This window comes from Mirounga angustirostris, unplaced genomic scaffold, assembly GCF_029215605.1.
Source record: "Mirounga angustirostris isolate CCGP_5_RB_7025 unplaced genomic scaffold, mMirAng1.0.hap1 SCAF_3, whole genome shotgun sequence".
NCBI lineage: Eukaryota > Metazoa > Chordata > Mammalia > Carnivora > Phocidae > Mirounga > Mirounga angustirostris.
Window position 1 is genome coordinate 139,640,868 of NW_026991711.1, and position 144,179 is coordinate 139,785,046.

General features: G+C 36.8%; 1 protein-coding gene and 1 long non-coding RNA gene across 3 annotated transcripts; one reads left to right on the forward strand and one right to left on the reverse strand.

Annotated features, from left to right (window-relative positions):
• Positions 1-13,813: 13,813 nt before the first annotated feature.
• LOC123839088 (uncharacterized) lies at positions 13,814-17,155 on the reverse strand. The gene is made up of 3 exons (XR_006789579.2): positions 17,044-17,155; positions 16,498-16,583; positions 13,814-14,463 (listed from the first exon to the last, which is right to left on the reverse strand). It is a non-coding gene; the product is annotated as an uncharacterized LOC123839088 (long non-coding RNA).
• A 34-nt stretch (positions 17,156-17,189) lies between these two features.
• On the forward strand, positions 17,190-79,334 carry MTX2 (metaxin 2). Of its 2 annotated transcripts, none has more exons than XM_045868467.3 (10): positions 17,190-17,456; positions 41,659-41,706; positions 42,922-42,968; positions 62,418-62,490; positions 66,490-66,566; positions 67,843-67,935; positions 68,440-68,478; positions 68,864-69,014; positions 70,059-70,135; positions 78,874-79,334. In XM_045868467.3, the coding sequence occupies exons 1-9, from the start codon at positions 17,417-17,419 to the stop codon at positions 70,130-70,132; spliced, it is 642 nt and encodes a 213-aa protein (XP_045724423.1). In that variant the 5' UTR covers positions 17,190-17,416; the 3' UTR covers positions 70,133-70,135; positions 78,874-79,334. The 2 variants fall into 2 exon arrangements, with proteins under 2 accessions (XP_045724423.1, XP_045724424.1); XM_045868468.3 differs by having other exon boundaries at positions 17,198-17,456; positions 68,864-68,989.
• The last annotated feature ends 64,845 nt before the right edge of the window (positions 79,335-144,179 follow it).

A 144,179-nucleotide genomic window follows, 5' to 3' on the forward strand; every position in this document is an offset into this window, starting at 1 on the left:
GGAAATGAATGATATTTTGTTACTTCACAGAGCAGAAATTATTTTCTAGGATTTCTGATTTATAACAAATATATAAACTTCAGGGAGATAGTCTCTCAAATACATCATTGCAAGGCCTTGTATTATTTTTCTTGAAGGTAGTTTTTGTCTATTAAAAAATCATATTAATGATATATAATTATACTGATACAGTAACCAGTTGAAATTTTCATTATAAAAAAGGCATACTGACACTTCTATTTCCAGCAAAACTGTGGATTAGACAACCTGAAAAAGTCTCTCATTATAAAAACTTGGAAATCAGGGTAAAATAAAGCATCCCCACACACCAAAAGTGAAGACTGAATTGAGAATCAAAACAGTGTGGCAAAAGATGAGGTTATGACTGCCCTGGAGAGTTTACTGGTCTTGTTAACCCAGAAACTGGGGTTTATTATCCCATGCAAGAACATGAGAGGCTTTGGGCCAGTGTCAAGTTGGACACCCCCACAATGCTAAAGCCCCCAAGAATTGTACCCTCAGAGAAAGGGCAAGCTAGCAAAAATCTGTCTACCAACACAAGGAGGCAACCAGGAATTTTTCACCTGTATTCTAGGTGGGCTGAAATCATATCCACTTTTAAATTTGTAGCCACAAGTCCTCATATGGATTTGTTGTTTGAATTTACACCATCTGTAGGGGCCCAGGAACTCTCCCACGCTGAGAAATCAACCAAAAAAAAAAAAAAAAAAAATGAGGCCTAGGCTAGGCTGGTATTAATCCTGGAGTGCTTGGTGGAAGCAAATGAAAAACCTTTCTGGAGGGGTATGCCTTTAATCATAGCGGCACATAATTCCCACAGAGGAAGCCTCACAGACTAAAATTATAGAATACACAGGAAATAATCTACTATGAGTGAAGGTCAGCAAATACATCATATGGCATGATTAGACCCCAAGAACTTCAATTAATGGAAGCATTGGTTAGATATTACAAAATATCTGATTTATACAACTGTAGACTCTAAAGAAGAAATTAAGAACGTAAGAAAAGAACAAGTTATTAAAATTTCTTAAAAAGTATTTTGGGGCCTCATTCCGGGCAGATTGCTGGGAAAGGGGACCTATTTGGGCATAAGCATGGCTAAGACTGATGGTTGGGAGTTGTCAGCATTCCAAATCATGATGTCCAGGGAACTGTTACAAACTTTCATCCTATTCAATTAGTGCCTATGCTAAAAACATCAGATATTTGGGTTGAGGCCTCGTGGCAGGGATCTCCATGAGGTGGTGATAATTTAAGTCAAATGGTGAAAGAATAGTGGCTATGAGATTTCTGTCCGGTTGGAGGCAAGGCCCCAGCAGTCCGGTAGAGTGTAGGGTTGGTGATGGTGTTGGGGAGGTGTCAAGGTTAGCTACTGACAAGGACTAGGGTGACTGTCAAGACCCCAGTCAAAAGGGTTTAGGACAGATATATATCTAGGAGAAAAATGGGTTACCAAATAAACTGGGGAAGAAGTCCTGTAATGCAGATTAGGTATGCACAGGGAAGATGGGGACAGGGAAGATGGAGGTCAGGTAGGTACGGGTGCCCTGGATACCACAGTTAGATTAACAAGACTCATTCCAGACCCTACGAACTGATGGGAATGGGGTTTCCAATATGCTACCAGGCTTGGTTCAGACTTGTTCACAACTGGAACAAGTTTAGGACCTGAATTTGGGTGAAATTCTACGAGGCAAGCATCGATCCAGTGGACTGTATTTATATATCCACTTACCTCTAGACTGTGCAATGCCTCTAAGCCTTAAAAAAATTAAGAATCTTGCATTAGTATTGGATAATCAAGCAATTGTCATGCTTTTAATTTACTACAAAATATCATGCAAAAGATTTCTTTTTGCACATGACTTCTATTTAAATGAATGCTCCATCTCAATGAACAGATTTATGATAAATCCATCCAACTCTCTGCTGTCTTCCAGGGTCACTATAATTTCTTTTAACGTGGTTATTTAGAGAAGCACTTTCTCCTATGCTGACAAAGTATTTCTTGAGGAGTGACTTCATTTAAAGTTTTCAATTTAAAAAATTTCATTTAGAATGTTGGACTATTTAGGATGTTTTCTATTTGAGAGATAGAATCCCAGTCAGCCCTGTCCCCACCCTGCCTGCCAGGTTTTTGCCCCCCTACAGCTTAGTCTGGAAGGACTCTGGCAGGAGCTGCTCACTTCTGGAAAGAGCTTGCAGCTTCTGGATTCCCAGGGTTGGGGATTTGCTTCTGAGAACCAGAGTCTTTCTGGCTCTCCTGGGTCAGACCTCTTGGGAACTGTGCTGCCAGATTGCTTGTGAGTTTCCAGAAACTCCTGGGCCTTTTGACTCAAATGGCTCCTTGCTTCTCCCCTGCCCTCAATATAGCCCCGCTCGGCCTCAGTGCACCCTCCTGTCATCTCCAGCTCTGGGTGCCTGCTTGAGAGTGGCTTCCAGAGTGTTGCTCGGCTGTGGCTGTGGTTGACGACACTAACACTACTTGGTGGCAATCTTCCAGAGTTAGAAAGGTCTGTTTCCTGTAAAATAGAAATAAAATTCCTAGATTCTGTGTTTGACTTTGAGGGCAGAGAGGAGGCTAAGGAAAATTGGTTTACCGTGTGCTCTAACATTTCCAAAGTATGTTCCAAGATGCATCTCGTCTTGAGAAATTCTTTTGGAAAAAAAAGATTGGTTAAGGAAACTCTAGGTTAGTTGGAAAACAGAAATGTAGAAATCTGCATACCATTCTCTATTATGGAAACTCAGATTTCCCAGGAGCATGTTGATAGTTCTAACAAGTCCCATAGTAAAGAAACCTATTTAATTTGGATTAATCAGCGCTTTCCAAACTTTTTGATCTCCATAACATTTTTTGAAGGAACTAGAACGCTGGGGACCAAGCTTTGGAAAACATTAATTACCTGCGTCTAATGGCATTTGCTCAGGTTTCATTGTCTTTGTAGCTTCTGCCACAGAGGCCCACTTTTACTCTCTGGATCTTTCTTCTTTGTTGGCCTTTGTGACTTCCCTTATTCTGGTGTTCCTCCTACCTCCTCTCCGTGTCCTAAACCTGAGTGTTCTCCAACATTCAGGCCTCAGCTTGAAGTTTTTTATTTTATTTTTATTTTTTTAGTAACTCTCTTCCCTTAGGATCACATTCTACCTTCTGGTTTCAATCATCACCCATATATAGATTTAAAAAAATCAATCCCTAATACCTCTCCTAGCTCTTGTCCGGCATTTCAAAATGCCTCCAGAACATTTTCACTTGTATATTCTGCTGTTACCTCAAATTCAACATGTCTGCACTTGTCTTCCCACAATATGTACCCTTTTCAGTGCATATACACAAACAATAACCAGTTACAGTTCATAAAGGTAGAGAAAGCCCCATGTTAGTAGCAATAAAAAAGATTAAATACCCAGAAATATACGTAATGAGAAATGTGTAAAACCTAGACATGACAAATTTAAAACACTCCTGAAAGCCAAAAATGTAAACTTGAACAAATGGAAAGACATCATCTATTCTTGTATAGGATGAGTCAACATTATAAAGATGTCTTTAAGTCAATTTATAGATTTAATGCAATTCTAAAATAAATATCAACAAGGTTTTTTTTTTAATGGAGCTATATAAGTTGATACTGAAGTTCTTGTGGAAAAATAAACAGGCAAGAATATCCAGGAGAACATTAAAAAATTATGAGAAAAGAAAGACACCAAAGAAGATAAACTACCTCATTTAAAAGGAAGGAGATTTTAAGAAAATAAACATGTATCTGCTTTTTTGTACAAAAGAAATGCAGAAAGGGTAAACCAGAAATGAGATTGGTTACCTCCAGGGAGTGAGTGGGAATGGGTAGAAATAATGTGTAGTAAGAATGAGGAACAGTGACACTTATCTGCATATGCCTTTTTATATGGCTTTGACTCAGAACCATGGTAATGTTTCACATGCTCTCCCTGCTCCCTGCAAAATAAAGAAGTAAAATCATCCAGGACTTGGGGAGAACCTTAAATGGAACATGAAAAGTAATAAATGAACTTAAGTGTATTAAATGAATAACATAATTGCCCTGAAGCAGGTGCGGAAGAAAAGAACTAACCTAACTAACCTTGGAAAATAGTTTTTGAGCCTGGGTGGCTCAGATGGTTGGGCTTCTGCCTTCGGCTCGGGTCATGATCCTGGGGTCCTGGGATCGAGCCCCGCATCGGGCTTCTGGGTCGGCGGGGAGCCTGCTTCTCCTTCTCCCTCTGCCTCTCCCCCTGCTCATGCTCTCTCTCTCTCTAATGAATAAATAAAATCTTTAAAAAAAAAAAAGAAAAAAAAGAAAATAGTTTTTGACAATAAACTGTTAGGCTAAAGCCCAAAATCCTGCACAGAAATACTGTACTCTTCTTAGTAATTTTTTTTCTCATGGGGATATGAGCTTGCAATTTTGAAACTACTTTATGTGTAGACTGTAATTGAACAAATAAGAAAATATATTGCAGATAATGAAAGCCAGGTTTCTCCCTGTCAGAGAAAGAAGAAATTTTTATTATTATAAAATAAAAGGGGGAAAACCTAGAATGAATTTTGTGGTATTGGATTAAAATTGAAAGTATTAGTATGAATCCATGGTTTTACATATATATGTATATGTGTAAAAAAAAAAGGAGTATATACTTTAAAACTCAAAAACTGAAATTTTAAAAATTACTGGGAAGGCTAGGATATTAATTTTACTTTTAAGCCTGTTATAATGCATTTTAATCTGACTTACACTTTCCTTAATATGCTTTCTTACTACCATATGATCTGGCAGGGCTGGTAAGCTTAAAGTGTTTTCCAATATGCTATTCTTTTTTTAAAAGCTTTATGTCTTGCTGTAATCATACATTTCAAGAAAATAATGGACATTAATAGAAGTGGAAAGATACATGGATAGTTTATCATAAGAAAAACATATAGGCTACTTATATGACCTTTAAATTGTTATTAGATATCAAAGTAATTTTTTTATTATTATCTTTAAAATTTATTCTTTTTTTTTTTAAGTGGCCTCCACACTGAGTGGAGCCCAACATGGGGCCCAAACCCATGACCCCGAGATCAAGACCCGAACTGAGATCAAGTCGGTCGATCAACTGACTGAACCACCCAGATGCCCCTAAAATTTATTCTTTTAGGTGTCATCTTTGCTCACTCTATCTTCACCTCATTTTAACGTACTGAGATTCTTTGTTTTTCTTGTTTGTGTTTAAGTATGTGTGCAACTACACTTCTATAGATACATTATATAGGCAGGTTCTCTTCTCTCAGATAGGGGGTTCTCTTCTCTCAGTCTATCTATAAATCCTCTGGACAAAACTGGATGAGGGCATGCTGTGTGGAGACATTGAATGCTCTTATCCTTTCTTAAGCTAGTGAAAGGGCTTCTTATTTGAGTTTCTGATACTTCAGTTGCAGTCTGTATACAACTAATGTGCTTTGAGTGCTCCACATGCAATGTCTTTTTTTCCTGAATTGGAAGACTAGCCTGATGACACTACTGTTGGGGGGCACCTGAGTGGCTCAGTTTGTTAAGCATCTGACTTCAGCTCAGATCATGATCTCGGGGTCCTGGGATCAAACCCCAAGTGGAGCCCCAGGACCAGCTCCAAGCTCAGCAGGGAGTATGCTCATCCCTCTGCCCCTCTCCCCTCGCTCTCTGTCTCAAATAAATGAATAAAATATTAAAAAGAAAAATTAATACAACTTTGAACAAAGCAGAGGCAGATGTTCTTTGTAATTTTTATACTTGGAATTAGGTTCTCTACTGACAGTAAAATACAGACAAAACTAAATAGAAGATCTCACCAAGATACTAGCCAATAGGATCCATCAGTACATTAAGAGGATTATTCACCACGACCAAGTGGGATTTATTCCTGGGCTGCAAGGGTGGTTCAACATCCACAAATCAATGTGATACAATACATTAGTAAAAGAAAAGACAAGAACCATACGATCCTCTCAACAGATACAGAAAAAGTATTTGACCAAGTACAAACTCTTCACAGTGTAGGGATAGAGGAGACATACCTCAATATCATGAAAGCCATCTATGAAAGCCTACAGTGAATATCATTCTCAATGGGGAAAACCTGAGAGCTTTTCCCTTAAGGTCAGGAACATGGCAGGGATGTCCACTATCACCACTGCTATTCAACATAGTATTAGAAGTCCTAGCCTCAGCAATCAGACAACAAAAAGAAATAAAAGGTATCTGAATCAGCAAAGAAGTCAAACTCTTACTCTTTGCAGATAACATGATACTCTATGTGGAAAACCCAAAAGACTCCACCCCAAAATTGATAGAACTCATACAGCAATTCAGCAAAGTGGCGGGATATAAAATCAATGCACAGACATCAGTTGCATTTCTAACTATGAGACAGAAGAAAGAGAAATTAAAGGGTCGATCCCATTTACAACTGTACCAAAAACCAAGATACCTAGCAATAAACCTAATCAAAGAGACAAAGGATCTGTACTCAGAAAACTATAGAACACTCATGAAAGAAATTGAGGAAGACACAAAGAAATGGAAAAATGTTCCATTCTCATGGATTGGAAGAATAAATATTGTTAAAATGTCTATGCTACCTAGGGCAATCTACACATTCAATGCAATCCCTATCAAAATACCATCAACCTTTTTCACAGAGCTGGAACAAATAACCCTAAAATTTGTATGGAACCAGAAAAGACCCCGAATAGCCAAAGGAATGTTGAAAAAGAAAACCAAAGCTGGTGGCATCACAATTCCAGACTTCAAGCTCTATTACAAAGCTGTAATCATCAAGACAGTATGGTATTTGCACAAAAACAGACACATCGATCAATGGGACAGAATAGAGAGCCCAGAAATGGACCCTCAACTCTCTGGTCAACTAATCTTCGACGAAGCAGGAAAGAATAACCAGTAGAAAAAAAGATAGTCTCTTCAATAAATGGGGCTGGGAAAATTGGACAGCCACATGCCAAAGAATGAAACTCGACCACTCTCTAACACCACACGCAAAAGCTCAAAATCGATGAAAGACCTCAATGTGAGACAGGAATCCATCCAAATCCTAGAGGAGAACATAGGCAATAACCTCTTTGACATCGGCCACAGCAACTTCTTTCAAGATACATCTTGAAAGGCTAGTGAAACAAAAGCAAACATTAACTTTTGCGACTTCATCAAGATAAAAAGCTTCTGCACAGCAACAGAAACAGTCAACAAAACAAAGAGGCAGCCCACAGAATTGGAGAAGATATTTGCAAATGACACAACAGATAAAGGGCTGATATCCAAGATCTACAAAGAACTTCTCAAACTCAACACCCAAAAAACAAATAATCAAGTCAAAAAATGGGCAGAAGGCATGAACAGACATTTCTCCAAAGAAGACATACAGATGGCTAACAGACACATGAAAAAATGTTCATCATCATAAGCCATCAGGGAAATTCAAATCAAAACCACACTGAGATACCACCTTACACCAGTTAGAATGACAAAAATTGACAAGGCAAGAAACAACAAATGTTGGAGAGGTTGTGGAGAAAGGAGAACCCTCTTACACTGTTGGTGGGAATGCAAGTGGGTACAGCCACTTTGGAAAACAGGGTGGAGGTGCCTCAGAAAATTAAAAATAGAGCTACCTTATGACCCAGCAATTGCACTCCTGGGTATTTACCCCAAAGACACAGATGTAGTGAAAAGAAGGGCCATATGCACCCCAATGTTCATAGCAGCAATGTCTGCAATAGCCAAACCGTGGAAAGAGCCAAGATGTCCTTCAACAGATGAATGGATAAAGATGATGTGGTCCATATATACAATGGAATATTACTCAGCCATCAGAAAGGATGAATACCCAACTTTTACATTGACATGGAGAGGACTGGAGGAGATTATGCTAAGTGAAATAAGTCAAGCAGAGAAAGTCAATTATCATATGGTTTCACTTATTTGTGGAACATAAGGAACAGCATGGATGACATTAGGAGAAGGAAGGGAAAAATGAAGGGGGGGGAATCGGAGGGGGAGATGAACCATGAGAGACTATGGACTCTGAGAAACAAACTGAGGGTCTTAGAGGGGAGGGGGGTGGGGGGATGGGTTAGCCCAGTAATGGGTATTAAGGAGGGCATGTACTGCATGGAGCACTGGGTGTTATACGAAAACAATGAATTGTGGATCACTACATCAAAAACTAATGATGTATTGTATGGTGACTAATATAACATAATAAAATAAAAATTAAAAAAAAATCCTAGAGGAGAACACAGGCAGCAACCTCTGTGACCTCGGCTGCAGCAACTTCTTGCTAGACATGTCTCCAAAGGCAAAGGAAGCAAGGGCAAAAATGAACTATTGGTATATCATCAAGATAAAAAGCTTTTGCACAGCAAAGAAAACAGCCGATGAAACCAAAACACAACCAACAGAATGGGAGAAGATATTTGCAAATGACATATCAGATAAAGGGCTAGTATCCAAAATCTATAAAGAACTTATCAAACTCAACACCCAAAGGACAAATAATCCAGTCAAGAAATGGGCAGAAAACATGAACAGACATTTCTCCAAAGAAGACATACAAATGGCCAACAGACACATGAAAAATGCTCAATATCACTTGGAATCAGGGAAGTACAAATCAAAACTATGATGAGATATCACCCCACACCAGTCAGAATGGCTAAAATTAACAACTCAGAAAACAACAGATGTTGGCAAGGATGTGGAGAAAGGGGAATCCTCTTACACTTTTGGTGGGAATGCAAGCTGGTGCATCCACTCTGGAAAACAGTATGGAGTTTCCTCGAAAAGCTGAAAATAGAGCTACCCTATGATCCAGCAATTGCACTACTGGGTATTTACCCCAAAGATACAGAGGTAGGGGTCCGAAGGGTATGTGCACCCCGATGTTTATAGCAGCAATGTCCACAATAGCCAAACTATGGAAGGAGCCCAGATGTCCACTGACAGATGAATGGATAAAGAAGATGTAAGATATATATAATACACACACACACACACACACACACAATGGTATACTACTCAGCTATCAAAAAAAAAAAAAAGAAATCTTGCCATTTGCAATGATGTGGATGGAACTAGAGGGTATTATGCTAAGCGAAATAAATCAGTCAGAGAAAGACCATTATCATATGATCTCATTCATATGTGGAATTAAAGAAACAAAACAGAGGATCATAGAGGAAGAGAGGAAAAAATAAGACAAGACAAAATCAGAGAGGGAGACAAACCACAAGAGACTCTTAATCATAGGAACTGAGGGTTGCTAGAGGGGAGTGGAGGGATGGGGTAACTGGGTGATGGACATTAAGGAGGGCATGTGATGTAATGAGCACTGGGTATTATATAAGACTGATGAATCACTGACCCCTACCTCTGAAAGTAATAATATATGTTCGTTAATTGAATTTAAATTAAAAAATTACAAAAAAATCTAAACAGATCTAGATAAAATTCATGTGGTTCATGTGAATGACTAGGTTCAACAGTGAAGACAGAAATATTCAGTCACTTATAAAAAATTTTCCAGAGACAAAATGGAAACCATTGCTGTAATTGGCAAGAGGTGCTGCTACCCAATATTAGTTGTTTCTATTCCATTTGAGTTTCTGGGATACTCTTAAAAAAAAAAGGAAGCTGGCAAGTTACCAAATATTTCACACTGAAATTTGAATTGAGCAACAGCTTAAGATGGTTGCTTCAAATTGAATTTAATTTGAAGAATGATATAGTGAAATGTTTTCATTTTATCTGGAAAGGAAAAAATTAAGAATTACCATGAAAAAAGGATGTTGTGCCCCTTAAAGATTGTAAAATTTAAACATGTGCCAAAATAAAGTTTTGTGTAAGATAGTTGGCAAGCTTTTGGATTACTGAAGGTGTACTTCACACCAGCCCGAGAAGTTATTTTTCATATATTTAAATTTGGTATCCTGGCAAGGGCATTTCACTTATACTGAAGAGTTGTGGTAGCTATGGCAACATGACAACTTGAAACATTTCTTAGGTAACATTGTCTATGACTTTAAATGGGTGCAGAAACTCTTTCTTTCTTTCCTTTTTTTTTTTTTAAAGATTTTATTTATTTATTTGAGAGAGAGAGAGAGCACAAGCAGGGGGGAGGGGCAGAGGGAGAAGCAGACTCCCTGCTGAGCATGGAGCCGACACAGGACTCGATCCTAGGACCCTGAGATCCTGACCCGAGCTGAAGGCGGATGCTTAACCAACTGAGTCACCCAGGCACCCATACACTCTTTCATAGCACTTGTTACACTTGTCTAAATGGCTTGTTGCCCTAACCATCTTTTCAACTGGATTGTAATTCAGAGCACACACTGAATTTTGCTCACTATAGTATCTCCATGATGTAGGTGAGGGCCCAGCATTGCAAAATGGGGTCCAATAATTACTTGATGAATGAATGAATGAGTGAAAGGAATCTCATTCTCTAAGATAGATTCTAATTTGAAAAGAAGGCAAAGGAAAATATTGGTGGCCATGTCATTGGGCATAATCTTCTAGATGCTGACATTATATCAGAGGTGACTTAGTTCTCCAGCATGGGAACATTTCTCTCAAAGTGACTCCAAGTGCTCAGGAGAGCTTTCAAATTTCTGTTGTCTTAGGCCCATCTCTTTACTGTGTTTTCGACACTCATGTTGTAGACACTCTTGCTTCAGGCTTCTTAATCACCACCAACAACTCTTTGGCTTTGTTTAAGGGTTATAAGGTAAAATATGATAACTCAGATAAAGTTTAAAACCAATGCCAAACTATCATCCAAAGCAAGAGTGTCTACAGCTGATCTACAAAATTTGCCAGTTTCCATCACACATCATACAGTATTAAGCAATAGTAGTCACACAATGAGATGTGCTTGCCTATCTGTACACAGTCTCACATAAGGACATGCAAACAATAAGGTATTTTGGATGTTGTTCTATTATCTGCATGTGTTCTTCTTTCATTATTACTATGGACGTGAATCTCTGCTGTGGAACGTGAAGCTGGTCTAAGATAAATGCTTGGCAGTATCATTAGGGCTAATGAGGTCTATATTATGCAAGGCCTAGATGTAGACAGATCAGACCACTTGCCATATTAGTCACCTTATAGAAGTTCTATCCAGGGTGATAAAAACACTTTTTTTTTTTTAGATGACAAAAGTGGCATAAAAATATTTCAGAGAGTTTGAAAAACAACAAAAAGAAAAAAAAAATCCCACCCTATTGTAACAAGGCTTTATAGCATTTGAAAAATGTTTCTTTTCATATACATGTTTTTACGTAGTTGTATTCACAATAAAGCACATTTCCAATTCTGCTCTTTTTACTTAACATAGCATCATTCATGTTTTCCATGTTGTTTTATTCACACATATTATTTATAGCTTCAGAAAGTACATATCCTTGTTATCCAGCTGTGAAAGGGCAATATATACACATGGGATGAGACAATTGTGTGTGGGTTTTTGTTTTCTTTTGAAAAACTGTAAGTTTACTGCTCTAGTGATTTAGCGTTAAGTTAGCTCATTACATTTATGGGAAAGTAGTTACTTTCCCATAAATATAGTAATATAATAAATAGCTATATAAATAAATATAATAATTCTGGTAAAGGCATCCTCAGCTTTTCCTCTTAGTTAACACGATCATCCGAATTTCTCTCCTCCTCCCCCACGCCAGGGGCTGTAGTTAAGGCATCATTACATTTTATTAGCCCCTTTATGGAAATAAAAATACTAAACCGCTTAAATGACTTTTGTGGTTTTAAAACAAGTGGTAGCCCCGCTATAGCGCTCTCGATTCTTCTTGTGGACTGTGGTACTATGATATGGGCTGCCTTGCATCTCTTTTCTCATTTTCCTTCATAACAGATCCTATACCTCCCTTGCTGGCTTGATGACTGAACCCATTCACTTGGACAAAGTATTTCATTCAAAGGTGACAACATCCAAACAATTATAATTCTTCCCTGAGATTAATTTATGGAAATTGGGGCTGCCAAGCTAAGAAGATGTCAAGTTGGTGCTATAGGCAGCTACTTTTCCTGCCAGCTAGGAGAAGGTGTGTCTTCAGGGACAAAGAATAAAGCTGAACAGAAATGAGAGGTATAAGGAGAGAGAGCTGACACCCTGGTTCTAGAGGTCTTCATTCAGTTTTGTGAACTACTCTGGTATATATTTTCTACCACTACAAGGCAATAAACTTAAACCTGCTTAGCTAGGTTTAATTGTGTCTTTATAACTTGCAGTCAAGAAAGTCCTAACTAATTCAGTTCCTAGAAGAGTAGATAAGACATTTTTCAACCACCTGTGAAAAGCACCCACACTAGATATAGTTAAAAGACTCAACTCCCAGTAATAACATAAAGCTATAAAAGTGCCTAATTTGGCAGAATATTTTGGAAATTTAGCATTTTAAGTACTGTTGAAAACCAGTTAATATTTGAAGCATCCAGGCCCACTATAATCAATAGTGTAGATGTTTCCCAAAGTGTCGTGTTGTAGTCAATATGCCTGCAGTTCATTTGAGGGTGTGCTAGCCTAAAATACAAGAGGGTGGGATCAGAAAGTGAGAAAATGGTAAAAACTTAGTTCTGGGTCGGTCATGATTTCTTAGGAATTAAACAAAATGGACGAAAGTGGAGTTGAGAGATGTAAGGACAAATGATTGCCACATTTCTGTACCCTTTAAAAAATATCTTTGCAAACCCCTATATTAGATTGCTTGTAGTTGTCTACAATTCCATTATTTTTAAAGAAGTAAAAACTGTTAACAGATGAACAAAAAAGCTCTGAGGCATAACATGGTTACCTTAGTGTTTTTAATTGTATTAACACTTTATTTGGATTGATTGAATTATCTGTAATTAATTCTGTTGATGGGGGTGGGACTAAGTTGATAAAAAGGTCTGAATTTATTTTATCATTGTCAAGTAAATAGTTTAATTTTGAAGGAAGCTCAGCCTAATTTTTTTTTTTTAAGATTTTATTTATTTATTTGAGAGAGAGAGAATGAGAGAGAGCACATGAGAGGGGGGAGGGTCAGAGGGAGAAGCAGACTCCCTGCCGAGCAGGAAGCCTGATGCGGGACTCCATCCAGGGACTCCAGGATCATGACCTGAGCTGAAGGCAGTCGCTCAACCAACTGAGCCACCCAGGCGCCCAACTCAGCCTAAATTTTATCTTGCAGGCATTTTTCAAAAAAGAAAATATTTACATTTAAAATATTAACATTCTGGGGGCTCCTTGGTGGCTCAGTTGGTTGGGCGTCTGCTTTCGGCTCAGGTCATGATCTCAGGGTCCTGGGGTCGAGTCCTGCACTGGGCTCTCTGCTCTGTGGAGAGCCTGTTTCTCCCTCTCCCCCTGCTCTTCTCTCTCTCTCTCTCTCTGTCAAATAAATGAAATCTTAAAAAAAAAAAAAAATTAACATTCTGTCAGAGAAAAATGAAATGCAGATAAAATGCCTTAGTATTTTAATGTTAATAAAGTATATATTCATCATGATAGCTGTGTATTTCCTATTTAATATAGTAATATAAAATCTAGATTAGAGACATGAAAATATTTTCATGATAGAACAGTTTTGCAAGAAAAGTGATTTTGTTAGGGCAATGTTCATATCATGCATAAATGTTTTATTTTAAATAATTGTGTGATTATCCTTTTAGTAACATATGGATTCACTAGCACTTTTGTTTTATAACCTCATCCTTAAAAATTCCAGTGGCTTGTTTTCTTGTATTTTCCTTAATTGTGATCTTAAACAGATCTTCAGTTTTAAATCTGCCAGTTGTTCTAATATAGATGCATAAATACATTTACTCCAGTTGGTTATTTATTCAAAGACAGCTTGTTTGTGGATACCGTCAGGACATCTGCATTTTATTGGATCTAATTTTTAGTAATAAAGACCTCCCACATTATAGATTCTTTCCAGTCTAAATTAGCCTGTGTGGGAAGCAAAGGAACCATCAGTCAGGGAGAAAAAGTGAATCCATATGGTGCTGATGAGTCTGTTTCCCCAGCTACAATGATGAAAGGGTTGAGTATAGACAGTGCCCCTAGCAGATCCCTGTTTCTTTCTCAAAAGCTTGCTAGAACAGGTTTGGTTTCAGTCCCAACCCAGTACCTTTGAGCCAGCCCAGTTCGTCGATGTGATATGCATCAAGCCATAGACACCTAACTGAAATTTTGAGGGCACATTCTCCTTTGCCTCTCATCTTGCTCTGTTTCTCTTGCATGTATGCCAAGTCCCTGGATCTTGCCATTCTCCTTCCACTTTGGGGCTCACCTTTGCCCTTTGGACTTGTTGGATTTTGGATTTCCTGGTCCAATCCTAAGGGCTTTGGTTCACGTTCCCACACAATCTCTACGATGTGGAGAAATCTGTAAAAATATCCGCAAGTGTCAAAAAGTAGTCAAAAATTTTATTCCAGCTTTTAAAAAGTGACACACCAAACTTGGTAACGGAACTTGAATAGGTGACAGATCTTCACTTTTACAAGTTATACTAGTTCACTGTGCAGAGAAACAGACAGGAATTGAAAGCTTTTCTTTCAATTGACTCTCCATATCCTGGAACAGTTCATTTCTCTTGGTCAATATCACTCATGGGATAAGGAGGAGGAAACTGGGCACAGCATATTCTTTATTATCAGTGTTATCTCCCTCAGCACAAACAAGAAAAACCTATTATTTCAACCCCTGTCAACTCTGAATCTCAGCCAGTGAGAAGATACTGTTTCTTTTTTTTTTTTTTTTAAAGATTTTATTTATTTATTTGAGACAGAGAGAATGAGAGAGAGAGAGCACATGAGAGGAGGGAGGGTCAGAGGGAGAAGCAGGCACCCTGCCGAGCAGGGAGCCTGATGCGGGACTCTATCCAGGGACTCCAGGATCATGACCTGAGCCGAAGGCAGTCACTTAACCAACTGAGCCACCCAGGCACCCGAGAAGATACTGTTTCTTAAAACGTTGCTGTATTAGGGGCGCCTGGGTGGCTCGGTCATTGGGCGTCTGCCTTTGGCTCGGGTCGGGATCTCAGGGTCCTGGGATTGCCTGCATCGGGCTCCCCGCTCCGTGGGAGGCCTGATTCTCCCTCTCCCACTCCCCCTGCTGTGTTCCCTCTCTCACTGTGTCTCTGTCAAATAAATAAAATCTTTAAAAAACAAAACAAACAAACGAAAAAACCAAAACACTGCTGTATTTATGTTCGTGTACTTTTTTGGGTAAATTTGAATTTAGTTTAACAAATTTCCTAGTTGCAAAGGGTGATGTAAATATTGATGATTTATTTATTTATTTATTTTAAAGATTTTATTTATTTATTTGACAGAGAGAGACACAGACAGAGAGGGAACACAAGCAGGGGGAGTGGGAGAGGGAGAAGCAGGCTTCCCGCCGAGCAGGGAGCCCGATGTGGGGCTTGATCCCAGGACCTTGGGATCATGACCCGGGCTGAAGGCAGACGTTCAACGACTGAGTCACCCAGGCGCCCCTGATGATTTATTCTTAAAAAATTTATTATTTAGTGTAGTGGGTAGAATTTTATCCCCCCCCCCCAAAAAAAGGTATGTTCAAGTTTCTAATCTCTAGTACCTGTGAATGTGAGCTTATTTAGAAATAGTCTTTGCAGATGAAATCAAGTTAAGATGAGGTCATACTGGATTAGTGTAAACTAATCCAATGACTGGTGTCCTTATAAGAAGAGGGAAATTTGGATACAAATATACTCTGCCATGTGATGATGAAGCCAGAGATTGGAGTTGATGTGTCTATAAACCAAGGAAGGCCAAAGATTGCTGGCAACCTCCAGAAGCTACAAAGAGTCAGGGAAAGATTTTTCTAGAGTATTGAGAGAAAGCATGGCCCTGTGGACACCCTGACTTTGGACGTCCAGCCTCTAAAATTGGGAGAGAATAAATTTCTGTTGTTTTAAGCCATTTAGTTTGTGGTAATCTGTTACAAATTTCTCATCAGTGAAAGGGGGCCTTGGCTTACCAGATGATCTCTGAAGTCAGTTTCACCTGTAATATATATATATATATATATATATATATTTTTTTTTTTTTTAAGATTTTTTAAATTTTTTTGACAGAGAGAGACATAGCGAGAGCAGGAACACAAGCAGGGGGAGTGGGAGAGGGAGAAGCGGGCTTCCCGCAGAGCAGGGAGCCCGATGTGGGACTGGATCCCAGGACTCTGGGATCATGACCTGAGCCGGAGGCGGACTCTTAACGACTGAGCCACCCAGGCGCCCTCACCTGTAATATTTTATGCCTCTAGATTTGTAACATATCCTGATGTTTCCTTAATTGTATGCTTGTATATAAACTGTATAAAAAGCCACTTATGGATTTAATGTCTCCTCCTTTTCCTGCCCCTCTCACCCCCCAAAAGGGAGAAGTATGTGAAACTTACCTTGTTCTGCAAGATAAGCTTCTTTTGGGTGTCCAGAATTGAAGGGCAAACTATCTCTCGGCTTAGGAGCTGCTCATGCCTCCTCTCTGGCAAGCACGTTTGAATAAAGGAATAAACACTATAATGTCTGTCCATGGACTAATCAATCTAGCAGTATAGTGAAACAGAAAATTCAACGTGGATTTGAATCTGGGCTTCATCATCCTCCCTGAGCAGGCAGTTTAAACTCTCTAAGCCTGTTTCCTTATCCATAAAATGGCGATAACAATACTGACTTTTTGGTTGTTGAGATGACATGAAATAGTGTATACATTTTTAAAAGGAACTGGTATGGTGCGCTTAAAAACATTACTTGCTGGGGTGCCTGGGTGGCTCCCACTGAGGTCCTGATCTCAGCGTTGTGAGATCCAGCTCCGCGCCCGGCGGTGGCCCGGCAGCAGGGAGTCTGCCCTCCCCCCGCTCGGGCTCTGCTCTCAAATAAATAATTCTTAAAAAGGAAAAAAAAAAAAAACTTGCTTAGAAAATTCTCGCTTACAGAAAGGATACTGAAAACCTCCAGGATCCCTCTTTCCGCCCCCAGGCTGGAGCCTAGAGCGGTCGGGAACCAGGCACCCCGCCCCCCAGCCGCGGGGCTGCCGCGAGGAGATTAGGACTCGGGAACCCACGCGCCAGGGGAGGAGCGCGGCGGGGGCGCCGGCGGAAGCGCTCTCCCGCCACTGTCAGCTACGCCGGAAGTTCCTGGCCAGGCCAGGCGGTAACCTTGGGGGCCTGCCGCTTCCACCGGCATCCGGGTGGGCTGTGCGAGTCCGAGCCTCAGCCGGGACCACGCCTGGTAGCAGCAGGAGACGCTGGGGTTTCAGAAGAGGACGCCGAGGGCCGTAAGGAGCAGAAACCGCAGGCGCGGGGCCGCCCAGCAGCCATGTCTCTAGTGGCGGAAGCCTTCGTCTCGCAAATCGCAGGTAGGACGCGTGGCTTCGGGCTGCGGGTGGAGGCGGGGGCGGCGCGGGGCAGTCGCGGGGAGCAGCGTGGGGTTTAGGGCTGCAGCTTTGCCTTTTGTGGCATTAGGGGCTGAACCCAGGCCTGGGGATAGAGTCGGGCACGGAGTACCAGCCTCATCTCCCGGATGAGAAAACTGAGGGGGAGACACTTAGCCAAGCTCACACCGCAGGGGCAGTAATAACGTCTTCCTTCTCGAGGGCTTACTTTGTGCAGCTCCGGTTGGGTGCGGAGGGGCTGGGGTGGGTGGAGGAGGCCGTGGGTTGGCATGGGGGGCGTGGCCACAAGGGCCGGGTATTTAAAAGGATTTAGTCTGAGAGTGGGGGTAGCCTCGGTCGTGGGATCTGAAGTTTTGGGTGATTGTCACTAATGAGTTGCCCTTGTTACCTGATGCCATTTAAGGGCCACCGAAGTTCTTGCTTCCTCTCCAAGCAACACAGTATTACCGTTTGCTAGATCTCTAGGATTCCCCGAAATGTCTTTCAATCTACATATACTTTTTAGAAACACCTTTGATTTGATGGACAATTACCAGGATAAATGGGTACATTTGAAATAAAGTAGTATTTTGGAAATGAAAGTACTGAATGTGTCATAAAATTTGCCAAAATGTTTTTCATTGCATTGCATTTGTGTGAACATCTATTTCTTTTTTTCTTTTTCACTTAAATACATTGTTTTCTGGAAGAGAGAGAAGCTCTCACTAGATTACAAGCTTCATGAAAGTAAGGATCTACTTGTTTTGGCCCCCATTGTATCCAGAACACCTATTAGTTGGTGCTCAATAAAAATTTGTGACCTGAATCGTGGGGTGGCTGGGTGATAGACATTGGGGAGGGTATGTGCTATGGTGAGCGCTGTGAATTGTGTAAGACTGTTGAATCACAGACCTGTACCTCTGAAACAAATAATACATTATATGTTTAAAAAAAAAAAAAAAAGAAGTTAGAAAGGGAAGAATGAAGGGGGGGAAATCGGAGGGGGAGACGAACCATGAGAGAGTATGGACTCTGAGAAACAAACTGAAGGTTCTAGAGGGGAGGGGGTGGGGGGATCGGTTAGCCTGGTGATGGGTATTAAAGAGGGCACGTACTGAATGGAGCACTGGGTGTTAATACACAAACAGTCATGGAACACTACATCAAAAAAATAAATAAATAGAAAAAAAAATTTGTGACCTGAATCAATGAATAATCTTGAGATTTCAAACAATGATTATTTCTATTTTTACTGTTTATGTTAAAAGTGAGATCATTGATTTAATTTCCATTTCTGCTATGTGAAAAAAATCAACCATTTCACATTGTATGCTGATTCTGGTATACTCTACCCATATGTCCCAATGTGTGATTTCTTCTAAAGAAAAAATCATAAATGTCTTTTGATAAACTTTTGATAAGTTTGGACTTTTGTTTCAGTTAGTGAAATTTAAGAATTCCTAGGAATTTCATTTGTGTGCCATCTTGGCTATTTGTAATCTATTACTCTAGAAGGAGGCATTTAAAGATGAATAATTCAATAAATGGTATTGGGACAACTCCAAGTCATAACACCACAAGAATAAATTCCAAATGAATTGAAGATCTAAATGTAAAATAGGGACAAAAACCAAATTGTAATAAAATAATTAGGAGAAAATATAGGAGATAGTTTCAGTAATCTTGCGTAGCAGAGGAGGCCTAAGCAAGATACAGAATCCAAAATCCCTAGGAGAAAAAATTGGCAGATTTGATTGCAGAAAAATTTAAAAAGCTTTATATGATAAAACACATAAGTTTCTATAAAAATTAATGAAAAAGACAACAGGATCAAGAGTAAAGGATAGGAACAGGCAGTTCACAAATGGAGAAATGCAAATGGACAATGAACATATGAAAAGATGCTGTCACTAAAAGTAGATAAAGTTTTCCATTTAGTTAGATGTGCAAAAATGAATATGATAATTTCTAGAACTGACAAGAGTATGGGGGAAAATCTACCCTCAAACTGTTGGTGAGTCTGTAAATGTACTTTTTGAGAACTTAATATAGCAATATTGATTAAAATGCCATCCTTTGACCCAGAAACTTCTCAGGGAATTTTTATCTGATAGAAATAGGAGTACCATTATTTAAAACTATATATAGCAATATTCATTATAGCATTAATTTTAATAGCAAGAAACCAGAAATGTCCTAAATATATGTCAAATTATGGTATGCCCACATTATTACAAATAATAGAAATGAAGAGATACACCTGTTAAACATATTGGCTTGAAATTTATGATTATCTTAAGTAAAAATAAGTTATAGGATGATATATATATACTGTATGAACCCATTGTTGTTAAATAAACCCTATGTAAACTTGTATATGTTTATTTAAGCAAAGAAAAACAGAATATTCAGCTCATTTTAACTAGTAATTTCAGAGTAATAAGGGTAGGGAGTTGATGGAGGGTAGTAGAGGAATTACATTTCTGAATTGTTCGAATTGTTATAGTGAGAATATTTTACTTATAATTTAAAATTTTAAAAGATTGTATTTGGGCAAGCAGTGAAATAAGGGGTGGCTAAAATAACAATTTATATGAAACATTGTGTTTGACTTAAAAGTGACTTGTAAGTGTGACTCAGATCAAGCAGCTATGCAGAGTATTTTATTTATGGCAATAATTTGATTTTCTTGGAAGAGGTCAACCTCAAAAGATTAGAGATACATATCTATGTACTCCTATTATAAATACAATAATTGTGAATCGGTTTTTGTAGTTGAGTGCTCTCATTTATAGTGTTTGCTTATTATTCTTCCTTTCAGTGGGTGTGAGCCAACACACTGATACTTCTTTTAGAAACATTTAAAGGCGGGGCGCCTGGGTGGCTCAGTCAGTGTCTGCCCTCGGCTCAGGTCATGATCCCTGGGTCCTGGGATCTAGTCCTGCATTGGGCTCCCTGCTCAGTGGGAAGCCTGCTTCTCTCTCTCTCACTCCCCCTCCTTTTGTTCCCTCTCTTGCTGTGTCTCTCTCTGTCAAATAAATAAATAAAATATTTAAAGAAAAAACATTTAAAGTCGTCTTACATCTATCTGTGATAATCTTTTTTTTTTAAAGATTTTATTTATTTATTTGAGAGAGAGAGAGAGAGAAACAGCATGAGAGGGGAGAGGGTCAGAGGGAGAAGCAGGCTCCCCGCTGAGCCGGGAGCCCGATGTGGGACTCAATCCCAGGACTCTGGGATCGTGACCTGAGCCGAAGGCAGTCGCTTGACCAACTGAGCCACCCAGGCGCCCTATCTGTGATATTCTTGAGAGCCTTATTCTTAAGGCATCTTTTTGGAAGACTTCTCTGAACTCCCCAACTTAAGTGAACCGTTTTTGTCTCTTTACTACCAGTGTATTCTCCACCAAAATCCTGCAGTTCTTATTCCTTACAATTGTACCTTAGTGTTACTCTCTTTATCTCCACCACTGTTACCTTAGTTCAGGACTTTGTCCTTTCTCACTTGGATTACTGTAGTAGTGTCTGAATTGGTTTCCATGTTTCTAGTCTGTCCTCCTTCTTTTTTTTTTTTTTTTTTTTTAAAGTATATTCTTTTTTTTTTTTTTTTTTTTTTTTTAAGATTTTATTTATTTATTTGAGACAGAGAGAATGAGAGACAGTTTGAGCATGAGAGGGAGGAGGGTCAGAGGGAGAAGCAGACTCCCTGCCGAGCAGGGAGCCCGATGCGGGACTCGATCCCGGGACTCCAGGATCATGACCTGAGCCGAAGGCAGTCGCTTAACCAACTGAGCCACCCAGGCACCCTAGTCTGTCCTCCTTCTAATACAGTCTCCACACTACAAGCTTCAGTGGGGTTTTGTTTATGTTATTTTATTGTTATTTTCCTAAAATGCAAATGTGATTCCTCTCTTCATTAGTTCGGAACTGTCATATGGCATATAAGACCTGCCATAAGTTAGTCCATCTCTTCAGCCTCATCTCTTGTCACTCTTAAATTCTCACCTTTCTAAACTATTTGTAGAGTTCATCTTTGGCACATACTGTCCTCCGCCTGAAATGTCCGCTTTGCTTGGATAACTCTTGTTTGTCTTTAAGACTGGGCACATTTTAACCTGTAAGTCTCTCTTACATTTTTTCCTGTCAAATAAGAACTGGTTCTTTTTCTCTTATTTTCTGATAGTAATTATGATACATGGCCATTGTAGACAATGAAGTAATCCAAAAGAATCTGAAGAATAAAATAACAATCACCTAAAATCATAACACCCAGATTAAGACTTTAAAGTTTCACCATCATCATTAAAACTTTGGTGAGCAGAGCTTATCTTGTTCTCTGCCCCTAAATTAAAAAAACAAACAAACACAACAACACATAATATAAAACGTACATACTTTTTTATAACCTATTTTGTTGTATAACTTGAGATGTGTTTCCTTGTCTAATGGAATTACACATCATCATTTTCAGTGGCTATACAGTATTTCATTGTAATGAAAAAATCATTATTTATCTAGTCTTATTTTGGTAGGTATTTAGTGTGTTATATTAGTTCAACCAGAGAAGCAGAAACTGTAGGATCTTGATCTCTAGCTCTAGCTTTGGCTCTTGCTCTAGCTTTGTATCTATGTCTACACACACATGCATGCACACACATACACAAGGAATCGGCTTGTGCTGTTGTGGGGGTTGGCCAACCAAGGACCATGTCCACAAAGTAGGCAGCCAGGAAGGGGGGATTCAGGAGGAAGAAAAGGCATATGCAGCAGGTGCTGCTTGCAGCGTATGAACTCATTGGCCCTCTGTTAAAAGACTTCCAACAAATTAAATCCGGCACACCCAGGATAATTTCCCTTTAGATGAATGTAAAGTCAACTGATTAGGGACTTCATTTATATCAGCAAAATCCCTTCACAGCAGCACCTAAATTAGTGTTTGGGTAACTGGGAGAAGGTGTTTATATGCTACACAATGGCTGTTGCTTCTCTTTTGTCCTCCCAGAGCCTGCTGGAGAATGTCCTTTGTAGCTGACTGTAGTCAGAAATAGTAGAAAGGGAATTCTGGCAACTGTAGTTCCATCAAGCAAGTTGATGTGTCCTAAAGCCATCACTGGTATATATTATTTTTCTCTGATGTGAACAGTGCTTTCATAAACATATTTGTGTATCTACTGAGTAGTTTCTTTGGATAAATTTCTTAAAGTGGAAGAGGATTTTGAATTGTTCTTGTCATTTAATAATATGGAAAGGAAGGGTAAATTATGATTTTGAATTTGAATTTTGAATTTTCTTAATTTTTAATTTTTGCATTAATAGCTTGGATCTTTAGGTGATATGCTTGATTTAAAACTTTAGAAGAGGGATAAAAATAATCCTGAATATTGAATCATTTTCAAAATTTTTTATAACAGCCTGTGTATTTTAAATTTTCATTTGCTTGTTTTTGTTTTTGTTTTGTTTTTTAATGGCAAGATTTTCCAGTACATTACATGAGGTTTTTATTTTTCTTTTTAATTTTGTACTGTCACTGGGGTATATATCCTAGGGGAGGGTGGAGTATCCCCATTTGGGTTATGTGAGCACATTTGGAGCAGTCACTGTAGCCAAAAGGATGGAGTACTGTGATGGACGAGCCTGACTCCCTTGCTTATCCCTGTGCTAGGAGTGGCTCCAGGCTTTAGGGCTCCCCAGAGCCACCAGATACATATAAAAGGAGAGAGAGGTGCTGAATACTAAACAGTAGAAATCTCCCACAGTGTCAATCACTTTTTTTTTTTTTTTAAGATTTTATTTTTAAGTAATCTCTACCCCCAACGTAGGGCTTGAACTTCCAACCCCTGAGATCAAGAGTCACATGCTCCAGGGACTGAGCCAGCCCAGTGCCCTATCAATGACTTCGTTCACCTTGCTTTTACACTTCCAATGGACTTTGGAGTAAGTCAGATCTGGCTGCTTACTAAATGTGTGACCTTGGGCAAATTACTTCCCTTTTTAAGCTTTAGGTTTTTTATTTGGAAAATAGTGAAGATAATTTTATATTTTTTAAAGGTGATGAGAAAAGGTAATGATGCTTAGCCTTGTGTCTGATACACTGTAAATGCTCCATAAGTGTTCATTAATTTCGTTTTTAGCTGTTTATCTGTTAGTTTTTCTCTTTTACCAGATTTTGCCTGTAAGGATTGGTGGTCTGTTTTTTAGACATTGCCAAAATGTTTTAGCCTTAAAAACTTAGCTGATAATTATCTAGTTACTGATAATAGAGTAAGCATCCCTTTTTGAGCCACTGTCCTAGATGATTTAGATAGATAATTGCTAATATTAACAATTTGATCCTGTTTGATAGATATTATTCTTGTTTTATAGATGGAAATTGAAGCTCCTTAGGTAATAGAATATAAAAGTTAGGAACCGGGCCATAGGAGTAAGACAGAACTGAGTTCTAAGCTCAGCTCTGCCTCTTGTTCTGTGATTTTTTTTTTTTAATTTTTTTACTGTTATGTTAATCACCATACATTACATCATTAGTTTTTAATGTAGTGTCCCATGTTGTTCTGTGATTTTGGGCAGACTTTCCTGGGCCACAGTTTCCTTACAAAATTTGTAAAAGGGCATAAGATGTTTTATAACATATATTAAGCATCCTGTTTTACAGTGGTACATGGTAGATTCTGTTACCACTTTTATTGCCTGAGAGCCTTTGAGGATATTATATTTGTAATGTTATCCTTTTGCTGTTTTGGACAGCATGGTGTCCAAAGTGTCTTTATTTCTAGTAACCCTATATCATCTTTCTGAATGACCTTATTACTTCACCAGTGCCTTGCTATATTTTAAGCATATCAGTTAATTTCATCATACTGTAATTATTAATCTTTTGAAATCAGTACAATATCTGTTCTGTTCTTTATTTGGAAGCTCAGTAAACTATATAAGGGCTAAAAAAAGACTTGCAATATTTCATTTATCTCATTGTGGGCATGTGGGTGCTTAATTATTTAAATTTATTAATAACTTCATTCTAGCAGTAGCATTAATTTATATTATGATCTGGAAAAGTAGTTTTATGGGTTCCATGGAACCCATATGTAAGCATCTTGAAAGTAAGTATTATCAAAACAGGCATGTTTACAACAGTTTGTTTTTATATCATCAATAAAGTATTTTCTATTTCATCCCTCTTCCACGTAAGTACTAGGAAATGTGGACTTTATTTATTTTTTTAGAGAGAGAATTTTATTTATTTATTTAAGAAAGAGAGCGTGGGGGTAGGAGAGGGCGGGGCAGAGGGAAACGGAGAGAGAGAGAGAGAATCTTAAGCAGTCTCAAGCTTAGCACAGAGCCCAGCTTGGGGCTCAGTCTCACAATCCTGAAATCATGACCTGAGCCGAAATCAAGAGTCAGACATTTAACAGATTGAGCCAGCCAGGTCCCCTGGAAATGTGGACTTTAAAAGCAGTTTGGAAGGGTACTAGAAGCTCAAAGAAGTGGAAAACATAGTTTAAAAGTCCTTTGTAAAATCAAAGTGATGCTATTGCTCACAGGGCTTAATGAGAATGCAGAAAGTGATAAAGCTATTATATCTGATAGTCAGAGCTCTTATATCCACATACCTGACTATCTAATGATGATGGTTGTAGCAGATAATTGAAAAAATACAGTGCATTCAATTCTTTTATTTGTGAAGATAAAGATATATTGTTAGTTTTACTTAGTATTCTGAGGATTCTCCAGGATTGAGGAAGGCACTGAGGAATTATTGAGAAGTTATTGAACTGGCCATCACATTTCAGAGACTCTTCTTTCATTCATATTAGTCATGTGAATAGTCTCATACTGTAGTGCTTATCACCTGGCACATGTGAAGGGGATATTGAAGGGGCAGATGGAAAAGCAAAGCAAAGACAAAATAGGTTCTACTTCAGAGTAGAGGCAAAGTACAATTTATTGAGAGCAATGTGGCTTATTTTATTTTATCATACTTACATTCATGAATAGGTTGGAAACCAAATTCTCAGAGGCAGTGTTTTGTTGCCTTTTAGAAAACTCTGATATGATGTTAAGATCTTGAAGTAAGTTCATAGTTAATCATAAGGTGAGTTTTAATTTTCTTGTATGCTTTATTAACATTCCATACTCTGAAATTACATGATTTTTAGTTTTTAATTTAAAAGATTTGGTGATGGGTACCCCATAAAGATTTGCTAGTCTTATTTCTGTGAGGACTTTTGAGTCCTTAACGTTAGCTCAAGCCCTCCATATTTGAGTGAAAATTGAAAGAAAATATCATCAAACTTTTTAACAGTTTTCAGACATTTTTGAAATTTCTTGATAAGCAGTTATCAGATGGACCGAAGATACCAAATGGAGATGAGATATTAAATTCAGGCTTCTCATTTTTTGTTCAAAGACAAATTATAATATTCAACAAATCCAGTTACAGACATTTATGTGTAGAAGTATTTGCCTTGCCAGTAAGAGAAATGCATGTTTTAATTTTTTATTGCTTTGTAAATGATCCTCTATTCTTGAACACTTTTCTTATTTTTGTACGCTCTATAAATGAATCATGGTTTTGAACTTTTCTACATCAGTAATAAAAATGAATTTTGATTGGTTTGTGATAAAGAGGGTTCTTTTCATAAAAACAATCATTTTGTCATGGCAGTTCCCATTAACTGTAACTGTGTTAGCAAAATAGAAACCGTAAAAAGCGTTTCATTGTGCTTATACACTTAGCTATGTTTTTGTGCTGATTATATATTTTTATCTTTATGAACTTTTATGCCAAAGAGGTTTCTTCATGACTTAATCTGCATTTGGATTCTCAGAAAAGTTTGTTGGGTATATTTATCCCAGGGGATGTAGTATCCTTAGATATTGCCATGGAATTGCCCCCATGTCATATTCCATTACCTGGACAAACTAGAGCACTGACTAGAACTTCATACAAATAAGTTGTATCATTTATTAGACGGGAAGAGGGCCATAATTACTCCAGCATTTATTTCTGTAAGCTAATATTGGCAGCTGGTGCTTTAATGATCTGGCCTTTTGTTAACCTCCTTTTCTTTTGATTATTAGCCTTTACATTATAGGGGAATGTTTGGCATCATGAATGATAAGCTTCTGATTTTTTTATTGTATAAATTAAAAAAGATTGTATGTTAATAAGAATGTAAAAGTAAAAGCTACTTTCTTTTTTTATTAGACATTGTTATAATTGTAATTTTTACTATCCATCAGTTTAACATCCTAGTTTGGCTAGTGGATGAGAATTGGTTATGTAATGTTAACTATATTTGTGGTAATTTATATTTATTTTTTAGTTGAGATTGTGAATTCTTTTTTTTTGAGATTGTGAATTCTACTTAAAAAAATATATATATTTATTTACTTGAGAGAGAGAGAGAAAGCAAGCACAAGCATGTGGGGGGAAGAGTAGAGGGAAAGGAAGAAGTAGACTCCCCACTGAGCAGGGAGCCTGACCTGGGGCTCGATCCCAGGACCCTGAGATCTTGACCTGAGCCGAAGGTAGATGCTTAACTGACTGAGCCACCAAGGTGCCCCAAGATTGTGAATTATTCTTGATGTATTTTCTTCTTAAACAGATTTCTCCTTCTTGCCATATATACTTATACTGATTTTCCCATACTGTCATTTTGTGGCTGTTTGGAGAAGGTAAATAATTTTAATATTAAATATTTTGAAAGAATATTAAATATTCTTTTTTTTTTAAAGATTTTTTTTTTTTAATTTATTTATTTGAGAGAGAATGAGAGACAGAGAGCACGAGAGGGAAGAGGGCAGAGGGAGAAGCAGACCCCCCGCTGAGCAGGGAGCCCGATGCGGGACTCGATCCAGGGACTCCAGGATCATGACCTGAGCCGAAGGCAGTCGCTTAACCAACTGAGCCACCCAGGCGCCCAAGAATATTAAATATTCTTCATTTTTAGAAATGATAGAGTGCAGTTTAAAGACACATATAAAGTATGTTTCATTATTTACTGTTTTGGATTATCTTTGTATCATAGGTAAATGGCTTTACCTGTCTGCTTTTTACAAAAAGATTATAGTAAGCTTTGAGTTTAGCTCGCATAATTACATCAATTTTCTCTTGGATTATTTTTTTTCTCATTTCTTGAGTAATGTAGCAGAGTTTCTGATGGAGGTAAGCCATTGTAGTCACTGGGTTCCAAATTCTGGGGACTGGAGGTCAGGGAGCCAAGATGTGGCCAGGAAGTTGGAGAGTGAGATATCATGAAGGTAAATTTCAAGTAATGAGTTAATAAAATGGCACTGACTAGAGGGAGGGTGGAAATGTCAAAATCTATGCCTGAAGCAGTGAATGGAATTTATAAATGTAACATGGTCAGGAGTCAGCTTGGTAACTGATTTAATTCTGAGGCTTCATTCAGATGGATTAATATTTAATTCTGTCTTTAATGATAGATCTATAACTAATAGTAACTATCAAAACTGTAACTGTTCAGTTACTATTGTAGTATACAAATCACACCACAATTTAGGGATGTAAAGCAGCCATTTTATTATATTCATGGATCCTGTGGGTCAGTTCAGACAGATCACAGGAGAGATGGCTTGTTTCTACCTCACAATGTTTGGATCCTCACCTGGAAAGACTCAAAGGCTAGGGGTCCAACAATAGTGGGCTGGAAACATCTGGAAGCATCTTCACTCACATGTCTAAGAATTGCTGACAAGGAACTCAGCTGTGGTGGTTTTCTGGAATATTTATACATGGCCTCTCCCTGTGGCCTGGGCTTCCTTGGAGCCTGGGAGCCTCAGAGTAGTCAGTCATTTTACTCAATGCTCCAAAGGCATTTGTTCAAGTTACCAAAGGAGAAGGTGCATCACCTTTTATGACCTTGCCTTGGAAGTCTTGAAGATCACTTCTGCTATATTCTGTCTGTCACACCAGAGTTACAAGTCTGCCCAGATTCAAGGGGAGGGGATTTAACTTCGCCTCTTTTTTTTTTTTAAAGATTTTATTCATTTATTTGACAGAGAGAGATAGTGAGAGAGGGAACACAAGCAGGGGGAGTGGGAGAGGGAGAAGCAGGCTTCCCGCGGAGCAGGGAGCCTGATGCGGGGCTCGATCCCAGGACCCCGGGATCATGACCTGAGCCAAAGGCAGACGCTTAACGACTGAGCCACCCAGGCGCCCCAACTTCACCTCTTGATGGGCAGATGGGGTAGGTGGGTTGTTGGTGAGGTTCTAGAAGAGTTTGTAGCACAGGTTATACTGTTGTGGCCATTTTTAAGAATGAAATATGCCACAGTGGACAATGTGGTAATACACTGGTGCAGAGGGGTCAGCTGAGTCTGTTTTAATTAGATCTGGGAACGGACTAGTCCCATTCATATAGGTTCTAAAACAAGATGGGGTGGATGAGAGGTGGGTGTAGGTAGAATGGTGTGTAAAATGGTAGGGTGTTATTGCACATTACAGTCAGTTATCTGTGGAGCTCTCTAAAACAAGCCATGCTTGTATTACATGGCATATCTCAAACCTCATGCACGCACTTGCACACATGTTCCCTTTTTTCTCACCAAAGGCTCGTAATATGTGAAGGTTGAGGGCAGCTCTAGGGCAATTTTTAGGTATATTTTTACAACACTTCATAGATGATTGGACTGTGCACCTCTTGTTAGGAACCATTAAACAATTTGGAGAGAAAGTGAGTTTATGAGTTTCCACTGTTGAATTTAGTACATATTATTGAGATGTAATCATTCCTTAATTTGCTTTGATGGTTTTATTTCCAGAGTTATAGCAACTTTTTGCTGTCAGGTATCTTTCAGGCTTTAGATAGCAAAAGACCTGCTTGATTCCTACAGAATATATTTATTTGTTAGATTGAGTACCTAATTTGCACCAGGTCCTCCGCTAGGTGCTGAGTTACCTAGAATAGTAAAACAATTCTTGCCTTTGAGGAACTTAACATTCTTATGTAGGGCACATCCATTGAAATGGATAATTTCAATGTAAAGTGGTGTGTTGCTTAATAGAAATGGTAATTTAGGAAGTCTTTACTGAGCATGTTTTGTCCCTTCTCAAACTGAATTGGGGTGTTAGATTTTTAGTAAACATCTCAGCTCCTCTCCCTGCCCCTCACCTTCTGTTTGGCACACTTCTGATTATATTTTGGACCCAGTTCAGATTTTATCTCTTCTTGTGAATTCTTTCTTGTCTTCCTCAGGCAGAATATGTACTTTTGGTTTGACACTCCTGTTAGTATTAATTATTGATATATTCTGTAAGCTAGAAATTGTAATAAGGCACTTACATGATTTAGGTAATATTTCCCCTTTTTACAGATGAATATTACAGGTAATATTTCCCCTTTTTACATAATTGAGGCAAGAATAGGTTAAGCAACTTGGTCAAGATCACTCAGATAATAAACTGTAGAGTTGGGAGGGGAACTCAGATATGTCTGACTTTAAGACCTATGTTTTTCTCTACCACCTGTATTATTGTATTTTAAAAATATTTATTTATTTTAGAAGGGGGTAGAGAGAGAGAGCACATCTGTGCACACGGAAGGGGGGAAGGGGAGGGGCAAAGTGGGAGGGAGAGGGACAAGCTGACTCTGAGCTGAGCGTGGAGCCCATCACTGGGCTTGATCTCAGGACCCAGAGATCATGACCTGAGCTGAAACCAGGGGTTGGATGCTTAACTGACTGAGCCACACAGGTGCCCCTCACTCATTGTATTCTAAGTGGTTATATGTATCTCAGTCACCTGTTCTCCCCCTAAACCCCTCATGCTCTCTTACCCACTCGACAAAGTTAGATCCTAGAGAGCAATGATAGTTTTATATTCATATTTGTCTTTTTACCATATTTTGGTAGTTTGGTAGTTTATAAAAACCTATGTTTAGTTAAATGCCTTTAGTATGTATTTTCCCTGTCTCTGAGGATTTTCTACCTTTTTGCTCTTACTCATGAGGGATTCTGTGACGGTTGGGCTATGTTATCTTGTTTCTTGTTTTTTTGTTGTTTGTTTTGTTTTTTTGTTTTTGTTCTTGGGGAATCTTGCAGTTTTGCCAAGATTTTAGGAGGTATGACGACGCATTAAATCCATTGTAGGATCATTTGTTTCATGGCTAGCTGGGAGGAGTGAGGAAGGCTGAATGGAAAGGGGGTGGCAAGGAATGGTCACCTAACTTGATGTGAGAGACTGAGTATATGTACAGTACTGAGAGTAGTGAGCACATAGTAGATATTTAAAAACATAGGTCCTGTTACTACAGTGATTGTGTTTGATTTAAAGTAGTGGGAGAATTGCTCCTTAGTTTGAGAGACATCTATTTTCCATTTTCTAGGATTAGATTTGGAGAACTATTACACCTTAAATATTAACATTGTTAACAATTTTGAGGTCTGATATTTGTGTGGGGCTGTTTGTCTTCTCTGGGTTTTTTTGGCCAGAAATTGCACTTTTCATCATAATCAGCTGTTTTTGTATAGTTCTGCTGTTGATCTAATATTCATTGTTTATTGATTGTTTGTTCTTTATGAATTTTACCATTTTTTAAAAGAGAATTCAATTTTGAGTCCTGGCTACCAGGTTCATATCCATAATCACATGTAGTTGGCCTGCTTTTAATTGGAAATTAATGAAAAATGGCTGATTATTTTTATAATTTGGCAAAGTCTAAACATGACCATTTGGGAAGATGATGTGTACTTACTAAGAAAGAATGGAAGGTTTTAGATTCAACTTGTATCCACTTTAGCCTCAATTATTGGCTTGTTGATGCTGTGAATTAGTTTTCTTGACCCTTGTTAACCTCCAGAAGTTTGTTAATTTTATGAAATTGATCCTTTTTGAAATTGATCTCCAGTTTCACATAGATAGGTTTAGATGGCTCATGTTCAAGCCTCATAATGACTAACTTAATTTTACTTTCCTTATTTATTACATCTAATGGAAAAACTATCATTTAACCACCTTGGTTCCAAAATAAGTGAGGTCTCGATTCATTAATCTTAAAGGCTTACTCTGGAACACTATATAAAATTGCAACATGTCACTAAGGCATGTTTTAAAACATGGCTTTAAGCCATATGTGCAAATATTTAAGTAGAATAAGATGGACAAAAATCTTGAATAAATTAAACCACACAGGTCCTCACTACCACATTCCCTGAGGCAAATGAATGAAAGAGGTGAAAAGAACTTAATCTTCTATCAGGTGTATTCTGTGTCCCAGGGACAGTCTTTTTTTGTGGTATTTACAGACCATCTGCATCAGATTTACTGGGAGTTCTTGTGGCATGTTTGGATTCTTGGTCCTCATCTCTACAGTATCAGAATCTCAGAGGTTAGGGTTTGGTGGAAATACATAATTTTACGAAGTTCCACAGATGATTCTTACTAAGGGTTGAGAACTGCTGTTGTAGGATGATTATAATTGCTTTAATTTAATAATTAATTATTACCCAAGAATGTTTATTTGTGGGCTGTGTAAGAGGTTAGCTGAAACAGCTGTATGTTCACTGACTGGAGCCAGGCTGCCTGGGTTCAGACCCTGGCCCTTGTTACTTACTAATACTGTGACTTTGAGCAAATTACTTATGCTTGTGCCTCAGTTTTCTTACTGTAAAATAGGGATAATAATAATAGTGTCTACCTCATAAAGTTGTGAGATAGTTAACATGTCAAGCACTTAAGTGCACAATAAACACAGTAAGAATGTTTAAATTTTCATTTACCTCAACTTTATTGAGGTATAGTTTACATATGCTTTTAAAGTATACAATTCAGCGATTTTTTAGGATATTTACAGAGTTGTGATTATTACCACAAACTGTAGAACATTTCCATCATTCCAAAAAGAAATCCCTTGCCCATTTACAGTCACTTCTATTCCCAGCCTGAAACAACCGTTAATCTACTTTCTATCTCTGTAGATTTGCCTGTTCTGACATTCCATATTAATGGAATAATGCAATTTGTTTTCTTTAGCGACTGGCTTCTTTCCCTGGGCATAATGCTTTTGAAGTTTATCCCTGTTATAGCATGTATCAATACTTGGTTCCTTTTATTGCCACATGCTATTCTATTGTATGGATATACCACATTTTGTTCATCCATCAGAAGTTGGTCATTTGGGTTGTTTCCTCTTTTTGACTATTGTTAAAAATGCTGGTGTGAACATTCATGTACAAGTCTTCCCATGGATATGTTTTTTTCATTTCTCCTGGGTGAATACCTAGGAATAGAATTGCTGAGTCATGTGGTAATTCTGTGTTTAGCATTTTGAGAAACTGCCAACCTTTTTATATTCCTACCAGCAGTGTGTGAGTTCCAAATTCTCTACATCTTTTAAACATTTTTAAATTTCTGTCTTGTTGATGATAGCCGTTCTGTGGGTGTGAAGTAGTATCTCATTATTGTGGTTTTGACTTCCATTTCTCTAATGACTAATAATATTGAATATGTTTTCATGTGCTTGTTGGTTATTCATATATCTCCTTTGGATAAAAGTCTGTTCAAATCCTGGGCCCGTTAAAAATTGTGTTAGTTGTCTTCAATTATTGAGTTGTAATAGCTTTTTACGTATTCTGGATATAAGATTTATGAGTCTTGGGGAATCTTGCTGTCATCACCATTATCATTATCTACCTAGATAGTGATAGGTAGTGATAGGTAGTGTTTGACAGAAGGAGATAGATTCTCTTTATTTTCTAGTTTCATTGGGGCCTAATGTTGTGAAGGGGAAGCTCTGCCCTCTACTACTATTCTTGAATTTTCAATTTGTTTGTTTTCTGTCCTCTGCTTTCTGAATGACAGGTTATTAGAACTCATTTGCCTTGCTTAGGAATTCTACTCTATCATTCATTCATGTGCCCTCACTTTGGGTCATTTTAATTGCCCCTATAAAAGGGATCCCAGAGTGTTCCTTAGCTCCTTACACCATGTGAGAACAGAAGGCAGAGACTCAGAAGAGGACCTTCACCAGAACCTGACCATGCTGGCATCCTGATCTTGGACTTCCAGCCTCCAGAATTGTGAGAAAGAAGTTTCTGTTGTTTATAAGCACCCAGTTGTGGTATTTTGTTATTGCAGCCCAAATGGACTAAGACAGTAGCCTTACCACCATGTTATAGAAAGCTTACCTGCCAGTGTTTTTAGGTTTATGGAAGTGGCACCATGACACTGCACTTCCAACATGAGCCATTTTCTGACATGAACATTGATCTCTGACTATTGAGGTGATGGGAGAATGGTTTTAAACTCTTTTTGTGGTAAGAGTCACTTCCTGCTTGTACATTCTGTGTATTATCTTTATTTATTTATTTATTTATTTTTAAAGATTTTATTTATTTATTTGAGAGAGAGAGAATGAGAGAGAACACATGAGAGGGGATAGGGTCGGGGGGCAAAGCAGACTCCCTGCTGAGCAGGGAGCCCGATGCGGGACTCGATCCCGGGACTCCAGGATCACGACCTGAGCCGAAGGCGGTCGCCCAACCAACTGAACCACCCAGGCGCCCTCTGTGTATTATCTTTAAACATCCCCTGTGAAACAGCTCAGGGGACATTGCTATTTAATACTTCCTTGGTTAGTATTTTCTTGGATACGGGGTTATCTTTGAATTGTCCTATACTATAGTCTGCAGGTTGAATTGCTTTAAATCTAACACATAGTTCTTAAAATTCTAGTTTTGATAAAGTTCCATGTCATCAAACTGAAAGTCTAGACATCTTAGAAATCTATTTTAAATGAAAGCTTTATGTCATAACTGCCTAAAACTTGATAGTTGTCTGTGTTGCTATCATGGAGATCATCAGCATAGTAATTATGTCAAACTAGTAAACTTACTTCCTTCTTTTCTCTTTGTGTCTTGCAGTAACTTGTCCATGTTTGTGAGCTGCCAAATGCTTTTCGAATATTTTGTTATCTCAGTAGTATTTGCATTTATACCTTTGGCAGAAAGCCACCCAAATTTGGAGATAGGTTATACGTGTTTCTTACTCCTTTTGTATAACACTGTCTAAATAGTCTTAGGAAGCTGAAGAGATGACATCTGTGAGCTTTTGGAATCTAGTTGCCTAAGGATAAACTGGGTTTGATTTCATTAGTGCACAAATGATAGGGTTGTGTAGAGTTATTATAGCATTAATCAATTTGATGGATTGGAAATATGACAGTACTGAAGCAGCATGTAATATTAGTGCCTATTATTCTACAAATTATGTCTTCATCTACATTCATATGCCAGAAGAGTCATGTTGTGCATTAAGAATGCAGAACTTAAAAAACAACAACAGAGGGCACTTCTTTCCATGGCCCTTCCCTTGTCCACTTAGATTAGATCATCAAGAAATAGAGTTTGGAATTGTTTATTAGGTCATAGCACTTTCATACTCTGGAATACTCTGTATTGAATGGCATAGATAGATTATCTGCCCCTAGAATGACCCAACTTGATACTTGACAGAATATTGCAGGTAAAATGTAGCATGTGTAAGAGACGTAGGCATATATATATATGTGAATTTATGGGCCAGTAGTTATTTCTCTGTAAGTTATAATTGACTAGTAGTAGATTTTTTGTTGTTGTTATATTGTTTTGGTTGATAAAGCTTAAAAATAGTGGATACCTTAAAGATAATCAAATGAGAAGCAAATATGTATTTTTGGGGGCTGTGGATATTGTTTTACCCTGTGTTGCATTTCTAACACTAATTTATTAATTTATGCTTTTGTTTATTTTACCTTACAGCTTTCAAAAGTCCAAGAGTATCCTCTCTCTTTTTAAAATTTTTATTTATTTTGTTTTTAAAAAAGATTTATCCATTTATTTTGTTTTTAAAAAAGATTTATCCATTTATTTGAGAGAGAGAGAGATAGCGTACACGCACCAGTAGGGGGAAGGGCATGGGGAGAGAACCTTCAAGCAGACTCCCTGTTGAGCACAGAGCCCCACATGTATCACGACCCCTGAGAAGATCATGATCTGAGCTGAAACCAAGAGTTGGTCGCTTAACCGACTGAGCCACTCAGGCGCCCCCCTCTTTTTTTTTTTTTTTTTAAAGGTTTTTATTTATTTGAGAGAGAGAGAGAGAGCATGGGGGGAGGAGGGTCAGAGGGAAAAGCAGACTCCCCACTGAGCAGGGACCCTGGTGTGGAACTTCAGGATCATGACCTGAGCCGAAGGCAGTTGCTTAACAAACTGAGCCACCCAGGCGCTCCCCCCGCCCTTTTTTAAAAATTTTGTTCTTCTCCAACATAAATTCTTAACAGGAGTGGAGAAAATGTCTTTGAAAAATTTAAAAACACTCATTTGGTTAAAAAAACTCCCATTCCATTGAAGACTGAAACTTTAGGAGGCGTGTCCTTTGCTTCTGGTAAAAAAGACACTAAATGTGAAATAACCATGGCAATTTTGCCTCTGCAGAATTGGAAAATAGGTAAAAGGCTAAGTAGGTAAAAGACTTTTAACAAAGTTTGTTGTATAGAAAATTAGCTATGATGTGCTCTGATATTTGTTTTATTTCTAGATGTTCTTTTATTTATATCTATAAAATAGGAATATATTTTTTCTTTATAAAAATAATAAAAACTTTCATGGGTCTTTTGCTAAGGACTAAGAAGTTATTCTAATTTGAGATAATGAATTAATGTCGGTCACTAAGTACCTTAGAGTAAGTTATTGCTGTGTTATGAAAATGATGTAGTAGTTTTTTATTATGAAGGAGTTTCTGAAAGGTGGATAGTTTACTTTGAAACTCTTGAAATAAAGATATTAGCTTTAAATGATACTTACACAAAAAAATTAAATCTAGCTTAATTTGTATTTCATATTTTAACATATATTACTGTAAATGCCACATTCAGTTTAGAGCAGTTGAGAAGCCAAGTCTTTAATAAGTAAGGTCTCAGAACCGTAGGATTTTTCACATTCTAGGGACTTACTGCTGAGAAAGATAAAATATTGACATAATAATAGAACAGAGTGGAAAGTAATATAAGACAAGTACAAACTGCTATGGACAGTATAGATAAAAAAGAAATTAAATTTGTTCAGTTCAAAAGCCTTCTTCATGTAGGTGGCATTTAACCTTGGTGTTGAAAAAGGTATAGGATTTGGGTATGTGGTGGTGCAGGGAGTATTCTGGACAGAGGGGAAAAAGTTGAGCAAAGTCACAAAGGTGAGAAAGTATGAAGTATATAGGGGAAATTTTAGGTACTCTGGTAGGATAGGAGGGTCTTGTTGTATTCCCCCCTCCCCCGCATTAATTTGTGTGTATTCTTTCCAGCCTTTTCTCATAGTCAAAAAAGATGATTTCACTAGAATAGAGGAGGACTCATCTTTGTTCAAGGGTATATGAACGGCTGGGTTCCCTGCTAAAATGTCAAATAAGTAGTTATTTAATTAGAGCAGTGTTTTTCAAAGTGGAGTGGGGTGTATACCCCCTGTGGACATAAGACAGTCCTTTGAAGTATAGGAAGAAAGTATTGGAGCTTGGACTTCAATTTATTTTTTAACTCTAATTTCTTTTTTCATATATGCTTTATAATGTGCATGATTTGTTGGCTTAGGAGTATTGACCATATGATATCTAAATCTATTTGAGTATGAATGCTCAAATCTTTTATTGGTGGGGACGTTTTTAAAAAGTGGTGGTGCCTGGGTTAGAGGTGTAGGTTGTGGAAAGGGGAGTACTGAGATGACACGTCAGATAACTGAAGGTCTTGGGTTAGTCTTAGGAGGGCTACAACAGTAATATCAAGTGGGAACTAGTTTATGGAATTAGATTCTGCCAACTATTTAGGCAGCTGTTTGGTGTCTTTATATTTGTGTTTTTGGTTGTAGTATTAAAGTTTTCCTGGTCAAGTTTCCCTTTTTTGGCCATGTTGTGTAATTTCTTTATCTTCTCTGCTGCATTGTTAGCCTCAACAGTACAGAGTTAATAATGGTACTGATAGTGGTAATAATAACATTTATTCAGCCAACATTTACTGATGAGGTACTAAGTTCTGGGGATGAAGTGGTAAGCAAAGATCAGAAAGGAACACTGGATTCATGATGTTATGTTCCATTAGGGGAGATAATCAGTCCTCAAATCAGTGTAAAACTTTTGTCTGTGGTAAGTGGTACAAAGGACAGTGCGTGCTGTCAAGCTTGTAAAGAGAGTATTTGAACTATTCAGGGAGGGTCAATAAAGGTTGCCCCGAGGACAGGACTGGCTACAGAATGTGTAGGGTCTAGTGCAAAATGGTAACATGAGGCCTCTTGTTTAAAAGAATTCCAAGACTAACAGCAGAACATGAAGCTAAATGCAGAGCCCTTCTAAGCACTGGCCCTGTGCAGTTGCTCAGGTGGCACATCCAGGAAGCCGGCCCAACATCTCAGCATGTTTGAGCTGAGACACAGTAGGAGTGGGAGATAGCTCCAGGCCAGATACAGCACAGATGCATCTCTGGGGCAGGAAGGAACATGGTGCATCCAGAAACTGACTGAAGGCCAGTGTGACTGGAGTGTAGAGTAGGTGGAATGGAGTTATGATGAGGCCAGAGAGGTAGAGAAGTAGAGAGGTAGAGACGGTGATGTATAAGGTCAAATTGAGGAATCTGATCTTTATTCCAAGAGCCACACCAACTGTTGATGTGTGGGAAGCATAAAGTTTACTTTTGATGTGCTCATAATACCAGTATCTTGTACCTTGACAACATTGGACAGCAGTCTCTCTCGGTCCCCAGGCCCCCATTTCCTACCATACTTTTTTTCAGAAGCTTTGAGTTTCACCTTCTGTATGTATTCTAAAGCTGGTCTTTCCCAAAGGCAAGTTTAAAAAGGCACTTCACTCTGGGAGTGTTTTTGGTGGTAGAAGTTGAAAATAGCATAGATGAGTCATGAAATTTTGTTCAGTATGGAATTAGTTTATGGTCTAAAACGTTTTAGGTCAATGGAAGTAAAACTAGTAACAGATAAAAATGTTTTATTATTGTTTAAGATGTTTCTTTTTAAATGCTACAGATTTTTAAGGTCTTTTGTTAGCACTATAATTATAAATTCTTAATCTCCCTCTTTTCACGTGCTCAGGAGTAAGGGGTGGGTATTGACTTGCCTAACCTTGGGAAAGAGAAATAGGGAAGCAGTTGCATTTTTGGACTTTGTCTTTCATGTAATAGTGTTCTCGGTAAAGAAAACTTCAATTAATATTATCCAAATCAAGAAATAGGCATTGTTCTTTGTCATGTGTGGATAATAGTGTTCATGATTCATGGATTTACTTATGAAGGCAGTTAATAGAGTTCATTTCCTGGAAAGATACTTGCATGGTTGGTTTGTAGATCCATTGCTATGCCACACACTTAGGATTTTCACTTTTGGCACTCTATCGAATAACACTCTAGCTATTTCTTCTCCCATGTCATATTTAAAATGTAATTATTTGAGCTGGTTCATGTAGGCGATGCACTTAAATCGGTGATGTTTGTGTACTTTGAGCTGCTCATGGGTGAGATAGGTAGTTGATCATTCCTTGCATACTCCACCACCATTTCTTGCCTCTTGGTCCATGGATAAACTGGAATGCCATGCTGCTAAACTGACATATATATATAGGGTTATATCAACCTACTTGCCTTCTCTTTTTATTTTTATTTTTTTTTAAGATTTTATTTATTTATTTGAGAGAGAGAATGAGCTAGAGAGAGAGAGAGCATGAGAGGGGGGAGGGTCAGAGGGAGAAGCAGACTCCCCGCTGAGCAGGGAGCCCGATGTGGGACTCGATCCCTGGACTCCAGAATCATGACCTGAGCCGAAGGCAGTCGCTTAACCAACTGAGCCACCCAGGCGCCCCTTGCCTTCTCTTTTTAAATGATAGGTTCTATTTGTGAAGATAACCTCAGATGTTTTGGAAGAGTTACTTTCTGAGAATTTATTTTCAACAGTAAATTCTGAGTTGGAATATATTTTGTATACTGGATCAAGGAAAACATACCCCTTTACCCCAGTTTCCATCTTTAGATTCTTATTAATAACAGAAATTTTAGTATTTGTAGGCAACTTCTTTATTTTTATTTGGTGATGAGGTTTCTTTACTTTCACATATGTCTGTTGTATTAGATCTGGAGAATCCATGGTGGTGATAATAAATTAACTTTTACCTGGTCATTGAGAACTCATATTGCTGCTTATATGAGAACTCTGCTATATTGCTGAGTAGTAAAGTAGCTTCTGATTAATCAGAGAATACTTAAATTATATTGAGCATATGCTTAATGCTAAGTGTATGTTATTCCATTATTTTGAAAACTTGTAATCCATGTCTAGGACATATAAAACCTAGCTAACCATAAGTTAAAATTGCCAGAATATTTAATTAGAACACCCCATTGCTTTATATAATATTAAGTTCAGTAAAACTTTGATTAGCCAGAATGTTGAGGGAACAGAGTGGTAGGTTTAATCTTTCTTTCTACATACAATTAATGTATGCAAAACATGGTACAGGGTAGCAGACACAGACGGGACACATCTGTGCCTTCAAGAAACTTAGTTTCAGTATCTTCAAAATTTTTGTAAATTTTATTCTTATGCTTTATTGCTTTAATTAGATTTAGATGCATATAATTGAATCTTTTTAAAAATAATTGAATCTTCAATGATGTAGGATTTTACAACGAATGAACCTCATTGTATTGTTTCTCATATAGATGTAAATGGTATAGGTGTGCTGACCATACAGTTTATCCTAAAAGGTTATTTTTTAGTAATTTGCTGATGTCAGCTTGTTTTTGTTTCCTTGACTTTTATTTTAAAAACTATTTACCCAGGTTAATTGGGTTCTTATTAAAATTCTGCTTTGTTACAAGTTTACAGTAACATATAATATTTAGTTTTACTGCCTTTTTGGTATGTGAGTTGAAACTCAGTAGCTTTTATATATATGTATAATATTATGAGCAACAGCATACAAAACTATGTATGGTACATTATTTGCTCGAAGTTTTCATGGTATTATCCCTAAATATGAGTCTAATTTTGCATAGCCCAGACCAAACCAAAAGTAGCATTTATAATTTATCATAATATGATTTTTTTCCTTTTCATTCTAAAGTATGAGTTAAAGCAGATTAAAGGGTTCCTACCCCCTACTCCCTGGACTGTTTAGTGCATCTCAGTGAGAGGTTGAGAGTTATGGTCAAGTCTGACTTCAGGCCTAATATTAGTTTTACTAGCTTTATTTCACATTGTAGGTTCTTACTGCTTCATCATGCTATTCCACTTTGTTTTTGTGGAGTGGTGGTGGTGGGTTCAAGGTAATGGAATGTTCTATAATACAACAGGGTTTTTCTGTATGTTTAAATACTACCAGCTTAGGTGCCTGGGTGGCTCAGTCGGTTAGCGTCTGCCTTCAGCTCAGGTCGTGATCCCACAGTCCTGGGATCGAGTCTCGCATCGGGCTCCCTGCTTTGCGGGGAGCCTGCTTCTCCCTCTGCCTCTGCCTATCTCTCTCCTTGTCTCTCATGAATAAATAAATAAAATCTTTAAATAAATAAATACTACCAGTTTATAAGGAAAGATGCATAGCTTGAAAGAGATCTATTTGATTCTCTCATATAGTGTTACCCGTTTGAAAATTAACTTTGTTAAAGTTTATAGTAAAATATTGATTCACTATTTTTTTGATAGTGAATCAAGTTGAGTATCTTATTTTTTTAAAGATTTATTTATTTAAGTAATCTCTGCACCAACATGGGGCTTGAACTCACAACCCCGAGATCAAGAATCACATGCTGTCCTGACTGAGCCAGCCAGGTGCCCCCAAATTAAGTATCTTGTAAGTAACATTTTGGAAATGTCTGTGTTTGGGAGCTAAAGGAAGAGTAGCATATAGGCTGTTTTCGTTTTTAAATTTTCACTTTTGATTGGGCAAGATGTCTTCCACCTCTTCTCCGTTAAAATAACAACAATACAGCTCCCTACCAAATAAACCAAACATGCATTTAAAAGAAATTATCTAACCTACTTATACAGGATACCATACAACCTACGGTAGTGTGATTAGTTGCCATATTTAAGGTAACCTTGGCAATTGACTTTACTTAAATGCTCTAGGCAAATGTTTGTGCTTATTAATTTGGTTATTGATATGTTTTTGCCCTATGTATCTAATTATCACTGCCTTGTTTCCACAGCTGCAGAGCCTTGGCCTGAAAATGCTACCTTATATCAGCAACTGAAAGGTAGGTACTTGGTCACAATTAAAAATGGCTACGTATAAAAATATATCTAGGGACGCCTGGGTGGCTCAGTCGGTTAAGCATGTGCCTTCAGCTCAGGTTGTGGATCCCAGGGTCCTGGGATGGAGCCCCACATCGGGCTCCCTGCTCAGCGGGGAGTCCGCTTGCTTCTCCCTCTGCCTCTGCCCCCCCTCCTCCTGCTTGTGCTTTCTGTCTCTCTGTCTCAAATATATAAATAAAATCTTTTAAATAAATAAATTAAAAAACATATATTTGTTACCAAAAAACCACAACCCCTCAGTAATATCATTTACTTCTGAGAGAACGTAAAGAAGGGCTTCTCTTGTATACTTTGTCAAGGAGATTTTGCCTAAACTGGTATCTGCCAGTGTAAAGCAACTATTCATGGCCTGTAAGGTCCTTAGTTATTACGGACTCAGTATATGGGCTGCTGTAGGCCATGTAAAATGATTGGTTGTAGGAGCACTTGGCACATTTACTGCGCCAGTAGCTGACACAGCAGAGTTTTGAAGTCCTGTGGTAAAGTGGGCTCTCAGTAAAAAGGAACTGTTAAAATGTATAGGCTAGGATGGTTCAGGCTTCCTTTAGCAGCTCTTCATATATCATCAGATCACATTATGGACCCCATTTGGGGCTCAGCAGCCTGCTGCAGTTGTCAGAAGACTGCAAAGTAATGAAGACTAATAGGCAGCAGCCCTAGTCTTCTAAGCATGGAATTTTTATTGCAGCAAACTTGTCATCTTTCTTTTGTGTGACAGACCTAGACACACTGTGCAATATTAACTGCAAGCAGGTTTTATATGATTTTGAATGCTTTTACTTTTAACTAGAGGGGTTTGAGCACATACTATTTTACTTAATTTTAATGAAAAGAAGAGGAATAATATTTCTTGAAAAGTTGAAAAACGAATTTGTTTTTAAGTGAGTGATTTTCATTAAATATTGTTGATAAAATGAGAAAAATGATCAAATAGTTTTAGGGGAAATAGTCTATGTTATGTACATATTGTGATAATTTAATCAGAATTATAATTACCCAATAGCATTCATATAGAACTTCATAGTTACTTTGGTGAAAGGCTGTACCTTTTATTTTTAAAAATAGGAATAGTGTTTTAAAATAAAAATATTTATAAGTATATTTTGCTTGTGTAGCAATCTCACTTTTGACTCAGACCTTTCATTGTATTTCCACAGGGGAGCAAATTTTGCTTTCTGACAATGCAGCTTCTCTTGCTGTGCAGGTAAATATGTAAATAATGTAATAATTTTCACTTTTGAGTTGCAATTATTTTTTCCTCTCCAGGCAGTTTGTGATTTTTCTGTGTGATTTACCATTATCAATATAACATCTCTTCTGTGAAGTGTAATTTTATTATGTTAATATGTTTAGTTAATTGTTGCAGTATATAAAATAAAAGTCTTCATTCTTTTTATAAAAATCACTTATATGCTAAATATATTCTCTTAGTAGTGTAGCTTTTGGCTAGATATGGTATTGATTATTTGTGGTGATACGTTCATTTATGGACACAGTTATTTTCTAACTTATTTGTAAAGATATATTTACCACATATTTTTAAGCATCATTCTTTCACTGTGCTCATTCTAGCCTAATCCATTTGTTAATCTTGAAGCAGACATACTCTTCTCTAGCTATTCCTTATGTATTTATTGATTACATTAGTGTCTCTTATTCCCAAACCACTTATTGAATGCAGTAGTTCTTTATATTGTATACCACAGTTGTATAATCCAAGAAAGGTTAGTGGTCCTGTAAACTTTAAACTACACCACAGGAAGAATAGAATATTTGGGGATTATTTGCTTTAAAAACTAATAGTTGCTTTAAAAACTGTGTATTAACGAACTGGAATTAAAATAAAAACTTAAAAAAAAACAAAAAACCAAACCTTTCCAGATATTGCTAAAGGGCTCTGTATAATCTTCACTGATTCTGTTTTCCTCTTCCTTCTTTTCCTTTATCCTGAATTTGCTTATCATATGATGGGACTATAGATAACTTATGCATACATAAGAAGGGAACAAAAATAACTAGTATTATAGATTGCTTTTTTAATTCATGTAAATTTAACAAATTGTCTGTGTTTGATTGTTTTTTTGGTACTTGACTTGGTTTTTTATATTTGTCCGTATTGATAGATATACCTCTGATTTACTCATTTTTATTGATGTATGTTATCTCACTATATGAATACACCACAGTTTACTAAAGAAAAAGGGAGAGAAATGTTTATGGAGATTATAGAATTAAAATTATTCAAACATTTTGCATATGTAGCTGTTATTAGTGTTAGCTTACATAGTTTGAATCACAAAGAGGATTTTATTGTGCAGCACTAAAATAACTTAAAAGAGAAACCTAAGACATGTGGCATTTTTGGAGATGGGACTGTGAGCTTCTGGAGGACAGAAAGAAAGGCAAGAGAAAAGCCTGTGAGCTTTTGCTGTGTTCTAGGCATGATGGTAAGCACTTGGGTCATCTCACATTTTTATTATGCAACTTGATATTCTCTGCATTTAGTTACTGTGTCTGATAGCATGTCATTCAGTATATCTTTGTTTTTATTAAGGCAGGGAAAGAAGGAAAAGATGGAAAGAAAGGTATTTGGACAATAATTTATTCATATGAGTATCTATGAGTAGCTAAGTTTCTTTCTTTTAGATTTATTTTAAATCTTTTTACCAAAAATGTAAATTACATATTTTATTTATTTTCCTTTGTTTTATTTTTATTTTTTTAAAGATTTTATTTATTTATTTGAGAGAGAGCGAAAGCACAGACGGAGAGGGAGAAGCAGACTCCCCACTGAGCCGAGAGCCTGATGTGGGATTCGATTCCAGGACCCTGAGGTCATGACCTGAGCCTCATGAGGTCATGACCTGAGCCGAAAGCAGACGCTTAAACAACTGAGCCACCCGGATGCCCCCCTTTATTTTATCTTTAGATACTACAATTATAACTAGTGAATTTTTTTTCTTATGTTAACTTTTGAGAAGCAGAAATTCTCAGTTGATTATATGCAATAAATGTGGACTTTATACTGCTATTAATCTTTTTCTTTTTTTGGTGAGGGTGAATTTAAATTTGGCTTTCAGATACTAATAACACAGGGCGTAGCATACCAGATGTACTCGGTAAATGTTTGTTAAGTGAAAGGTTTATAAGTGTGGTAAAAGCAATTTCGCCAGATAACTGAAAGCACAAACAAATTATTTGCTGTGTATAAAATAGAATTTTCAATGTTTATCTTTGAAAAAAATAGCTTTCTAACACCGTGAATATTTTAGTTAAAACACTAATTCTTAACCCTTTTTTAATTGCCATTTTTGGGATAACTCTTTCAGGACCTCATGAAAACTGTGAAACATTTCTCCAGAAAACATTCTAGCATACACACACAAATAGACACATACCTAAGCTATTCTGCATATGGTTTCAGGGGGTTTACTGATCTCCTTGCTGAAGCTATTTGGGGATCTCCTATGAAAAGACCCTAAAATTACTGATGTAATTTTCACCAAGTAGAAAGGTATTTTTGAGAAGGAATAGAGCAGTGGTTCTTAACTGAAGGAGATTTCTACCCGACAGAAGACATTTGACAGTGTTTAGACATTTTTGGTTGTCATAACTGTTGGGGAGGGTGCTATTGGCATTTACTGGGTAAATGCCAGGATGCTGTTAAACAGCTTACAATGCACAGGACAGTCTCTCCACAACAAAAAATTACCCAGCCCCAAAGGTGAATAGTGTCAATGTTGAGAAGCCCTGGAATGAACTAGTTTTCAGTACAAACCAAGACAACAGTATGTTATCATTAAAAAAATAATAATAATGTTTTAAGTAATCTGGGGAAGGGAAGAGAAAAGAAATCTTAGTGTGTACTTTATTTAGCAACTCTGTTTTTATGGTTCCTATTAATTTACTTTCTCACCATGGCTTCTCAAATCATAGTTACAATTAACAATAAAACCAGAAAAAAAGAGAACCTTTTAAAATGCAGAATTTGCTTAACCATTTCAATTTTTTTGTTATCCTACATATGTCACCTAGATGATAAATTAACCAGTATATATTAAAAATTCTTAGTTTTCTTCAATATTCTTTGACTTGACAGCTGATAGTAGCCATGACTATAAATGTGACTTTTCCAGATATCTGATGTAAACTTTATGGAGTAATTTTCTTCTATATAGTGGACCAGTATCCGTTTAGAAAAATCAGTTAAATGTGTAAAATTGATCAAAACAATGTGACAGGTATCCATAAATTGGATATTTTCTAGAAGATACCAGATATCAAGCATCAGATATTTTAATAGTCTGCCAGTTAAGCCATCAGGAAATTTAAATTTTATTTAAATTTTACATAGACTTGGCATTTATTATATTCCTGGAACTAAGTGGTTAGATCTTTTTTGATTAAAGGAACCCTTATGATTTCAGTTTAAAAGAAAATAAATTTTTCCCCCATGGCTGTTATTTCCTTCTAGATTTACTTTTTCCCCCTCATCCACAAAGTATTGGTATTACCTGAAGTGTTTGTCTAGTCATATAACAATCTTGTATGTTGAATATAGTATAGTATTAGCGTAGCATGTTCCTCTGGTTTCTCATGAGCAGAGTGTGTGTGTGTGTGGGGGGGGTGTAGCAGTATGTGGATACTGTATAATCAATTTGTGTGTGTGTAACTGGGAAAAGAATTTTGATAATAACTCTGTTACTGAACAGGCAAATCCACAGAGAGAGAAAGTATATTAGTAGTTGCCAGGAGCTGGGGAGAGGTAGAAAGAGGAAGTGAAAGGTATTGGGAATAACTGTTAATGGGTACTGGGTTCCTTTTTGAGGTGATGAATATGTTCTAAAATTAGACAGTGGTGATAGTTGCACAATTTTATGAATATACTAAAAATCGAACTGAACACTTTAATAAAAAGATGAATTGTATGGTATATAAATTATATGTCAATAAATCTGTTATTTTTTAAATTAAAAAAAAATAATTCTGTTACTACTCTCTCACCTCCTAAACTTGAACCACTGTCCAATAGATATGTAGTGTATATAATGTTGGGCACATATGTAGTTAAAAATTTTGTAGTCCCATTAAAAAATGTAAAAAAACCCCGATGAAATGAATTTTAATCATGTTTTATTTAACCCAGTGTATCCAAATGTTACCATTTTAACATGTGATCAGTACAGAATTTATTAATGGGATGTTTTACTTTTTTATATTAAGTTCAAAATCTGATGTGTATTTTACACTTAGAACACATCTCAATTTGTGCTAGCCACATTTCAGATGCTCAGTAGCCACATGTAGCTGATGGCTCTTTATTGAACAGCACATATCTAGAAATACAGTATGAGCAAATGCATATGAACTTCCCTTCAGTTTTTCTGAATAAAATGTCTTATTTTCTTCAAGTTTATGACTTTACTGATTTGGTATATGCTGTCTTTTATAGTAGCTTTACCAAGTGAAATGGGAGTTGGTCTCTTCCAAATACAGTATACCTTAAAACATTACTCTGTTCCTCATCTCTAAAACGGAGATATAATAACAGCTATTTTATTGTATGTCATGAGGATTGGATGTGATAATATATGTAAAGTACTTAGAAAAGTACTTGGCACAATGCAAATATGCAATGAATGTTGGTTATTATTTCCTTCTCTCCTACTCATTGACAGGAGTGTGTATAATCAATGTCAGCAGGAGGAATGGAAGCTTGCAGGCTTTATAATGCCTAAACACACTGCAGTAATTAAAATAAATTTTAGGTTTAAGAATTTTTTTGGAGGGACACCTGGGTGGCTCTGTCGGTTAAGCGTCTGACTTTTGGTTTCGGCTCAGGTCATGATCTTGGGATCGTGGGATGGAGCCTTTTGTTGGGCTCTGCACTCAGTGCGGGAGTCTGCTTGTCTCTCACCCTCTCCTTCTGTTCCTCTGCTCCTCCCCCAGCTCGCGTGCTCTCTCTCTCAAATAAATAAATAAAATCTTTAAAACATTTTTTGGGGGGCGGACATACTTGAATTTGTGTAACATTCATGCCATACCTAAAAAACTTAATTCAAACAAAGTATTTTTTTTAAGAATGTTGAATAAGATTTGTTTTAAAAGTGAGTTTTTATTGAATACTTTTATTGTTTAAGGCATTCTACTGAGAGCTTTTATGTGAAGTATCTCATTCAATCCTTACTATAACCCTGGTGTAGGGGACTATTATGAACCTCATTTGTGGAAACTGGAACTAAAGAGCTTTTCCCAAGGTCAAAGAGTCCACAGAGTGTGGAGGTGTAACCAGACAATAACAGCAATAATGGTTGAGTACCTACCATGTGCTCATCACTATGCTGAGCACTTAATTCTTATTAGCTCATTTAATCCTTAAGACAACTTAAGGGGTAGGTGCTATTATAATTTGCATTCTGCAGGTAATGTTAGTAAGAACAATAATAACTGAAGCTAAAATGTACACAGCACTTACTCCATGTGCCAGGTCTTGTTAAATGTACCTTTATGTATCATAGGTAACTTTCACACACAGCAACTCTAGGAGGTGGGTAATAGTAGTATTTCTGTTTTACAGATTAGCAAGTGAAAGTGAAGAGGTTAAGCAAGTGGCTCAAACATACATGGGTGGTACTTGGTAGAGCTGGAATGCAAGCACAGGGGGAGTCTAGAGTCAAGAATTCATGCTTATAATACTTTGTTGCATATCATCAGTTCAGTCCAGGGACACAGATCTTTGAATTTTTATTCAAACATAAGTGGACATTGAATTCGAAAATCATTTCTGACACTTCCTAGCAAGTTATATCTTACAGTTTATAGATTACTTTAAGATGTGAAAGATAAACGTGTCTCCGCTTTTGGATCTCTGAAATGTAATAAAGGCAGTTTTACCTATATTATCAGTTATTGTGAAGCTCAAGTAGGGTAATAAATGAGAAATTCTTTTGAAAAAAGTGAAAGCAATAGAAATAGCAATAGCATATTTTATGAATGTATATAATAAAATTGTTACTTTCTAATAAGTTTTAGAAAGGATGTTATTTATTATAGGAAGCCAATTTAAAAAGAAACCTGTTTTCCTTTTTTGTATGGCTTAATCTTTTGTAAAAGTTTGAATTTATTTTTAGAGAGTGTCTCAAACTGATGGTCATTATTAGAATGCTGCATAAAAGAGAATGCTACTTTTTACTTACTCAGTTTTTATACTCCCTGTAAGTAACATTTAAGCTCAGGTTAAGGGAAGTATCACTATTCTACTTAATATTCTCATTACCCTACTTTTTGTGAATGAATACTCTGTCTCTAAAAATGAAAGGGCAGACAACAAAAAAACTATTTTTTTTTCTGTTGGATATGTTGTCTCATTTTAAAAAGGCAGCATTTTTATAGGCCCTATTAATTCTGGGCCATGAACACTAACACGTCACATCTGCTGATAAATTGTTAGCTGACCCTTGCTTTTTCCTTTTGGCAAATGATGCCTTTTAGGTAGACATATTAATTAGCAGTTAAATGATAATATCCTCCTGTAGTGATTGGGAAGAGCAGGAGAGAGGAGTATCTCTCTCTCCTTTGGACTGTGAGTCATTTGTGCCATTGGAGAAATAACAGTGATTATGAAAATACATCCACTGTAAACATGTCTTGTTATTCAGATGGCTGCTGTGGACAGCTTACCTTGAGAATGGTAGAGGAAATGATTTTGAATTTTCAGTTTGGTTGGATACATTTTTTCTTTAAACAAGTTGTTCATGGTTATATACAATTTTTTTAAGTGTTCAATCCTGATAAAAATCCAAGTAGGATGCCACCACTGTATATGTTTTAATAGAGAATTATGAGAATACTGTTTTATGAAAAACATTTTTAAAATTGATGTAAGTTAAAGTTTCATGGAGCATAAAAGTTTTTTGAAGTTTGTTCATCCCTTCATTTTGATCATCCTCTGCAAAATGAGGCTTCTGTATTTACTTTCAGGATTAGAAGAAGGAAAGGAAAGCTTAGAGGTAGAGAGAATTTAGGGAATGTTTATTACGTAAGGGGACTTATAAAATCCTTTTCAGTAGAATTTTAGTAAAATGAGAAAAATGGAGGCTGTAGGATGTTTTCTTGATATCACTGAATTTAAATTCTTCAATACCAGCAGTATTAAAGTATTTTGATGATTTATGCTTATAAAACTTGGAAGAATTTAAATATATAAAATATGATCTTCAGAAAAGATAATTTAAATTGAGATAATTAAAATTGAACTTAAATTACAAACAGAATTTAGCAGATTAAAAACATTTTCAGTATTAATATTAATTACTCAACATAAGTGGTATGGTATATACAAAATATTTAAATTAGTCTTATAGGATTTGTAAAAATGAAGCATATTCAAAATAGAATTAGGTGGCTATTAGAGTTGTCATTTTTAGTAAATAGTGAAATAAAATGATTTTGCAGGGTAATGGTTTACTAACATAAGTATTTAACTTAGCAAAAATGCACTTTCCTGCAGTCAGGAGAGATTGCAAGTTAGAATATCAACCATATACTTTTCTGTTTAAAAAGTAAATAGCGAGCAGGATTTTAAAATTTGTTGCTGTTAAACAGAACAGTGAAGACATAGCAGTAAGATGAAAAAATGACAGTCTATTTTTTAAACAGAAAAGGGCTAGGATTCTTCATTATTAGATATACAGTATCAGCATAATCGATCTAGCAGCATTATATTTGAGCTGAAAATACACTTAAATTTGAGGTCATACACTAGCCTGTGTGAACGAAAAATCTTTCATATAGTTCTAAGATGAAATTACCCTTGAATGAATAGCATCTTCATTTATCTTCAAACCTCTTCTGTGCTCTTAGTATATCTACTCTTTCAACATTCCACAACAAGAATTACATTACACCATTATACCAGGGTACTTCCTCAGTGTGAAATAGATTGGTTTGGAAAATGAACCTGGCTTTGCTATAAATTACATTCTCAGGTACAAAGGAATTTGTTATTTTGTTTAAAATAGTCACAAATATAATTAAGGTCTTAATTTATGTTAAACTACAAATATGCCTATTACTTTAACTGGATTAGGAACTTAATCTGTCACTTCAGGAATGATACCTAACACTTTTCATTTGTAACCTTAGATACATTATTTCAATTACAGGGTCTGCAGCTGTTTGATATAAAAAATGAATCATTTTGTAGGTAGATTTGTGCATGGTTTTTAATTTTAAAACATGCTTCTTCAGTAAGGTGGAAAGTAATTCTTTGGTTGTCGTCACAGATTTTTCTTTTGTGTCCTGGTAGAATAAGATATGAATTAAAATTCAAAACCATTTTCATTTTGTGCCCTGAAATTGCATGCTTTAGAATAGTCCTTAGTGAATTCTTGTGTGAAATATTTCAAATTTAATTATGAAATGAATAGGAGCTTTGTCCTAAAGAAGAAAATCCAAAGTCTGCTTTCTAAGGATAGCTTTACATGGTTAGACTGAAAATTGCTTGTTTCCCTATCTAGAATTTGGATAACTTTGTTAATGGGATCTACATACATTTAGAAGCTAAGCTATGTTTATAATCCCTTAAATTCCATAATATTAATCTGTGTAAGGCACCTGATCTTTTAAACATTCAAGAACAATTCTTTAAAATTTTGTAGTATTTTTATATTTTTATTGGCAAGCAATGTTGATTTTATTGCTTAAATACAAAGAGTATTCTTTTGTATTTAATTTGTAAGACAAGTAAATGTTCATTTTGTTTTTGGAATAAAGAAGAGGAAAGAAGGTAGTTGGTGCTGTTTATTGGTAAATGATCCAATGTTGAGTTACTATTAGTTTATCACAATGAATACATATACACAGGCTAGTGTATGGCCTCAAATTTACATTCTGTTCTTCTACTTTTACATATTAGTTTTACATATTAGTACCTCAGTTAATCTGCCTAATTAATTGTATTCATTTTAGAAATGAGAATTTCTATTTTTTACATATCCCTGCCGTCTGCTATTTAGCTTGTCCTAAGAATTTAAAATTTGTTGGATTTTGTTGTTGTTGTTTTTCTCAGTTGGGAGTATTTATCTGTAAATAATAAAACGCTCATTATAGGAGCTCAAAAAAAAGTAGTTTCCTTTCTTTACTCCCAAACTGTTCGTTATTGAGTGCCAAATATGTGACTGGTATTGCTTTAGGTTCTTGGGTTATAGGAATTATTCTCTGTGCCTTTGACTATTTTATAGCTCCTTATACTTAATATTGACCTTACAACTTACTTTTATTTATATTTAATTCTAACAGGGAGAGCTTGTATCTTTTCCTATTCTGGTTATCTTTTTTTTGTTGCTTTCTTTGTGAATTGATTTTTTTTCTACAGCTGTCAGATGTTGATGTATCTAAAGTTGAGTCAGATATTCAAAAGTAGTTTTCAGGTGAGAGTTGTGTTAAGGGAGATTTATTCTCTGATGTGATCTGTCTCATATGTTCTCTTTTCATTGTTCATTTCATGTTTTTGATACCAGATTTGCTCTATTTAAAGCTATTTATGCTCATTGAATTGTGGTTTCTGATAATTTTTTAAGTTAAATTCCTGTTACTGTTTTTCTAAAATGTTATCTGCTTATGGATATATTTGTCATTTTATTGATTTTTAAAAATAACTCTGAATTTAACAGGAGTTACATTTAACTTTTTAATGCAGTGAGCTTTGGTTCCATAAAATAACAAAATATTAATCTTTGTTGTAGCTTACTAGTTTTCTACAAATTTAGGTATGTTTTCATTTATTATTGTGAATACCTATGGCTTAGTCATTGAGCAAATGTTACATGAGAGCCTATGGTATGCTGAGAATAAAGTAGTGAACAAGATAGACATGGTCAGTGTGTGCTCACAGAGCTTACATTCTGGAGGCCTTTTATCAGTTCATTTATCAGCTTCATCAGTATGTGTGACTTTGAAAAATTATTCATAAAATAAAAGTTTATGTTAATATCAAAACATCTTTATTCACTTATTTTTGCCTTGTTTAAAAGGTTTTATATAAGGTACATACTGCAGTCATAGAAATCATTATTTACTCTTTACCTTATTATTCTTTAAAAAAGTACTTTTGGTTCTGTTCGCTTATTTATCCTTTTAACATCTATTTAGGGATTTTTTTATTTTATGCACAATTTTACTATTTTGATTATAAAGGAAATTATTTATCTTTTTCTCTTAAGGAGGTATTAAAGGGTAATAAGTGAAGTCAATTTTCTTTTGAAATCACGAAGGTTAAGCAGTCTTTCTTCCTTTACAAATGGATAAATGAATATTGTTACTAATATTATTACTGTTAATCTTAATAATACCTTATATTTATTGAACTACTATGTGCCAGGTAGTATATAAAATGTTTACATATTAGTACCTCAGTTAATCTGCCTAATTAATAGTATTCATTTTAAAAATGAGAAAGCTTATGAGGTAAAGGAACTTGAGATTCTCAAGACTGCTGCTCTGTTAAGCCCTATCGTTCCTTATTGACTCTTAAAATTGATACAGAGGATTTCTATTTTTCTTCCTTTTTTTTTTTAATTTTTTTAGTAGGCTCCATGCCCAGCATGGAGCCCAACGTGGGGCCCGATCTCATGACCGAGATCATGACCTGAGCCAAAATTGAGTCAGACACTTAACCGAGTGAGCCACCCAGGTGCCCCCTTCTGCTCACTTTTTAACCAGATTATTTGTTTGTTTGTTTGTTTGTTTTTGATGTTAACTTATGTTAGTTCTTTTTATGTTTTAGATATTGACTTTTCAGTTTTTAAACTTAGTGGGCTGTAGATGCAGGGGACAGAAGAGATCAAAGATAACTGTTTTTGGTTGTGTTTTTATTCAGCATAATAATAATAGCTCTACCCTTTTCTTAACACCTCAATACTACCATACTTGCAGGAAAATATTGACAAAGATTATACGGATTTATAGGTACTTTTGTCACCTCTTCCACAAAAGAAATGAGGATGGCCTTTAAGGTTGGGCTTCTCAACATTTGAGTAGAATTGCTTATATGGTTTCAAAGCATATAACTGTGCCTTAGTGACCAGGTCTTTGAAAAGAGAGCAGAGTTGTCTACTAAGTGATATTAGAGAAGTCCATCTTAAAGACTCCCAAGTCTCCCTCTTCCCACCAAAACCTGCTCATCCCACAGTTTTTTCTATTTTGGTAAATGGCAGTTCCATTATTCTAGTTGTTTATGTCAGAAACTTTGAGCCATCTTTGGAGTCCTCTCTTTTTTCCTATATTCACAGCCAGTTGTCAGCAAAACCTTTTGGCCCTAGCTTAAAAATACAGCCAGAATCTGACTTCTTGTTCCCTTCAGCACTCTTGTCTTAATCCAGGCCACCATTATTTCTTGCCTGGATTGTTGCAGAATCCTTCTGACTAGTGCTTCTGCTTCTGTTCTTCTACTCTCTACAGTCTAATCTTTGTATAGCTGCTTGTAATCCTTTAAAATATTAGATTCCAGCAATCAGCTCAGCACCTTCGTATGATTGTTCATCTCACTCAAAGTAAAGGTCAGAATCCTTAAAATTATCTGGAAGTCCTACATGATCTCCTGGTTATCTTTGATGTCATCTCTTAACACTCACTTCCTTAATCTGCTTTGTCAGATTGGTCTTGTTCCTCAGACACACCAGTTGGAGCATAAGACTGCATGAGCGCCTTTGAACTTGGACTGCTCTTCTCTTAGATATATACATGGCTTGCTCCCTAACTTTCTTCAGATTTATGCTCAAATGTTGCCTTACTGGTGAGCCCTTATCTGACCACTCTACATATAACAGCAGGACCTTCATACTGCTTTGTATTTCTAAGTAGCAGGGATCACCATACATATTTTCTAGTTTGCTTATCATCTGTCTCCATTGGAATGTGAACTCCATGAAGGCCTAGAATTTATCATCTGTCTCCATTGGAATGTGAACTCCATGAAGGCCTAGAATTTATGTTCACCGCTCTTCTCTCAGTGCCTAGAACAGTTGTGATACATAGTAGCTGCTTAGTAAATCTGTATCAAGTATGTGGATGAATGCATAAATGCTTTCCATTCATTCTTCTAGATAATCAGAATTGTGTCTTCCTGTCAAGTTAGTTCACAGGAAGCTATGCATTAGACCAAATAAATTAGCCTTTTGCAGGCCTTATTGAGTTGTGTTTTAATGTTTTGCTCCAGGGCTTTAGAAAAGAAATAACACAAAAAGCAATTCTGCATATGGTGTATGTTGTCTCATGTCATTCAGTAGCCCTTAGAGAAGATTCCAGATGAGAAATGTCTTTTGGAGTTTAGTGAGGAGTAGTTGAGGAGTGACCCCATTCTTTTTTGAAGACTACAAATACTCCATTGATGGATTCACTGCAGTTTGTTAAATCAGTCTCTTACTGATGGATATTAGGTACTGTTATTATTATTCTAAGTATAAATATTATAAGTATACTAAAGTAGGGTTTAGGCATGAATATCGTTACATATATCTTACAAAATTTTATGCAGATATGTTCATGTATTTCTAGCAATACAATTGTGGTGTCAAAAGATATGTACATTTAGGATTTTTGTAGCTGTTGCCAAACTAACCTTGTAAAAGATTGCATTGATTTATACTCCAACCACTGGTTGAGTATAAATTTTGTGTTTTAAATTTTGACTAAGCAGTCTTTTAAAAAATGTTTTTATTATCAGAAGTTTCTGTTGCTTCATTAAAAAAATTCACATAGGATTAGAACTAGAAGATTTACTGAGTTTTAGACTTCTTTAGTCTTCGTTTTGTGACTTGATGTATTTTCAGATTTTCATGTTTATGCATTCATTTATTGAGCTGATAATCATTATCTGGCACGTAACTGGGAATTACAATAGTAAATGCTAGTTTTAGAAGACAGAGGTATCTGAAAGGAGGAGCAAGAAGAATCAGAAGCTTGCCACCATATTACTGAAAGATTGCTATAATAGGATCCCTGCCTGTATTCCTGATATTCTGTTATCTACAACATTTGAAAGGGTTTTCCCAGCATTGAAGCTGCTAGTTTTATAATCTAATCAAAGCAGCAGCGTTGTTATTTACAGTAACAACTTTTGAATCTAGGATTTAAGGTATTTGTAAGGGTTGAATTGACTGGTAACAGATTGTTCTTGTTCTTTATACTTTGGGCTTTGCTTTCACGTATGTGCAAATAATGTATATTTTATTTTTCAAAATCATCCTTTATGAAAAAATCTGAGCCATGGTTCCCAGAAGATATGATTCAGAAGTAATTACTAAAGAAATAGAATTTAGAATCTCCATGAACATATTCTTTCTATATGATTTTCCCCCCTCAGATTAGTAATTGTTTTATTTAATTCATTTGGGTAGTTTTCTCTCCTAAACTCTGAACAATAATGCTCCCCCTCACAATGGTCAAAAACATCAGATTCTTTTTTTCTCAGAAATACTACCTTTGAAACTTCTGTTCCTTCTACTCTAATTGGAACAGTTCCTTTCTCTGCTGGCTTCAGAGCTGTTTTCTTATGACTGCTGTTCATCATCATCCAGGGAATTCTCTTTGCTTTTCTTTTATGTTGGATCCCTTATTCTCTGGATCCTGTATTCTTTTTTTTTTTTTTTTTGGTTCATTATTTTTATTTTGTGCAGCACATTCTTCATTAGCTTCCTGAGAAAAGGTACACGGGAAATAAAAATTTAAAGACCTTGCTTATATGATACTATTTTTATTCTTTCTCCACACTTGATTAATACCTTGACCACATGTAGAATTTTAGGTTGGCAAGATTTTTTTCTTAGCATTTTGAAGGCCTTGTAATACCATCGAGCTTTGGGAGTTGCTGTTGAGACATGAATGTCATCTATTTGCTCAGTCCTTTGTATGCTTCACTTTTCATTTTTCTGTTTTCCCCTTTCTTTTCTTTCCTTTCTTCCTTTCTCTCCTTTCTTCTCTCCCTTCTTTCCTCCCTTCTTTCCTTTCTTCTTTCCTATATGCTGTGATCAGATCCCTTAAACTCTTTTTATGTTTGTGTGTTCCCATATTAAAATAGGCATATTTGTTGTACCTACCTCTTGGGCAAAGCTCTTATGCAAGTACCTGGCACATGGTAGTAAGTGCTCAGTAAATATTAACTATTAAGTTTTTCTTTAAAGTTGTCTTTTCTCTGCTGTTTTTCTTTCCTGTCAGTTCCTTTTTTGTGGCTTATTTTGGCTCTAAATTTTATGTTGGAGGTTTTCCTCAAATATCTATTGGTCTGTGCTAACAGTTTATATTTAAGAGCGAGGCACTAAACAGCTGATGGGGAGGGCGCCTGGGTGGCTCAGTTGGTTAAGCGACTGCCTTCGTCTCAGGTCATGATCCTGGGGTCCTGGAATCAAGTCCCACATCGGGCTCCCCCTGCTCTGTGGGGAGCCTGCTTCTCCTTCTGCCTCTGCGTGCCACTCCCCCTGTTTGTGCTCACTCTCTCTCTCTCTCTCTCTCTGTCAAATAAATAAATAAAATCTTAAAAAAAAAGAAGCTGATGGGGAGATGAGGGAGATGACATGTAGGCCTCACTGTAGACTGCACAGTGAACTGCTATTTTTGTTGGTTACTATCCCACCCTCCCCCACCCCTACCCAAACTATCAGCATTTGTAGAGCTTTTCTACAGTTATCTCTCTTATCTTGGAGGGACTTAATTTGGTTGCCAGTGTAGGGGAGCTGAGAGGGAGAGGGGTGCTGTGGGTCTCTTCAGTCAATGTGTGCACTCTCCCTTAGCCTTTCTCTTTTCAGTGTGATACCCCTACCCCCACCCACCCAGTGCCCACTGCTATTCTTGAGACTTGAGTCAGGAGTCTCTCTGTTTCGGTTTCTTCCAGAAAATGAACCTCTGTCTCCTACCAGGTTGGGGGGCGGTCTAGTTGTGTGATGCTTATACAGACTTTCAGCCACTCTTATTTTTAGTTCTTTACCTCACCTCTGCCTTCTGTGGTACTTGGTGCCTCCAGTTTTGGAATCTCCTAGTTTCTGTGATGTGGATGCATTGATTTTTTTTTTCCTCTGCATATTCATAGGCTTCAGCTTCCTCTGCCCTGCTGAGTCTGTTCTTCATCTGACAGAAATGGGCAGACCTCTCTGGTTGGCTTTGGTCACCTCTCCCCTTTCTTTGTGTCATTCTGGGTTTATCAGTTTTCTATTTCTTCACTGTTATTTTAGTAGAGTTTTTTTTTTTTTAAAGATTTATTTATTTGAGAGAGAGAGAAAATGTGTGGGGGGAGGGGCAAAGGCAGAGGGAGAGAGAGAATCTCAAACAGACTCCCCAAGGAGTGCAGAGCCCTATGTAGGGCTGACCCCAAGACCATGACCTTGGCCGAAATTAATGAGCCACCCAGGTGTCCTTATTTTAGTAGAATTTTTGAAAGATTGCAGAGATAAACGTGTAACTTCAGTTCTTCATGTTTAACTGGTTATGCATTATCTGGTATTACTCTTTTTTTTTTTTTAAGGAAATAAAAAAATGTATCAACATCCCTTCAATGAGTTTTTTTGATGTTATGAATTTCATTAATTTATTCAATATGTTGAAACTACATCAAGCTTATTAAATTTCAGGGTTTAGAAGTCAGGTACTGGATACTGTGTTCTGTGTATATGTATGTGTTTTAAAAAATTCCTTACCATTCAGGGGCGCCTAGGTGGCTCAGTTGGTTAAATGACTGCCTTCGGCTCAGGTCATGATCTCAGGGTCCTGGGATCGAGCTCCGCATTGGGCTCCCTGCTCGGTGGGAAGCCTGCTTCTCCCTCTCCCACTCCCCCTGCTTGTGTTTCCTCTCTCGCTGTCTCTCTCTCTGTCAAATAAATAAATAAAATCTTAAAAAAAAAAAAAATTCCTTACCATTCAAAGAATGAATGTATTTATTGAGTCTAGTTTTAATTTATTCATTCTTAAGTTCTTAGTTTTCACATGTTCATAAATTTATGTGACCATTTTATCAGTTGGAGTTGCTTGGCAGAGTAAACTTATATTAGTTCTCTTTAAAATTCAAAGTATTATGGTGCTTAATGTGTCACTGTCATCAAAAGTTGATTGATCGCATGCAGAGTTTGTGGACACTCTAATATTGTGCAGATTATTTTTATAATATTTAGCCTGATCACTTTCAGATGATGTCAGCCTGTCTTGCTAAAGTGTCTTTTATGCACTGATTACCATTGCTGTAGATCCATGTTGTCTAATAGAACTTCCTGCAATGATATAAATGTTCAGTTATTTGTATTGTCCAATAAACACAGTAGCCATTAGCCACATGTGGCTCTAGAGCACTTGAAATATGTCTAGTGTGACTGGGAAACTGAATTTAAAATTTTATTCAATTTTAGTTTATTTAAATTTAAATAACCACAGGTGACTTGGTGGCTACCATATTGGGCAGCACAGTTCTAGATTCTGATAGTATGTGCTAAGTTTTTGGTGCAGATTATTTTATATTGTTAATCACTTGAATTAGTTTGGAATAAAGTATCCAGCTGAAGAATAGGAGTTAGCGGAGTTATCCTAAATTTGCTTATTATAATTAGAACTACATTTTTTCTTCATAAAAATATGAAGACTGCAGTTTCAGAATTGAAAATAAAATGTGTTTTAGGTTGGTGTATCATGCCGTTTTATTGGGGGGCTGATAAGAAATGGAAAGTGAAGGTTGAAATTATTATTTTGTAACCTCTCAGGAATTTTCTTCCATTCTACAAAAGAAAGGAGGAACTACTGTTTGAATCAAAGCCTAGTTTGGATTTAACATTTTTATATTCTCAAAGACAGTCATAGTAGTGTTCTGTTTTATATTTTTAACGTTTGAATGAAAATACTAGGTGCCATCAGACTTCTTTGTAAACTGCAGGTTAATACATAAAATTTCTTTTGAATCGGGGATAAAGAGTAATTGTAGTAAATGCTGCAAAATTAATCTTTGGCTAACTACAATTATGCCATCAGTTGAGGTCTGTGGTGAGTTGAGTGTTGCTAAATTGGTCAAAATGCAATCAGTTATATTTTAGTAAAAAAGTGAAAAATTCACAGGCCTGGAAACACGGCTTTGATTGTAGAACATTACCATTTTGCTTAATCCTTTTTGGTGAAATACAGCTTTTTGAAATAGTGGTTAGTACAGTTACCACTGTACATTTAGTTTAGCAAAATATACAATATTTACCATTTTTATAGTAGTATAATTGTTAACTAACAAGGGAATATATTCAGACATTTAAGAAGATAGTATTAAGTAGTTCTTTCAGATTCTTTTTGTTCTTCTCTGAAGGCCTCATCCCCTTTTATTCCTTCATTCTCAGAAGATGATTTCTTTCCCATTTCATAGAATGTGAACATTCTCTCATCTTCTTGTCCTTCTTGCTTATCAACTGCAGTCATTACTGGCTGCAACCACCCCTTGCGTTAGAGTGGGGAAAGTGTCCTGTTTCCTGGCAGAAGACCAGATACCTATACCTGTGCTCTTACATCCCTTTTTACCTTCTCATGGATCTTGTATGCCTGTTACTCTACCTGTTTTTTGTCCTTTCAGTGTGTTTCCGCTGTGTTTTTTTCTTTTCTATTTATGTTTTAACAATTTCAACCTTTCTTCATCATCGGGTACAGATACATATGTAATAGGAGGAAGACCCTTCTAATCCCTTCTTCCTTTTCTTATCCATTCTTCTTGAAAGAGCTGCTGATACTTCTTGTCTCTAATTCTTCCATTCCTAGCAATCTGTGTTTTTTGATCCTACTCTATACTTGTGGGTCAGTCAAGTAGTTCACTATCGTTGTTATAATTTGGGAGCACAGGCCTCTGAGAAACAAACTGAGGGTTCTAGAGGGGAGGGTGGTGGGGGCTATGGGTTAGTCTGGTGATGGGTATCATCAGGTATCACGTCACCCAAGGAGGGCACGTATTGAATGGAGCACTGGGTGTTATTCGCAAACAATGAATCATGGAACACTACATCAAAAACTAATGATGTAATGTATGGGGATTAATATAACATAATAAAATAAAATTAAAAAAATAATTTGGCAGCACAGGTTATAGTATTTAGAGGACAGTATACACTTAAACAGACACAAAAGAGTCAACTTTTGGTTGGCTGAGGTGGTGTTTAAAGCTAGAAACAGTAATTATTGATGAATTAGTTAAAATTCACTTTGGCTATGAGTTATAGAAAACCCAAAATAGCAGAGACTTAAAAAGATAGAAGTTTATTTCTTCTTCTTACAAGCACAGGTAATCCAGGTTCGGTGACTCCATGATTCTCAAGGAACTAGGCTTTACTCTTGTTGCTCTGCCATCTTCAACTCTCAGCTTCTGTTTCATGGTTCAATTTGACTGCTGTGGCTATAGTCATCCTTTTCCTATTCTAGTGAGCAGGAAGGAAAAAAAGCAGAGAGGCCATATCCCTTCCTTTTATTTTATTATTATTATTTTTAAAGATTTTACTTATTTTTTAACAGAGAGACACACAGCGAGAGAGGGAACACAAGCAGGGGGAGTGGGAGAGGGAGAAGCAGGCTCCCGTGGAACAGGGAGCCCGATGCGAGGCTTGATCCCAGGACCCTGGGACCATGACCGAAGGCAGACGCTTAATGACTGAGCCACCCAGGCGCCCATTATCCCTTCCTTTTAAAGAAACTTCCTAGCAGTGGCCCAGAACTTTAAGGCCCATTGGCTAGAATTTAGACATTGGTCACATCCAGTTGTAAGGGAGGCTGGGAAATAAGCTTATTTCCGATAGCCATGTGTGAAGATATAATTCATGGTTTTTAAAAGGGATTGCATAACATTCCATGATTTGGATTCACCATAAATGATTTACTTGTTCTGTATTGATAGACATTTAAGTTGCTTATGAGATTTTTGTTACTATAACAAAGTACAAATCAACAACTTACGTCTTGGGGATCCTGGGTGGCTCAGTCCTTGAGCGTCTGCCTTCGGCTCAGGTCATGGTCTCAGAGTCCTGGGATTGAGCCCCGCATCGGGCTCCCTGCTCGGCGGGAAGCCTGCTTCTCCCTCTCCCACTTCCCTTTCTCGCTGTGTCTCTCTCTGTCAAATAAATAAATAAAATCTTAAAAAAACCCCAAAAACTTATGTCTCCAAAAAGTGAATTAGTGAGCATAAAAGCTACACATTAGAATACTGAGTATTATAGGAGAGAACTTGGAAGTAGCAGAAATAACATTTTGAGAGTTTTTCTCTAAGTCGAGAAAGGTGAAGATCCCGTAAGGAGTAGTGGAATTAAGCAATACCTTATAAAATTTGGACTTTAGTCATCATTAAAGAAAATTAAACCAAAATATAGTATTGCTGGCTTACACAAACTAATGCAGTAAAATAAGTGTAGATAATTTACATTTTTTTTCTTAAGCGTGTATAAATGTCATATATTTACTGGTGTCTAAGTTACATTGATTTTTTTAGTACTGAAATGACGTTTGTTTTGTTTGGAATACAGATCTTTCACTTTAATTTGTTTCATTCTTTTCCAATAAAGTGTTACTATGTGAGCTGTTAAGTTTAGAAAATAAACAAATAAAAAGTTGTGTTCAAATATATATATACTTTCAGTAGGCTAACTATACTTCTCTTGATTTGCAGGCCTTTTTGCAAATGTGTAATCTGCCTATCAAAGTGGTTTGTAGGGCAAATGCAGAATATATGTCTCCATCTGGTAAGTTTTTAAAAATTCTCTGTTAATATTCTGCATTGATACAATTGTAGTGTTAGTCCAGTTTGTACCTACAATTTTAAAAGGCCTATTTTTGTTTGTTTGTATATTCATCCTTTGAAGAATTTCCCCATGGTTTTGTAAAGTAACAGTTGTAAACTTGATAGTCTTTGGGTGGACATGGCTATTCATTTCAACTCTGTGGTCATAGTTGGTTACTAGAAAGTTACAGAAATTGTTTTAGGTAGTAAATATTAAGAAAATACATAATCTCAGATATCCCCAGTCTTATTTACATAGGACTGTTTCCACTTCAGAAAACAAATTTTGGTATTAATGAATCCATTCGGTATTAAACACACTTCTCCAAACTATGTTCTATTATTCAGAGGGAAGAAGAGAGATTATGGAATAATTAAATTTACTTGTCAAAGATCTTAAGTTCATCTCTGAATGCTTTTGGTTTCTAATCTTTGTTTTATTTTTATTTCAACAGATTTTAAGATACTTATTAAGATTTTAGCCTTTCTGCTATTTTTTATGATCAGTATTGCCTTTTCTGTGTGTCATGTATTAGTAGATTAAGGTAAAGTTTTAAATAAATGTGGTTCAGATAATTTCTAATATAAAAATATAGTGCACAAAGCTGATAAATGTTAACTAGAATTGGTATGGATTATAATTATGGTTCTGCTGCTGCAGCAATAACACAGAATCATTCCTTTATGGGTAAATCCATTGAATATAAATGATTGGGATAAATGTGTTACATTGCTTTTTTAGGGAGACATTTATCTATCTCCTCCCTCTGAAGGTAACTTAGAAATGATTTGTGTAAACCATTTCCTTTTTTTCTTTTCATCTTAGGTTCTTAAAGGTGGTAATAATTGTCAAAAGCTGTGAAGACAGCCTCCATACACACTGAAAATTCTACATTAATACCTCTACACTTAAAGATTTATGAATATGGGACACCTGGGTGGCTTAGTCGGTTAGGCGGCTGCCTTCGGCCCGGGTCATGATCCCAGGGTCCTGGGATTGAGTCCCACGTCGGGCTCCTTGCTCAGCAGGGAGCCTGCTTCTCCCTCTCTCTCCCTCTGCTTGTGCTCTCTCTGTCAAATAAATAAGATCTTAAAAAAAAAAAGATTTATGAATATACATTTTAAGACATCTCCATAAAAGAATTTCTAGACTTGTAAACATAGACATATTTTAGATTGTTGAAGGCCATTAATTGACTCATTTTCTGTTAATTTTGAATGTAGGTTTTATAAACTTTCTGAATTCTGGTGAGATGAATTATATTGGATTCTGTCCATCTTTTTCCTTTATGTAGTCATATAAAAAGAGTGTAGCTATACATATAAAAAAGTTAATAATCTGATATTAAAGTTGATATCTTTGGCGAATGAGGAGAAGCCATAGAATTCATCCACCTGTTTCCTAAAAGGACTATACTGAGTACCACCCAGGTAGATATCTTTTTATAGACTCTATGAAAGACAAATAACTATTATAGAGGCTGCAGGACACACACACACACACACACACACAGAGTCATAGGAGGAGTCTCCTGTAGGCAGATGAAAATGGCACTTTCTGTTAAGGCATTTATTTAAAATTTCATCATAAGTAGTAGTATTCTCTTTTATCATATGATTTGGGGTGATTAGGGGAATGTTTTATTTTTTTGCTTGATCTTGTTGTGGTAGGTTTTTAAAGCAGAGAACATCGTGCAGTATTCAGAAATCAAGTCACTTTTGGCTAAGAGTTAGGAAATTTTTACTCTAATCCTTCTGTGACCTTGTCACATATTGACAGTTTCTTTGGGAAATTTCACTTCTCTTTTTTGAGCTTCAGTGACTTCATCTGTAATATGTGGTGGTTGGACTAGATGGTATTTGAGGCTCTTTTTATTTCTAATATTTTCTGAATCTACAAACTTGCTTGCTTTCTTCTTGCTTCCTTTGTTTAAGCTCTGAGAATGATTATTCTGCCTAAAATAAGAAGTAGGGCCCTCAGTTTGTTTTTCTTCTTTTAAAATGACCTTTGATTGGTGCCAGAGAATAAATGTCTCACCGTGCTTTTGCTTGATACCTGCAATAATAAGAATATAACATTGGCTTCACTTTAAGTCAGGCGAGTGACAAAAAACTTTATTCACTTCTAATTTGTTGCCTTGATTTTTATATATTTCTTTGTATTTAGGGATAGACTACCCACACTGCTTTCCTGCTTCAGAATCTACAATACTGAAAGTATTTTTACAAAAAGAAAACACAAACTCCTTCTTCCAAGAATGCCAAACTGGATATTGAAAATGAGAGATACACTTCCCTTTCAAAATGTTACAACCTAAAAATAGCCTTCAGTCTAGGCATTTATCCACACATAGTTTTCATTCTCAGATCATTTTATCTCAGAGGACCTGTACTATTTCTAGCATTAGAGTACTTACAAAGATTTTATCTCAAGTTAAAAAACAGTATGACCTAATACCCAGATAAATTCTTTTCTTTTTTGCAAGATTTATAAAGCAGTAGAAGAAGGCAATGTGGAATTCAGTGTTTTTATATTGGTTATATGGAAATGTCTTCTAAATATATCTATTGAGTTGTTGTTTCCCTGAAGGCCTGCCTGCCTTTTGTGATACGTGTTATCCTATGGATGTAGATGAAGCTTTTGTTGGTGCTGTGCACCTCATCCATTACCCTTGGGCTGAGTGAGACAGAGAGGAGTGAATCTGTTGAAAAGGACCATGAAGAAGCCTGCTGTTAGTGTGAACTCTATTTGAACTAGGTCTGATAGCAAGTTTCATCCTCTAGCTTTTGGGGTGAACTTTGTTGCTATTTAGAGACTATTTTGTTATCATCTCTGATAATTTCATCAAGTATTGGTATTTATAAAAATGAAATACTACTTTTTTTAATGTGACACTTATTTAGAGAAGCCAGTTTTTATAAGCCTACTTCTTATTTTTTCCCCCCAAATGTGTCTGGGAACATATTTTGTATTATAATTCATAAACTAGCTTATCTTCAGAGATTGCTAATTCTCTTAATTCCTGATTTTTTTGAGTCAAAGACATTATGGTACCATTATGTGCTTAAAATTTTGAACTTAATGGGTATCTGAGATTTAAAAATAGATATAAAAAGAAGTCATCTTTTTTTTTTAAAAGATTTTATTTATTTATTTGACAGAGAGAGACACAGCGAGAGAGGGAACACAAGCAGGGGGAGTGGGAGAGGCAGAAGCAGGCTTCCCGCAGAGCAGGGAGCCCAGTGCGGGGTCGATCCCAGGACCCTGGGATCATGACCTGAGCCGAAGGCAAACGCTTAACGACTGAGCCACCCAGGCACCCCAAAAGAAGTCATTTTCTTAAATGTAGTTTAAAATATAGATTGATTCATTATACTCTGAATAGGAGGTCCCATTACATTTCTTTCAAATCTATCAGTGGCTGTGAACCAGTGTTCGGCCTTGGTTTGTGTAATTTCAATAATTAGTATTTACTGCTATATTATATAGCGATTTGTTAGGGTTAGTTCTGAAAAAGGAATATTGTGATCAGTTATTATATACAAGTGAGAACTCTAGAAATGAATCTCCTTTTTTTTTTTTTTAAGATTTATTTATTTATTTATTTGACACAGAGCAAGAGATAGAGAGAGCAGGAACACAAGCAGGGGGAGTGGGAGAGGGAGAAGCAGGCTTCCAGCCGAGCAGGGAGCCCAGTGTGGGGCTCAATCCCAGGACCCTGGGATCATGACCTGAGCCAAAGGCAGATGCTTAAGGACTGAGCCACCCAGGCACCCCGAATCTCCTTTTTCTTTTAAAATTAGTAATTGTTGTTTAAAACTTTATAGAATTTAATATACACATTTAATTATAATTTTCCAAAAGTTATAGGGATACAAAATCAGTATATTAATAAAACACATTCTATTTTTGTATTAATTTACTGAAAGTGTTTTCATACATTTTTTTTTCCCTCAACAGGTAAAGTACCTTTTATTCATGTAGGAAATCAAGTAGTATCAGAACTTGGTCCAATAGTCCAATTCGTTAAAGCCAAGGTAATAAAAAAAAGATATTAAATATATTTGATCACAGTCTTAAGTCATTCATCATTCTTTAGTGTGTCTTAACATTTATATTGATTTTAACCTAGTTTTATAAAATGCCAATATAAACTAGTAGAGAAATATTTCTAAAGTGTAATTTTTCCCCCATAATGTAAATCAATGGCAGAAGATGTAATTTGATCTTCACAAAATGGTACATAATTTTCTAACTTACACTTATGAGAGTTTTGGTCATAAATAAAAACTTAGGTTGTTATAAAATGTCAGGTTAACCTTTGAGAAGGGAGATATAGGATATATTTAGAAGTTGAACGTATTAATATATACATTTGAATTCAGTTTAGGTTTTAATAGTTACAAAGGACAACCTCCATTAACATTTTGGGGAACATCCTTCCAGACTTTTCCCTATACATACACAGAAAAATATAGATCATACTATTATGTGGTATTTTGCAACGTGCCTTTTAAAATCATCAATATGTTTGGAGATTCTTCCATGTTAATGACTGTAGAAATATATCATCCTTTTAAGTTGTTGTATAGTATTTTATTGTATGGATGTATTATAATTTATTTATGTAAGCCTTTATTGATGGACACATAAATTGTTGTCAGTTTTTGGCTCTTATTGAGTGTTAAGATAAATATTCTTCTACAGATACCTTTGTACACTTGTCAGATTATCTCCTCAGGATAAATTCCTAAGAGTGATCCTGCAATATTAAAGGGTATGCATTTTTAAAGTCTCACCACAGATGGCTGGATTAAACTAAAGGGTTATATACCATTTTATGCATCTACTCATTATTATAGTATATGAGAATTTTAAAATTAGTGTCTATTTCCCTCTACATTTACTAACATTTTTTTTTTCACCTTTGACCACTTTATAAGCAACACGTGTCAATCTTTTGGCATTTATTTTATTACTAATAAGGTTAGTCTCTTAAAAAAAAAAAACAAGGTTTACTGACCATTCTGTTTTCTTCTTTTGTGAAATAATTGATAATGTAATTTTGTCCATTGAAAGATGCATTTTTATAATGGCACATAAATACTACTTATTAATATTTTGTAGTGATAGATTATTAACTATTTTTTCATATATAATTTTATTTTAGGAGATATTTTAGAAATTTATTAGACATTTATAGTAAAAACATTGATGTAGTAAAAACATTCATATTCACTTGGTAGTAAGATAACTGAAAGTTTTTGTCTATTTAATATGATGCTCTTTTAAATTTTTTTAAATTCCCTTTAGGGCCATTCTCTTAGTGATGGGCTGGATGAAGTCCAAAAAGCAGAAATGAAAGCCTACATGGAATTAGTCAACAATATGCTGTTGACTGCAGAGGTATAATAGAAGATAATAGGCCTTGAAAAGAAACTTTCCTCTCATAAAAGATCATCTTTCTTATGGGCTATTTTAAAGTTATTGAGAAATAGGAATATAGTCAAGCAATTCTAGGGCTAGGATGGTTACTGAAATTATTTGGTTATTATGTTTGAACAAGTTGTCTGACATTTTCAGATCCAGTTTTCCTATTGTAAAAAGGAGTGATTCTTGCCCACTCATTATTTGACTTTGGCCTTGGGAGGTTTACTTAAATAATATCTGTAAAATACTTTAATGGTATTTAGAGATGTACTACTGTATGAATAAGAAATACTTTTATTAAGTATTACCATTAATTAAATTTAATAATTCTGTATAGCAACATTAGCCAGAGGAGGGAAAACTCATATATGTGACTTTTATAAAGTTGGCTTATAAAAAAATCACCATGGCAAGAAATGTTTCTTTATCCATTTTCTCTTTGGTATTCTAAAGTTTTAGTGACTGTTCTTTTGTTCCTAGTTGTATCTTCAGTGGTGTGATGAAGCTACAGTAGGGGAGGTGAGTGGTTCTGCAGCATTTATCTTAATTAAAATTTAATGAGAAAACACTTTTGCTCAGGATCGTAAGTCCCTGCTCATAAATGAAACATTGTGGTTTATACCATTAGTGATACAGTTTTTCACTTACTTTAATTTTGCTTGCACATACATTTTAGGGAAGCTATATGTCATTGTTTGATATAACTGGTTGCAAAGTACATAAAAGTTTATATATTTTTAAAGGAAATGGTTTGAAATTTTAATTTTTTAGATTGCAAGCTATGTATTTCTTTCAGATTGCTGTATTTGTGTTCTGAAAATATATTTTCCTAAGTATTCTGTTTGTAAAAACAGGCTTTGTTTTTAGAAAGAATCATGTTTGTCACAAAATCTTTTTGCTCTAGATCACTCATGCCAGATATGGATCTCCTTATCCTTGGCCTTTGAATCATATTTTGGCCTATCAGAAACAGTGGGAAGTCAAACGTAAGATGAAAGCTATTGGATGGGGTAACAAGACTCTGGACCAGGTGAATTCAGATAATTCAGATCGAAGTGAGGGTTTCCTCAACTTTAAGAAACTCATTTTTTGTGTTGATAATCTTTAAAAATCTCAGCATAATAAAAAAATTAAGAAAACATTTGCTCTTTTTTTTTCTGACATGAAGTGGTTTTTATTTGTTTTATAAAAATCACACATGCTTATTGTAAAACAAACTATATAATACAAAAAAGTTCAAAAAGGAAATAGAAATTGCTTGAAGTCCTACCACCTAGAAATTGCCACTGCTAATTGTTTGGAGAACATTCTTCTAGATGTCTCTGAATAACATTTTCCTTAAATGGGGATCATATTATACCTGGCACTCTGTAATCTAATTTCCATTCACCAATACATTGTGGGCATCTTTTATGTCAATAGATACAGATCTGCAGCATCAGGGCTTAAAAACCGTGTTAAATACAGCTCTTAATATATCTATTTTTCTTTGGTCTTAAATTTACCGAAATCGCAAAATTTAAAAAATATATAGCTTTTCAAGGTCATGAGATTGAACTAATTCAGTCATTAAACTAATAATGTCTCTTTTCCAAGGCTACTCATAGTCCTAGCCAGCCAATTTACTGATGTGTGACACACTGGGGGATTGGGTAAATGAATAGGGATTGAGTATATAAAATCCATCTCCACTAGTGGGAAAACAACTCAAATGCTTTTTTACTCATGGTGGGTCAGCAGTGTCATCTTTATGAAGCAGATTTTTTTTATATATGTAAAGTCATTTGAATCTATGGATTCAGGAAAACATTTTTGTAGGGGGTGAAGTTTTGAGATAGAAACTTTCTTAATAGTAATCCTTGTAAGTAACTTAAATGTACTTGTGTTTAAAGGAACTTTGCTCTCAAATTTTCTTCCTATTTCTTATATAGAAAGTATTACTTATGTTCTATACATGTTCTGTAGTCTGATTTAAATATATTTAAAAGGTTACCTAAATTTACATTTTTTGTTATAAACTGTGATACAAATTAAGTTTTGACACATTTAATTGTTTTGCTAATTTAAATATTTTCCTTTGGGTCTGTTGCCTATGTTAGGTCTTAGAAGATGTAGACCAGTGCTGTCAAGCACTTTCTCAAAGACTGGGAACACAACCGTATTTCTTCAATAAGCAGTAAGAAACTTTATCTTTTTTTTAGTTTCTTTTCTGTATTGTTAGGTTACAGATTTATTTTACCATGGAGGAACTGTTTTATCCAGAAATATTTATGAAAAGATTTTGTTTTCTTTTTCATTTTTGCCATCATTAAATATTTACTTAGCACTTCTTGGTTATCAGGCACAGCTCTAGGCTCTGGGATACTAAAATTTCTAAAATGCAGTCCTTGCCATTAAAAATTTGTCTTAAGGGCAGACATGGAAACCAGTCATTAGTTTATGATATGATAGAGGTACTACTAGAGGTAGTTGGAGGTGCTGTGTATGGAACTACATTATCTTAAAATCTACATTTGCAAAATCCTGTTAAAACATGAAGTATAACCATACTTGTTTATACAGGGTGATACCCTGGGGACCAGAAAAGTGAATAAAACTAAACAATAAAAAATTTTGTTGGATGGACAAGCACCATTATGAACTTATCTTTTAAAAGTTAATGAAAGTATTTGTAAAGCACAGAAATTAGTATGAAAGATATAGGTTAAATATATATGCACATATATCTAAATTGAATAATTCATGTTTCATTAAGGCAGAATTATTTTGTAATCTGGAAAAGAATATCTAATATAGGCAAAGAATGGATTTCCTTTTTTTTTTTTTTAAGTTACAGTTTTAATGTATTAGAATCATCCTGTGATCCAGTTTAAGATGGGCTTAAATTAACATTTTAATCTTAATGTTTTACTTAGAAATTCTAGCCTTTTCTTGGCTCTGTAATAAAAATGTTTCCTTTTTAGAGTGATAATTTTTTAAAAGGTTTATTTGCTATTAATTATTATATCTTTATAGGCATTCATCTTCTATAGCCATATCCTATATCTTTTGGTAGAGATACTAATATTAGCAAAAATGACAATGATGATAGCTTGGAAATATTTGTTATATTAATGTATGCTACATATAACTGAAATTTGGGGTCTTTTGATCTCTGAAGCACAAAGGTCGTAGAATTCAAACCATGAAATCCTGGTAGGTAAAGCTTCACCAGCTATGTTCCTATTTCTAGTGATGTTTGTGATGCAGAGTCTATTTGTTTAGTCTCTAACACAAAAGAAATATGGCTACATATTAGTACCAGGTAGTTCCTTTTCTTGCTGATATAGGAATTCTTAGGGCTGAAAAGCCCAGAAGAGGTGTGTTTTACTGTTTGAAGTGCATCATTATGTTTTAGGAGTTAGTTTTGTTATGCATGCTCTCTTCATGGGAGGCCAGGAGAATATATCTGACTTATTCTTCTCATTTAAACCCAGTGTCAAAGACTTCATTCATAACCAGGTATCATTCAGCATGTGATTTAGTGGAAATATCAAAGTATATTTTTTCTTATAAGGGTACAATTATATTTAAGCTCATAATGAAAAACTCAAAATTTAGAACAAGCACAAAACCAAAGATTTGCTATGGAGGAACCGTTTAATTGATATTAAGATGTAGGTTTCTGGGGCGCCTGGGTGGCTCAGTCGTTAAGCGTCTGCCTTCGGCTCAGGTCATGATCCCAGGGTCCTGGGATCAAGCCCCGCGTCGGGCTCCCTGCTTGGCGGGAAGCCTGCTTCTCCCTCTCCCACTCCCCCTGCTTGTGTTCCCTCTCTCGCTGTGTCTCTCTCTGTCAAATAAATAAATAAAATCTTTAAAAAAAAAAAAAGATGTAGGTTTCTGAAATAATTTTACCTTGTATGAGACTTACATAAACATTTTTCCCTAATGATTGAAAAATATATTTCATTTTTTTTAGATTTCATTTTTAATTTTAGTTTTACCCCATTGTCTAATTAGTAGTAAACTGTAATTACGAAAAAGTCATTTGTATTTTCACTTTGATGTGACAGCATTTTTCTCATTTTTTTTTATCTGTCAGGAATCATTACTTTGTGAGATACTGTGCTTTAGTGAATAGAGCACTGGCTTAAGTCTAGATAATGTAGTTATCTGATTCCAGGTCAGTGGGCCTGAATTCTGTTCTTGGCTCTAATATATATCAGACTTTGGCAGGTTACTTTATTTCCCTGTGTATCTTCCCTTTACCCCCTAAAATTAGAATAAATTTTTCTCCTAGCTAACCTCCTGGGGATGTTGAGAAGACTCATGAAAGAAACTCAGTAGTTTTATTTGATGAGAGAAGGGGAATGGGTAGATGAGGGAGATCCTGCAGCAAGAATAGGAATTGGGAAAAGAGGACAAAGAAGATAAATGGTGGAAAGAAAAATTTAGGAAAGTGAAATTGAAAGAAATTAGAAATAACACAAGATAGATACTAACACTGGTGGCCTTTTTTATCTTTTATAATGTACAGTGTTACTTGGTAGCTTTTAAATATTTAAGTCATATTTCTGAAATGCAACAAAAACAAAATCAGTATTTCCTGTTGTATACAAGCTATCTTATTGATGTGGTATCTGTTAAGACACCTATCCAAAGGCTACTGGGTCATTTGTTCTTTTTCATGTGGTGGGCATGGACTCAGAATGAAAAAGTAAAACTTTTCTTAAAGTGTTATTTTTATGTTACCTTTTTTCCCCTACGTGTAGTCAGGATAGAATGAGTTATACAATTGTAAAGCATTTATGAGCTCCTTGCAGGTCTGTATGTTTTCTAAACAAAACCTGCTTATCAGCAGAGGGTCAGTAAGTGTTGGTTAAAAGTAGCTTAAATTGGGAAGTTGGAGGAGGAGTTATATTTGAAAAAGAAAGAGTTCTGCATTAACTATTAAATGGTAAAACTTGAAAATATACCCTCATATACTGATGGGAAAGGGCATTGAAGAAATGCTGCAAAAATTATACATGGGAGGGGTGCCTGGGTGGCTCAGTTGGTTAAGCGACTGCCTTCGGCTCAGGTCATGATCCTGGAGTCCCGGGATCGAGTCCTGCATCGGGCTCCCTGCTCAGCGGGGAGTCTGCTTCTCCCTCTCCCGCTCCCCCCTCTTGTGCTCTTTCTGTCTCTCACTCTCTCTCCCAAATAAATAAATAAAATCTTTAAAAAAAAAAATTATACATGGGAATCTTAAGATGAAAAATTTCAGGGAAGAATTGGATTTTACTGAGGTTTATTCAGTAAAGAAATTACCAGTGGAGAAATTGAGTCCGTAATCAAAACACTCCCAACAAACAAAAGTCCAAGACCAGATGGTTTCACAGGTGAATTCTGCCAGACATTTAAGAAGAGTTAATACCTATTCTTTTTAAGCTATTTCAAAATACAGAAGAGGAAGGAAAACTTCCAAATTCATTCTATAAGGCCAACATTATTCTGATACCAAAACCAGGTGAAGATACTACAAAAAAAGAAAACTAGGCTAGTATCTGTAATGAGCATCGATGCAAAAATCCTCAACAAAATATTAGCAAACTGAATTCAGTAGTTTATTAAAAGGATCATTCACCAAGATTTAAGTAGGATTTACTTTATTTTATTTTTTTAAAAGATTTGTTTTAGAGAGAGCGAGCGAGCACATGTGAGCAGGGGGAGGGGCAAAAGGGGAGGGAGAGAGAAAATCTCAAGCTGACTCCCTGCTGAATGTGGAGCAGGACTCGGGGCATGATCTCTTGACCCCAAGATCATGACCTGAGCTGAAATTAAGAGTGGACACTTCACCAACTGAACCGCCCAGGTGCCCCAAGATTAAGTGGGATTTACTCCATGGATGCAGGGGTGGCTCACTATTCTCAGATCAATCAGTATGATACATCACATTAATAAGAGGAAGGATAAAAACCATATGATCATCTCAATAGATCAGAAAAGGCATTTAACAAAATACAACATCTCTTTAGGATAAAAACTCAACAAAGTGGGCATAAGGAGAACACACCTCAACATAATAGGTGCCATTTATGAAAAATCCAGCTAACATATTCAATGGTGAAAAACTGAAAGTTTTTCCTTTAAGATCAGGAACAAGGTAAGAATATCCATTCCCACCACTTTTATTCAACATAGTACTGGAAGTCCTAGCCACAGCAGTCAGATAAGAAAAAGAATTAAAAGGCATCCAGATTGTTAAGGAAGAAGTAAAACTGTCACTGATTGTAGATGACATGATAATATATGTAGAAAATCCTAAAGACTCCATTAGAAAACTATTAGAACTCAAATGAATTCAGTAAAGTTGTAGGATACAAAATTAATATATAGAAATCTTTTGCATTTCTATGCACTAACAGACTAAGAGAGAAATGAAAACAATCTCATTTATAATTATATCAAAAAGAATAAAAATATCAAGGAATAAATTTAACCAGATAGGTGAAAGACCTATACTATGAAAACTATAAGACATTGATGAAAGAAATTTAACATGACACAAATGGAAAGATACAGCATGCTCATGGATTTGAAGAATTAGTATTGTTAGAATGTCCATACTACCCAAAGTAATCTACAGATTGAATGCAATCCCTATCAAAACACCAATAACACTTTTCACAGAAGGAGAACAAATATATCCAAGGTATGCATGGAACCACAAAAAACCTTGAATAGCCAAAGCAATCTTGAGAAAGAAGAAGAAAGCCGGATGTATCATAACCCCAGATTTCAAGATATACTACTAATCTATAGTAATCAAAACAGTATGGTACTGGCACCAAATCAGATACATAGATCAGTGGAACAGGATAGAAAGCCCAGAAATAAACTCATACATACATTACATGGTCAATTAATCTATGACAAAGGAGGCAAAAATATACAATGGAGAAAAGGATAGTCTTTACAATAGTGTTGGGTAAACTGAACAGCCACATGTACAAGAATGAAACCACACCCCTCTTTCACACCATACACAAAAGTAAACTCAAAATGGATTAGAGACCTGAGTGTGAGACCTGAAATCATAAAACTAAAAGAAACATAGGCAGTAATGCTTTAGACATCATCCTTAGCAACATACTTATGGGTATGTGTCCTCAGGCAAGGGAAACAAGCAAAAATAAACTTGGGGCTAAAAAAGACAACCTACTGAATGGAAGAAGATATTTGCAAATGATATATCTGATAATGGGCTAATATAGAAAATATATGAAGAATTTCAACAACTCAACATCAGAAAACCAATCTGATTTAAAATGGGCAGACAGAGGACCTGAATATTTTTCCAAAGAAGACATACAGATGGCCAACAGACACATGAAGAGATGCTCCACATCACTAATCATCAGGGAAATGCAAATCAAAACCACAATGAGATATCACTTCACCAGTCAGAATGGCTATTATCAAGAAGATAAGAAATAAAAAGTGTTAGTGAGGATGGAGAAATTGTGTGCTAGTGGTGGGAATGTAAATTGGCACAACCACTGTGGAAAACAGTATGGAGTGTCTTCAAACAATTAAAAATAGAAATATCCAGTAATTTCACCACAAAGTATTTATCCAAAGAAAATGAAAACACTAATTTGAAAAAAATATATATACCCCCTATGTTTATTGTAGCGTTACTTATAATAGCCAAGAAATAGAAGCAAGCCAAGTGTCTATCAGTAGATACATAGATCAGTGGAACAGATGTCTATCAATAGGTGAATGGATAAAGTGTGTGTGTGTGTATGAAATATAAAATGCTATATATTATATATATGCATATAATATGGAATATTAATCATAATCCATGAGATCTTGCCATTTGCAACAACATGGATGGATAAATCAGACAGATGGATAAATCTGAAATAAATCAGACAAAGAAAGACTATGATTTTACTTATATTTGGAATCTAAAAAACGAACAAAAAAACAGATTCTAAAATAAACTGGCAGTTACTAGAAGGGAGGTGAGTAGGAGGGGTAAGCAAAATAGATAAAGGTGATTAAGAGGTACAGACTTCTAGTTATAAAGTAAGTCATGGAAATGAAAAGTAGAGCATAAGGACTATAGTCAGTAATATTGTAATATAGTTGTATGGTGACTACTCACAAAGTGCCTCTACATTTATCTACCTTCTGCATCCCTGGTTCTTTTCAGATATCCATTTGTTATTGATTCTTCATTTGTAATGACATTATTCATGGTGCTATTTAGTCCAAGGACACTTGTGATTTTTTTTTTAACTATCTTGTTGGCTACCCTCTTAAACATGACCATTGACTGCACATCTGACTTTGATTAATAATTCTTGATGAATGTGTCAAAAAAGGGAAGGCTTTTAAATATCCTACATACCTTAGGGAGGATGCTTTCCCTCTATTTGCATTCAGCAAATACTGATTCAGTTCCTTTCATCCTTTTCTAAGAAGTGGGGATATAAAAGATGTGTGCAGTGTCACCTCTAACCAGCTTAGAGTATGAGGAGAAACGGTTAAGTGGACACAGTTATAGTGTGGCGTGAGAAATGCATCACCTTTTTATTGATTCATTCAAAACATATTAAGAACTCTCTCTCAGACATTGTTCTAAGTATTGGGGACACAGCAGGAAACAAGTAGAGAAGATCCTGGTAGAGGGAGACAGACAATAACAAATATTAGATAGTATTAAGTGCTACATGGAGAATTCAAATAGGATCACATGGTAATATGTGACTGCATGTCCACTTTTTTTTTTTAAGATTTTATTTATTTATTTGACAGAGAGAGAGACAGCAAGAGAGGGAACACAAGCAGCAGGAGTGGGAGAGGGAGAAGCAGACTCCCCACTGAGCAGGGAGCCCGATGTGGGGCTCGATCCCAGGACCCTGAGATCACAACCTGAGCCGAAGGGAGATGCTTAACCATCTGAGCCACCCAGGCGCCCCATGCATGTCCACTTTAGTTTGGGTGTTCAGATGTGACATTTAAGCCTTGTTCTGAAAAACAAGAAGGAGCCAGCAATGTGAAGTCAAGGGAAAAGTGTTCCAGGCAGCAGGAATAATTGGGTCAAGGCCCTAAGATTGGCTTGAGTTTGTTATGTTCAAATGGAGAAGGCAAGGCCAATATTGGTTGTGTGTTGACAGTGGTAGGAGATGAGACTAAAGAGAAAAGCAGGGGCTGGGCCAGGTCATCTAGGCTTTCTATGCTTCAGGTAAGGAGTTTGGCATATTAGTGTAAGTGGAATGGATATTCATTAGAATAGTTTATGCTTGGAGTGGTATGGTCTGGTGACATTTAAAAAAAAATCACTCTGGTTACTATGTGGACAATAAATAGGAGCAGGAAGGCATGTTAGGAGGCTATTGTAGTGGTCTAGGTGAGAGATGATGGTGGCTCAGAGTAGATGATAATGGGGAGAGAGAAATGGTAGTCGTCAGGACATATTTGGCAGTCCTGTCTCACAACACTTGCTAATGGATATGAGAGGGTAAGAGAAAGAAGATTCAGGAGTAACCCTGAGATTTTTGGCTCAAATAGCTGAGTGGATAATGGTGCCTTTTATTTTGGGAATATGAGATGAGCAAGTTTGAGATGCTTCATAAGCATTCAAGTAGAGATGTTATGTAGACATTCGAATTTATGATTCTGGGCGTTAGGGGATTAGAGATAAATATTGGGGAATTAGTGGCATAAAGATGTGTTTAAAACCATGCAACAGCATGAGGTCCTTCATCATTAGTGATCAAGACCACATAGCTAGTAAGTAAGTGGCAGAGTTAGGATTCAGACTTCGATTTGATGGACTCCCAAATCTGTTCTTCCAAACCAGATTACTGAAACATACTTTCACATGTAGGTAGGCTAACACATATTTTCTCAAAAACTTTATCATGATGGGACTGACAGCAATAATTAGTTCATAATTATGGTGATGATTTTCTCCCTTCGGTAATATTTTAATATTATTGGTAATATTTTAATATAATGTAGTTTGGTGAAGCCTCATCTATAGACCATTAGTAGTGAGGTAGATAAATTTCAATTTTTTATTACTAATACCTAATTAAAGGGGAAAAAAACACTAGAAAATTTTTTGTTGAAGACATCTTTATTTCTCCTTCAGAAAGTTAAATTATTGAGGTGCCTGGGTGGCTCAGTCAGTTAAGGGTCTGACTCTTGATTTCATCTCAGGTCATGATCTCACCGGTCCTGAGATTGAGCTCCACTTTGGGCTCTGAGCTCATCGGGGAGTCTTCTTGAGATTCTCTCCTCTCCATTTGCCCCTCCAAACCTCCCCATCTCTAAATAAATAAGTAAATCTTTAGAAAAAAAAAAAGAAAGCTAAGCTATTTTTAAAAGTGGTGAAGTTAAAATTAAATCATGTTGTTAATATATGGTTGGGTAATCAGGTGTCATTTGTCCAGCACCACAGTGAAATCCTCTGTGCTTTGATACCATTTTGTTTATGCTTCTATTAAAACACTTACTAAATTGCGTTGTTAATTTATGTTTTGTGTCCATGTCTTAGAATATCTTTCATGTTCTTACATCTCTATCGTCTAGCACAGTTCCTGGCACATTGGAGACCTGCTGTATTTATTTAGTGGATAAATTAATGAGTAAAATGAATATGATCCGTTACACCAATATTATTTTAACTCATTACTACTTTAAAAAGCAAGTCACACAACTAGCAAATTATAATTTAAAAGTTTTTTTTTTTTATATCTAACAGCAGAAACTCCAAGTAAAAACAAAATAAATTCTATCAAGTTGAGGTAGGATTTATTTCTTGTGTGACTTTTTCTTTTAAATAGATGAATAAAATGTTTTAAAAAGTAGTGTATATTCTGCCATACAAGTTAAATGCTATTCATGTTACTTTCATTTCTACTTTTGTTTTAGGCCTACTGAACTAGATGCACTGGTATTTGGCCATTTGTATACCATTCTTACCACACAATTGACCAATGATGAACTTTCTGAGAAGGTGAAAAACTATAGCAACCTCCTTGCTTTCTGTAGAAGAATTGAACAGCACTATTTTGAAGATCGTGGTAAAGGCAGCTCATCTATCAAATCATCTTAGAGATAATGTCTTAATTTAGTCATTATTTAAAAAAAAAATTTAACTTGAAATGTGTTACTTGGAAGTTACAGTAAATAATGGTATCAGAATTTTAAAACCAAAAACACTGCTTTTTGAAACCTCAGAATAAATTATATAATGCATCCTATACATGTACTTTATATTGTTAATTAAAATAATTCTGAATGATTTCATTTGATATGTTGTACTTGATATCTTGAAATTTTTGTTTTCATAGAACATGTATGCATATAAAAATAAAGCTCAAAGAACTGTATGGCTGGTGTATTTATTTCCTTTTGATCTTTCTGAAAGCCACTCTGGAAGTCTTTTCTAAGATAAGTAATCTGTGTTCCATACTTTTCAGGTGACTTTAATAGATACATGGTGAACCTGGGCATGGGAAAAATGTTCTTAACAAGTATGTACTTAGAAAATGTAAATAATTGCAAGGCAGTTAAATCCTGGAACAGATTACCATTTAAGAGCATTCTTCATATCTAAACCTAATTGAATTTGTGAACATTTCATCACAGCAGCTATATTTTTATAGTTTCAGGGACCTTATTTTTTTGAGTCAAGAATATTTTAATAATATTTTATTCCTCTTGTGGGAAAGGGAGTATAGTTTTCACAGAGGTGAAATTTGTGGGAAAGGGAGTATAGTTTTCACAGAGGTGAAATTTGTATATAAGCATAAGGATTATAGGTTTTATCCCTTTCAAATTTTTAAATATTTTGTATAAAACCAAGGATGCTGTAAAGAGATGTGAAAATCATGTCATTTTTTGAAAATATCGAGAATAATATTTATAATATTATAATTTATAATATAATACATATTAAATAGTATATTTATTATATATTATAATATATTTTATATATATAATAATAATATTTATAGGGGCACCAGGCATTTTTACCTCATTTAATCCTTACTAAAACACTATGAAGGATATTATTCCCAGTTTACAGAGGAGGGAATGGTAGACAGAAAGCATAATGCTTTGTCCAAGGTCATAGAGTTAGCAAGTAGTAGAGTTGGAATTCAAACACAGGCAGCCTGGCATCTGTTTGGCTTTTAGTGAACACTACACTTTATTTATTTATTTTTTTTGTTAAGAGTGTAGATTTATACAATATAAAGAATATATTAGGTTCTCCTTAGTCTAAATCCCATATAAACTTTGGGTACTCTCTTTGGACCATAGTGCTATTTATAGTTTTCCTAAACTAATTAGTTTTGTAATGTATATTATTAAAATAAAAAATCCCAAGTCACCTGCGTTTTTGCAGTTTTTATGATGGGTTTTTTTGTTTGTTTTTTGATATATATTTTTGTGTATTTGTTTTGTACTTGATGCTTTTTTCTTTTTATCGTAACATTTAATTGAACGAAAATCATTTGTACTTCAGTATATGAAATCTAGACTTTTTTCTTTGAGTTTTTGGATATTAAGATATTCCATCAAAATAAGTTGTGGTATTTTTATCTTTACTACTGGCTGTATTCTTATTTTAAAATGAGGAACATTGGGAGACAATGGTTATTTATTCCAAGTTGAGTTATTTGCTCTTCTTTAAGACTTACTGTATCTATGGATCACTCTGGGAGGCCTTGTTTTTCTCTAGTGTTGAGTGAATCACCATCAAAACAATGCATTAGAAAGTAGAAACCTTGATTATCCCATTTTGGTGATTCAGTTACCTCCTTTTATCTTTTAAATTTGGGTCCACAAAGCCAATTCTTAGTAGCTAAAAATGATCACTGAAAGGCTAGTTTGCTGTCTAAAAAGTTAAATGTTGTTTTACTGCCAAAATAATGTGTGTACTGAATTTGAGAATAACTAGGATGATCCTTTATTTAAATTAAAATTTAAATCATGAGTAGTGAGAAAGTTTAAATCAAGGTATAGTCTACAGTGTCATTTGATGACTTCTGAATGATGTGCATTATTGGGTTTAATATATCTTCTATGAAACCCTTTAGAAGTCCAACTTGTTACTTTTTAATTGACTTTACTATTGGACAAGTAGACACTGTATTAATTCATTAGGAGCCCAAATCCAGGAAAAGTAGTATTATAAAATGTCAATCTGAGAGATTCACTTAATACATCTTGATACTTTTTGTTTGTTTGTTTTTTGGGTTTTTTTTTTCTATTTATTTATTTATTTATTTTTATTCTTATGTTAATCCCCATACATTACATCATTAGTTTTAGATGAAGTGTTCCATGATTCATTGTTTGTGCATAACACCCAGTGCTCCATGCAGAATGTGCCCTCCTCAATACCCACCACCAGGCTAACCCATCTTCCCACCCCCCTCCCCTCTAGAACCCTCAGTTTGTTTTTCAGAGTCCATCCTCTCTCATGGTTCATCTACCCCTCTGATTTCCCCCGCTTCATTCTTCCCCTCCCACTACCTTCTTCTTCTTCTTTTTTTTTCCTTAACATATATTGCATTATTTGTTTCAGAGGTACAGATCTGAGATTCAGCAGTCTTGCACAATTCACAGTGCTTACCAGAGCACATACCCTCCCCAGTGTCTATCACCCAGTCACCCCATCCCTCCCACCCCACCCCCCATTCCAGCAACCCTCAGTTTGTTTCCTGCAATTAAGAATTCCTCATATCAGTGAGATCATATGATACATGTCTTTCTCTGTTTGACTTATTTCACTCAACATAATACCCTCCAGTTCCATCCACGTCATTGCAAATGGCAAGATCTCATTCCTTTTGATGGCTGCATAATATTCCATTGTATATATATACCACATCTTCTTTATCCATTCATATGTCGATGGACATCTTGGCTCTTTCCATAGTTTGGCTATTGTGGACATTGCTGCTATAAACATCGGGGTGCACGTAGCCCTTTGGATCCCTACTTTTGTATCTTTGGGGTAAATACCCAGTAGTGCAATTGCTGGATCATATGGTAGCTCTATTTTCAACTTTTTGAGGAACCTCCATACAGTTTTCCAGAGTGGCTGCACCAGCTTGCATTCCCACCAACAGTGTAGGAGGGTTCCCCTTTCTCCGCATCCCCGCCAACATCTGTCGTTTCCTGACTTGTTAATTTTAGCCATTCTGACTGGTGTGAGGTGGTATCTTATTGAGGTTTTGATTTGGATTTCCCTGATGCCGAGCGATATTGAGCACTTTTTCATGTGTCTGTTGGCCATTTGGATGTCTTCTTTGGAAAAATGTCTGTTCATGTCTTCTGCCTATTTCTTGATTGGATTCTTTGTTCTTTGGGTGTTGAGTTTGATAAGTTCTTTATAGATTTTGGATACTAGCCCTTTATCTGATATGTCATTTGCAAATATCTTCTCCCATTCTGTCGGTTGTCTTTTGGTTTTGTTGACTGTTTCCTTTGCTTTGCAAAAGCTTTTTATCTTGATGAAGTTGGTTCATTTTTGCCCTTGCTTCCCTTGCCTTTGGCGATGTTTCTAGGAAGAAGTTGCTGCGGCTGAGGTCAAAGAGGTTGCTGCCTGTGTTCTCCTTTAGGATTTTGATGGACTCCTGTCTCACACTGAGGTCTTTCAACCATTTGGAGTCTATTTTTGTGTGTGGTGTAAGGAAATGGTCCAGTTTCATTCTTCTGCATGTGGCTATCCAATTTTCCCAACACCATTTGTTGAAGAGACTGTCTTTTTTCCATTGGACATTCTTTCCTGCTTTGTCGAAGATTAGTTGACCATAGAGTTGAGGGTCCATTTCTCGGTTCTCTATTCTGTTCCATTGAACTATGTGTCTGTTTTTGTGCCAGTACCATGCTGTCTTGATGATGACAGCTTTGGAATAGAGCTGGAAGTCCAGAATTGTGATGCCGCCGGCTTTGCTTTTCTTTTTCAACATTCCTCTGGCTATGCGGGGTCTTTTCTGGTTCCATACAAATTTTAGGATTATTTGTTCCATTTCTTTGAAAAAAGTGAATGGTATTTTGATGGGGATTGCATTGAATGTGTAGACTGCTCTAGGTAGCATGGACATCTTCACAATATTTGTTCTTCCAATCCATGAGCATGGAACGTTTTTCCATTTCTTTGTGTCTTCCTCAATTTCTTTCATGAGTATTTTATAGTTTTCTGAGTACAGATCCTTTGTCTCTTTGGTTAGATTTATTCCTAGGCATCTTATGGTTTTGGGTGCAATTGTAAATGGGATCGACTCCTTAATTTCTCTTTCTTCTGTCTTGTTGTTGGTGTATAGGAATGCCACTGATTTCTGTGCATTGATTTTATATCCTGCCACTTTACTGAATTCCTGTATGATTTCTAGCAGTTTTGGGATGGAATCTTTTGGGTTTTCCACATAAAGTATCATATCATCTGCAAAGAGTGAGAGTTTGACTTCTTCTTTGCCAATTTGGATGCCTTTGATTTCTTTTTGTTGTCTGATTGCTGTGGCTAGGACTTCCAATACTATGTTGAATAGCAGTGGTGATAGTGGACATCCCTGCCACGTTCCTGACCTTAGGGGGAAAGCTCTCAGTTTTTCCTCATTGAGAATGATATTCGCTGTAGGTTTTTCATAGATGGCTTTTATGATATTGAGGTATGTACCCTCTATCCCTATACTCTGAAGAGTTTTGATCAAGAAAGGATGCTGTACTTTGTCAAAAGCTTTTTCTGCATCTACTGAGAGGATCATATGATTCTTGTTCTTTCTTTTGTTAATGTATTGTATCACATTGATTGATTTGCGGATGTTGAACCAACCTTGCAGCCCAGGGATAAATCCCACTTGGTCGTGGTGAATAATCCTTTTAATGTACTGTTGGATCCTATTGGCTAGTATTTTGGTGAGAATTTTTGCATCCATGTACATCAGGGATATTGGTCTGTAATTCTCCTTTTTGATGGGGTCTTTGTCTGGTTTTGGGATCAAGGTAATGCTGGCCTCATAAAATGAGTTTGGAAGTTTTCCTTCCATTTCTATTTTTTGGAACAGTTTCAGAAGAATAGGTATTAATTCTTCTTGAAATGTTTGGTAGAATTCCCCTGGGAAGCCATCTGGCCCTGGGCTCTTGTTTGTTGGGAGATTTTTGATGACTGCTTCAATTTCCTTAGTGGTTATAGGTCTGTTCAGGTTTTCTATTTCATCCTGGTTCAGTTTTGGTAGTTGATACATCTCTAGGAATGCATCCGTTTCTTCCAGGTTATCTAATTTGCTGGCATAGAGTTGCTCATAATATGTTCTTATAATTGTTTGTATTTCTTTGGTGTTGGTTGTGATCTCTCCTCTTTCATTCATGATTTTGTTGATTTGGGTCACTTCTCTTTTCTTTTTGCTAAGTCTGGCCAGGGGTTTATCAATCTTGTTAATTCTTTCAAAGAACCAGCTCCTAGTTTCGTTGATCTGTTCTACTGTTCTTTTAGTTTCTATTTCATTGATTTCTGCTCTGATCTTTATTATTTCTCTTCTCCTGCTGGGTTTAGGCTTTATTTGCTGTTCTTTCTCCAGTTCCTTTAGGTGGAGGGTTAGGTTGTGTACTTGGGACCTTTCTTGTTTCTTGAGAAAGGCTTGTATTGCTATATACTTTCCTCTTAGGACTGCCTTTGCTGCATCCCAAAATTTTGAATAGTTGTGTTTTCATTTTCATTGGTTTCCATGTATTTTTTTAATTCTTCTTTAATTTCCTGGTTGACCCATTCATTCTTCAGTAGGATGCTCTTTAGCCTCCATGTATTTGAGTTCTTTCCAACTTTCCTCTTGTGATTGAGTTCTAGTTTCAAAGCATTGTGGTCTGAAAATAGGCAGGGAATGATCCCAATCTTTTGGTACCGGTTGAGACCTGATTTATGACCTAGGATGTGATCTATTCTGGAGAATGTTCTATGGGCACTAGAGAAGAATGTGTATCCCGTTGCTTTGGGGTGGAATGTTCTGAATATGTCTGTGAAGTCCATTTGGTCCAGTGTGTCATTTAAAGTCTTTATTTCCTTGTTGATCTTTTGCTTAGACGATCTGTCCATTTCAGTGAGGGGGGTGTTAAAGTCCCCCACTATTATTGTATTGTTGTCGATGTGTTTCTTTGCTTTTGTTATTAATTGCCTTATATAATTGGCTGCTCCCATGTTAGGGGCATAGATATTTACAATTGTTAGATCTTCTTGTTGGATAGATCCTTTAAGTAGGACATAATGTCCTTCCTCATCTCTTATTACAGTCTTTGGTTTAAAATCTAATTTGTCTGATATAAGGATTGCCACCCCAGCTTTCTTTTGGTGTCCATTAGCATGGTAAATGGTTTTCCACCCCCTCACTTTCAATCTGGGGGTGTCTTTGTTTCTAAAATGAGTCTCTTGCAGACAGCATATCGATGGGTCTTGTTTTTTAATCCAGTCTAATGGCCTGTGTCTTTTGATTGGGGCATTTAGCCCATTTACATTCAGGGTAACTATTGAAAGATAGGAATTTAGTGCCATTGTATTGCCTGTAAGGTGACTGTTACCATATATTGTCTGTGTTCCTTTCTGGTCTATGTTGCTTTTAGGCTCTCTCTTTGCTTAGAGGACCCCTTTCAGGATTTCCTGTAGGGCTGGTTTTGTGTTTGCAAATTCCTTTAGTTTTTGTTTGTCCTGGAAGCTTTTTATCTCTCCTTCAATTTTCAATGACAACCTAGCTGGATAGAGTATTCTTGGCTGCATATTTTTCTCATTTAGTGCTCTGAATATATCCTGCCAGTCCTTTCTGGCCTGCCAGGTCTCTGTGGATAGGTCTGTTGCCAGTCTAATGTTTCTACCCTTGTAGGTTACATATCTCTTCTCCAGAGCTGCTTTCAGGATTTTCTCTTTGTCTATGAGACTCGTAAGTTCTACTATTAGATGTTGGGGTGTTGACCTATTTTTATTGATTTTGAGAGGGGTTCTCTGTGCTTCCTGGACTTTGATGCCTGTTTCCTTCCCCAAATCAGGGAAGTTCTCTACTATAATTTGCTCCATTATACCTTCTGCCCCTCTCTCTCTTTCTTCTTCTTCTAGGATCCCAATTATTCTAATGTTGTTTCGTCTTATGGTATCGCTTATCTCTCGAATTTTGCCCTCGTGATCCAGTAGATGTTTATCTCTCTTTTTCTCAGCTTCTTTATTTTCTATCATTTCATCTTCTATAGTACTGATTCTCTCTTCTGCCTCATTTATTCTAGCACTTAGCGCCCCCATTTTTGATTGCACCTCATTAATAGCCTTTTTGATTTCTACTTGGTTGGATTTTAGTTCTTTTACTTCTCCAGAAAGGGTTTCTCTAATAACTTCCATATTTTTTTCAAGCCCAGCTAGTATCTTTAAAGTGACGATTCTGAACTCTAGATCTGACATCGTACTAATGTCTGTATTGAGTAGGTCCCTGGTAGTCGGTACTACCTCTTGTTCTTTTTGTTGAGGTGATTTTTTCCGTCTTGTCATTTTGTGCAGAGGAGAATAGATTAATGAGAGAACAAAATGCTAGCAGAGTAACAACGTCCCCAGAAAATATACTCTAAACAAATCAGAAAAGACCTGAAGCAGTGGGAAAAGAAAGGGAAAGAGAGAAAAAAGAAAAAAAAAAAAGAAAAAGATAAAGATAAAAACAAAAACAAACAAAACAAAACAACAACAAAAAACCAGAATGTGTTCAAATATGATCAGGCTGGTATATAGATCAGTGCCACACACTAGATTTGGGGTGTATTTTGGTCTTTTAGAAGAAAGTGCCTCCCAAAATTTTAAAGAAAAAACTTATATATGTACAAAAATAAGGGTTGATATGATGAAGGGATGGAATATGACTGTAAAGATGGAAATTATAAAAAATTTTATAAAAGGAATTGATAAGAAGTTGTTTGAAAAAAGAAAGAAGAGGATTTAAAAAAAGAAAAAAGAAAAAAAAAGGGAGAGAATGTGATCAGGCAGGGGAATAGAAAACACCATATACTAGAGATTTAGGGTATATTTTAATGTGTTAGAAGAAACTATCTCAAAATTTTAAAGAGAGAACAACTTACATATATAAGCCAAAAATACGGGTAACTACTATGAAGGGATAGAATATGACTCTCAAAATGAAAAATAAAAATTTTTTTTTTTTTAAAAAAAGGGATTGATAAGATGTTGGTTGAAAAAGGGAAAAAGAAAAATTCAAAAAAAAAAAAGAAAAGAAAAAAAGATAGTTAAAAAAAAGTTAACTTTGAAAGACTAAAGAATCATGGTAAAAAAGCTGTGAATTCTATGTGCAGTAGTCCCCTAGCGCTGGAGTTCTGCCGTTCTCATTGATCGGTAAACTTGGTCTTGGCTGGCTGTTCTCGCTGATATTCTGGGGAGGGTCCTGTTGCCGTGGTTTCCAAATGTCTCTGCCGGAGGCGGAATTGCCCCGCCCTTGCCCCCTCCCGGCTAAGTAATCTGCTCGGGTTTGCTCTCCGGGGCTTTTGTTCCCTGCGAGCTTTCCATACAGCTTTGGAGGCGGAGAGTGAAAATGGCGGCCTCCCAATCTCCGCCCCGGAGGAGCCGAGAACTCGGGCCCGCTCCTCAGTGAGCCCCCAGAGAAAAGCCGTCAGTCACTCCCGTCTCCCCGGTCTGCAGCTGCACTCCATGCTCAACCGGCCTGTGACCGCGCGTTTCTATCTCTGGCACCCGACATCGGGTGGAGTCTCCAAACCCAGCAGATCCCTGCGGTGCACTCCCGCGCGGCTCCTCCCGGGGGAGGAAGGTGAGTCTCCCCGGATCTGCCGCTTGTTGGGTCCCTGCTGGAGGAGCAGGGCCCCGACTGTGCCGCGGATCACGGTTTATGGCCACCCCGAGCTGAGAGCCCGCGCCTGGGCTCCGCCTCTGCAGCCGGCTTCCCTGCTTGGTTACCTGGGAGCTTGGCCGCACTCAGGCACCCCCGGTCTTTCTGTGACCCCGAGGGTCCTGAGACCACACTGTCCCGGAGGGTTCCACCCCCGCTTAGCCACCAGAGTGACGTCCCTCAGCGGAGCAGACTTAAAAGTTCCGATTTTGTGCTCCGCGGCTCTATCACTTGCCAGAAGCGGCCGACGGAGGCCCCTCCCCCACCGTCTATCCTCCCGAATATCGCCTCGGATTCACTTCTCCGCACGTCCTACCTTCCCGAAAGTGGTCGCTTTTCTGATGAGAGCTGTTGCTGTTCTTTTCTTCGATCTCCTGTTGAGTTTGTAGGTGTTCAGAATGGTTTGATCCCTTTCCAGCTGAATTCCTGAGAGGAGATGAAATCCAGGTCTCCTACTCCTCCGCCATCTTGTTCCGCCCTATACTTTTTTTTTTAAGATTTTACTTACTTAGCAGAGCAGGGGCAGAGGGAGAGGGAGAAGCAGACTCTCCACTGAGCAGGGAGCCTGACACGGGGATCCCATCCCAGGGTCCTGGGATCATGACCTGAGCACATGAAAGCAGCCGCTTAACAGACTGAGCCTTCTTGATGCCTTTTTGATGAACAGGTAGTGAGTAGTAGTTTTCTTACTGTTGTGTATGATTGTCATTCAATGAGGATGGGTAAAATGTAGCTATACATTGAGATATTTCAAGATACTGTATTCTAAAGTAAAAATAACTTTTTTGAACTTATTTTAACTTATTGTTTTAAAGTAGTATAACCAGTTGTCTCTTATGAGCTAATTTATATATTTTATTGAGTCTTAAAAGGAAATATTTAAAATATTAAATATTAATATTAATATTAAGATTTTGATTTAATATTAAAATTGATTATAGCTAGACTGATATAAGTATTTTCCTAATCTGTTTTTAAGTTCCTAAGAATTGGGGTTGGAATTCTAGCTTTAGGTTTTGTTTGTTATTCTTATGTTTTTGTCAAATTACAGTAATTGAATTTGTGATGAAACTGTAGTAGATTCTTTGGGATTTCCTATTTTGACAATCCTGTGTTCTGTGAATAGGAATGGTTTTATTTAATTCTTTCTAATCCATATGCCTTTTGCTTGTATTGTTTTATTTCGTTTTTTTGTTTTTGTCTACAGCACTGACTAGGACTTCTAGTACAGTGCTGAACAGGAGTAGTGAGAAAGGACATCTTTGCCTTATTCATGATCTTAGGGGGAAAGTATTCAGTCCACTATTAAGTGTGATTATAGGCTTTTTTAGATGCCCTTTATTAGGTTGAGAAAGTTCTTTTCTGTTTCTAGTTTGTAGAGTTTGTATATGTGTGTTTAAATCATGAATGAATGGTATATTTTATCAAAGGCTTTTCTGTACCCATTGAGATAAAATTTTTTTTCTTTAGTCTGTGGGAATGAAAAGTTACATAAATTGATTTCAAATGTTGAATCAGCTTTAGTTTCCTGGGATAAATCCCATAGGATGTGATTTCCTAGATTTTATTAAGGATTTTTGTGTTTATATTCATGAGAAATGTTGGTCTTTAGTTATCTTGTAATGCCTTGGTTTTGGTATCAAGTTAATGCTGGCCTCATTAAATGAGTCAGGAAGTATTCCTTCCTCTTAGAAGAGTTGACGTTGGTGTTTTTTCTGTTTGGTAGAATTTACCAATGCAGGTGTCTAGGCCTAGAGATTTCTTTGTTGGAAGATTTTAAACCTAAAATTTTAACATATTTAATAGATTTCGGACTATTTGGTTATATGTTTCCTCTTGAGTGAGCTTTGGTGTGTGCCTTTCCAAGGAACTTAGCTCTTTTATCCATGTTGTTGAATGTATGGCCATAGAGTTATTCTTGGTATTCCATTATCCTTTTAATGTCTGCACCATCTGTAGTGATGTCCCTTCTTCTTCATATTTGTAATTTTTGTCTTCTCTTTTTCTTAGTCTGGTTAGAAATTTATCAATTTTATTGATGGTTTTTCCAGAAATCCAGCTTTTGGTTTCATTGATTTTATTTTTAATTTTATTTTATTATGTTATGTTAGTCACCATACATTACATCATTAGTTTTTGATATAGTGTTCCATGATTCATTGTTTGCGTATAACACCCAGTGCTCCACTCAATACATGCCCTCCTTAATACCCATCACCGGGCTAACCACATCCCCCCACCCCCCTCCCCTCTAAAACCCTGAGTTTCTAAGAATCCATAGTCCTCTCATGGTTTGTCTCCCCCTCCGATTCCCCCTCCCTTTATTTTTCCCTTCTTACTATCTTGTTTCAGAGGTACAGGTCTGTGATTCTTCAGTCTTACACAATTCACAATGCTCACCATAGCACATAACCTCCCTATTGTCCATCACCTAGCCACCCCATCCCTCCCACCCCCCACCACTCATTGCTGCTATAAACATTGGGGTGAACATACACTACACTTTTTGGATCACTACATTTTTATCTTTGGGGTAAATACCCAGTAGTGCAATTGCTGGGTCATAGGGTAGCTCTATTTTCAACTTTTTGAGGAACTTCTGTACTCTTTTTGAGAGTGGCTGCACCAGCTTGCATTCCCACCAACAGTGTAGGAGGGTTCCCCTTTCTCTGCATCCCCACCAACATCTGTCGTTTCCTGACTTGTTAATTTTAGCCATTCTGACTGGTGTGAGGTGGTTTCTCATTGAGGTTTTGATTTGGATTTCCCTGGTGCCGAGCGATGTTGAGCACTTTCTCATGTGTCTGTTGGCCATTTGGATGTCTTCTTTGGAAAAATGTCTGTTCATGTCTTCTGCCCATTTCTTGATTGGATTCTTTGTTCTTTGGGTGTTGAGTTTGATAAGTTCTTTATAGATTTTGGATACTAGCCCTTTATCTGATACATCATTTGCAAATATCTTCTCCCATTCTGTCGGTTGTCTTTTGGTTTTGTTGACTGTTTCCTTTGTAAGGAAATGGTCCAGTTTCATTCTTCTGCATGTGGCTGTGCAATTTTCCCAACACCATTTGTTGAAGAGACTTTTTTCCATTGGACATTCTTTCCTGCTTTGTCGAAGATTAGTTGACCATAGAGTTGAGGGTCCATTTCTGGGCTCTCTGTTCTTTTTTTTTTTTTTTTAAAGATTCTATTTATTTATTTGAGAGAGAGAGAATGAGAGAGAGCACATGAGAGGGGGGAGGGCAGAGGGAGAAGCAGACTCCCTGCCGAGCAGGGAGCCCGATGCGGGACTCAATCCCGGGACTCCAGGATCATGTCCTGAGCCGAAGGCAGTCGCTTAACCAACTGAGCCACCCAGGCGCCCCTCTGGGCTCTCTGTTCTGTTCCATTGATCAATGTGTCTGTTTTTGTGCCAGTACCATACTGTCTTGATGATTACAGCTTTGGAATAGAGCTTGAAGTCCAGAATTGTGATGCCGGCAGCTTTGCTTTTCTTTTTCAACATTCCTTTGGCTATTTGGTCTTTTCTGGTCCATACAAATTTTAGGATTATTTGTTCCATTTCTTTGAAAAAAGTGGATGGTATTTTGACAGGGATTGCATTAAATGTGCAGATTGCTCTAGGTAGCATGGACATCTTCACAATATTTGTTCTTCCAATCCATGAGCATGGAATGTTTTTCCATTTCTTTGTGTCTTCCTCAATTTCTTTCATGAGTATTCTATAGTTTTCTGAGTACAGATTCTTTGCCTCTTTGGTTAGATTTATTCCTAGGTATCTTACGGTTTTGGGTGCAATTGTAAATGGGATTGACGCCTTAATTTCTCTTTCTTCTGTCTTGTTGTTGGTGTATAGAAATACAACTGATTTCTGTGCATTGATTTTATATCCTGCCACTTTACAACTGATTTCTGTGCATTGATTTTATATCCTGCCACTTTACTGAGTTCCTGTATGAGTTCTAGCAGTTTTGGGGTGGAGTCTTTTGGGTTTTCCACATAAAGTATCATATCATCTGCAAAGAGTGAGAGTTTGACTTATTCTTTGCCAATTCGAATGCCTTTTATTTCTTTTTGTTGTCTGATTGCTGTGGCTAGGACTTCTAGTACTATGTTGAATAGCAGTTGTGATAGTGGACATCCCTGCCGTGTTCCTGACCTTAGGGGGAAAGCTCTCAGTTTTTCCCCGTTGAGAATGATATTCACTGTGGGTTTTTCATAGATGGCTTTTATGGTTTCATTGATTTTTATGTGTACTTTTGTTGTTCTCAGTTTCTTCCTTGTTCTTATTATTTCCTTCTACTTGCTCTACATTTTTTAAAGCTTATTTGAGTAATCCCTACATCTAACATGGGGCTCAAACTCATGACCCCAAGATCAAGAGCTGCATGCTCTACTGACTGAACCAGCCAGGTGCCCCTACTTGTTCTGCATTTTATAGTTTGATGTGGAAGTCTAGACTGATTTGTAAAAAAAAGTCTCTTTTCTAATATAAGCTTTTAATACTATACATTTTCCTCTAAGTATTGCTTGAAGGGAAATCTGAGATGTTGTGCTTTTATTTTCATTCAGTTTGAAATACTTTCTAATTCCCTTGTGATTTCCTCTCTGACCCATGGATTATTTATAAGTATATTCTTTTATTTGAAAATATTTGAGGATTTTCCAGATACCATTCCATTATTGATTTCTAGTTTAATTCTGTTCTATTTCTAGAACATACTTTATATTTTATTTCTTTTTAGTTTGTTAAAGTTTGTGTTATGGTCCAGAATATAGTTTATCTTGGTGAATGTTATCAAATTACAGCGATTTGTGATAAATGTGCAATTGAAAAGAGTGTGTATTTTGCTGTTATGGGATAACAGTATTCTATAATGTTAAGTTAGTCTAATTTGGTTGATACTGTTGTTCAGGTCTTTTATGTCCTTATTAATTTTCTGTGATTTGTTCTACATTACTGAGAGGAGTGTAAAATTGTTTTTTTCTCCTTTCATTTTTATCAGATTTTCTTCATGCATTTTGAAGATCTCTTGTTAGGTGCATATAGATATTTAAGGTTATTATTTCTTCTTGGAAAATTGATCCCTTTATTGATGTGTACTATCCTTCCTTATTTCTGGTAATGTTCTTGCTCTAAAGTTTTTGTCTGATATTTATTATTTCAGTTAATTTAGTTATTTATTTGATATAGCTACTCTATTTCTTTAGAATAATATTTGCAACGTCTTTTTATTTTTATCATTTTACTTTTAACCTATTTATATCCTTTTGTTTAAAATGTTTTTCTTATAAACAGCTTAGAATTGGATCTTGGATTCCCTGACAATTTCTGTCTTTTAATTGATGTGTTTAACGTGTTAACATTTAAAGTAATTATTGATGTTGGTGGATTCAAATATATCATCTTGCCAGGTACTTTTTATTCCTTCTACTTGTTCCATGTTTCTTTTAACTCTGTTTTCGAATTGGTTTTTTTTTTTTTTTTTAATGAGGCCATTTTATCTCCACTGTTGGCTTATTATTTATATATTAAAATTTTTTTATACTGGTTACCCAGGGTTTACAATATCTATCTTTAATTAGAGCCTAAGTTCAAATAATATATATTGCTTTACTCCCAGTCTATGGCTTGTCTTTTCATTTTCTCAGTGGTGTTTTTAGAAAAGCAGAGATTTTTAATTTTGATGAAGTAGTTTATCACATTTTTTTTATAGATTATGCTTTTGTTGTCATATCTAAGAAATCTTTACCTAATGCAAAGTCCTAAAGATTTTCTTCTGTGTTTTCTTTTGGAAGTTTTATTGTTTTAGCTCTTAAAGCATTAGGTTCTGTGATCTATATTGAGTTAATTTTAGTGGAATGAAGTGAGAGTCTAAGTTGGTTTTATTTTTCCATATGGATATACAATTGCTTTTGTTTGGCACCTTTTGTTCTGTGTGAGAAATAGAGGAGAAAGATCCAGGTGGGGGTTTTGTGCCTTTATTGCAACTACTGCTGTTCTCCTCTCCAAGGGACAAGGGACACTTTCTTAGATTCCCACCATGTCTCCAGTTTTTTTTTTTGTAAACTTCCTGTGAGGTCCTTGGACAAGAGCCTGCGAGTGAATGTGAATTCCTCTTTTTGTCTTTGGCCCCAAGGGTTTTAATAGTCTTTTGTGAGGCCACACTCAGCTTTTAGCAATTAATTAGAAATTTTAGCTAAGTTCTTACTGTTGACCAGTATTTTTAAAGTGAACAAATGCTTGTGTATCTTCTCTTCTTAAGCTGGGCTAGTTGGCCCTGCAACCTCAGCTCTCTGCTGGTCAAGAACTGGGGTGAATTTGTAGATTGTCTGTTCATCATTATTCTAAGGATGGGAGCAATGCTCTTTTCAGCTTTCTACATTCTAAAAATGGAAATCTGGAAATCTAGGCTGCTTTTTAATCTTGAGATAAGAAATGCTCACTTAGAATTAAAAGTGCTAAATTCTTAAAGAGGTTTTATTATGTAAAATTTCAAACATGCAAAAAGGAGACAAAACAATAAAAACTCCCATGTACCTATGAACCACTCCCTTGCCTCAGATGCTACCAACTGAGGGCAGTCTATAATCCCATTCTTTTTTATTCACTTTATTTACTTAATATATGTTGTACATAAGTTCATAGAAGTTTGCTTTTTAAGATATAATATACGAATGTGTTTTTTTCTTATTACTGTTGCTATGTAGATCATACCCGCACCTAGATTTTAAAATAGAACATTTACTAGTATCTTGAAGACCTCTATATGACACTGTTTTCACCTGATCCCAGCTCTTTACCCTACCACTGGAGGTTGCAACTCTCCTGAATTTTGTGTTAATCATTCCCATGATTTAGTTTTTTTCTTTTGATCTTTCTATAAATGCAATCATAATATATGCATTGTTCTGTGTTTTGCTTCTTTCACACAATATTACATTTTCTATTTCATCCATTTAACAGTGGTTAATTATACAGTATTTTATATGCAAATGTAACAATTTCTCCGTTCTCTTGTCAGTTGACACTTTGGTTGTGTCCAGAGTTTTGCTGTTATAAAAAATTTTGCTTATGAACAATCCTGTACATATGTCCTGTTATGAATGTGCAACAATTTTTCCAGAGCATATACTTAGGAGTCCAATTTCTGGGTTGTCAAGTATGTGTATATTTAACTTTACTAGGTAATTCCAAATTGTTTTCACAAATATTTGTGCCAGTTTGCAGTTTATACTTCTTTCTTTGCCAACATTTGGAACTATTAGACACTTTTTTTAAATGTGGTTATAGTTTGTGTTTTCTTTTTTTTTTAAGATTTTATTTATTTATTTATTAGAGAGAGCACAAACGGGGGGAGCTGTAGGCAGAGGGAGAGGGAGAAGCAAGCTCCCCTCCTAGTAGGGAGCCTGATGCGGGGCTTGAACCCAGGAGTCTGGGATCATGACCTGAGCCAAAGGCAGATGCTTAACCAACTGAGCCATCCAGGCATCTCTATAATTTGTACTTTCAAGATTACCAATGGGCTTAGTGTAAATTTATATGTTTATTGGCCAATGTTTTTTTCTTTCTTTTTTTTTTTTTTTTGTGTGTGATATGATTACTTACGTTGGCTTTGTCTATTCTTAGTATATGGGAGTCCTAGTTGTATTATAGATATTAATGCCTACTGGGTTATAAGTGCTGCGAGTATTTACTCCTAGTTTGTGGTTTGTCTTTTCAGTCCATTTGTGGTATGTTCTAATGTACAGAAGGTCTTGAGTTTTATATAGTTGAAGTGTTGGTCAGTCTTTTTCTTTATTATTTGAGTTTTTGTGCCTTGTTTATAAAAAAGGAAACCCTTCCAAATCCTTATGTATAATTCAGGGGTCAGTTTTAGTGTCCCATCATTTATGAGAATAAGAAGGCCTTATTTTTTCCATGGGAGGTGACCCCTAAGCCCTTGAGGCTGACTTATTTTCTGTATTTTAACCTATCAGGTGGACACAGTCTTGAGAACCAATATGGTTATGGTGGATCTCAGTGTCATAGAGCCCATAACTGGAAACTAAGTGCATTGTGTGATGTTGAGTAAAATATTTCTGTGTATTTTAGTGTTTCCCTTATAAGTTTTGCCTACTTTATTAACTTAGGGAGACCTTAAAAAACCATATGTCAAAGTAATACAGGCAAAGAACACTTTGTGTAATGCCTAAGCACATTCACTTTACTTTTCATTGAAATTTGTAGAGGAAGACAATGGGAAATCAGATATGTTGAGAAAGATGTAATTTTCACCTGCATAACACACCTCTATAAAAGTTAAGGAAAAAAGTTCTTCAGGTACTGGTTGGCATGAAGAATTGTCTACAAAGGACTAAACTCTGCTTACTTGGCTCCTGTGTTCCTCACAGGGTATTTTGATGACAATTTATGATGACTATATTAATGAACAAATCTTCCAAAATATTGAGCAAAACTAAACAAGATCCCACTAGAATTTACTCTAAGTAGTTTAGGTAAGAAGAAATTTATTACAAGATATTAATGGCTTACAGAATTTTTTAGCATACTGAAGAAACACTCTAGGTTGTACTTTCAGGAATGAGTCCACAGAACTCAGTCACCAGTGATGCTCCTGCCTCCTATAATCAGGAAACCATGGGCTCTACAACCCTTCCATCACTGCTGTGATCAAAAAGGTGCCATGATTGGGATGCCGTTGCCATGCTGCAGCATTGAACAAGAGTCAGACAATGCCTGCTGGAATATGCATTGGATAAATGGATGCCCACATCCTGCTTCTTAACAAAGCTAGTGACTAGATTATCGGGACCTCTGCTGATGCTGCTAAAGAAAAAACAGAACCTTTATGAAAACACTTGCTAGAGAAACAGAATTGTACCTTGCGCCTTATTTTCACTTTTCAAATCTTTCACAAATGCATCTGAATGACTGAACCTAAATAACGTCCAGAGCCCTGTTTGTAAAGGAGTCTGGAAAATGTTAAGTTTTTACTTAGTGGCTTCTGCAGGAGAGAAAGGCACCCTAAAAGGATGGTGCAATGGGTGTTGAACATCAATCCACCATATTCATCAACTTTCCTCAACATTTTCTTATACAAGTTTTGCCTCTCACATTAAAGTTCTTAATGTACCTGGAATATCTTTTTTTTTTTTTAATGATATGAGGTAGCTATTTAATTTCATTCTTTTCTCAAAATGGATAACTAATTTTCCCAGCACTATTAATTGACCTTCTTGACTGGTCTGAGTTTTTTTGGTTGATATATAATCCCAATTCTGTTATCTATCCAGTTGCACATAGAATTGTTTCTTGGCTATCCTATTACATTGGTCTATTAAGTTGACTATCCTATTTTGCATCAAAATCAAGTGCTCATAATTACTGTAGTATATACCAAGTTTTGACATCTGATAAGGCAAATATCCCATCTTATTCTTTGTCTTCAGGAATTGAAGTTGGATCTTTGCACTTTCATGCAAATTTTAGAATCAATGTTTAAAATTCCATCAAAAGCAAAAAATAGGATTTTGATTGGGTTTACATGGGGTTATTTTGGGAAGAATCAGTACCTTTACAAAATTGTGTCTTTATATTCATAAATGGGTCATGCTTCCATATGTTTCTTTAATGTCCTTCAATAAAGTTTTTCTCCATAAAAGTCCACCTGTTTGTTGATTTTGTTGCTATTTGCTCACTTTTTCTATTTTTAGCTATTATAAATAATTAAAAATTTAAATAGTATAAAGAAATGTTTTTGACTTTTGTGTGAAATCTATCCAGTAATTCTATTGAACCTTCTTATTCTTTTTTTTTTTTTTTAAGATTTTATTTATTTATTTGAGAAAGAGTGTGTGGTGGGGAGGAGGGATAGAGGGAAAGGGAGAGGGAGAAGCAGGCTTGAGTAGGGAGCCAGCCACAGGCTCCATACCAGGACCTGGAAATTAGGACCTGAGCTGAAGGTAGATGTTTAACAGACTAAGCCACCCAGGTGCCCCTGAACCTTCTTATTCTTTTTTTTTTTTTTTTTAAAGATTTTATTTATTTATTTTGACAGAGAGACAGCGAGAGAGAGAACACAAGCAGGGGGAGTGGGAGAGGGAGAAGCAGGCTCTCCACGGAGCAGGGAGCCTGATGCGGGGCTCAATCCCAGGACCCTGGAATCATGACCTGAGCCGAAGGCAGACGCTTAACGACTGAGCCACCCAGGAGCCCCTGAACCTTCTTATTCTAACGATCTTTCTAACGATCCTTTTTGGTTTTCTATGGATAAAAGAATATAATTCCCAGGAAATGGCAGTCTTAAATTTTGGGGTTTTTTTCTTGTCATATTATGGTAACCAGCACCTCTAAGTTAATGTTAAATAAAAATAAAAGACCTTTTTATTTGCAGATTAATTAGATGGGAATTGACATCTTAAAAATACTGAGTTTCCTTTCTTAAAACATGTTAAATCTCTCCATTTATTTAGGTTTTCTTTTGTGTACTTCATGAAAGTTTTATGTTTTGCTACATATAGACTCCTAGGTTTTATCTTTCTGTTTCATTGCATGCCTAGTAACTTTTCATTTGATGCCAGATATTGTGAATTTTATCTTTTGGGGACCTGGAAATTTTTGTATTCCTTTGACCATTCTCCAGCTTTGTTCTAGGGGGCAGTTAAATTACTTGGAAATGGTTTGATCCTTTTAGGTCTTTTTAATATTTGTCAGACATGAGAGGAACAGTATTTAGTCTAGGGCTAATTTTCTCTTCTGAGACAAGACCCTTCTACATACACTAACATTTTATGAATTATGAAAAAATCTGTGGTAGGAATAGGCACTATTCTTACCCTTGTATGATCTCTGAACACTGTTCCCTCTAATCCTTTCCTTGTGTTTTCCTGGCCCCAACCCCAGATAGTTTCCCCATACATGTGCACTGATCAGTATCCTGCTGAATATTCAAGGGGGATCCTCTGCAGATCTCTGGAGTTCTCTTTCGCCTCTACTATTCTACCCTGCAGACTCTGCCACTGTCTCCCTGGACTCTCCCCTCTACCTCCTCAACTTAGGGAGACTGCCAGGCTCTGCTTGAGTTCCTCTTCCTGAGCCCTATCCTGGATACCCAAGACAATCGGGCAAGCATAGGAATCACCTTGTTTTTTATCCCTCAGAGAAGGGATCACTGTCCTTTGTTGCCTGATATTCAGTGTCTTGAAACCATTGTTTCATGTTTTTGTCTGGATTTTTAGGTATTTCAGGTTGGAGGATAAATCTGGTTTCTATTACTCTTATCTTAGCAGAAGCTGCTATCCAAATAAGAGTATTTCTAATTTCCAAAGTTTCTATTTATTTTTGTTTCACAGATAACTATTCTCTTGAGTCTCTGAAGATCTTATTTTAAATTTATCTTTGGTTACATAAGTCACTCTTTTTGGATGATAGTTTCTCTTTTGAATTTGGAGTCTTTCTCATGGGGTTGGTTTTCTTCATGTGTTTGACAATTCTTGGTTGTCTGCTTATCTTTCTTTGCATTTGAGAATTGTTACACATTTCTTTGTAGATGCCAGTAATATAACCTTATCTGGTTCTTCTCATTTTTCATGCTAGACTTCTAAATTTAGTTTGGTGGCCGTTTGTCTTGTGAGTGTGGTGTTTCTCATTCTTGGGATTAGTTCATTGTGTACTTCGCTGTCTCTCTGATCCCACATCTGTGCTCACTCCATCATCCTGGGAGCAAATACTACTGTTGAACATTTGCTTCTTATTCTTAGCAAAAGCTAGAGATGGAGAAGAGCACCATCAGCCTGGCTTCTCAGAATTCATTTTTCTTTTTCTTTTTCTTTTTTTTTTTTAAAGATTTTTTTATTTATTTGACAGAGAGAGACAGCGAGAGAGGGAACACAAGCAGGGGGAGTGGGAGAGAGAGAAGCAGGCTCTCCTCTGAGCAGGGAGCCCGATGCGGGGCTCAATCCCAGGGCCCTGGGATCATGACCTGAGCTGAAGGCAGATGCTTAATGACTGAGCCACCCAGGCACCCCTAGAATTCATTTTTCTAATTAATCACTTGAATACATTCCTTCCTGCACTTTATATAAGGTGCCACTGACCTATGGAATTTCCTTAGACTCATTTTTTGTGATAACCCTCTGCTATCATTTGGAGTTTTGGTTTCTTCCAAACTTACTTCTATGTAGATCTAATGCCATCTGCATTCTTTTTTAATCAGGAGTTCTTCAGAATTTCTGGCCCTCTGGGAACATTTTTTTCTTGCTTTCCACTGTTGTTATGAATATATTTTTTAAACATATGTATCTTTTTTGACAGTTTATGGGCTATAGGGTAGGAGATGTGTACACATGTTCAGTGGTTCCATAACATTTTATTATATAAAGATGTGCCATTAAGAGATTTTGGTGGTTTACAGTGTGTATAAGTTACATTGTAATGAACATTCTTGGACATATATCTTTACATGTTTATGTAGTATTTCTGAAGGGTAAATTCCTAGTAGTGGAAATTTTCTGTCAAAGAGTATGTGCTTCTTGCTTTTGATAAATCTTTTTTTAAATTTTTAAATTTTTTTAAAAAGATTTTATTTATTTATTTGACAGAGAGAGAGAGAGAGTTAGCGAGAGCAGGAACACAAGCGGGGGAGTGGGAGAGGGAGAAGCAGGCTTCCCGTCGAGCAGCAAGCCCGATGCAGGGCTCCATCCCAGGACCCTGGGATCATGACCACCCAGGTGCCCCTTTTGACAAATCTTTAAAATATATATTGTCAAATTAATCTTTCTAAAAAGTGTATTTACATTTGTCCAGACCCATAGAATCTACAATACCAAGAGTGAACTCTAATGCTCTATGAACCATGGACTTTGAGTGATTATGATGTGTCTGTCAATGTGGATTTGTCAGTCATAACAAATGTACCACTCTGGTGGGGGATGTTGACAATGACTATGCATATGTGAGGGCAGGGAGTATATGAGAAATCTTTACTTTATCCTCAACTTTGCTGTGAGCCTAAAACTGCTCTAAAAAATAAAATCTGAATTTTTAAAATGTATTATTTAATGAAGATATATAGTGCTTACAATTTATGAGGCACTGTTCTAAGCTCCTTACAGATATTAAATAATTTATTCTTCACAACCCTATGATATAATATCATCACCTTTTTTCAAGATGAGAAAACTAAGGTACAGAGAGATTAAGAAATTTGTTCAAGGTCATATAGCTAAGTTATATCAATTTATATTCCCATAAAACTTTTACTGTGAAACAAATCTGCCAATCTAAGTGAAAAATATCTCATTACTCTTTGATTTTGTAACTCCAGTTATATAAGTGAGGCTTAACATTGTCCTATCTTTATTGGTTATTTGTAATCTCTGGTTTTGTCTGTTGCCAATTGAATTTTTTCTTTTCTTATTTACATGACATGTGATCTTTGTATCATAGATAAATTAACCCATTGTTTTCATAGGTGTTGTGGATATTTGTCCTCAGTTAGCTATTTGACTTTATTTTTTCCAGAAGTAAATTTAAAGATTTTAAATGTGTTGAGTTATATCATTCTTTTTCATTATGGCTTTCTGATCTGTGTGCTTCTTGTGGTCTCTAGAAATTGTGAGGCAAGAGATGAGAGACGTAAAGACTTGGCTTTATTGTTTGTTTATATATTTATTTATTTACTGGCTTATGCAAATGGCTAGGCTGTTGTCCCAATACTATTTTATGAATTCACTGATTAGAAATGCCATATTTATCATACTAAATTGCAATTTGAAATTTTGTCCAGAAATGTTACAGTAATTTTAGTTATTATAGTAAGCTATAGCTTTTCTTGTTAACATGGATTATCAGTTTTCAAATGATTAAAATGCAATAGAAGGTACTTAACAGTGAAATTGCATCTGGCATACTTTGAATTCCTCAGAATGAATCAAAGTATTCTAGGATATTGTAATGCTTTAGGGTTATTTTTATTAAAAGCAGTTATAATTAGAATGAAGAATTTTAGTGCCAGTTAACTAATATATGTAGTTGCTAGAATGCTAGATACATGTTTATATTATAATTATTTATCTTTATAAAATTCTTAAACTTTGATTTACCCACATCATTACTATTTATTTATTTATTTACTTCCAGTGTCATTGAGAAATAATTGACATACATCGTATTAGTTTAAGGCGTATAGCATGATGGCTTGATTTACATATATTGTGAAATGATACCACAGTAAGTTCAGCTAATATCCATCTTTTCATATATATTAAAGAAGGGAAAAGAAAGAAAAAAAGGAATAAAAAATTTCTCCCTGTGATGAGAACTCTTAGGATCTACTCTCTTAATAACTTTCCTGTATATCATACAGCAATATTGTCTATAGTCATCATGTTGTACATTATATCCCCAACACTTAATTTATTTTATAACTGGAAGTTAGTACCATTTGACCACCTTTTTCATATTTTCCCTCCCCTTACCTTCTGCCTCAGGTAACCACAAGTCTTATCTTTTTCTATGAGTTTGGTTTTTTGTTTTTGTTTTTGTTTTGTTTTGTTTTAGGTACCACATATAAGTGAACTCACACAGGATTTGTCTTTCTCTGATTTATTTCACTTAGCATAATGCCCTCAAGGTCCAATCATATGGTCACATATGGTAGAATTTCCTCAATTTTTATGGCTGAACAATATTTCTCCTGGCTTGAAAAGTTTCTGTTGAGAAATCCAACAATAGTCTTATGGGAGTTCCCTTGTATATAACTTCTCTCTTTTGCTGCTCTTAAAATTCTTCCTTTGTAACTCTTGACTATTTAATTATAATGTGTCTCTGTGTAACCTATTGAGGTTCAACTTATTTGGCGTCCTTTGAGCCTCATGGATCTAAATGTTCATTTCCCCAGGTTTGGGAAGTTTTTAGCCTTTGTCTCTCTAAATATACTTTTATCCCTTTCTCTTCTCTTTTTTGGAATTTTCATAATGCAAATATTGTTTTCGTTTCCTTGAGTCCCATAATTCCCATAGGCTTTCATTCTTTTATCATTCTTTTTAACTGTTGCTTCTCTGACCAGGTATTTTCCAATGTCCTATCCTTCAGGTTGCTGATTCTTTCTTCTGAATGGTTGACTACTTTTATAACTATTCAGTTCTTCAGTTATTGTATTTTTCAGCTCTAGGACGTCTGTTTTGTTTTTGTTTTAATGGTTACTATTTCCTTGTTGAACTTCCTGTTTTGTTCATGTATTGTTTTCCTAATTCCGTTTAGTTGTCTGTTTTGTCTTCTTGTAGTTTACTAAACTTCCTTAAGAGGATTAGTCTGAATTATTTGTCTGACAGTTCATAGGTCTCTATTTCTTTAGGGCCAGTTATTGCAGCTTTATTAATTTGCTTTGATAGTGTCATGTCTACCTGATTTTTCATATCCTTGATTCCTTACATTGCTATCTGCGCATTTGAGTAATCAGGCTTCTCTTTCAGACTTTAAAGGTTTGCTTTGGTAGCCTAGCCATTCAGCTTGTTTTGGGTTTCTAGGTGTGTCTTCTGGTAATGTCCTTGGGCAGGTGGGGCCTGCCATTATGTATTTTTGGATGAGGCAGCTGTTTGAGCTCTGAGGACAGGGATGGAGCAGGGGTGCCTCTGACTGAGAACAGTTGGATTGGACTGCTGGCTTGGTTCTCTACCCAAGTGAGGCTATAGGATGGGCTCCATGGTTGCCTGGATTCTCTGGTTAGGCTTACTAGATAGTCGGGGCTGGGTACCATAGTCAGTAATAGATAGGGCTATGAATTAGCTTCCCTGCCCTGGTAGGGCAGGACGATAGGACCAAGGATCAATACAACTTGTTGTTTGGGGACCCAGTTCAGTCTAGAGTGTGCACTTAATTCTCTGGTCAGGTGAAACTACTGGTTTTGCTCTAAAGACAGGGGAAGCCATGGGCTGTATTCTCTGTACATAGGGCTGTTGAATGGGCTTCACAACTTCCTGTGTGCTCTCTAGGTGTCCTGAGCAGAGAAGCTGAAGGCTGTATTCTGCAATGAGCAGGGCTATGATTAGAAATAGTGGCACAGTGGGAGAAATAGCTCTAAAGCTGGTGAAGCACTTTGATGTTGTCTTAACTCAAGCCAACCCACACTCAAGTCCCCTGACCAAGCAGGACCACTGGCTTTGTTCTGCGGACTGTTGGCTCTGCCTGCCTCTGAGGCTTGGGTGCTGCAGGGCCAGTACAGCTTTCAGAAGTTGTCCCAGCCCTTCTGGTCAGGTGGGACTGGAAGACACTCCACAGTGTGTGGGGCTATGACTTAGCACTTCACCTGGGCATGGACACCTGGGTTCTAGGGCCAGCAAAACTCCTTGTTTGAGGATCTGGATAGGCAGATCTGCACCTCATTGAGTCTCCATGGTCAGAGTGCAACCCTGACTTCATTGTACAGATGAGGAAAGCCACTGGTTGGGATTACTACTTGAGCATTGCAGATATGCATTTGGTCTGCCAAGATCTGTGTGCTGGTTGTTGCAAGCCCCTCTCCTCTGTCACAGTCAGATTCCCAGTGGTGCTGGGCCCTGCAGATCCCCCTGCAATCTTGTGATGCAAGATCAGAGTAGAGGTGCCTACAAAGTGACCTTCTCTTTTCCCAATGGAGGGATCACAGGCTCAGGGGAGACCTCTCTGAGTGGTGCTACGCTGGCCTGGGGAGGGGCGAAGTGGTCAGTGTGTAGCTGCTCTTCTTACTCTTCTAATGCAGCCTGTCTTGGTCTCTGAGGTACTGGGGGTGCTTTGGTCTTACCCCATGTTCTAGGATTCTGGGTGGTGTCTTGTTCTTTTTTTTTTTTTTTCCCCAAGTAAACTCTATGCCCAACGTGGAGCTTGAACCCACGACCCCAAGATCAAGGGTCACATGCTCTACCCAGTGAGCCAGCCAGGCACCCCGAATGGTGTCTTGCTCTTGAATAGTTGTTAGTTATTCTTGTGAGGGGGAGTGAAGTCAGGAACAACCTATGTCACCATCTTGGTGATGTCACTCCAGCATTCACATCCTATAAAACACTGAAGATATATAGTATTCATTTTATCCTCGCCTACCTATCAATGAGGTTGTGTTGGAGGAGAAAATATTATTCTAATTTGAAAAATGATGTTTTTCCCTCGTGACCCCTACCTTCTTCCATTAGTGTGAGATAGTCAAAGACTACACCTTAAAAAACACTTTGTTATTTACTAAGTATTTTGAAAACATTACCAAATATGTCAAATTACTGAAATATGAACTTAGGTGATTCTTTTTTTTTATTATGTTAATGTTAATCACCCTACATTACATCATTAGTTTTTGATGTAGTGTTCCACGATTCATTGTTTGCATATAACACCCAGTTCTCCATGCAGAACATACCCTCTTTAATACCCATCACCAGGCTAACCCATCCCCCCACCCCCTCCCCTCTAGAACCCTCAGTTTGTTTTTCAGAGTCCATAATCCCTCATGGTTCATCTCCCCCTCCGATTTTCACCCCCTTCATTTTTCCCCTCCTGCTATCTTCTTTTTTTTTTTTTTTAACATATAATGTATTATTTGTTTCAGAGGTACAGATCTGTGATTCAACAGTTTTACACAGTTCACAGCACTCACCGTAGCACATACCCTCCCCAATGTCTATCACCCAGCCACCCCATCCCTCCCACCCCCCACCACTCCAGCAACCCTCAGTTTGTTTCCTGAGATTAAGAATTCCTCATATCAGTGAGGTCATATGATACATATCTTTCTCTGATTGACTTATTTCGCTCAGCATAACACCCTCCAGTTCCAACCACGTCGTTGCAAATGGCAAGACCTCATTCCTTTTGATGGCTGCATAATACTCCATTGTATATATATACCACATCTTCTTTATCCATTCATATGTCGATGGACATCTTGGCTCTTTCCATAGTTTGGCTATTGTGGACATTGCTGCTATAAACATCAGGGTGCATGTACCCCCTCGGATCCCTACATTTGTATCTTTGGGGTAAATACCCAGTAGTGCAATTGCTGGATCATATGGTAGCTCTATTTTCAACTTTTTGAGGATCCTCCATATGGTTTTCCAAAGTGGCTGTACCAGCTTGCATTCCCACCAACAGTGTAGGAGGGTTCCCCTTTCTCTGCATCCCCACCAACATCTGTCGTTTCCTGACTTGTTAATTTTAGCCATTCTGACTGGTGTGAGGTGGTTTCTCATTGAGGTTTTGATTTGGATTTCCCTGATGCCGAGCGATATTGAGCACTTTTTCATGTGTCTGTTGGCCATTTGGATGTCTTCTTTGGAAAAATGTCTGTTCATGTCTTCTGCCCATTTCTTGATTGGATTCTTTGTTCTTTGGGTGTTGAATTTGATAAGTTCTTTATAGATTTTGGATACTAGCCCTTATCTGATATTTGCAAATATCTTCTCCCATTCCCTCAGTTGTCTTTTGTTTTGTTGACTGTTTCTTTTGCTGTGCAAAAGCTTTTTATCTTGATGAAGTCCCAATGGTTCATTTTTGCCCTTGCTTCCCTTGCCTTTGGCAATGTTTCTAGGAAGAAGTTGCTGCGGCTGAGGTCAAAGAGGTTGCTGCCTGTGTTCTCCTTTAGGATTTTGATGGACTCCTGTCTCACATTGAGGTCTTTCAACCATTTGGAGTCTATTTTTGTGTGTGGTGTAAGGAAATGGTCCAGTTTCATTCTTCTGCATGTGGCTATCCAATTTTCCCAACACCATTTGTTGAAGAGACTGTCTTTTTTCCATTGGACATTCTTTCCTGCTTTGTTGAAGATTAGTTGACCATAGAGTTGAGGGTCCATTTCTGGGTTCTCTATTCTGTTCCATTGATCGATGTGTCTGTTTTTGTGCCAGAGCCATGCTGTCTTGATGATTACAGCTTTGGAATAGAGCTGGAAGTCTGGAATTGTGATGCCGGCAGCTTTGCTTTTCTTTTTCAACATTCTTCTGGCTATTCAGGGTCTTTTCTGGTTCCATACAAATTTTAGGATTATTTGTTCCATTTCTTTGAAAAAAGTGGATGGTATTTTGATAGGGATTGCACTGAATGTGTAGATTGCTCTAGGTAGCATGGACATCTTCACAATATTTGTTCTTCCAATCCATGAGCATGGAACGTTTTTCCATTTCTTTATGTCTTCCTCAATTTCTTTCATGAGTATTTTATAGTTTTCTGAGTACAGATTCTTTGCCTCTTTGATTAGATTTATTCCTAGGTATCTTACGGTTTTGGGTGCAATTATAAATGGGATCGACTCCTTAATTTCTCTTTCTTCTGTCTTGTTGTTGGTGTATAGGAATGCCACTGATTTCTGTGCATTGATTTTATATCCTGCCACTTTACTGAATTCCTGTATGAGTTCTAGCAGTTTTGGGGTGGAGTCTTTTGGGTTTTCCACATAAAGTATCATATCATCTGCAAAGAGTGAGAGTTTGACTCCTTTGCTGATTTGGATGCCCTGAACTTAGGTGATTCTATTGACTGTTAGATCAATGTCCTAAGTTTGGCTTATTAGATATTATTCAGTATTTTTGTGTTTTTTACACCCAAGTATTTAATATGTGCACTTTCAATGATTATTGAGTTGAAATTCTGTTCCTGAGGGGAGAGTGTACTCTGCTCCCATATTACATGTATATTTTGTTAATGTTCAACTTGTAATTATTTCATTTTGGTTTAATAATATATTTGAAAGAAATACCATTCGCAGGCAGAAAGTTGTTTCTGGGAGATTAGCTCCTTATTGTTTTTCACTGCCTAGGTTTTCAAATTAAACTTAGCAAAATTGTTTTAAAAAATAATAATGTGTAAAAGAACTATAAACTAAAACTATTAATTTTATGCTGTTTTTTTCTTTAAATCAGAAATGTTGCCTTACTGTACTTAATGCAATATACTTTCATCAGTGTAATGTGTCATTCCTATAAAACCAGAAAGAATTTAAAACAAAACATTAAGGATATTGCTATTTTTAGGTTTTTCTTGTATGTATTTAGTTTGAATTCCTGGTCCTATGTATTTTTTTTCTGTTGGAATAAGCAAGGTATGATCACAGGAATATTATTTAGAACTAGTATAACAAAAAGGGAAACTGAAAACCAAGAAGAAGATACCATGAGGAAAAACATATAAGCAAGTCTCATTATTGATAATACATGGAGTCTCAAAGTAAAAAGACAAATCTAATCATAAAATTAAGGCAATTAATGATTTTTTTTTTAAATCCAGTCTTCTCACTAGGAAAGATCACTCCCTAACTGTCTAGTTGTTTGTCATGATAAATACTTGATGTTTTAAATAGACTGAAAGATTAATCTATGATATATTCCTGGATATAAGGCCATAATTATGTAAACAATAATTTAACACACTCATATAATGTAGATTCACAGTATCATTTATTGCCAGTCATTTGACTATATGATGTTAAAAGTTTTTTCTGACTAAAAGCAATAACAGAATAGGCATCCATTATCTGTCTGCTCCCTTGGAGAATTTAGAAGTGCTGCATTTCTCATTGGACAGCACAGGAAGCCTTTCGTCAAGTTCTTGAATAACCATATTGTCTTTCTCTTGGTATCATATTCTTATTTCATTGCTAGACTAATACTGTTGACAGTTAAGTTCTAATCAGATTTGATGTTTACATTCCCCAAACTGCTTATTTTTACTTATTTAATAAAAATCTTTAGTTTGCAGGATCTGTGCAATATAAGTAGTCTGGATAAAGATCTGCTACCTAATTTACTGCTCCTTATCTCCAAGAGTGTACCTATTGAACTTGTAGATACTCAACAAATAGTTACTGAATGAATTTAGGTAGGGATAATCCCCTGATATTTGCAAATGAAACAACACACTTCAAAATAACCTAGGATCAGAAACAAAATCACAAAGAAAACTAGAAAATATTTTGAAGTTAAGAATAACAAAAATATATCCAAATTTGTGGGATTTAACTTAAGCTGTGCCAAGAGGGAAAATTATAGCTTTAAATGTTCATATTAGAAAAGGAAAAATAATTTATGATCAGTGATCTCAGCTTCCACCTTTAGAATCTAGAAAAAGAGCAATTAACCCCTAATAAGTACTATAAAGGAAATAAATAATGGAAATCAATGAAATAGGAAATGGACATACAATAGAGAAACCCAAAATGACATAGAAAACAGAAACACAATAGAGAATAATAAAACTCTAAATAATTCCAAAAGAAAAATGGATAGCCTTTTAGACAGGTGGTTCTGGAACAACTCAATATCATATTTAAAAAAATCTTACCTCAACTATCCACAAATATTAACTCAAAATATATTATAGATCTAAACATAAAAGTTAAAACTTCTAAAAGAAAATACTGGGAAAAATCTTCATGACCTTGGGATAGGCAAAGATTTTGTAGGTAGGATACAGAAACACATAAAAAATTAAACTATTAAAAAACTGGACTTCATCAAAATTAAAAACCTCTGCTCTCCCAGAGACACTATGAAATGAGGAGGGTTGCCACAGACTGGGAGAAAATATTTGCAATAATGTATCTGATAAACATCTTGTATCTAGAACACATAAAGAACTCTTAGAACTTAATAAAAAGACAACCCAGGTTAAAACACGAACAAAAGACTTACACAGAAATTATATAAAAAATATTGTCAATGGCCAATAAATTCATGAAAACAAATTTAATGTCATTAGTTATCAGGTAAATGTAAATTAAACCACAATGAGATACCACTACACGCTTAATAAAATGGCTAAAATTGAAAAGTTTGACACTAACAAGTATTGGCAAAGATGTGTAGTAACAGTTGGAATTCTCATACACTGCCAGTAGGAATACAAATTGATGTGAGCACTTTGGAAAACTAGCAGTTTCTTAAACATGCATTTACTATATGACTGAACAAATCTACTTCTAAGTATTTGCCCTAGAAGAATGAAACCATATCCATATAAAGAATTGTACCTGAATGTTCATTCCAACTCAATTTGTAATAGCCTGGATTTTTTTTTTTTTTTAAGATTTCATTTATTTATTTGGGAGAGAGGGAGAGAGCATAAGCAGGGGGAGCGGCAGAGGGAGAAGCAGACTCCCTGCTGAACAGAGAGCCCGATATGGGATTCGATCCCAGGATCCTGGGATCATAACCTAAATCGAAGTAGCCGCTTAACTGACTGAGCCACCCAGGCGCCCCTGTAATAGCCTGGATTTTGAGAGAAATCCAAAAATCCATCTATACATATATCAATAAATTATGGTATATTCAAACAGTGGAATACAACCCAGTAATAAAAAGGGACAAACTACTGTTACTTGCAACAGTCTGGATGAATCTCAAAACCTTAGTGAGGGTAGGAGGCCAGAAGTCAAAGTGTAAACTCTATGTACATATATATGAAATTCTAGAGTAGGCAAATTTAATTTATAGTGACAAGAAATCAAAGGTTGCCTGGGGTGAGGTGTTTTTTTTAATTGAATACAGAGGAGCACAAGGGAACTTTTCGGGGTAATGGAAACAATTTTTATTTTGATATGGTGTTGTTTATAGGATATATAACAAATTTTGGCAAAACTCATCAAACCATATTTTATTCTAGGAAAATTATACTATACTTGAATAAGGTTGATTTAAAGAGATGAATTAAGTGACACTTTCTCTTTGTTCTCTGAAACCTATATAAGATAGGGATTACCATTCTTCAAAAGTTACTGGATTTGTGTAAGACTGTTGAATCACAGACCTGTACCTCTGAAACAAATAATACATTATATGCTAAAAAAAAAAAAGAAGAAGAAGAAGATAGCAGGAAGGGAAGAATGAAGGGGGGGAAATTGGAGGGGGAGATGAACCATGAGAGACTATGGACTCTGAGAAACAAACTGAGGGTTCTAGAGGGGAGGGGGGTGGGGGGATGGGTTAGCCTGGTGATGGGTATTAAAGAAGGCACATATTGAATGGAACACTGGGTGTTATACGCAAACAATGAATCATGGAACACTACATCAAAAACTAATGATGTATGCTGATTAACATAACATAATAAAAAGAAAGTTACTGGATTTGGGGGAGGAGTAGAATTTTTACTACTAGTGCAACTTATATTTTTGGTTATTAATTTCTTTAGGTTTTCTATTTCTTCCTAAAGAGCAAATCAGTGATAAATCAGTACTCTAGATTCCAATTTAAGTTACTTCTCTTTACTTTTTATTAAGAATTATGAGATATTAATGAGGGAATTTTCATTGTCTTTCTCCACTTACTTCAAATCCTAGTTAAGACTATTCTTAAGAGTCATCCTGAGATCTAGGTTTGGTTACTTTCCCCTCTTCTGTGTTTCCACATCACTTCCAACACTGCAATTTTCAAGTGGTTTTGATACCATGCCAGGCAATGCTTGTTTAGATAAGGCAGAAGTAAAATATTTCTTAGCTGAAGAAATTGATGCTTATACAACTTGTGAATCTTGAAAATCTCTGGATATATTTAGCGCCATATCCCGGATCCAAGTTATTTTTTTTAGATTTTTTTTTCTTGGTTGTTATTTAATACTTCTCCATTTAGCCAGGAATGACAAATTCAGTTCAGAAGCCAGGCTTGTAATGAAGAGAATGAGACAGACTGAATATTAAGACAATAGGTAATAGTGGGGGCTGTGCCGAATTGGAGAATGCATCCCTCTACCTAAGCATTAAAATAACATTAAAAAAAAAAAAGACAACTTGCCTGCCAAACAAATATGTCTATAGGCCATACTAAACTGGTTGACCACCATTATGAATCCATTGACTTGTGACTTAAAATATATAGTACCACTCAAAGAAGTTTCTCAATTAGGAGACAAGGAATATTGTGGGAAGCTTTTCAAACAATACATATTCCCCTTACCATCTTCCTACTTGAGAACCACTGGTATACTACCTTCGTATCTAGTGTTAAAGGATAATAATCAAGTTGATGGCACCATGTGGCTTTAGTTACTGGCCATTGCTAACAGTTTTCATTTTGCCAGCAGAGAATGGTAATTTTGCTATGGGTTTGAACAAAACTACATTTGTGCACAATTGCATTATTACAGATAAGACAAGAGATAACCATATGTAGCTCTCAAATGACCCATATTACAATGTTGAGTACTTGGGCAAAAATTCTGTTTTCTCATTTATTATTCATTCATCCATTCATTCAACCATTCAGTAAATATTTAAATGCATGCAAAAATGAGTTAGTGCTTTCTTTTCTCTGAAGATACTTAAAACTTAGTGTTGGGAGGGAGAAAACCTAGCACTGGTATTCAAATGGCGAATGTCGCTGAGTTGGGCTTAATGAAGCCTCTTAGGATCAGCTGGCCTGCTAGCAAACGCTTCATTTCCTGTGGATTTCTTTCCTCACAGGCTGAGCGGAGCTCCAACAGTCCTCACAACAATTATCACCCACTTGTTCTGTAGGTCTCAAGTTTTTTTGCATTAGTCAGGTTGAAGGATTCATGGTATTAATCACGACTGAAGTTGTTATTTATCACCTGCTGGGTGAGAAATAATAATTTTGGCACTAGTGGGGCCGCAGGCCAGAGGTACCAAATTAAGTAAAACATCTAAACACTAGCAAGGATCATTTCTCTGATTAATGAATTGTTGCAAAGAAAAAGTGCTACTCATTATCTGGTCTTACCAATACAAAGTGGGGCATGTAAGGAAAAAAGAAGTACCAGCTTGCTCAGTCCAATTCTTCTGTTTATTTTATTCTTTCTTTTTTGCTCTCCTTCTTTTTCCCTTTGACTATGAACAGATTTGTACAGCCAGTCACATTATTTTTTATTTTTTTGCTACCAAATAACACAAAGGGAGAAATACCTTATATTTTAATAGTATATCAGGCCATTTCAATACAGTGCTTTTTGTGACCTTTAAGAAATTAAACTGATTTCAAAAGAGGTTAGGTAAATCGCCTTTAAAATGTTGAATTACCTCCTTATACCTGTAGAAGTCAAAGATTTTACTCTGAAGAGTTGATGTATTTTCCTTTTTCTACTCTGAATTGAATACCATTGTTGAATGGTTTCTTTTAGAAAGGATAAATTTTCATTTCTGGGTTTTTTTTGTTTGTTTATTTGTCTGTTTGTTTTGTTTTTGAGTTCCAAAAAAGAAAAGCTCATTTTTCCTGATACCCTAGAGTAATCTTTACCTTTCAAATTTGATCTAAGAATTTCCACTTGTAGTCCTGATAGGAGTATAGGAGTAACAGGGACTGGATTTATTCTCCTGCCTTAAACAACAACAAAAAAAAGCAGACAAAATATAGGAAACAATGGTTTTCAGACATGAAACGGTAGTCAGTTCAGGATAGTGATGTTTGCATGAAGGAAAACAAATTGAGCCCTTCAGTTGCCCCAGCTCCTGCTTAGTGAGCATTTCTCAGCTGCAGCACAAGAGAGGGGAACCCAAACAGAGTCCACGAGGTTCCCTGAGTTGAGAAGACAAGAGTTCAGAGTTCAAGAAGGCCAACATGTCCAGAAAACACAAAGCAGAGTACCAGAGAGGAGACAACAGCATAGAGAACTCTAAGAGATCTATAGAAGGTTTTGCTTCTGGTCTTGAGTGTTGATCATCACATGCATAAGAAGAAACTACCAAGACTCAAGGAACTATTGAAAAAAAGCAAGCAAGATGATCTTTAGAGCTCATGGTGGGCTGGAAATAATTTGTGTTCCAACCAGTCAAGAGTGGAAAGATCACTTGATACACGTGGCATTAGTGTTGCCTCAGAAGGGGATTAGGGCCAAATTCGGCCTAAAATGAAGGCTGTGTAGACCTTCCTATGAAAGCGTCAAAGCAAACCTCAAAAGAATTGAATTAATTCCGAGTAACTTAACTTCATTCCAGAACAAAACCTTAAAATATCTAAGGAACATAAAAATCTCCAGCACCCAGTAATGTAAAATTCACAATGTCTGGCATCCAAAAAAAAAAAACAACTATCAGGCATGCAAAGAAACACAAGAAGAAAAATCAATCAGTAGAAACAGACCCAGAAATGATACAGATATACAACAGCTATTATAAATATACTCCAAATGTTCAAGAAGGTAGATGAGAGAACCCTATGTAAAATAAGTATTATTCTATGTATACAATTGATGTTAGAACTCTGAAAGTGTGCTAAGGACCCAATAAATGCAAATAAGCCAGGATTGGTATGATTGGCTTTTCAGAGGAATCATTTCAGTAAGTATAGAAAACCTTAAAAAAATTGTTATTTGTATTTTCAAACAATAGGAAAAGAAAATTATCCTGAAAGGAAAATTGAAATGCTCAACTTTATCATATTTATGCTTGTGTTAGAAACCATCTTAAGATGATTAATATATAAAGGAGTAAAGTGAAGGCAAATGTCCATTTCATTTGGTATGTTGTCAAAGCTTTATAATTTATTCAATAATTACTATTGATTAATGACACATTTCTGTTATAGAAGTTGTTTCAAATGGTTTTCTAATAGGAGTCAGTGAACACCATCTCTGTGTAAACCTAATCAGAAGATAATGTGTCACATGAAAACTTGACTTCCAAATGAGACCAAGAAAAAAGGTTACTTTATTTTAAAATCCTCATTTTATGATGATTAATAATATATATAGTATTTAAAGAACTAAAATTTAAAAAATATCAAATTAAATTGAAAGCATCTAAGAGAGGGTAGTCAAGATGCCTGTATATGGAATACTATAATAATACTTATAAGTATTGTTATAATACTTATAAGGCCAGATATAAAAGCCATCTACTAACAAAACTCAATTGAAATGAATTTAATTCAAGTAAACAAATATATATTTTTTTAAGATTTTATTTATTTATTCATGAGAGACAGAGAGAGAGAGAGAGACAGAGGCAGAGGGAGAAGCAGGCTCCCCGCGGAGCAGGGAGTCTGATGCGGGACTCGATCCCAGGACCCTGGGATCATGACCTGAGCCGAAGGCAGACACTTAACCGACTGAGCCACCCAGGCGTCCCTCAAGTAAACAAATATTTACTGAACATCTTGTATTTGTTAGATTCTGAAGGAGATACAAAGACAGACACAGCCTGTGTTCTCTAGCAGATTGTAATCTATAGGGGCAGATAAGGAAAAGATGTGTGCAAAGTTAAATGAAAAGGCAAAAAAGCAACCCTTTAAGAAGAGACAGAAGGTCATATGTAATTAAGTGTTCCAAAAATGACAGAGTTTAAATATGTGAAAAATTATTGACATTTAATGGAATGGTTGTAGAAAGCTTCATGGAGAAGGTAAACCTGAATTGCATTTTAAAAGGTAGGAAGGTAGACTTTGAATAGGGGAAGACTTTTATTAAAAGGTTACAGTATGCGTAAAAAGTGCCCAGCAAATTCATGGATGGTAGGTAAATCAGTGTGTTGGATCAAAGGTTTCTGTAGGATAACCATAAAAGATGAGGTTATAAATATAAATTTGGACTAGGTAACAAATGGCCTTGAGCACACTTAAAAATTTTTTGACATTTAGGCAAAGAGCAGTTGTCCTAGAAAGTATGGTGTAATGGAAATTTCTCTGGGCTTGGAGTCAAAAACCTTGCGTTGGACTCCTGGCTTCAACTGGTAACTGTGTAAATGGTCTCAGGCAAGTTATGCCCTCTCCAAGTTTTATCTTCCTCATCTACAAAATGGAAATGTTAATACCTGTTCTGTCCACTTCACAAGTTTAGTGTGAAGATCAAACAAATTAAGAGATGTGATAGTGCTTCGTGGATTATGAAGCAATCTACAAATCCAAAGTATTATTTTTATTGAAGAGAAGGATAAGCTATGATTAAATTGGCTCTTGAGCAAGCTTGGTAAGGAAATGAAGTGTTCTATGCCTCCTGTGGCTAGGAGAAAAAAGGAAAGCCCCTTTCATTAATTTAAGTTGAGGTAATGAGTACTTGGATTCGGAAGGTTGCCAAGAAAAAGGAAATAGAGGGGTAGATCTGAAAAAACTTGGGAGAAAAAGGTTGCAGGGCTGATAGCTAATGAGATGGGGTGGAAGAAAAGGTCGTGGCAAACTTTGGAGCCTCGATGGCAGAAAGAAACCCAGTTGACAGAAAAGCATATTCATGAGACATTGACAGTCTGGGCACCAGTTTTGGACATGTTGAGTTGGGCGTCCAAGTGGCAATGTCCTGTAGGCAATTTAAAGAGACATTAATTTTTACAATTCTAATTTAACAAATCATCCAAAGAATCTTCTCTACATAAGAGAGGTCTTTACTATCCATGTCCTTGGTATTTGTAGGGTATGGGAAAACAAAAAGCCTGGGGATGGAGGAGGGATAAATCGGGTGTAATTTAGCTCTGCCAACCTTGACAATGCTCATTTTAAAACATGTAAATTAAACTTGTCAGAATAAGTTCCTAGGGGGCTGCTGGCCACATTTTAAAAACTCCCCAAATGTAAATTTACAAAATCCATCTTGCTTGTTTTTCTATAATTTTATTATTAACATTTGTATGTTTCCATTTTCTTCCCGCTTGTCGTTAATTGAAAGAATTACAGGTAATCAGAAGTGGCAAATATTGATGGAAATTCTGTTAACTGGCTGTTCTTTTCAATTGAGAGTATTCATTTTCTGGAAATCATATCCTATTGATTCACTACTAAGATGGCCTTGATGGCTTTTATTTCACTTACTCCCATAAGCATAACTGGTTCTAAATGGGATTTTTTTCATTTTGGTAAGTACATAGATTTTTGTTTTGTAAATTAATTTTGAGGAATGGTTTCTTTTTATTAAAAATAAGTACTTTTGCTCAAGCTTTCAAAGTCCATGTTTGAAATTTTTTTTGTTTATATAATATGGTAAATGATAGAAGACAAGAACTAAATATCACATGTCTTCGTTTAGTTCTTCCACACACACCCGCACAACCCGCCATTGAAAGAGGGGGGCTGGGGAGATATTTTATGTCCATGTGAATTTTATAGGAAAATAAATCCATATGTTTCTGATGAATTTACACTTAACTCATCAAAATGTGTGGTTTTGTAAAAACTATTTGATGTCTAAACAGATCCCTTTGGGACAATCTTTAAACTTTTTGGTTCTTCTCTATTGCTCCCTCTCCCTCCCTGATGAAAACAGAGGATCATAGTAAGAAAAGAATCAAATGTCTGGATTCTGGAGAGCATTTACAAGTTAAGTAAGTAAGTAAATAAATAAATAAATAAATAATCCCGTCTTAATAGGGGATTTTAGGATCTCACTTGTATTAGGATCTCACTTGTACCCTGTGTGTGTGTGGGGGGGTGTGCATATACATAAAAGAAAATCTTATTTATGTGTTCCTAAAACTTCAGACCTGCAGAAGAGAGCTGCCTTGTCATGTCATCGTAGGGACGACAGTTCCCTCTACTTCTTCTGGTCTATAGTGACGGCAAATCCCTACAACTAATTGCACCTTCTCGTTGTAGGTGTGACCTTTCTGTTTACAACTAATGACACCAAGTACACCTGACGCTACGTTCTCTTCCAAGGGGACAAAACACAGGCCGTTTGGAAGGCTGTTGACACAGCAGCTAACCAGGGGATGGCCCGAGTGCCCTTTGCTTTCCCCTTTATCAAAATATCTTCATTCCAGTTTTCAAATCGCTGTTTGTGAGTCCTAAATCTCTCCCCGCACTAATTTCTGCAGGTCAGACTTTGACCCTGATTGGAACAAAATCTGGAGGCAGATTTTCACCCCAGAGCAGCCCGCCTCCCCGCGTGTCAGAAGCCATCTCGCTGCAAATGCCTCACACACCTTGGAGCGCGGCTTGTGGAACTGATGAGGTGAGAGCGCAGCACAGCGGCGCGGGCCTGGTAATCACAGGGCTGAGGAAACACATACATCATCTGCCACCCAGGTTGGCATTTCAAGTAAAAAACCTTCACACTGGGTAAGATGTTGGACAAATGATGGCCATATGCATGTTTGTCTGGGTGCAGATGGCTCTGCGTTCTCAGAGAGGAGAAAGCTGAGCTCGGCTCTTTTTGCAGACAGTTTAATATTGGTGACACAGTTTATGTCCTCTGCAAAAACAATAATGGAGGAGAAGGTGACATAAATTATTTGCAAATCGTTTGACATATGCAGGGCATTGTCCTTGCAATAATCACCATCAGTCTGTCAGTTTAAGATATGAACCGTGCCACTGCCATTTTATATCACTGTGTTAAGCTTTCACATGCTGTAATTTTACACATTTGTTCTTTGGAGAGTCACTGCAACACAAATCAAACTGGATTATGTTTAGTCATGTACTGTATCATGCACATTGCTTAGGATAAAAATAAAAACGCGCCTTCTGTGGGATGGGGATCTTGAGGCAGTCTTCCATCCTGTATCTCTGTGAGGTGGTGGTTAAATAAACGTCTCCATCTGCACCATTATTCAACTTCTGTTCATTTGTCAAGTTGGTGAGGTTCTTTTTTGAGAATATTGACTTGCGTCTCTCGCTATAAAGATATCTAGATTGTGTATAGGATGAAAATGGCCCATCGGGAGGATTTTTGTTATGTTTTCTAGTACATTTAAGAAATTAATATGCAAATGTTCAATGACACCTCATGGTGACCTTTCATTTTACATGTGGTAGTCCTGGATGTCTCTCTCAACCCAAGAAAATGACCATAAATGGTACTTCAAAAGTAGACCCGTGGTCCCGGTTGCTGTAGTATGAACTTAATGCCACATGACACATTGTGCTTACTGAGTTCCTGATGCCAACTGATGTTGATGACTGTGTCTTGCAGTTGAACCATGCAGAGCAAATGTAGGCACTCCTGAATCATTGTTCTATTGCCTATATTTGGACCAAGTGATAAATGAAACAGTTTCTCAGTTTCCCAGAGTTTCCAAGAAAACTACCAATTCCAAAACAGGGCTTTCAGAAGTTGAGCACAAAGATTTCTAAAGGGAAATAGGATTTGTTTTCATTTGGAAAAGTTAGCTCTGTTTAGTCACATCACATCAACCGAACTGCATCTACCTTCCCTCTCTCAGTACACAGCCCTTGAAACAAAGAGTTATTGCATTTCCCTCTTTGAGGTAACATTTTTTCTCACTGGAGGCAGCCATTATCACTATACTATTTTATATCTGTACGAATAAATGCAGTGAGGCAAGCATTTATAAATAAATTGCTTTAATCTATCTTAAATGATGCACTTAAACAGTGCGTCAGGGAATTTAACATTAGGTTCAGATGATTTCACGAAGTCTTCATAGTAGCATTAAATTGGAATATTCTTTACTTAGCATTCAGGAAAGATTTAAATAAATAAAAATGTAAACTCGATGAAGAAGCTGATAAAATAAAATATTGCATTTATAGGACCAAAGTGAAAAGATGGCAATTTTTGCTGTCTTCCAACAAACTTAACTCGTCCATTTATTTTGGAAGTCGTTGCTATATGCTGATATGACCTCCGTCTAACCTTCCTTTGGACCCATGCAATTGGATGTCCCATTAAGCACCTCAGATTCTACAGTCCTTTCTTAATTCATTTTTTTTTAAAGATTTTATTTGAGAGAGAGAGAGAGCACACGCAGGGAGAGGAGCAGGAGAAGCAGACTCCCCACTGAGCAGGGAGCCTAACATGGGGCTCAATTCCAGGACCCTGAGATCATGACCTGAGCCGAAGGCAGACACTTAACCAACTGAGCCACCCACGTGCCCCTCTAACAATCCTTTTCTGAACTGCTCTTCCTCCAGCATTCCCACCATCTCAGTTAATGCCACCATCTATTCAGTTGCTCCTTAGTCTATGTTCTCTTACAACTTTCATGCTCATTTCTGCCATAAAACATTTGTATATATCATAGTTAATTATTTAAATTATTTATCTCTCCAATTAGACTGCCAGGTCTTCGAAGCCATGTGCGGCACACAGCTGTTCAGTAAAGAATTGTTGAATTGAATTGAATCATCTTTGGCTCCTCTTTCTCCCTCATCTCAGTATCAAGTACTGTCAATTGTTCCTATGAACTGTCTCTAGAATTATAGCACCATCTTCATTCCATTGCTTTGTTCCTGGTTTCTGATCCTCATTGTCCTTCTATTACTTTGTACTCGCTATTCCGTCCAGACTGAAGTCCCCCATTTCTGCCCCTGCTCTAGGTGGACACATGTTTCCTGGTGGTCCATATGCTGCTTTCGTCTTGCTGTTCCAGGGACTCATGGCCTCATTATAGGATTGATTATTTATGTTACCAATCAGGACTTATCAAATATTAGCTTACTGTCAACTTTTTGCGTAGATTGAGTTTTAGAATATAATTCTTTATATTGAGTTGCAGCTTTCACCAAGTCTGATCTCTCTTCTTTGTGACATCTATTTTTAGCTTATGTGACCAGATTAGATTTCTCCTTTCCTTTCAACTGTTTACTGGTGCTTGAAAAAACTTTTTTATTTTGACAAATTTTAAACATACAAAAATCTAGAGAGAATAACATAATGAACTCCTTGTACCCACTGTCCAGCTTCAACAGTAATGAACTCATGGGCAATCTTCTTTTGTCTATACATCTATTCCCATTTTTTCTGTGCATCATTGGGTGGAGTCGGATCCTAGATGATCTGTCAACTTTAAATATACTATATATTTCTAACTGACAAAGACTCCCTTGAAACTTTATTAAACACCGTTATCACACTTAGCAAAATTGACAATAACACCTTACTGTCATCTAATATGTAGTTGATGTTCATAGTCCTTGGTTGTCTCATAAAATGTATTTTAAAAATTATGTTTGTTCAAATTAATATCTAAATGAGGTGTACACATTGCTGTCAGGTTGAAGAGTGACTTAATCTTGTGTAATCTATAGAGAACACCCCCAACTCTTTATTTTTTCTTGGCATTTAGTTGTTGAAAAAACTAGGTATATATCCTACAGCTTTTTCTGCAGCCTGGATTTGCTGATGGCATTTTCTTTCCCTTTATTTACCAGTTTTCAAATTAATGAATTGGTTTCCTAACAATCTTTAGTGACTAATGAGTGTGCTTTTTTTTCAGTACCATTATGAACAAAAGGATTTTTAAAATTTGCTTGTTCACTCCATGTATTTATATTCTTTACTGATGCTCAAATGGTCTCGTCCTCGTCCAGTGGGAGGTTCTCGAGTTTGGCTCTGAATCCTTTTGACTCGGGTAGTATTTGTTGGCTTCCAATTTTTATTTGGGTTTTATTATGATCCATTTATACATGTCCTTTCCCAGGCCTGGGATTAGCTGTCTGTCTTAAGAACTCTGGCTTTTTCTTGATGGGAAACGGTATTTAGAGAACACAATTGAGATACTCATTGCAACTGGGTTGATCATTATTTTAGGCATTTTCAGTGACTAGATGTAGGAAACATAGTATAAGTATATTCATATACATAATTGAAACAGGAGGCATATTCAGAGAAGTCTAACTTGCATTTCTGTCCTGAATATATCACGGTCCTTAGGTATTTAGGTGTTTTCCTATTGTTCTGCTTTCTATTGCAGAAAACACAGTACTTTAGTGAAAAATTATATTTAGTGAAAAAATATATTTTTTTCCATATTTTTGCTAATACACCTTTGGCATTGATTCCTAGAAGTGAGATATATGAGTTAAAAGTAAATGCCTATGTCATTTGGTCACTACTGACAAATTCCCTATGGATGATCTAATTTTGCATTGTCACTAGTAATATATGAGTTTCTATTCCCTCCACATCAACATAGTATGTTTTCTAACTCTTTGATTTTACCAATCTAATAGGTGAGAAATAATATCTCAATCTAGCTTTTAAATCAACTTTATTGCGGTATAATTTACACATAGTAAGTGTAAATTTTAGGTATACAGTATTCAGATTTAGAAAAAAATATATATCCATGTGACTCCCACCAAAATTAATATATAGAATATTTCCATCATCCCTCAAAGTTCTTCTGTAGTCAGTCCTCACTCCCTACCCCACTCCTGGTCCCAGGCAACCACTAATTTGCTTTGTATCTCTATAGATTAATTTTTCCTATTCCAGAAGTTCATATAAATGGAATTATATGTATGTACTTTTGTGTTTGACTTTTTTTCAATTAATATGAATTGAGATTCTATGTAAGATTCATCCATGTTGTTGCATGGATCAGCTCATTTTTTGAAATGCATTTTATAAGTTGTAGGGATATACTACACTTTGTTTATCCACTCACCTCTGAATAGATATTTGTGTTATTTTAGGTGTTTGGCTATTTTGAGAAATGCTGTTATGAATACTCATGATCACGTATAAGTTTTTATGTGGACATGTTTTCATTTGGCTAAACACCTAGGAGTAGAATTGCTCAGTGTATGCTAAGTGTATATTTAACCTTATGAGTAACTACAAAATGTTTTCCAAAGTGGTTGTACTATATGGTAGTCCTACCAGCAGTATTTGAGAATTTTAATTGCACCTCACCTTTGCTATCACTTGGTGTTGGCACTTATTTAAGTTTTAGCCATTTTAATGCATGAGTAGTGGTATCTCATTGTCATTTTATTTTGCATTGCCCTGATGACAGGGATGCTGGGCATCTTTTGTAGACCTACTGGCCAGTTAATATGTCTTTGGTTGTGAAGTGTCTGTTTAAATCTTTTGCCCAATATTAATTGGGGTCTAAGAGTTTATTTTTAAAAAATCCTGGCTATAAGTCTTTTGTCAATATTGCTAATATATTTTCCCAGGCTGTGGCTTGCGTTTTCAGTTTTATAAAGAGTATTGTTGGAAGAGCAAAAGTTGTAAGTTTTGATGAAGTACAATTTATTACTATTTTCTTTCTAGGTTTGTGCTTTCTGTGTCCCTTTTAAAACGTCTTTTCTTACCCCAAGGCCACAAAGATTTTCTAAAGTCTTAGCTTTCACATTTATTTCTGTGTGTGGTGTGAGGGGTAGAGTCCGTTTTTTACCCCATATGGATATCCAGTTGTTGTAGCCCTATCTGTTGAAAAGACGGTTCTTTCCACACTGAGTTACTTTGGTACTTCTGTTGTAAATCAGTTGATCACATATGTATCTGTTTGTTTCTAGACACTTTATTCTGTTCCATTAATCTATATGTTTATTCTTATGCCAATACCACACTGTTGTGGTTACTGTAGTTTTATAGTAAGTCTTGAAATCGGGCAGAGTACATCTTTCTATGTTATTTTTCTTTAACAAAAAAGTTTAGGTGATTCTAGGTCCTTTAAATTTCTATGTAAATTTTAGAATCCATTTGTCAATGTTTATGTACACGCAAAAACTTTCTGGGATTTTTGCTGGGATTTCTTTAAATTTAGGGAGAATTTACATCTAAACAATATTGTTTCCTCCATCTAGTTATCATAGTATTTATTTAGGTCTTCTTTAATTTTTCTCAGCAATACTTTATAGTTTTTAGTGGATAGTTCTTACTCATGTTTTGTTAACTTCCCTAGGAATTCCATGTTTTTGATAAAGTTGTACTTAGTGCTTTTATATTTCATTTTGGACTTATTTGTTGTTAATATATAAGCATTTATTTAAGTTTTGTGTATTTCTTTTGTACCTACAGCTTTGCTAAGTTTACTTATAAATACTAATAGCTTTTTGTAGATTAGTTAGATTAGTTTTTTACATACATGGTCATGTTACATCTGCAACTAAAGACAATTGACTTCTTCCTTTCCCATCTGTATGCTCCTTATTACTTTTTTCTTCCCTTATTGTACTGGCTTGGACTTCTAGTACTCTGTCGAATAGAAATGGTGAGATGAAACATCACTGCCTTATTCTCAATATTAGGATCTCAGATGTTTACCATTATATGAAATTATTTGCAGTTTTTTTCATAGCTTTTTTTTTTAATCAGGTTGAGAAAGTTCCCTTCTATTACAGTTTGTTTTTTTCAAATAACTTTAATCAACTTGTTTAACTCCAGAAGTGAGAGGAAGATAAGTGGGGGAGGTACTTGTTGTTCAGAGGGTACAGATCTATAGATAAAGTTGCATTTCAGCAGCATTTTGAAGGTCAATATTTCTGAAGCAGGTGTTGCATGGAAGGGTAATTGGGATAAAGGTCACTTGGAAAGTTGGAACCTGATGAAGATATTACTAATCCTTGATGTTTCAGCAAGCATGTATGAAAAAACAAAGAACAGAAATCCAAAATAACAATGAAAGAAATAATGATTTATCTTATTCTTTTTGTACTAATCTGATTTTATGTGTCCCATTGCAGTTTTCAGTGAGAGCTAATTTGTCCAAACCTTGACATTTCTCATCCTGTAAAAGAACAGAATTGTCTGCTGCCCTTTCAGATAGGAAAAGACATCCCCAATCCAGTCTTGGTCACATATATATACCAAATTGACTAGCCACTAGCAGAAATGGTCTGCTGTAAGCCATCTGCTCTTGGTGTAGTGGGGGGCATCACGATGCCTTAGCAAAAGTGCAGCCTTTGGGCGCCTGGGTGGCTCAGTTGGTTAAGCGACTGCTTTCGGCTGAGGTCATAATCCTGGAGTTCTTGGATCGAGTCCCGCATCGGGCTCCCTGCTCGGCGGGGAGCCTGCTTCTCCCTCTGACCCTCCCCCCTCTCATGTGCTCTCTCTCTCTCATTCTCTCTGTCTCAAATAAATAAATAAAATCTTTAAAAAAAAAAAAAAGTGCAGCCTTTGGAATCAATCACACCTGGGTTCAAATCTTACCACTTCTGCTTCCTAGTTTTGTGACCTTGGGAAGTCAGTTTCTCCAATTGTAAAATGAGCATCTAATACTTACACTATAGGTGCTGAGCTGATTAAATGTCAAATGCATAGTAGTCTCATTTCTCTCCTGCCATTTATTAAGGCATCATTAATGCAGGTGAGTAGGGAGGGCTACGATTTATTTTCATGCCCTGGTCTTTCTCTGTAGTATGCCAATTGACATATCCAGGGGTTCAAGCTGTGATCTTGGCCTTATTGTCATTGTGTTGGTGAAGAAACTCTAAATTTATATTTCATTTTATTTGGAGTTAGAATGTTAGAAAAAATAAAGAATGTGTTTGTCTTTTTGCTAGAATCATATTTGAAACAAAAGCTGGTAAAGTAGAGAGTAGTAGGTAAGCCTCCTGGCCAGGCTCCTCGAAGATGTGAATAGATCCAGGAATATCTGCTGCTCTCCTTCCACAGACACAAATGGAATCTTTCCTGGATGCAGAGAAAACCAGTACACAATTTGGGAGATCTTAGAACTAGAGCCGAAAACCAAGCTAGGGCCTGATGTACGTTTTCTTAGACTCCAACTACATAGATTTTTCAAAAAAACTCATTTCAAACCTTACTCAATAAAACCTATGCTAAAGGTCATTCAACACTTTTTAATATTGTATGTGCCATCTGAACTATTTCCAAACAAATCTTGCTGGACTCCTTGATTTCACACAACTTCCTGAGCACCTATGGTGAGTCAATTACTGCCAGGTGACTTTCTTGTGCTAAAGTGATTTCTGGACAAATAGAGGGAAACTAATGTGTGTAATAAAGAAGTTCAATTTCAGTTGTATTTTGGAATCAGTTTCTGATTTCCTGATGTGTAATGGGAAGTAATGGGATTCTTTTTTTTTTTTTTTTAAAGATTTTATTTATTTATTTGACAGAGAGAGACACAGTGAGAGAGGGAACACAAACAGGGGGAGTGGGAGAGGGAGAAGCAAGGAGCCCGATGTGGGGCTCGATCCCAGGACCCTGGGATCATGACCTGAGCCGAAGGCAGATGCCCAACGACTGAGCCACCCAGATGCCCCAATAATGGGATTCTGTGTATACTAAAAAAACCAGAATACCCAAGAGTATAGGAGATGGCTGAATAATTTCCTTAGTCTCTAAGATATCCCATGTATTTGGAAATGAATTATGCAGGATAATTTTTGATCTTGAGTCACCTTGGTATTTTTACTATAATTAATTTTTAATTAATTAATTAATTAATTTTTATAAAAATTATTTGACAGAGAGAGAGACAGCGAGAGAGGGAACACAAGCACGGGGAGTGGGAGAGGGAGAAGCAGACTTCCCACCGAGCCACTGAGCAGGGGATCATGACCTGAGCCGAAGGCAGACACTTAACCACTGAGCCACCCAGGCGCCCCTAATTTCTAATTTCTTAATTTATGCAAATGCTTAATCAGAGGTGTTCTGTGCCTTTTACAGGTACATATTTATAAAAAGAGATATATGTATTTTGCATTGCCCAAAATATCTATAATTTTATTTTTTATTGCTGACTTTAAAAAATAGTCTGTTTAAATCAGTGCAGTCAGCTCTTTTCTGATTTAAGGGGAAAGCCCTCAAACACACGCATATCCAAACCTTAAACCCCAAACAATAAATAAACACGCCAAGTTTGCCGATCTCAAAGCATAAGTGCCACATTAACACTCCCTTCTTTCTTTAATTTAAATGTAACTGAGTGTACTTAGCCCCTTGTCACTGTGGTCTTGTTAGAAATGCACAGATTCCCATAGAGATGCCGGTCTTCCTGTTTGGAAGGCTACTACAAAATGCAAAGTATTAAGGCTTTGTATTGTATTAACTCAAGGGAATTTAACAAGAATAAAAGCACTGTGATAGCATGCAATGTCCTTCTACTTTAAGCAGGAACAAGATTATCACTGAGATTTTTCCTTTGTACCAAATCTACTGCTTTTTGCCTAAGTACTCATGGTGTTCGGGTAATATTGAACCAGGTAAATTAGTTCAAATTTAGTTTCTTATCTGTAGACTCAAGTGTGGTCTCCTTTTGTAACATTGAGCTGGTAGAGTTACCAGGTAAAGTATAGGATGTCCAGTAAAATTTGAATCTCAGCCTAAGAATGAATATATTTTTAGTATAAGTATGCCCCAAGTAGTGAATGGGACATACTTATACTAAAAAAAATTATTTATCATTTATCTAAAATTCAAATTTAATGGGTGTTCAGGATTTTGATTTGCTCAATCTGGCAACCCTAGTTCTTGGGCTTCTTGGAAAAAGACCATTCTTATAATATTCATATTTATGTATCAATGAATTTAGCACAGAAGTATGTCTAAAATAAGCCCAAAATACATGTGTATTTTGTTTTTAGAGACAGATGTCTCTGTCCAGAGATCCTGGTACAACTTACCTGTTCCACATTTAGAACTTTTAGAATGATTAAATAATAATGTAAACATTCTGGGAATGAAAACACCCCTGGGATGTTTGCCTTCTCTTACCCCAGTCCATAGGGAGTTACTCTGAGCTGGATTACATGATCATTTTCTGTTTTCTGGCTCAATATGAGACTGGGTGTTTCCATTTCATCTCCAACAGGTCACAGTAGGAAAAAAGTCTTCTTCTCCAAGTCCAAGTTCAATATTTGGCTTTTGTTAAATATTTTACAACTACTGATTTTGCATGCCAGTATTCCTTTTATTGGATTTTGATGTCTGATTCTGTCTCCTTCAGAGGAATTGAATCTGCTCAACACAAAGATTCAATTTGAAACTTGTTATAAGGAATTCCCACCCTTACATCTGGGTATCCAGGGCCACCAGCAATGGTATTGTTCTCCTGTGTTGCTCCCACTGTAATGAACTTACAATCCTGAATCTTTAGATCTACTGCAAGTTTAATTGAAAGAAGCATTTCAGCATAAGATCTATTATCCAGTAAATTGAAGGGGAAATAAGAAAATAACATTGATGTATGTCTAGGATTCACAAACATACCAGATGAACAAATATATTGGCTCATAATTTATTTTGAAAAGGGTCTTGTAATACAAAATGTTGAATAATGAAAAGTGGTTGATAGGTGCCTAGACTAAGGCTGACATCGTTAGAGAACTATCCCCTTTTCCAAATAAGAGTCCACATCGTAAGTGGCCAGTCGTTAATTATATGGAGAAACAAAAGTGATAGAGTGAACATATCCCATTCATGGGCAAGCATCTGAATAGGAGAATTACCATTATCAAAGGCCTGTACACTGTCTCATGAAGGCAATATGTGTTTTAAAAATAATAGGTTATGCATGGGAGTGCCTCGCCTGGTGATGGCTTCTACTCCCTGTGACATTTCATGTAATTCTTTTAAGTCACTTCGCTGTTGTAAGCTGATTCTGATCTTGGCTGGCAACATCTGTTCAGTTGTAAACATAATTTTTACAATGGTTGTACTTGTTTAGGATGTGAGAAATTTTTGCCCAGAAGAAACTTCTCTTGGTCCTCTATGTTATCCAAGAAGAGGTCTTCCCAGATTTTTCAGACTGAGTGTCCCCATATAGTGAATCAACATCTGTTATTGATTGATTTGTGATCTTTCCTCTGCCTTTTGTTGAAGGTTTTAGCAATCAGGGAAATGACTATATACAAGGGATCAGTTTGACTCAGACTTACAAAAATATTAACCTTGTCCTAAACCTTTGGGGGTTTTGGAATTGGTGTGTGAAACAGTTGTATTTGCGATTCTAGTTAATTGAGCTCTTACTTAGAACATATTCACTTATCACAAACTATTGAAATACGAGTATGTTTTAGAAGCACCCATGTACCATATTTATTAAGCTTCATATGTCTTCCACCTGCTGGCAACTTATACAAATCCAGTACAAGAATTGTCTTTTCTTGGTGGTTCCTAGGATGCAGAAACCCCATAATCTTATTGATTTGGACACTAAGTATTTCAGATGCTCTCAAGCTGAAATTTGGCAAAACCATTTCTATTCTAGATATGTTTAAAAAAATCTTTTATCTACTTGGGATGCTATTTAAAATGGTAGCCATGAATGTTAAAATCCATTTTTTGACAAGCAGGTGAGAATCATGCCTTTTTGGGGGGACTGCCTTGCAGCAGCATAGTGCTGGGTAAGTTAAAGCACAGAGTGGGGGTGCAGTGCAAGTCCCGACCCCTTCCTCAGACATTTATGGTCCGGGAGGCTGAAGGAAGGAGCGGGGCTGAAGAGAAGGGCATCTGGAGGGAGACCGGAGAGGGACACAGGAGGACCAGGAGTTGCAGCTGCCAGGTGGTGGCTCCCTTGAATGGCCTGTGGCTTGTCAGCTTCCATGATGATTCTTGAGAGGAAGATTTTGAATGGACTTGCTCCGAGGGGCAGAACTTGAGGAAACCACAAAGGACATTTTGAAGGAGGCTGAAATTTTACACAAGCCCTTGGGAAACTGAGCTAATCACAGTCAAATATTGTTACTTGGACCTTCATGGTCTCCAGAGGCTTGGTGAGGCTGGGGAGATCTGGGGTCAGTCAAGCTATCCACAAATAGCCCCAGGCATCATGGAACATCCCATATCATTGAGAACCTTCTGTACTTTTCATCGGTACCACCGCTCAAGGGGATTCAAGCCATCTAACATAGTGCTAATTGGTATATTCGAGATGAACCACTGGCCAGGTGAGAGAATTTTTGCAATTAATACTACTGATCCTAGGAGTTTCCCGCCTATACTTTTAGGATGGTGTTTCCCAAATTTGCTGCAGCATAAGAATCATCTGAGACATTTGTTGAAAAACAAATCCCAAGGCACATCTTTTGGAGATTCTGACTCAGGAGGCTGGTAGGAAGGTGAGGTGGGATGGTGATCTGTGCAGTGAGGTCTGGGATCTGTATTTCTAACAAACTCCTCAGGTAATCCTTATGATCAACAGGTTTAGGAGACATTGACTTTAGATAGGGTTTATGTATGGAATGCCCTGGTTGGCTGGATTTTGTCTAGAATTTGATCTCTGGGATTTGATGAGCAAGCACATCGTTATCCTACTCATTGTTTATCTTAATTTCATAGATTTTGGTACATTTTTCCTTTTAGCCTTTATTGGATAGGGAGTCAATTTTTTTTTAGTATTTCTTTCTATGAGAAATGCTTCACCCACATGATCACTTTAGTTGTCTTTTGTCTAAGCTTCTGGTCATGTTTGGATATTGAATATGAGGCCAGAATTGTATACACTTTTCCAGACATGGATGTACCATCGTTCTCATGAGGGTAAGAGCAAGTATTTACCTCTCACCCCTGATCACTTCCAGACCCCATCTCTCTGTCTCTGCATTCCTACCCCTCCGAACAGCTTCATCAACACCCCCAAAGCCTCCCCATGGGCCTTAACTCTTGTAGTTTTTTCTTTCTGGGACACCAAATCCTTTCCAGCCAGCCATCTACATTCAACTAACTCCCACCACTTCTTTTACCTTACTTGACCCCAACCATCTAAGCTATGTGTTCTTTTTCCATACAGCATCATGTGGTGCGCCTAGGAGAGAACTCATCACATTCCATCAAGTTGTTACACTGTAAGACCAGAAGCTTTGCATTTCCAATAGCAAGCGTAGTGCTTTGCACATAGTCTATGTTCAGAACATGTTTATTGAAAGAAATAGTGTTTATTTGTTATATCTTCTGATACCATCCACATATATTCATTTATTTGCTTGCAGGAAGATGGCAGGGGACAGCGTGTATTAGAGAAAGCCCTTAAACTCTTTGGCAAGACTAAAAGCCCAGACTGTGGAGTTTCATAGAAACACTTTGCATGACTTCTCTAAATGCTGACACTCATCTTTCAATTTTATATCAAATCACAGAGTTTTGAGAGATCCTTTTAGTATTTTGCTCCTATCAGCCCTTCACATTTTAGCTATCTTAGTGTTGTCTATACTCTGGGAGCTTTCTCTTGTGCTCTCTTGCAGAACACTTATAAAACATCAGATGGTCCCAATTCTGATCTCTATGGAAACCAATTTTGTACTCAGAAAAATGTTTACTTTTAGCTGTTTTTGTTTTTTTGCCTTTATTCAGTAGTCCTTACCCCTCATCCACAGAGGATACATTCCAAGACATTCTCAGTGGATACCTGAAACCGTGGATTGTATTAAATTCTCTTTATATATACTATTTTTTTTAAAGATTTTATTTATTTGAGAGAGAGAGAATGAGAGAGAGAACACATGAGAGGGGGGAGGGTCAGAGGGAGAAGCAGACTCCCTGCTCAGCAGGGAGCCCGATACGGGACTCGATCCCGGGACTCCAGGATCATGACCTGAGCCGAAGGCAGTCGCTTAACCAACTGAGCCACCCAGGCGCCCTATATATACTATTTTTTAAAATACATGCATACCGGGGCGCCTGGGTGGCTCAGTTGGTTAAGCGACTGCCTTCGGCTCAGGTCATGATCCTGGAGTCCCGGGATCGAGTCCCGCATCGGGCTCCCTGCTCGGTGGGGAGTCTGCTTCTCCCTCTGACCCTCCTCCCTCTCATGCTCTCTGTATCTCATTCTCTCTGTCTCAAATAAATAAATAAAATCTTAAAAAAATAAAATAAAATAAAATACATACATACCTATGACAAAATTTAATTTATAAATTAGGCACAGTAAGATATTAACAACAATAATAAAAGAGAACAATTTTAACAAAGTACTGTAATAAAAGTTAAGCAAATGTGGTATCTCTCTCTCAAAATATCTTACTGTACTCACCCTTCTTCATGTGATGATAGGAGGTGATAAAATGCCTGTGTGATGAGATGAAGTGAGGTGAATGACATAGGCCTTGTGCTGTAGTGTTAGGCTACTATTGACCTTCTGACCTTTCATCAGAAGGAGGATCATCTGCTTCTGGACTGTGGTTGACTATGAGTATCTTACACTGAGGAAAACAAGACTGCAGGTAAGGGAGGGATGGGGACTACTGTACTTCTCTCTTCTTGACAAAACAACAAAACTTTCAAGAATAAAGATCTTGAGCTCATGAATAGCCATTTGGGTAAGAATGAGTCCAATAGGACATATATTGGTGGATTAGAATGGGAAGCAGGCCTATAAAAATACATCAACTAGAACTCATAGCAAATCATGTTATTTTGAGAGCCATTCCTTAGAAAGAAGTGGACTTTCAGAATGTGTATGAAAGCATCTTTTAGGATTTCATGTCTACCAACTCAACTCAAAGTCTTTACAAAGGCCTATTAGGCCAAACATGATTTGGCCCCTGCTACCTCTCAGAACACATCTGTCATATTCCCTTCACCTCCTCGTCTCCAGCCAGAGGGCCTTCATGATCTTTCTTGTTTACTCAGTCTGGACCACTTTTCCACCTTGTTTCCTTCAATCTCTGCTCAAATATCATCTTCTTAGTGAGTTATTCCCTGCCTATTCTATTAAAAAAATAGAACTTCCCCCAACCTGTAGGTCCTACCTGTCTCTCTCAAGCTTTTCCTCTATGGCCCTTACCAGCTTCTGACATACTTTATGTTTACTTGTGCATTTGTTTTTCTGTCTTCCCTGCTAGGCGGCAAACTCCTTGAAGACTGAGGTTGGTTGGTCTGTCTTTTTTTTAACCAAAGTATAGTTGACACACAATGTGCTATTGGCTTCCGGTGTCCAACATAGTGATTCAGTAAGTTTATATGTTATTGTATGCTCACCACAAATGTAGTTACCATCTGAGGTTGATCTCTCTTGTTCACTGCTCTATCCTCAACGCCTAGATCAATGCCTGGAAATACAGTAGGAGGTCAAATCAACATTCATTGTTTAATATTGAATTGGATCCTATTGTACAGTCTTTGTAAAATCTGCATTCTTATTAAAAAATGGAAGAGAACATGACCAAGCTAAGGAAGAATCAAATAGTTATGGCATAATTATCTCCTAAATGATTGGATTTTAGACAAATCTTTCATGGGATATTTTTTTTTCATGTTATATGTGTGTAATCTTTATTTAAAAAATTTTTTTATTATTATTAACATATAATGTATTATTTGTTTCAGGGATACAGGTCTGTGATTCATCAGTCTTACATAATTCACAGTGCTCACCATAGCACATACCCTCCCCAGTGTCCATCACCCAGCCACCTCATCCCTCCCACCCCCATCACTCCAGCAACCCTCAGTTTGTTTCCTGAGATTAGGAGTCTCTTACGGTTTGTCTCCCTCTCTGGTTTCATCTTGTTTCATTTTTTCCTCTCTTCCCCTATGATCCTCTGCCTTGTTTCTCAAATTCCACATATCAGTGACATCATATGATAATTGTCTTTCTCTGATTGATTTATTTCACTTAGCATAATATCTTCTAGTTCCATCCACGTCGTTGCAAATGGCAAGATTTCAGTTTTTTTCACGGCTGCATCATATTCCATTATATATATATACCACATCTTCTTTATCCATTCATCTGTCAATGGACATCTAGGCTCTTTCCATAGTTTGGCTATTGTGGACATTGCTGCTATAAACATTGGGGTGCAGGTGCCCCTTCAGATCACTACATTCATATCTTTGGGGTAAATACCCAGTAGTGCAATTGCTGGGTCATAGGGTAGCTCTATTTTCAACTTTTTGAGGAACCTCCATACTGTTTTCATGGACTATTTCAACCCAGTACTATTAAGCTCTTTTGGAAGGTAGGAAAAATATTTATTATAGTGAAAAATGGAAACAATGTAGGTGTCCAGCAAGTTAATGCATATTTGTATGTTGTGTTCTTATACAGTCATGAGAAATAACATTGACATGGAAAAATGCTTTTGTTATACTCTTAAGTGTATAAAATAAGATATAAATGTACAAAAATTAAAATTTCAACTCTGTTGTGTGTAAGATTACACACACACACACACACACTCAGAGGACTGGAAAGAAATACATCAGACAGTAATGAAACTGAGATACAGATGGGCTAAGTAAGCCACCCAAGGTCACACTCCACAGTACATAAAAGTATTGTGTTAAATCTAGCCAGTGCAGCTCTAGCCTTAGCCTCTTAGCATCTTCTGCATCACAGTGTTGGTTCTGCACGTGTCATGCTGTTCCCCTCAGCCTCACCAGCACCACTCCCTCTAGCTATGAGCTTCTCCAGTGCAGGGCTGAGTGTCTAACCCAGCACCCAGAACATGCACCAGCTCACTCCGGTTGTAGAGTTGAATTACAGCCTAATATAACTATGGGTCTTATAGGTCTTCTCTCTGGGATAACAGGGTTAGACTTCAGCAGACATAAGTCAGTCTTTTAGTTTTACTTGGAAACTACTGTTGAATAGTAGTGTTCTGTGGGCTAATAATTAGTGATTTCTGTAATGGCAGTGAAAGAGCCTACCAGCATTGAGTTGATTTTTATTTTCTTCTTTTCCAGGACTGGTACCTTTGCTGTTGGTCAGCATGGCCAGGGTTTAGCTAAAAAGAGGATCCATTAAAAATAGGCCCAGTTGCTCAGTTGGAAGTATGTATGTTAACACCTTGGGCAACTCTTAGGGTATGACATCAGTGTGTTTGAGGGCAAGCTTAGACAAAGCATCTTCCAAGACTCATCATTGGTAAAGTTTATTTGGATGTTTAATCAAAATACAGAGTCAGTAAATATAGCCCTGGACTAAAGTAATCTCAGGGAAGTAGCTTACAAGATGGTCACCATTTGTTCTTCTGTTTCCTTAAGCAGCTGTCTTGATACCCAAGATGTCCTGTTTATAAACTGTCATCTAGGAGGCCAGGGAGCAGAGAGCCATGTGATGGATCACCTTCAGCAGGCTGACTCCGCCTGTCACTCTCGCTGGCTCTAATTAAAAGACGACTAAGTCAGGGGTCTAAGGCAGGGATGACAATAGGCCAGCAGTCCCCAAAATAGCAGCAAAGGAAAATGGATGCCTTTGAGTGATTGCATGATGTCTGAATTAATGGCCAGGAAATGAGCGATTATTGCATACTTAAAGCTAGGCTGTTTTATAAAGCTTGTGATGTCCTCAAAGCCATATACTTGAACTTGGGGGAAATTTAAGAGAAGAATTTGTTTAGTTATTGCTTGGCCGGATATAATGCATATCCAAGCAGTGCTTAAACTAAGGGGAAAAACACTTTCTGTTACTGCTGTTTTAGTATTGATGTTTCTAAAATAAGCATGATCTTATGAAACTCATTTTGTAGACACATGTAGTCTCCAGCCAGTTGTTGACTTAGAGAAACAGCTTTTATTGCCGTTGCCTGTTTCTGACTTATAATAATATTAGTTGGTATTTAAATAGCTGTTTTCTATAGAAGCAAAGCTTCTAAGATCTCTCTCCTTTTTTAAAAAAATATATTCTCATAGCACTTCTATTTGGCAAGTCAGTGATAAGCATCCTTATTTTTCTGTGGCTGATTAGTTCAGTAGGTTAAAGCACCACACAAAAGAGGCCAAGGTCCAGCGTTTGATTCCCCCATGGGGATGAGCTCCTCTAGGCTGCACTCCTAACCCCAGTCGCCATCTTGTAATGGTGCCCATTCATCATGGGCGGAAATGGGAGAAAGGGTGAGGGTGGATCAGAGCAAATCCATCACCACTACTGGAAACCCAACTGATCATGCTGGCCTCACAGATTGGGGGCCGGGAGGGGTCAGGGAAGTCATTTTATGCAAACAACAGTGCAGTATGCAAATGGGGAAATTGAGGTACAGATACATTATATTGCTGAATTTTAAATAAGTGATCCTTTAGATAAACTTCAGATCTACATTATTTTTTTTTCTACTTTTCAGTTTGAATTTTTTAGACATAATCCTAAAAATATTTACTGCTATCTAGCCTGTATCACATATGGGCACCTACTTATTTCTTAAACTATCTTTTGTTCTAAAAATAACCAACACAAATTTCATAGTTGGAAAACAGATGTCAAATGAAACCTTGCTCACATATATCTTCTCACAGAGAATGGCCTACCTTAGAAGAGCCTATAGGGAATAAAGGAGAAAAAAAATACCAGAACATCACACTGACTTCCAAAGGCAGATGATTTTGGCTGAGGTAGGAGACGTTATATTTGGCCTGGTTTTGTTTTTGCAGGACACTTATTCTTAGAGTGGCTGACCTTCCTATTGTGGATTTCTTTTATCTTGACTAACTTTGGTTCCTCTGTTTCTCCCCCCTTTTATTTATTTCCTTTCACCTCCCACTGGTGATGCTTCCGAGAAGCCCAGCCGCTCTCAGTTTGCAAACAGTGCTGCAGGCTGCTCTCAGGGGCCCTTGGTGGCCGAGGTCCCCACTGAACGTCTCATGCATACCAAGCCCACAATCAAGTTAAATGTAAACACCTCGCTAAGGTGAGAAAACTCTGGACTATGCTCCTTAATTCATTCTGCCGAATGTTATGCTTTCCTCATAGACGGTCTTGATGAACGTTCACTGAGTTGAAAAGAAGCCAAGGTCTGTAAATGCTATTTATCTGCTTCTCGGATGAGAGTGATTCAGCTTCATTTCCCAGAGTGCTACATCCACACGTAGCCAGTGTCCTCTTATCAGTTCAGGCCTCCTTTAACCTCCACTTCTGGTTTATTTCCTATTTATGAGTGGCCTCCGGGACTGGAGTCACCTCCCCTACCTTAGCCGCTAGCATTGTCCCACCCCAGGTATGTTCCAGCCACGGAGTACCAGACTCTCACTGTCAAAAGATCCTGTCCCCCAGGACTCTCCTTCCCTGATCCCTATTCTAAACCTCTGTTCCTCTGCCTGGCTGGCAAGTTTCTTGGCTTTTCTCAAGCACTTGCCCCACCTCTCTCTATGCCTTCTGATAGAAAAACAGCTTCTTGATTATCCCAGGAATTAGGAGGGTAAAGACTAGGCTTTCTATCTCAGGCTCAAGGAGTTATACAGAGTCATAATTAAGAGCACAGACTCGGGAGCCACACTGCGTGGATCAAATCCATCACCTTACAGCTGTGTGACTTTAGACAAGTTGCTTAACCTCTCTGGCCTCCATCTTTCCATCTTGCAGTGTAAATAATAGCATCTTTCCATCTTGCAGTGTAAATAATAGTAAAAAATAGATACTATTATTTACAGGTTAGCATTTGTAAAGCACTCAGAACAGGCCTGGCAAAAAGTACATGCTATGTAAGTGTTATTCAACAAATGTGAATGTTTCCCTCCCCCGTCTTCCCTCTAACTATCTTGCCTTTTCCTATCGCATTGTTATTCTGGGGGGCAGGAGGGTTGGGTTGTATGTGTGGGCATCCGGAACCAGGCCTCGCCTGCCTGCAGCCCGTGGCAAAGGCGTAACTGCATGGTTAGAACATTTTCTCTGAATGAGCCCACGGGAAGCCTTAGCCCTGAAGTGGGATCATGACTGCAGGTTTGGGCCTGCTAAGCCCGGGAGCCTGCTGGCGATGTGAGCTGTCAGGTGCACGTGGAGTGTGTGTGTGTGTGTGTGCAGTATGTAAATCAGGATGTATATGTGTGTGGTCTGGGAGGTATGTGGGGTATGGTATCAACCAGGATCTCTGGGTGAAAACCTGTTTGGTACTGAGATATTCAGACAGATTTTTAGGATGAGAGGAAGCAACTCAAGAGAATTAGAGAGAAACTCTGGAAAAGAAGGTGTATAAGAGAGAGAAAAAATAAAAAATCATGGGGAAAATTGCTTTTTGAGGAGAATTTAGAGACTTTGGTTACTTTTTCAGTATTAACATATATTCACTATTATCTGTGACCTAAATATGCCCCTGATCTTGACTAATAAGGTTAAAGCAGTACTCAAGGATGTCTGTGTCAAGGGAGGGGGAAGGACCAGCATCATCAGCTCTTAGAACCTCAAAAGGGGTCCCTGCTTGGACCTTCTTGGAACTCTCCATTTTCCTGATTAAATCTGCTTTTCACAAGTACCCACAATCAAGCTAAAACCAATATACTTTTTCTAATCCATTTTATTAATTCTTTTCATTTTTGTTTGATGACCAGCAATGGATGCATAAGAGAACTACTATGTGTATGTTTTTAACACATTTGGAATGGTCCATGTATTTAAATATAATTTCTGAATTTTGAAAGATACAGGCGATTCTTCAGTGCCCATAGGGCACAGGCCGTGTCTCTCTTGATTACAGTAATCAGAGGATTGCTCAGTGCCTTACCCCTTAGGAGATGTTTAATAAATATTTATTGACTCTAAAAAACAAAACAAATGAATAAACAAACACAAAGCAGAATCAGACCTGTAAATAAAGAGAACACTGATGGTTGCCAGAGGAAGGGGGGTGTGGGGTTGGGTACGATGGGTAAAGGGCAGTGGGAGCTACGGGCTTCCGGTTATGGGATGACTGAGTCACAGGAGTAAAAGGTGTGGCATAGGGATGCGGTCAATGGTAGTGTTATGCGTTATACGGTCGGTGACAGATGGTAGCAATGCTCGCGACGAGCAGAGCATAGTATAGAGAGGTCGGATCACGATGTTGTGCACCTGAAACTAATGTAACCTTGTGTATCAACTATACTCCCATAAAAAAATTTAAAAAATAAAATTAGTCAACCCTCAAAAAATATACTGAACAATATTATTAAAAATAAATATGTATTGCATGTAATTGCTGAAGATATGGGCAAATGTGCCATCTGTTATATCATTAGTTAAACAGGATTTGGGGCTGACATATTTTTGTCTCCACTGGGTTTTAGGAACATAGAAATAGGCTGATAATTTTTGGTTCATGAAACACTCTTATCACTGGGCCTAGTTTTGTTGCTTACTTATTATAATTTTATGATTTATACTATAGGATTTATATTGTATTTATACTTCATGATTTATACTATAATTTTATACTAAGTGTCCATAAACCCACCATCCAACACAGAAGCTCAGTCTTAACAACAACCTACATCAGACTTATGGTTCCCGCCCCCCATCCCATTGACCCTAGAAAGCTACCATCCAGAATTCTGAGAGGAATAATCATCTAAAACATGTCTTATGGGGTAGAGGTAGGGAAGAAAAAAGACTCCCATGTTCCAGACAACTAACTAGCCCAGGAATTTCTGCAACAAATCCATATGCAAGTTGGAGACTGTTGCACATCTGTATTTTATTCAGGCCAGTAGAGTGTCTGGTCTGAGCCAATTCATCTTGGTGGAGAAGGCTTTGCAGGCCTGTGATGAAGGGGTAGGATGGGAGGAATTTCTTTGCCTATGGTTATTAAACACTGAACAAAGACATGATAGTCTACTTTTTAAAACATAGAATTAAGGCTGAATTTTTGTAGTAGAGTATCAGGACTGATGCTCATCTTTAGGTAAAAGCAGTAACAGTCTTCCATGGAGAGGAATGGTCTTATTTACTATGTAATGAAATGCTCTGGTCCCCACCCTTCAACTACTTTCAGTTCTTCGGCTTGTTTCTTCTGGTAGGACTTCCATATTTCTAAATAAGTGTATGCTTCTCTCTGTTGAGCCATCACTTTTACTCATCACTATTGAAGACCTAGCTCGCTTACACCACCCTCCAGTCTTTCCCCATTATTTTTGGTTAGATCAGCGTTTCCGAATTTATAAAATTATGATGGTCAGCATTGTTGTCTGAGCCAACTAGTGTACTGTGATTACATTTCTCCTACCATGTAACTCTTCACTTTCCCTGGAGTTACTAATTCCCTTGATTGTCACTGGATTTGTTTTCTTTGTACCCATTTATAGGTCTTTCCCTCCTTTCTTATAGTTGCTCAGTCCCATTTCCCTCAGAGTTACTTTATCTGATACTCTGTCAGGTTCTCCCTACACCCTCCCTTCTGACTTTTTCTCCTTGAAAACATCTTTCCTGGATTCTGGGTCTTTGCTCTAATCAGTTGGAACCAGTTGCTCTGAGGCCTGTGTCCTGGGATTTTCTTTTGCCTCTTGCCTACGTTGGATTCCCTATTTTCATGAAGCACATGTTTTACTCATCCTTGTTTTGTTCACTTGTTTTGTGAGAGAAAAGGTCCTGAGAAGGAGGGGCAGGAGAGGCAATTGTTTTAACATTTTGCAACTCGTTTTAATATTTTGCATCTTGTACATGATCTTTCTTCTGCCCTCACATTGGAATGATAATTTGGTTATGGAATTCTAAACTGAAAGTGCTCTTCATTGTTCCATTGTCCTCTGGGGTCTAATGCAGCCTTCCAGCATCTGATGCCGTTCTTACTCCTGATCCTTTGTATATCCGAGTCTAGAACTCTCCCATTTGGAAGATACTAGGATCTTTGCTTTATCCTTATTGTTCTAAAATTTCCCAGTGTGGACATTTTTCATTCATGATAGTAGTCTCTCAGGAGGCCTTTCACTTTTCAGATTTACAAACTTCAGTACTGGAAATGTTTCTTATCTTACTTATTTGAGAATTTTCTCCTTTCTTTCTTTTTGTCAGTTCTAATTATCAGCTGTTCAGTGTTCTACATTGATACTCTAATTTTCTCATGTTTTTCTTTCATCGTCTATTTCCTTAGATTTTCTTGACTTTGTCTTCTGGTCTTCTGGAGTTTTTCTTTTGGTGGCCCTATTTTTCTTTTCTAAAGCTTTTCCTTATTGTTCGTTCCCTTTTTAGAGCTTCACCTTGTTTCATGAATGCAATATTTTCTCTTTTACCCCCTGCAGACATTAATTATAGTTTTTTTGGATGTTTTCTTCTGCTCCCTGCATGATTTCCTCACTTTAGAGGTCCTCTCTTCCCTCTACCATGTTTATTGGTTTACATTTCTGTCCGGCATGTTTGAGGATTTTCTCAAATGTCTGGTATTTATTGTCTATAAGTTTATAATTAAGATCAAGGGCCATATTTAAAATTATCTGTAACATTTTATTTTCTAAATAGGAATTTTGATTTTCTGATGTAAGTTTGATAAAATGTTCAAGTAATGCAGAGAAATGAAAGTTCTCTCATTCTGCCTTCTAGAGAGAACCACTATTTTTAAAAATCTTCATGTTTTTATGCATATATAAACTTATTTATATAAATGGAATTATAACATACAGTGTTTTAAACCTGTCTTTTATCACCATCACTAGGCCCTTAGTATCTTTCTATGTCAATACATATACTGATCCTTTTTAATGGTTACAACATTTATTTAACCAGCCATCTATTGTTGGAAACATTTAGGTTTCCAGTTTGTTACTATTACAAATATTGTTGTGCTAGGGTTTGTTGTATACACATTTTTGTCCACTTGTGTGAGTGCTCCCTTAGGAAAAAATTTTGAAAGGAAAATTGCTGAGAACATAGGGAGGTACATATTTAAGATTGGAGACACTATATATGAGAAACTTAGCTGGTGAGAGTCACTGTAGAATCATCAGACTGTGAATTGCCTTTTTCATCGACAAGCCCCCAGATATAACTACATATTGGTCTGTTCTCTGGGGCTTTCCATTAAGGGGCTATCATCTTTTGTTAAGGAGGTATAAATCTGACTATTGCATTTAGAAGGAAGGTGGGAGAAGAGCCAGCCATCTCGTTGTTTAATATGAAGATGAGCAGTCACAGCCATCTCTCCATTGCTTTCTGCTGTGCCTTGTGTCCCTGAGTCTGTTTCTGTTTCTCCAGAGAACACACTTCCCATAGCCGGGCCTTGCAGGGTGGAGGTGAGGATCCAAGATAGAGGAGGGAGTGAACAACTGCTCTGTTGAAGATGTCAGCCCAACGCTCTGGTTTCATGGGGCATTTAATTCCCACCCCCCAGCCCCTGGTGCTTCCCATTCCTGAGGCTTTCCCAGTTGGGGGATTCTGTTGGCTGAGCTGGCTTCTCCTCAGTATGTCCCTCTATGAGCGCTTGGCTTTTGCCCTTTTTGCTTAGTCAAGTCTATTACCACCTTCCACCTGCTTTCCACGTGTGTATACTGTGGTGGGGGGTTGCAGATGACTCCGAGTCTCATCAGAGATGGAGGTTGTGTTTTTGTTTCTTGTTTCTCCTATTGTTTTAGGGGTGGTTTTCAAATGGGATGTGGGGGAACAGAAAAGTCAATCTACAAAATCTTAAAACCGGAAGAAGACAATTGTTTAAATACTTATGATAAAGGTCCCCAAGAGATATGTTATGAGAGATTATAACAGTGGGACCTGCCAGGGTTTGGCCACCTGAGTAAGGAGGAAAAAAGGGTCTTGAGGAAAGAGTATACTTGTTACCCATGAAGCAGACTGGTCAATTGGTCATATTGATCATTTTCTTTGAGACTTGGAGGACTTTGCCAGGCATTTAATCTTTAAAATTAGGTATCTTAAACCTTATGAGGATATAAACTTTTTAAAGATTTACTTATTTATTTTTAGAGAAAGAGCACAAGCACATGAGTTGGGGGGAGGGGCAGAAGGAGAGAGAGAGAATCTCAAGCAGACTCCCTGCTGAGCATGGAGCCTGATTAGGAGCTCGATCCCATGACCCTGAGATCATGACCTGAGCTGAAATCGAGAGTTGGACACTTAACCAACTGAGCCACCCAGGTGCCCCATGGATGTAAACTTTTTAAAAGCAAAAACTGTTTAAACTGCTTAAATACAGTGTCCATTGGAATCTCTTAAAGTGAAGGGATATTTTATTGGAGGGTGGAGGTTCTTTCTTACTTTGAAATGTTAAGTCATTTAGATATTTAAAAATACTTTTTTTCAAATCTTTAACTAGTTGTTTGTGTTACTCTTTCTTTCTTTGAACATCCTGAAGCTTAGAAACTGAATCTGTATTTCTCAGAGACCACCCCGTTCTCCTTTCACTAACCAGCCATTCAGGCAACTTACACTCAAAAGAGGAAACACTGACACTTAATCAACAAAAGAAAGTTGTGCTCCATATCCTGTTTGTATGGAGACAAAAATAGCTCTTCAAAAATAGCAGATTGAAGTTGATAATAAAAATGTCCACTTTGATAGCCAGCATTTCTCTATTGCTGAGATAAGCTCACTATCACAAGAAATAGGGTGTCGAATGGAACACGATCGTGTCAGAGTTACCCTGTGTTGCACTAATGCAAATACGGATGTTTTACAGTGACAGTTGCTAATCAAGACTTGCACAGGACCCAGCTGTTTGTACTTTGTTATAGTGCCGTTGTTAATGATGCACAGTAGCACTTTTTTTTTTTTTTTTAATGAAGGGCAGAAGAGCAGGAAGCAGAACAAAATCCAGTCAGTAGAGCTGTCCTCAGTCAGGTTCTTTGAGTTGTGACTGGCCCTGCAACATGCAAGGGGTTCCTCCATGGACGAAGGTTTAGAACAACCACTGTCAGCCCTCCCTCAGTTCCTGCGGAAGCCGAGGCTATACATCAGGTATGGTGTCTACAGGAATTGTCTCTAAATTTCCTTAACTGAGTACCCATCATAGGTACATTTACCTATTTAGAGGATGTTCCATGTTCTTTACGTATATCAAACAGAAAATTGAAGAAGATGATCTAAGTAGTACACATAAATAAAATACTTTAAAATTTCTCCTCATATCCCGGTATACCATTCTTATTTTGGGGCCCACTGGTCTGGAGACAAAGGCCCCATTTTATCCATGAAATGCAAGTCCCTAGAATTTGTCTCTACAATAAGTGAAGCACCTGGTGAGAAGGAGCAATGTCTGGACAAGCTTAGGTAGGTTGTTTTTCTCTTCTCAGTGTTCATCTAAACCTCTCTATTAGGTCATTCTGCACTAATGGAAAATCCCCTTAGTGAGGCATTGGTCTAGAAACCCAGCTCCCAGAAATCATATTCCCTTCTGTGTGATTTGAAAGTCTTCTGCTGGCTATTTTTATGTAGCTCAAAGTCCAGCACCCGAAATGGAACTTTCAGATTAGTTGCAGATGCCATCCCCTCCCCCTTTCGTAACTGGATGTGCTTTAATTCAAAAGGAAACTTTTCAGACCATTAAGCTTCAATACAGTTTAATGCCTTTGGGCTGTGGGGCTTGAAATCATAGAGAAGGCTGAATAAATGTTTTAAAATAAAATCTGGAACACAAAGTACTTTTTTTTTTCCTTACAGCAAATTTGTTTTTAGTTTTGTGATTTTCTGCCTTGTTGAAATAAAAAAATCTTGGTCCTGTCCAGACTACAAAAGCCCCAGTGGATGGCCCAGCCCCAACTTGGGAGTGGATGGGCCAAGTCTGAGGAGGTTTGGCTTGTCTTAGAGGCAGGAGGGCAATGACCTCTGCCTCTTCCTGCTTGTGGTTTTAAAATAGTCCCAGGTGACCAGTTTGCCTTCTAGGCCGGAGTAACTCTTTTGCAGAATGAATAATATTTTCTTAAGCACTCTTAAGTTCTCATTCACAGCCTATTTTAAAAATGATTTAATGAATAAAAATATGCTGTTTATAAGTCCCCAAGTGCATATTTTTTAGAATGGCTAAAAGAGTCACTTTGTTTACACACATTTAATACAATGGCCAAGTGGGATGTTATTGTGGTCAGGACTCCCTCAAAATGATTTATGGAGAAAAGTGCTATCGGCCCGGTCATCTTTTTTCAGGATCAAATTTGATTTTAACACTTGATTCGCTTGAACTTGCACACTCTCACCCTCACCACCTCTTTCACATGGGGACACT

Excerpts from the sequence above, each read along its gene's own strand:
- MTX2 (XM_045868468.3), top strand. The coding sequence starts at position 17,417 with ATGTCTCTAGTGGCGGAAGCCTTCGTCTCGCAAATCGCAG. Across the intron at positions 42,969-62,417 it reads CAGCTTCTCTTGCTGTGCAG|GCCTTTTTGCAAATGTGTAA; the intron begins GTAAATATGTAA and ends CTTGATTTGCAG. Across the intron at positions 70,136-78,873 it reads CCGTATTTCTTCAATAAGCA|GCCTACTGAACTAGATGCAC; the intron begins GTAAGAAACTTT and ends CTTTTGTTTTAG.